The sequence below is a fragment of the Neomonachus schauinslandi genome, chromosome 12 (genome assembly GCF_002201575.2).
Source record: "Neomonachus schauinslandi chromosome 12, ASM220157v2, whole genome shotgun sequence".
NCBI lineage: Eukaryota > Metazoa > Chordata > Mammalia > Carnivora > Phocidae > Neomonachus > Neomonachus schauinslandi.
In genome coordinates this window covers 9,368,198-9,512,376 of record NC_058414.1, presented here as the reverse complement: position 1 = coordinate 9,512,376, position 144,179 = coordinate 9,368,198, and the positions used below count along the sequence as shown (strand labels likewise).

General features: G+C 42.0%; 2 protein-coding genes, 1 non-coding gene and 1 pseudogene across 4 annotated transcripts in view; 1 reads left to right on the top strand and 3 right to left on the bottom strand.

The window, feature by feature from the left end:
* The window catches only part of VOPP1 (VOPP1 WW domain binding protein), a 108,245-nt gene extending 79,923 nt beyond the window's left edge, over window positions 1–28,322 (top strand). Inside the window, exons 4-5 of the mRNA XM_021703715.1 lie at window positions 1,954–2,090; window positions 28,013–28,322. Of these exons, the coding sequence (XP_021559390.1) occupies window positions 1,954–2,090; window positions 28,013–28,203 (328 nt within the window). The 3' untranslated portion in view covers window positions 28,204–28,322. The remainder of the gene's footprint in view (window positions 1–1,953; window positions 2,091–28,012) is intronic.
* A 47,058-nt stretch (window positions 28,323–75,380) lies between these two features.
* Window positions 75,381–127,564, bottom strand: LANCL2 (LanC like 2). 2 transcript variants are annotated; one of them, XM_021703685.2, is made up of 9 exons: window positions 127,284–127,564; window positions 119,607–119,724; window positions 94,290–94,497; window positions 93,001–93,148; window positions 91,755–91,901; window positions 87,703–87,885; window positions 80,103–80,279; window positions 79,785–79,857; window positions 75,381–76,038 (listed from the first exon to the last, which is right to left on the bottom strand). In XM_021703685.2, the coding sequence occupies exons 1-9, from the start codon at window positions 127,485–127,487 to the stop codon at window positions 75,935–75,937; spliced, it is 1,362 nt and encodes a 453-aa protein (XP_021559360.1). In that variant the 5' UTR covers window positions 127,488–127,564; the 3' UTR covers window positions 75,381–75,934. The 2 variants fall into 2 exon arrangements, 1 of the variants encoding a protein (XP_021559360.1); XR_002481116.2 differs by having other exon boundaries at window positions 75,961–76,038; window positions 79,785–80,279.
* On the bottom strand, window positions 104,082–104,188 carry LOC123326480. The gene has a single exon (XR_006541118.1). It is a non-coding gene; the product is annotated as a U6 spliceosomal RNA (small nuclear RNA).
* Window positions 127,565–131,356: 3,792 nt separating the features above from the next.
* LOC123326400 lies at window positions 131,357–131,640 on the bottom strand (annotated as a pseudogene).
* Window positions 131,641–144,179: the final 12,539 nt, after the last annotated feature.

Here is a 144,179-nt window from a genome sequence, read left to right as displayed (position 1 = left end):
TGTTATTTGAAAAGGTAAACCCTTATATACAGTCAGCCTCTCTGTGCTTTATATTCCTGCTCAGATACTTACAGTTGGACCCACTGTTGAATGTAAGATTATAATTGAGTCCCCCCGAGGGAAATTAGTTTTAAGAGCTGAAACAGTTCCCTTTGTGATTCCAGCATCCCAGAGCTGAGATGCCAGGCCCCTGCGCAGTAGGGATTTCTTAGCTCCCCAACACTGCAGCCCACAGCCATCCCCTGGGGCCTCTTGCTCACCCAGCTCCCTGCTGGGGCGCAGTTGCTGTTCTTTCCCCCCAGAACGTGCTTTTCCTCCTCTCCAGCTTGCCTCTTTCTTTCCATCCTTCAGAACTCAGCTCAGATGTTGAAGGGAAAGAAGTTTTTCCGATTGCCTCACTATAACACATACCCTTGTTTAAAACCTCTTGTTGCACTGACTTGTATGCTTAAAAATGGTGGAGACGGTCAACTTTACGTATGTAACAGACACACACACACACACACACACCCCTATGATTGCACCTTCGTTTTTCTTTCATAGCACTTACCAGAGTTGTAAATCACTGATTTTGTAACTTTATGTTTTGCTGTTTCCCTCCTCTACCAGAACTCAGGTTTAACTGGTGGGGAGGGACTCACCTTACTCTCTATAATGCACAACATGGTGCTGGGAGCAGAGCAGCTGCTTAAAAATTGTTGAATGAATAATAAATTAGAAGACAGGTCAGAAAGCCACAATTTCAGCCCTTTCCTGAATCATTTCCTGTCTTGTGCCTCTGATCTTTCTTCCTACTCCATGTTCCAAGGTTGTCCAGTAAATACTTACTGACTGACTGATGGACTTACACTTAGCATCATATTAATATTCTTAAAATCTTTATTGTCTGCTTTTTTCCTAAATTTCATTTATCTGTGGTCAGATGCCTTTAACCATGATGCAGCGTCTCTGCTCCATGTTCATCTTTCACAAGGCAGTAAGCTGCCCACATAGTGTGGGTATATTGGGTGAGGTTCTGGAAGATTCCATGAGTCCCATAGTAATGTCAGAGTTTCCCAGCTATGTGTATGTACAGGACAGACAGCTTGGCTCTTCTCAGAATGACTTCCCTAGTTTCTAGAAAGACAAGGTACAGCGCAAATGTGAGGTGGGAAGAAGCCGTTTATCCATTTGTCTGTCATTTATTAAATGCCAGCAACATGACAGTCTCTGAGAAGTCTTAGATGAGTTGGACAAAGATCCTGTCATTAAAGCAGTCAGCTCTGCTGTTTGTTAGACTTTAAGGTCACAGTAGGAGAACGGCAGCCATACTTAGAGATTTCACATCGGCAGCTTTTTTATTGACTGTATTTCCTCTAGTCCTGTAGGTTTTCTATAATTAAGGTGTGCTCTAAGAAGGCCACCATTTAAAATTTCTTTGTCAATATTCATGTAATAATGGAGAGAAAACTGCTAGGAAGGATAAAAGTGCTTATCCTTGTTGCTTTCCCGGTGAAGCATGGGAAGTGGGGGACATGGACCGTGAGGCAAAGCTGGATCAGCCACGGCTTGCATCCAGATGAGATTGAAAAGGCATCTCCCGTTTTGACTAAAACTTTTGAGTTGAGGTCAGGGCCATGGACAGGAAGGGATTGCACCAACCCTTTGAAGGCAGCTAACCATTTGGAGCATTTTGAGACAGAAAGCTCACTTAGCTTCTCAGTGTGAGTGAGTCCTGTTCAGGGGCGTCCCAGAAGTCTGACACCCAGAAGCCCAGGTGTCATCCACCCAAGAATGTCCTGGCAGAAATGTCAGGGGAAGGCCAGCCTGAGAAGCCGGGTGCTGAGCCCCTGTGACCCCTGCATCGCGAGTCCCTGTGCGCGGACCCCCGAGTCCTAGGGCCTTTGAGCCTTTGAGCCCGGGCCAAGCCACTGTCTGCCCTGAGCACCACCTCACCACTGTGCTCTTGCTCAGGTTCCTCCTGATGATGGGCGTGCTCTTCTGCTGCGGAGCCGGCTTCTTTATCCGGAGGCGCATGTACCCCCCGCCGCTGATCGAGGAGCCTGCGTTCAACGTGTCCTACACCAGGCAGCCCCCGAACCCCGCGCCAGGTCAGCCCGCCCCTCTGTCCTTGTCTCTCCTCTCTGCAGTGTTTGTGTCCCCTGCAAGCATTTGAAAAGGTCCCTGCTACCACATGTGCTAGAAGAAAAAAATTCAGGCCATGTTTATTCATTTAAGTTCTGAGGATCAACCTTACCATGCATTTGTGCTGATGAAAAGTGCAGCATCTATTAGATTGTATTTCTGTGACCTCGTATTCTTCCCTAAATAGTGGTATGCCTTTTATGCATATTTATGCAGTTCATATATGCATATCGTTTGCTCTTTTTCCTTAAAAATCATTCCATGTATAAATTTCTATGTACAAACAATAGTGTCCCTGTTATTTATAATGCATCTGGACTAAATATTAATTATGCCACTTTAAATGGTGATTTGCTCAGATATTCTGTCATTGCTGATCATTTGTTTTGTTTTTTATTCATTCATTCAACAAGTATTTATGCAATTTACTAGTATTCTGAATACTTATAAACAGTGCGGCTGGAGACATTTCTGTACAAGTTACATTTGGCCTAGTTAGGGAACATTACCCAAAGTGATGCCACAGAGTCAGAAAAAAGTAGTGGTTTCTTAATTCTTACAAAATTGCTTTAACTATCTAAAAACTCTCAAGGACTCTGGTGGGCGAATTCAAGCTTCCCTTGGGACACAGGCTGGTTCCCTATTTTTGACATTATATGTGAGATGTTTTCCTTCCCTTTGAGGGAACCTCCTGCGGAGGAAGGGATAGAGGGGTGGTTAGGCATTGCTCATTCGAGTTCCTGTCCTTCGGCCACTGTGTGCTGAGGTCATCACTCCCGTGCACCCTGCTCTCCTGCTGTCTGTCACAGTTGCCCCCTGGGGAGCGGAGGGCAGGGGTTTTCTCTATTGATTGCACACCACAAGTAGACAGAATTCTAGGAGCAGTTCCTGCCATGGTTTTTACATCCTAGAGATGTGCTATACAGTGTACTAGGGTTTATAGTTAACAGCACTGTTAACTTAAAATTTTGTGAAGAGGGTAGATCTTACATTAAGTGTTCTTATCATCATCATAATAAATTTGGAGGTAATGAATAGATTTATGGCATATATTGTGGTGATGACTTCACCATATATATTTATCTCTAAACTGACCACATTGTATACATTAAATACGTTCAGCTTTTTGTATGTCAGGGATAACTCAAAAAAGTGGTTTTTTTAAAAAAAAAAAAAAAGAATTAGGGGAATTTAGTGTAAAAAGTTTTCTCTCTCCTGTTCACATGGAGGACGTGCTGTTCTCAAGATGCAAAGGGAGTAGAGATGGACATTTGTTGATTAGTTCTTTTACACCAGATACTCCCCAGTTTTTTTAAAAGAATAATCTTTAATTATTTTTCTAAATGTTACTAAAAGATCTGAGTATGGATTTTCCTTAACAGTTTAGAGGTTGCTGTACTTAAACTTTCAATCAGGATAGTATGACTTTTCACATGTACATGGATTTTATTCTTTCGTATTTGGAAATATCTGAATAGCTTCAAATGTACTCTCTAGCATAGGGTGAGGTGCAGATTTTCAGTTAAAATTGGGGAGGGCGCAAAATTAGATTTCATCTGGATTAATTTGAGTCAGTCCTTTGATTTTTTTTTCTTTTCCAAGAACGAAACAGTAAATCAGAGAAGTGGGCCAAACATTTACAAATTTCATCTTCTTCTTTCTGTTATCACTATGTCAATCTGTAGTGCAGGGAAAAGCAGTCCATGTCCCACGTGGCCACAAATGCAAGATGCCACATGTCCTTTGTCCACGGTGCTGGCCAAGTGTCAGGTCTGCCGTCCCTTTCCTATCAGGGTGAATGCGGTGAGCAGGTGGAGCTCCCAGCTGCCTGCCACGTAATTCCCCTTGAATGTCTATGTGGTCTCAGTATTTCCAAATGAGAACGCTCTATGTCCCCCACGTGCCATCTTTCCTCCTCCTGCCTCTTTTCTGCATCTCGGTGCACCCTGCCTGGGGTCCTCAGTTCCGTTACCAACCACACCCAGTAAATAGGTATCAGATCCTACCAGGTCTTATTTCAGACCCTTACCCCTGAGCAATGGCTGCTGAAAGTTTCGCAGTCACTGATATCTTCTAGCTCTTTGTCTACCACAGTGCCACCAGAAAGTTCTTTATAAAAAAAATAAAAAGCACGTAGGTCATGTTATTCTTTGGCTTTAAGGTTCTCTGCTGGCTCACTTTGCTCCCTGCAAGTCCACACTCCTTAGCCAAGGACTCAGAAGCCTTTACAACCTCCTCCCTCCCCCCATGGCCTTCTGCTCAGTGCCCTGTGTGAGCCACCGGCTTTCTCAAGCCCTGCCGTCTCATGAGATCCTGCACATGCCCTCTGTCTGCCTGGAAAATGCCCCCTTAGTGGAATTGTCCCAGGCCCTTCATTGCCTTTCTCTCCTGGGTGCTTTGCCAAGTGCTTTAACAGCATTGATTGTTGTGAGTTTTAATCCCTTGTGTATACTTTGGTCCCCGCACTGAGCCCTGCTTCAGTAGGATTTACATCTCAGGCACCAGGCGGCTGAGTGCACTGGTCAGCCTGGGGTCAGGATTTACTGTGGCCGCCCTCAGAGCCTGGAGCCCTGGCCGGCTTGAAGTGCTCACTCAGCCCATGGATACTGCACAGCTGCTGTGCAGCAGGGACATGGGACACCGCAGCGAGCCTGGGTTCCAGCCCTCACCCACCGGCTTTGCATTGCGTAGTTTGCACAACTGTGTGTGAGAGCCTGTGTGATTGTACAAATGACTATCTAGTCACCAACCATGGTGAGACCTGTGGCAGAAAAGGTCAGGATGCGGGGAAGCCATGTATGTGGGAGGCTCTCTGCAGTATGGGTAGATGGGAACGAATGTCTAAGTGGGGGTGAGCGGGGGAGGAGTGAGGGGCCGGGAGGTGGGCAGAGAGGCTCCCGTGGTCTTCCTTTCCCACCAGCCTTTAGCACGCCCCCAGGTCTCTGGAGCTGCAGAGCTCCAGCAGCTGTTGTCTGTCCTGTGACCACAACCCCCCCCACAGGACACTACTGAAGGTGGCATAGATGTAGGAGGGTCCCCAGTACAAAATTGTCCCTTTGTAGACAGCGGAGAAAGACCAGAAACGCCAGGGAGCAGCTGTTGGGGATGAAACACAGGCTCTTAAGCGTCTCGGGGAGTGTGGTTCGACCCTGTGCTACCTTGTGGTTGGAGGCGTTCAGAGAAGTGGGGGCCATTCATTTTCCTCCAAGACCTCCCATGATGCATCCACACTGGAGCTGTGTCATTGACCACCTGTCGAGAGACACTGACTTGGGTGCTCCTACCTGTCTGCAGTGAGTCATCACCATCTTTCTTACATTTGTTATAGCAGTATGCAATCGCCAGTCCCAAAATATAGCAGAGCATCGAACGAGAAGAGGGTTTGCTCGGGTTCTGTGGGGGTTGGGCAGTTTCCGTAATTGCACTGCAAGATCAAGGTCTGTGTCATTTGGTCACAGCGCTGAGCTTGGAAGCAATGTAAGTCCTTTGATTTGATTCTTTAGAACTAGTCATAAAAAAAAGGGGGGGGGTCTGTTGGCTTTTTAGTGATTCCGGTGGAGACACCCATCTCATGCTGTCGGTGGGCTTCATCCCCTCTGCAGCACGTTGTTGAGATCCTGTAATGCTCAGGACACTGTGCCCCTGGGGATGTGCAGTGGGAGAAGGCCATGCAGGTCTCGGCAGCGTAGGAAGAGAAACTCAGTGAACTAACATTATGTGGTGGGTTCACAGGATAAATATTACGCCCAGGAATAGACTGCTCAGTGCTCAGGAAAACACACGTGTTTGTGGATTTGCTGGGGTGGCTCCATCTCTCTTCTGTTGGCCTGGGGGAGGGGAAGTGGATTCTGGTGAGCTTTGCTTGTTCGTGAAGAAGAAAAAGCGGCAGGTCTTAGAGAATCCATACTCATGCACAGGAGGACAGGGGGAGGGTAGCGGCTCATATCCTGGTTTGCAGAGGGGCACACAGCGGTGTTCCACCTGGGACCAGCATCCCAGTCCAGTGTGGCTGAGTGAAGAAGAGCAGAGCTACACATTGTAGAGATGGCTCCTAACTGGGGCACAGGGAGGACTGTGGCAGCATCGTGGCTTTAGGGGGCTGATACAGGTTGGAGCAAGACCCGGGGGAAGAGACCGACAAACTGGGTATGCAATTGAAGTTCAAAGGTAGGGCTCCCAGAAGAAACAAAGGCTGAGGCCCAAGGCCTCCCATTAGCTCATTTGGGCCTTGAGCTAGCTGAGGGGTGTTGGAGAAGCTGTGGTTTGGGGAACAAAAAGAGGCACCTGTACAGGGTGTTAGGAGGCCCAAGGTCTCTGAGATCACAGTGGGCCCCTGTCCTTTCTGAGTCCAGGTAGGCACTTTATCTGCAAAATGGAATCAGATTAAGAAAAGCACTCCTCGTTTTAGTTCGTCTTTATATACGGAGGTAGCCAAAATGTAACTGGAGAACGTCAGAGCTCCCTAAATGCTGTAGGCCCCCCCCCAAATCTTCCCACATCATGCTAACTGGCAGGGCCCATGGATACATCCTCCTGGGTAGAGGGGAAAGATAGACTTCCTTCCTTTATTCAGAAAACATGAGCTAACGGGCAGCCTCCACTGTGTTCATACAGGAAGAGAGGTAGGACCAAGATATCCTCACTGCTGCCCTTTAAGAACTTGTAGAAAGAGGGGGTTGGGGAAGAGGGTTAAAATGTATAAACTTCCAGTAATAAAGTAAATACAGTCTGGGGATGTAATGCACAGCATGGTGACTATAGTCAATACTTTATTGCTATTTGGAAGCTGCTAAGAGGGTAGATCTTAAAAGTTCTCATCACAAAGAAAAAAAGATGCAACCATGCAAGGTGGTGGATGTTAAGTAACTTATTGTAGTGATCATTTTGCAATATAAACATGTGTATCAAATCATTATGTTTATATCTTAAACTTATACAATGCTCTGTGTCAATTACACCTCCATAAAACTGGAAGAAGAAAAGAACTTTTAGAGCAATAGGAAAAAAAACATAAAAACCTTGGCTAAAGCAGGGCTGTGGGTCTGGAGGATACCAGGGGCTGGATTTCAGGAAACCCTGAGTGGTGGTCTCAGCTGAATTTGGTGTGCACGAGATGAATGTAGGGAAGGGGGGGCTAAAGGGACCACCAAGAAGAAGATTCAATTATGGCCTCTCTTCTTTATGGGATATTATGTGGTCACCAGAGTTAATAGTGAAGATCAAGGCCACGTAACTGTGGCAAGACAAGAATAAAGCTGTGTTTAGGGAGGAGGGCGGTCGGTGGTGTGTTATTTAGAGTGTGGATTCTGACTGTGTAATCACACACGCACAGAGAGAGATGCGAGAGAATAAGCAATTATGACATCTGTGGTGTTAATGTGGTTTGTTTTCTTTTAAAATGGTTTCCTTTAATACTGATTAATGTGACTAACACTTATTTAAAAAAATAATTTTATTATTTTTTAAATAATTAGGGCGAGGGAGGAGGTGTGGTTTTGAGATTACGGCCTCACAGCATGGAGTTCCTCCTTGCTAACCAGAAATATTTTTTCCAGAAAGTTCCATGTGTCTGTCTTTCTGATTTTCTGCTTCTGTGTCTTACTCTGTCATTCTTACTCTGATAATTCTTTCTAACTTTGATTCCAATCTTTCCTTTTCTATGACAACTCAATTGCTATTCTGTATGATTTGCATCACTCAGTTCATATAAGGTACATACATCTAGAATGTTCTACCATATAAAATTGGGAGTTTAATTTTTTTCCTGCCATTTGAAAATGTGAGGGTTTTTTTCCCCCTCATAAAAACATTTAATATCCTTAGCTACTACAGATAGATGACACACTTCACACAGAGTGCAATGCAAAAGGAAGGGCATTTTTTATAGCTTGCCCTGTTGGTAGGCAGTTCATATTGTTACTTTAATGACAGCAGTGTTCCCATCTATAATCTTTGATCATCGGGGACAGAAACTTCTAGCACATGTAAGTCTTCTGCTTATTATTTTCTGCTCTGCCAATGACAGAGCAGAGACAGAGTTTGATCCCCTTTTCTGCCCAGTGCAATTCTTAAAAACCACTCGTACTTGAGGGAAGATGACACGTGTCTGAAGTGTGCTCCTTACGTGGTTCCTAAGTGCAAAGCCAGTGGGACAGACTGTTCCCACTCACTTCATTTGCATTTAAGACCCTTAGATTACCTTTCAGGTCTGCTGCTTCATCTGTCCAGACTGCCTCCCAAGCCTGTCATCATGAACTTTTCTCCCTAAATGTATTCAAAATGGCTGTGATAGTCCTTTCAGAGCTGAATTAAGGGCAGACTTGGGCCAGACTAGACAGAGGGCTCCTTGTTGCAGAGAGGTCCCCAAATGATGTCTTGTACACACGCAGTCCCCTTCTGTCACCTGCCAATGTGTTTGAAGCGCATGCACTGTGTGCCAAGTGCCGTGCTTAGCCAAGTGCATACGGGGGAGATTAAACAGATGGCCCCTGCCTCTGGGCTCCTCAAGAAGGACAGCGAAGCAGAATGACAGCCGTAGTAACTCCTGACCTCTAATCTAACAGAAAAATGTGGAAGCTGTAGATCCTGAAGTTAAAAATTATGAAGTTTGAAATTTTTATTCTCTCATCTTACATATTCGGGTTGCATGTGGCACTTCAGCAAAAATGATACACAACATGCATTTTCCACCTGTTCTGCCTTTTACCTTTTCAGTTGACCTTTTATAAACTTTCAGTGTCCTCTGATACATTTCATCTTTTTTTTAGAAGACTTTTAATGTTTTGGGGAGATACTTTAAAATGTTTTTCTGCTTGCTCTTTGTTGTGTATTAATATTTTAACCCTTATGAAATACAAATCAAAACCACAGTGAGATACCACCTCACACCTGTCAGAATGGCTAAAATTAACAAGTCAGGAAACAACAGGTGTTGGCGAGGATGCGGAGAAAGGGGAATTCTCTTACACTGTTGGTGGGAATGCAAACTCATGCAGCCACTCTGGAAAACAGTATGGAGGTTCCTCAAAAAGTTAAAAATAGAACTACCCCATGACCCAACATTTGCACTACTAGGTATTTACCCAAAGGATACAAAAATACAGACTCGAAGGGGCACATGTACCCTGACGTTTATAGCAGTATTATCAACAATAGCCGAACTATGGAAAGAGCCCAGATGTCCATCGACTGATGAATGGATGAGGAAGATGTGGTATATATACATAGTGGAATATTACTCAGCCATCAGAAGACTACAGTCTTGCCATATGCAATGTGAATGAAGCTACAGTGTATTATGCTAAGTGAAATAGGTCAGAGAAGGACGGGATACCATATGATTTCACTCATATGTGGAATTTAAGAAACAAAACAAATGAATACATGCAAAGAAAAAAGAGAGGGAAGCAAACCATAAGAGACTCTTTTTTTTTTTTAAATTTTTTATTTATTTATTTGAGAGAGAGAGAATGAGAGACAGAGAGCGTGAGAGGGAGGAGGGTCAGAGGGAGAAGCAGACTCCCCGCCGAGCAGGGAGCCCGATGCGGGACTCGATCCCGGGACTCCAGGATCATGACCTGAGCCGAAGGCAGTCGCTTAACCAACTGAGCCACCCAGGCGCCCCCATAAGAGACTCTTTTTTTTAATTTATTTATTTGACAGAGAGAGAGATAGCGAGAGAGGGAACACAAGCCGGGGGAGTGGGAGAGGGAGAAGCAGGCTTCCCGTGGAGCAGGGAGCCCGATGCGGGCCTCGATCCCAGGACCCCGGGATCATGACCTGAGCCACAGGCAGACGCCTAACGACTGAGCCACCCAGGTGCCCCCCCCATAAGAGACTCTTAATGGCAGAGAACAAACTTGAGGGTTGACGGAGGGAGGTGGGTGGGGGGATGGGCTAGATGGGTGATGGACTTTAAGGGGGGCACTGGTTATGATGAGCACTGAGTGTTATATGTGAGTGATGCATCACTAAAATCTCCTGAAACCAATATTACATTATATGTTAACTAAACAGAATTTAGATAAAAATTTGAAGGAAAAAATATTTTAACCCTTGCATCTCTGTGGAGGAAAAGCTGTCAGGTAGGAAGCTAGGCTGGCTACTCATTTGACACCCATGAAGGTAATCATTATTACTGAAAACAAAGCAAGCTTAGCAGTGGGTATGTAGCCAACCAGGGGTATTTTATTAGTTCCCTTTGAGTTATCATAGGCAAACAAGAGAGAAAAATCATAGAAAATCACAGTATCCTACTGGTCATCGGGTTCTGCTCCACACCCTCAAATTGGCCTCCCGTCTGTCACCAGAAGCTTCAGTAAAAGAAAGCCAGCTCCAGCATTGCCTTTGCCATCTTTGGGCACTTCTGCCCAGCACTTTTGTTCATGAGGCTTCTACAAACTGGAGAAGCACATGATGGGGTGGAAAGGGGAAAGAACATGTTTGTCCCCAGGTTCAGTTAAAGACTGGCAAAGGGGTAGAAGGAAGTCGGTAATGCTAGTTTTCCACAAAAGGAACCCCAGTATTGAGTTTGACACCTTATTATGCATCTTTATAGTACCTACTCTTGGAATTAAAAGTAACATGTTGGGGCACCTGGGTGGCTCAGTCGATTAAGCGTCCGACTCTTGATTTTGGCTCAGGTTGTGATCTCAGGGTCGTGAGGTCAAGCCCCATGTTGGGCTCTGCCCTGGGAATGGAGCCTGCTTATGATTCTCTCCCTCTCCCACTGCCCCCGCCCAAAGTAACATGTCTGCATTCTAAATCAGCATCAAAGATAGTAATAAACATTTTTTAAGGCAAGAAAGCAGACTAGATGAGAAACATTGAGGAGACATAAAAGCAGAATAAGGAAGTGGAAGACTACCTACAATATATATTCCAGTGGCTCTAAATGTGTTAAAATATCATCAAGTTGTGTTAAAAATCCAATTACATACTGCTTTAGAGAGAGACAGCTGAAGAATGTAACAGAAAAGTAATAGGAGTGCATTAGGGGGTGTTTAGCGGAGAATGATCAAAGGTGATTTGATAGCTACATGGGAGAACTTTCCGTGAGAATCACAGATGGAAGAAGAGGAACCAGACTGTCTGTCGCCATCTCAGGAGGAGGCAGTGGTGGTCTGGGCCAGGGTGGTGGCGGGTCTGGGCCAGGGTGGTGGCGGGGAGGGTGGTGGCGGGGAGGGTGGTAGCAACAGAACAGGTGTGGGGTCCATCTGGGCCTGGAGTTGACAGGAAGAGTTCCAGTGAACCGAGGGGCCTAATCTCTTTAGGACTCAGATTTCTCTTCTAAGAGGGGGAATAATGTTATGAAGATCAGTAGACACTTGTGAAGTGTCTAGTTCTTGCTACTCAAAAGTTTGAGCCGGAGACGTAAGTGCATCCCTGGGAGCTTGTTAGGAGTGCAGACTCTCATGCCACCACAGAGATGCTCTATCAACATCTGCATTTTAACAAGATCCCCAGGTGATATAGAATAGTACCCACACAGAGGAGTCTAGATGTTTGATAAGAAACAGCAACAAGAGAAAGGGAGGGGTGGGCATTGGGGGTAATAACTGATCTCCTACAAGCTAAGCATTAAAGCCTGTGTGAGAACCTTTGAGATCCGTAGGACTAGAGTAGAATTTAGTCCTTATCTCTGTTGGGATGTGATCACTGTTGCTCTTTTTCTGTCTTGTGCTCTAGGATTTGCTCCTTGGAATACCGCTGTATTCTTAGAACAATTATTTTGGCTTCTGTTGTAAAAAATTGTCAGTAGTGAGCAAAACTTTTCTTCGCTCAACTTCGGATTTATACAGCCAGGAAAGAAAAAGTGAAAACTTTTGGTGGAAGGGTTTTATTTCCTACTTACCTTGCTCACAAAGCTTGCGGCTGCCTTTTCTCGTGAGACATTGGGGCCCCAGTGTTCATGTGTGTCTCAGCTGTATTTCAACTCCATATATAATCTCTATAAACCCTGGCAGGTCAGCATGAAGGTATTAGGTACCTAATACAGATAATCCTTTTAACTCCCTCCCCTCCTCCTCCTCCCAAAGAAGCAGTAGAAAAAAGCCCCCTTTTTTTTTGTAATGGGTAATAAATGCAAGAGGAAGTATACAAAGTCATTTCTTCCTTGGTTCTCTTTTTCTTTTCAGCTTACCAGTATTCCCAGTCTTTTGTTTATCCTTCAAGAAATAACCCGTGATTTTCTGAATATATACACATATAAAAAAGAAGTCTTTTTAACGCTGATAAAAATAATTTTGTATTGTGACGATGTAACTTGAGTTATGTATTGAATAAATTCAAGTGTATAACACGAAAACTTAGAAATGAGGGGAAAGAATGGTGTGAACTGGAGGAGTGCCCATGCATTACTATGAATCTGATCAAAGTATAAAAGTTACTGGCGCATTTAAAAGAATTTTTCGAGTTGTACACTACCAAGAAAATCTAAATAAGTTTACAAAAGCAGAAATCATATACCTCAGGGTCTGGGCTAGGGTAATCGCGGTTTCATTTCTAACTTCATGCCCCTCTAGCACATCTTGGGAATGTGACTCGGTTTCCCTAAGCTTCAAGCTCCTCAACTGTGAGGCTGAGCTCATAAGAGACTTGCTAGGGGTGACTGCATCTGAGATGATCCACAGACGGCGCTTAGCTCCAAGCCTGAGGCAACGCTCCCTAAGTGCCAGTAACTGCTACTATTAATGGTTCTAAACTTGGGAGTTCTTAAGAAATCTACAAATGAGCAAATAAATAACCTGCTCCCACTTGGAAATAAAAGAATACTCCCTAAATCATTTGGTGAGCAAATGAAGGGTAGGAGTGAGGGCCTGGTATTTACCGCTCCTCACCCCAAGCCTGCCCACCCAGTCTTCCCATCTCAGCGAATGGCAGCTCTGTTCTTCCAGCTGCTTGGGCCTAAAGCCATCTTGACATTTTCTCCCATCTGCCACCTTTTATTCAGATTCTCACTGGAGCCTCCTGACCAGTCTTCTTGCTTCCCACTTCCCCTGCTTTGGTCTATTTCCTTCAAAGCAGACACTGTCAAAGAGAGGTCAGCGCTTCCTAAGTGGAAGGCTCACAGCTCTCTAGAGACCACACACCCTGCTCACAGTCAGAAGTCTTTACGGTGGCCAACAAGGCCCCTCCCTGTCTCTCGCCCTCCTACTGCTCTTCTGTTCCCACTTGCCTCTCCTGCTGCTGTCTTCCCAGCTCATTCCACTCCCACTGCACACTGGCCTCTTGCTTTTCCTCAGACCTTCCAGGCTGCTATGTTGGTGTCTTTTGCACTGTGATTCCTTTTGCCTGAAAGGCTCTTTCTCCATCTAAACCCTCCCTGCCATATACACACGGCATGCTTCTCCATTACCTTCCCCCATACACTCAGGGTGGATTTCTTCATTTCTTTTAGGTCTTTCACCTTCTCATGAGACCCTCCCTGGTTACACAGTGGAAAATTGCATTCCCTTTCCTCCTCCCTTCTTTGCTTTTTTCCAACATCCCTGCTTTATTTTCATTTTTAACACTTAATATCAATGTACTGTATTTTTTATTATTTACCTTGCTTATTGTCTCTCTTTGCTGCAAGCATCATAAAGACTGAGATTTTGTTTTTGTCATTGCTGTGTCCTAAATGCCTGGAACAGTGCTGGCACATGGGAAGGATTCAATATTTGTTGAATTCACAAGTGAATATAGGAATCAGTATGAATGTTAATACAAAAACATATGCAGTGTATGTAAGTTGACTTCTAGAGGTACATTCATAGCCTTATTCTTTGCTAAAAGTTTAAAATATGAAAGTAAATGAACTGACCTCTCTTTAAAAGAGGTTCAGAAACTAATAAACTCACAGAAAGCAGTAAGAAGCAAATAATATAAATATAAATTAATTGCACAAAGCAGAAGGATAGATTTGCAAATTTAAAAGTTAGTACTCAGTACAAAAGCAATAAAAGTAAATGTAATTGCAAGTCCTACCCTTGATGTATCTAATCCGTAGAACAGGGAAAAAGTAAAATCATAAATTAAAACAGAGAAGATTAAACATTATAAGGAAGTATTCATGAAACGGAAAGCCTTGGTAAGATAGGAAAGTGTACTTTACCAAAGATGCATCAGAACCTTGAAAATTTCAGTGGATCTAGCAAGAGTTTGAAGAACTTTTCAAAGAATTAACTTCTAAAATGGCTGTAAATTCATAAGGTATCTTTGAAACTTTTAAGAACCTGTGCATTTTAACAGTGTATGTATTACTACAATGTATAGAAAATTATGGGAAAAAATATAGAAATCTACATAATTTGCTTTATGAAGCTGGTATAACTTGGAAACAACAACAGAATTAACTTATACAGAAATGTGTTTAATGAGCATAAATACAAAAGTCCTAGAAAGCTGAATTAAACAATGTGTCAAAGAAGTAAACCACCATAACCAAGCATTGATCTTCCTAAGAGAGCAGGGATAGTCTAATATTAGGCAAGCTGTTAACATTGTAAATTAGATCAAAAAGCATGATTGGCAGAGAATTCCGGGAAGAAGTTGGAGTAGGAAGCACCAGGAATTTCTCTCCCCACCTAGACAGAAATTGCAGAAACTGTCTGATGTAACTACACAGGTAGACCCTTGAACAATACAGGTTTGAACTGTGCAGGTCCATTTATGTGTGGGTTGTTTTTTGTTTTTTTTTTTTTCAATTAATACCATACAGTTCTGTAAGGGTGTTTTTTCTTCTTTACAAAATTCTTTTTTTTTTTTTTTTTTTTTTTAAAAGTTTTTATTTATTTATTTGAGAGAGAGAATGAGATAGAGAGAGAGCATGAGAGGGGGGAGGGTCAGAGGGAGAAGCAGACTCCCCGCCGAGCAGGGAGCCCGATGCGGGACTCGATCCCGGGACTCCAGGATCATGACCTGAGCCGAAGGCAGTCGCTTAACCAACTGAGCCACCCGGGCGCCCTCTTCTTTACAATATTCTTAATAACATTTTCTCTAGCTTACTTTATTGTAAGAATGATATATATATATATGTAATACATATAAGGTTTCCAGTCCGCAGCTGGCTATTACTAGTTAAGTTGTGAGAGACTCAAAAGTTATACATGGATTTTAACTGTTATCTTGGAATTTTTCAGTCTGTTGAAAGCTTGTAACTTTCAGGGAAGACTAGGAGGTTAAATTGCAGTTAATTTGGTCAATTTCAACTCTTAGCACTCTAGCAGCTACCCATCCTCAATGCAGACCACTTGATAGGCAGCTTAGCACATACTCCTTGAGGAGCTTGTGCATAGCATGCAGGAGCAGGGTGGGCAAAAGGACCCTGCCCTCCAAACATGGGGGCTCTGCACTCTGATAGCTATTTGCTAGTACTGGTTTAGGAGGCACCTCTCCACACTGTTCCAAGCCCTTCCTCCTCCAGCTGAAGTGACCTCCAGGGAGTTTAAATGGCCAGTGCCCTTCTCCCTGTCCCTCTATTTTTCACTTTTTCTCCTTTTAGAGCCAGACATTAAAGGCTAAGATGTTCAAAAACAACTGCATATACAAAAAATTAGAACGTGACTGCACATCCCAGGGAGAAGACTGTTAAGTTTATATCTCAGGCTGATTCTCAGCACAGAGACAGCCTACAACAATTAATTTTAAAAAATAAAAATAAGAATAGTAACAAAGACAGCAGACTCTGGGGAAAGAAGAGGATGTGATTTTCAGAGTTACCACATTATTAGATTCAAATGTCCAGTGTTCAGCAAAAAAAAATCACAAATCATACAAAGAAATAAGAAAGTATGGCCCATTCAAAGAAAAAATTAAATCAACAGACTGTTCATGAAAAAGACCTAATGCCACATCTGCTAAACAAATCTTTAAAACACTTGTTTTAAAGATACTCAGAGAACTACAGGTATATGTGGAGAAGGTAAAGAAAGCAACGTATTAACAAGTGGAAATATTAAAGAGATAACCTAAAAAGATGCCAACAAGAAATTCTGGAACTAAAAGGTACAATAAGTGAAATGAAAAATCACCACATGGATTCAAAGGCAGATCTGAACAAGCAGAAGAGAGAATCAGCAAACTGAAGACAAGACAATAGAATTGATCAAGTCTGAGGAACACAAAGAAAAAAGATGGAAGAAAAGTGAATAGAGCCTAAGGGGCTTGTAGGGCAGCATCAAGCAGACCAACATTTGCATCATGGAAGTGTCAGAAAGACAGAAGGCACAGAGAATATTTGAAGAAATAATGGTTGAAAACTTCCAAAATTTGATGAAAGACATGAATATAAACATCCAAGAAGCTCAACAAACTCCAAGTAAGAGGAATGCAAAGATCCACACCAAGACACATTATAGTCAATCTTTCCCAAAAGCCAGAGACCAAGAGAGAATCTTGAAAACCACAGGGATCATCCCTCAGTGAGGACATAAGCAGATTTCTCATCAGAAACTATGGAGGACAGAAGACAGTGGGCTGACATATTCAGAGTGCTAAAATAAAAAAATCTGTCAACCAAGAATACTCTAGGCAAAACTTTCCTTCAAAAGTGAGGAAGAAACTAAGACATTCCCAGATAAACAAAAGCTGAAGGACTTTGCAACCAGTAGACTTGCCCTGCCGGAAATGCTCAAGGGAGTCTGGCAGGATGAGATGAAAGGACACTAGACAGTAACTCGAAGCCATATGGAGAAATAAACATCTCAGTAAAGGTAGATGCCTTGGCAATATAAAAAGTATTATTATAGGGGCGCCTGGGTGGGTCAGTAGGTTAAGCATCCAACCTCGGCTTAGGTCATGATCTCAGGGTCCTGAGGTCCAGCCCCATGTTGGGCTCCGTGCTCAGTGGGGAGTCTGCTTGAGGATTCTCTCTCTCCCCCTCTTCCTCTGCCCCTCCTCCTGCTCGCACACGGGCACTCTCTCTTTCTCTCTCTCAAATAAATAAATCTTTTAAAGTATTATTGTAGGGACACCTGGGTGGCTCACTTGGTTAAGCGTCTGCCTTCGGCTCAGGTCATGATCCCAGGGCTCTGGGATCGAGTCCCACATTGGGCTCCCTGCTCAGCAGAGAGCCTGTTTCTCCCTCTGCCTGCCGCTCTGCCTACTTGTGATCTCTCTCTCTCTGTCAAAGAAATAAATAAAATCTTAAAGAAAAAGAAAATTCCCAACAAAATAAAGCCCTGAACCTGGTGATTTCATTTCTCATACTTTCCCAAAAATTGGAGAGGAAGCAACTCTTCCTAACGCATTCTATGAGGCCAACATTAATAACCCTGACACCAAAGTCAGACAAAGACACTACAAGACAATTATAGGTGACTATTGTCCTCGGTGAACATTGATGAAAAACCCCTCAACAAAATACTAGCAAACAGAATTCAGGAGTATTTTTAAAGGATTATACACAGTGACCAAATGGGATTTATTCCTGAATTGCAAAGACTGTTCAACAAATAAAAATCAGTGTAATAAACCACATCAACAGAATGAAGGAAAAAAAACACATAATAATCTCAGATGATGCAGAAAAAGCATTTGATGAAATTCAGCACCCTTTTATAATAAAACACAAACACACTCAGCAAACTAGGAATAGGAGGTACTACCTCATCAAAACAATAGAAAAAAATCAATGAAACCAAGAGCTGGTTCTTTGAAAATATAAAATTGGTAAGCCCTTAGCCATATTTATCAAGAAAAAAAGAGAAAGGACCCAAATAAATAAAATCAGAAACAAAAGAGAAGTAAAACCTGACATTATAGAAATATGAAAGATTATAAGGGAATACTACAAAAATCATGCCAACAAATTGGACAACCTGGAAGAAATGAATAAATTCCTAGAAACGTATAATTTTTCAAAACTAAATCATGAAGAAATAGAAAATCTGAACAGACCAATTACTAGTAATGAATTTGAGTTGGTAATCAAAAACCTCCCAACAAACAAAAGTTGAGGACCAGATGGATTCATAGGTGAATTCTACCGAACATTTAAAGAAGAGTTAATACCTATTTTTCAACTATTCCAAAAAATGGGAGAGGTAGGAAAACTTCCAAATATATTCTACAGGGCCAGCATTACCCTGATGCCAAAACCAGACAAAGATGAAAGGGGGGGGGGGGGAGAGGAAAGGGAATGAGAGGAGAGGAAAAAGAAGAAAGGAAGGAAGGAAACTACAGATGATAGGATCTTATATGTAGAAAATTCTAAAGATTTGACCAAAAAAAGATATAATAAATGAATTCAGCAAAGTATCAGGAAAAAATCAACAGAAAAATCAGTTAAATTTCTATACATGAGCAGTGAACAATCTGACAAGGAAATTAAAAAACGATTCCACTTAACAGTAGCAGTACAACATAAAATAATTAGTGATTTAACCAAGGAGGTGAAAGACTTGTACAGTGGAAACTATAAACATTGCTGCAAGAAATTTTAAAGGACATAAATGGAAACTGATCTCATGTCCATGGATTGGAAAACTTAATATTGTTAAAATGTCAGTACTACCCAAAGCATTCTACAGAGTCTAGGCAAACCCTATCAAAGTCCCAATGATGTTTTTTACAGAAATAGAAAAACCCATCCTAAAATTCATATGGAATCTCAAAGGACATTGATTGGAGGAGTCACACTTCCTGATTTCAGAACTTACTAAATGGCTACCTTAATCAAAACAATGTGGTATTGGCATAAAGACAGATAAGCAAACCAATGGAAAAGAATAGAGAGCCCCATAATAAATCCATGCATATTTGATCAAATTACTTTCAGCAGGAGTGCCAAAGGCCATTCAATGGGCAAAAGATGGTCTGGTCAACAAATTACGCTGGGAAAACTGGAATTCCCTATGCAAAAGAATGGAGTTGGACCCTTACCTAACACTGTGTACAAAAATTAACTTAAAATGGATCAAGGACTTGGGGTGCCTGGCTGGCTCAGTTGGTAGGGCATGCGACTCTTGATCTCGGGGTTGTAAGGTCAAGCCCCACATTGGATGTAGAGATTACTTGAAAATAAAATCTCTAAAGGGTGCCTGGGTGGCTCAGTCAGTTAGACGTCCAACTTTTGATCTCAGCTTAGGTCTTGATCTCAGGGTCATGAGTTCAAGCCCCATGTTGGGCACCATGCTAGGTGTGGAGCCTACTTAAAAAAAAAAAATCTTAAAAAATAAATTTATTTTTAAATAAAAATAAATGGATCAAGGACCTAAATATAAGACCTAAAACAATAAAACTCTTAGAAGAAAACAAGGACAGGGGAGCCTGGGTGGCTCAGATGGTTGGGCGTCTGCCTTCAGCTCAGGTCTTGATCTCCGAGTCCTGGGATCAAGCTCCACATCGGGCTCCCAGCTGGCTCAGTGGGGAGCCTGCTTCTCCCTCTCCCTCTGCCTCTCCCCCTGCTTGTGTGTTCTCTCTGTCCCTCTCTCTCAAATGAATAAATAAAATCTTTTAAAAAAGAAGAAGAAGAAGAAAACAAAGACAGAAGTATCACAACAATGGATTTGGCGATTTCTTGGGTATGACACCAAAGGTCTGAGTAATAAAAGAAAAAAAAAACGCAAGTTGGACTTCATGAAAATTTAAATATTTTATGTATCAAACGACACTATCAATAGAGTAAAAAGGCTATACCCCCAATAGGAGAAAACATTTGCAAATCATATTTAATAAGCAATTAATATCTAGAATATATAGAGAACTCGTAAAACTGAGCCAAAAAAAAAAAAAAAATCAAATAACCCTATTCAAAAATAGGCAATGGACTTGAATAGACATTTCTCCAAAGAAGATACACGAATGGCCAACAAGCACATGAATACATGCTCAAGATCACTAATCATTAGGGAAATGCAAATCAAGGCTGCAAGATAACCACCTCATACCCACTAAGATAGGTACTGTCAGAAAGCAGAAAACAAGTGTTGGCAAGAATGTGGAGAAGTTGGAACCCTTTTGCACTGTTGGTGGGAATGTGAAATGGTATTGCCACCATGGGAACAGGATGTCGATTCCTGAAAGTTAAAAATATAATGACCATCACACATGATCCAGCAATTTCACTTCTTGGGTATATACGCAGAAGAATTGAAAGCAGTTTCGAAGATAAATTTGTGCACCCAAGTTCCTAGCAGCGTTATTCACAATTACTGCCACGTAGAAGTAACACAAGTGTCCACTGACAGATGAATGGATAAACAAAATGCGGCATGTACACACATACACAATGGGATATTAATTTAGAAAGGAAGGAGTTATGATGTACTACACATGGGTGAACTTTGAAGATACTATCCTATGTGAAATAAGTCAGCCACAGAAAGACAAATATTGTATGATTCCACTTATACGAGGCACTTAGAGTAGTCAGAAGCATAAAGACCGAAAGTACACTGGTGGTTGCCCAGGGCTAGGGAAGGGGATGATGGGGAGTTATTGTTTAATGGATATAGAGTTTCACTTTTACAAGATGAAAAGAGTTATGGGGACTTATCGTGGTGATGATTGCACAACAGTGTGAGTATATTTAATACCACTGTATTGTAAACTTAAAAATGGTCGAGGTGGTAAATTTTAGGTGATGTATATTTTACCACAATAAAAAATGCAAAACAAAACAAAAAATGAGTATCTCAGTAGATGCTGAAAAAGCTGTTGATAAAAGTTGATAAAATTCAGTATAAATCGCTTATCACAACTCTTTCAAAACCATTAGTGTACTGTAAACTAGTAACGTAACTGGTATTGTAAGGCTTTTTCTTAATATAATAAAGACTTAGAGTGTATGTTCCTTGCGGGTCCTGGAAGGCAAGGATCAAGTCCTCAGTGATATACCCCTGGTATGACCAGCTGTGCCTTTTGATGTTCAGTAAGGATGAAGTAATTTTTTACTCTGGGCCTGCTGCCAACATCATCTTTAGTGCAACAGTAAAAGTATCCCCATTAAAAAATTAGAATGTTTACTATCATCAATATTTAACATTGTTCTAGAACTTCTAGCTAAAGTATTAACATGAAAGATAACATTTTACCATTAGGAAGGAGAAATAAAACTATTTCTAATTGTAAACAATATATCATTACATATCTAAAAAAATCCTAGAGAATGAACTGAAAAATATTTTTAGTAGCTGAGACAGTTTAGCAAAATGAATAAATACAGTATCAGAAGAAAGAAAGGGGCAAGTAATGAAGGGTGGGGAGACTTGTCTATCAGTCATGAAAATGTTCTCTGCAAGAATTCGTTCTGGTATTTTTGGCAGCAACTGACACCCCAGTTTTTAAGAGCTATCTCTTGTGATAAAAAGTCACAGAGGGAGGCTCCTGGTTTAACTCCGTGGCTTACTTCGCAGCGTACAGGGACTCAAGCTCCTTCCTTCCATCTGTGTACGCTGCCCACCCCAGCTCACTCTTAGCTACTTCACCTTGCTTGCTGCAGGATGGACTCTTTGTGTCTTACAGATCCAAATATTGTCCAGTAGAAGAAGATCCTCCTGGGCAAATTATGTACAATTTTTGGCCTTCAGATTTTGCATCTACAAAACGGGAGTAAATGATGTGCATCTCATAGTATTAATGCAGGGTTTAAATGCTGGTTTTCTTCCTCACTTCCTACACAGTGGTACTTTGTCAAGAGTCAGGCCATCTGATTGCTCTCCCCAAACCTGGCCTGTTCTTACTTATCTTAGAGTTTTGTTTTCCCTCATTTTAATCTCCATTTCCATTTCAAACCATTCTCTTTAACAAGAGAATCAGATTGAATGTTTTTCTCTTGGCCATTTGTTTTCTTTCTGAATCTTCTTTATCCTCCATGCATACATTTTTGAAAAGGTTCTTTTTTGTTCAGTTTTGTGTCAACCCTTAGCTCCATTGGATTTTATTTTACCTGGTTCCATTCTGGTGATAGGTTCACTTTTCAATTTTGTTCTTTAGGATCAGTCACACTGGCTTGGTTTGCAACCTTTGAAAGTGTTATCATCATGCTTATTTGTGATTATGGAGTTGAGATTTCGATTTTAATATGCTTTGGATTCCAGAGTTATGTGCCCTAGAATCGTGTATACATTTTGGGGAACATTTTTGAAATTCTCTCTCTCAAGCCTGTGGACACAGACCTGTTCTTGCCTGGCCTTCTCCCTGTGGTTTTCACACAGGGGAAGTAGTGTTCTGTCTGCCACTTCCCTGAACGAGTCAGAACTGAGTCCACCTCCTCAGTTTCTCTTCTCTATGGGAGGCCGTCTGGTCAACCAGGTCAGTGTCTTGTCAAGACTTAGTCTTTTAGCCAAATGAGCAGAGATCTAGCAAATGTCTCTGTGTGAGCTGGTATCTCCACCTGGCCAGCTGCTCTGTGAGGGTCCATCCTCTGTTTCTGCTGACCTTCCACCTACACTGCAATCTTTCCAGCATGTTCCATCCCTGTGTTTGCGAAGTGTTTTCACCTAAGGGCTCATGTTCTGGCAAGTACGTAATTTATCCACCTCCCATCTGTTCTGTTTCTTTAATATTCCAAGTGCCTCTCCATCTTCAATATTTCAGTCCTATCCTTCTAATTCCCAGCAATATCCATGAGTTGTGACTGTTAACATAAAAATGCCAATTAAATTGGACACATTTGCCAATGCATCTCATTATTCTCCAGTGTGAGTGGCCATGATGTACGGATGTTATAGACACAGCCCGAGGCACGTCTCTGGTACAAAGACCACAGCCCACCCTGCTGTCATCTGTGATAGGGAGTTGAGGTCATCTTTGAATGCCTCTGTCCTCAGGAGGGACAGGCAGGGTTGGTGCAAGCTTGCTGGGCTGGGGCAGCCTGTTCTTCCTGTCGTGTCAGAAATCGGTGTGCCTCAGGAAACTGCCAAGTGTGCCCAGCACAGTATAGCAGAGGGAGAATCCAAAGCAACATCACCACTCATCCCTCTTGAGTCATTCATCTCATGTATTTATGGAATATCACATACCACGTGCTGTTCTGGACTCTGAGGGTTCCAAGATGAATGATCCTGTCTTCGTGTGCAGAAAGCTCAGAAAATTATACTGTTCTGGCTGCCAGGAAGACAGGGTACCTAATCCAGCGAGGAAGGGAGTGGTAGGCAGTGAGATGCAGCTTCCTGGACTTGGTGATTCTGATCTGAAACTTGAAAGATAAATAGGAATTAGCCAGACAAGGAGCCAGGAGGAGGTGGTGTAGGGAGATGGAGGAGTGGTCTACATGTGGAACACATAGGAAACGCTCTCTGGTGAGGGTCAGGGGAGAGGTGAGCAGGATACAAACAACTAGGTTCTTGTTGGGAGGCAAAGAATAAGGCAGGGCAATAAGAAACAAGACTGAAGCAGCTAAGAACCTAATTATGGACAGTGTGTTATCCCTCATAAGGGAACTTAGCTTATAGTCCCATGAGTGAACTGGTGAAATGGGTGACCCCAACCAAGAGTGGGAATAAATAGAGGAAGTCTGAGTCATGGGGGAAAAGGGTGAGCTGTGTGTCTACTGCAGTGTATTTAAGAGACCTGCCTACACCTTGAGGAGCAGCCTGGCTAGAGGAGATGGATATCGAAGGCAGGATATGGGGTCTGATTTACCTGAGAACACAGGCAGTCGGTAGAGTGAAAAGAACACCGAAACTCATTAGAGCTAACTCCAAGTGGGGGCTAATTATAAAGACACATGGAAGCTCTTGGGAATTGGGACATCACGGGGCTGGTAACCTTTCCATCTCTCTTGGGCCACACAATCTTCTTCAGGCTGTCTCCACCTCTCCCTGCATTTCCACTCCATTCTCTGCTACCAGCCAGATTCTTCTGCATCTCAAGAAAAGACTGGCCCCAGCTCATCCATTCATAGGTTACTGGCCAGTCAGCGTAGTTGAGTGGTGGCAGGGTCATTGTTAAGAAAGCTTGGCCGCCAGACCATCCTTCAGCATAGGTGGAATAGTTCTACTTAGGAGTAGCTGTTGTCAGCTGATAGAGAATCTTGAAGATACTCTTACTCACCTTTGCCGAATCTAGAGTTTCTTCTCAAGTCCTGCTAAGATTCTCAATGAGAAAAGAGATGACAGAATCAAAGAATGAAATGACTTCAGTTCTCTGGAGATAAGATGATGTGCTAGGGATAAGAGGCAGCCAAGGTGGGAAGTCTGTGTCATGACAGTTCTTAACCAAGCCCTTCATTTTTGGTTGGAGCTCAGAATGTAGGCCCATTGTGTCACCACTCTTCTCTGGTTTTCCCATCCCTTTCTAGCCTGAACTTCTTCTCCAAGCTCATCACCCTATTGTGAGAAACACCTGTCATAGTGGAAAGAGCCTGGGCTCTCCACTCCACTCCTGTGTTCCAATCCTGGTGCTTCCAAATACCAGCTGTGTGCCCTTGACAAGTTACTTCATCTTCCTGAGCCTCCGCGTCTTCAAGAATATGTATACAATTCGAGGGGCGCCTGGGTGGTGCAGCCGGTTAAGTGTCCGACTCTTGGTTTCGGCTCAGGTCGTGATCTCAGGGTCATGCGATCGAGCCCGGTGTTTGGTTCTGCACTCAGTGCAGAGTCTGCTTGAGATTCTCTCTCTCTCTCCCTCTGCCCCTCCCGCTCATGCTCCCTCTCTCTCAAATAAATCTTTAAAAAAAAAAAAAAGGATAGGTATACAATTCTGTCTAATCGCATTCCCATCCCCTTACTGTCCCCGTACCATACCCATAAAATACGTGTGTATACCCGTGTCCTGCAGATTGGCATTATAGACACTTACTTAATACTTGAGGAAACAGAAGAGAGAGTTGTGTGGCTGCCATTGTTTTACTCATTTCTCCAGATCCTTTCCTCTTTGTCTAGTGTAGAAACAGTCTTCCTATAACTCCAGCTTCTTCACAGAATCCTCTGTATGTTTTCTTTCTCTGACTGGACCATCTGCCACGACCCTTCAGTCCTGAAGGGCTAGCTCTCTTCTCCCATGTTCTACCCCACATAGGGGTAGGAAATGGTGCTGGCATCCCTTTGGTGTCTGGCTTCCACTGTTGTTCATAAATCCCTGTCATAGTGAATCCCATACCAGTGGGCTCTGTCACTCCTTGTCACTGTTTTGCTACCATCTATGGCCATCTCTTCTGTGAGCATTTTGGAATCTGCTCACATAACCTCCCCTGCAGTTCACTCCATATAGAGGTTGTCTGCTATGAGCGCCCTGGTCCTCCTTCCCACACAACTGTGGGTTCCCTGTGCTCCTCCTCCTGGCTGCTGACTCCGTGCATTCAGCAGAACGAATTGGTGTCCTCTGGTGCACCAGGCTCTTGGCTAGGCAGTGGGGTGCAAACGTTGAAGCAGACTTATGAGGTCGCTGCCCTCACTGAGCTGATATTCTTCCCGAGAAATCCTTTCTCTTTCCTTAATATGTGTTCCTACATCCTATACACAATGTCAAGCATTTCCCATCCTTAAAACCACATCTTTCTTCTTCCTGCATCCCTTTTAGCTATCACCTGTCCCCTCATCTGGTCTTCTCTTTCCTTCCCCTGTATAGAGTTTTGGGCACTGCTGTTGGTGCTTACCACTGTACTGAAACTACTGATGATATGAAAAACCATATCCGTTGAAAATCTGCTCTTCTTATCTTGTCCTCTGTTTGGCATTGTAGAGGGCCAGTCACTTCTTCCTTAAAAATTCTCCTTTCCCTTTGCTGCCATAACACAACCCCTACTTCACTGTGTTTCAGTATTTCTCTCCAGTCTCCTTTGCATTCTTCTCTACAACCTTACACACTTGGAGTTTTTTTCCTGTCTTGAATGTTGGTCTTTCCTACAGTTCTCTCCTCAGCCGACTTTTCTCACTCTCTGCACACTTCCTGCCTGGTTTTAACCACACCCATGTTTTTGTCCCCACTTTTACAGGAGAGTCCTGAGGCTGCCTCAGCTCCAGCAGGCCCAGCATGGAGCTTTCATTGGCCCTGCACTTACCCTGCCCCCTCTTTCCCCTGCATCCCTCTTCCCCTGCACCCCCTCTTTCCCCTGTACCCTCTCTTTCCCCTGCACCCCCTCTTCCCCTGCACCCCCTCTTCCCCTGCACCCCCTCTTTCCCCTGCACCCCCTCTTCCCCCTTGTACCCCCTCTTCCCCTGCACCCCCTCTTTCCCTTGCACCCCTCTCTTCCCCTGCAACCCTCTCTCTTTCCCCTGTACCCCCTCTTTCCTTATATTCCCTCTCTTTCTTGTTGGGCCCTTTTCTCAAGACCAGAAACCAGGGTCTCTTCAAGTCAGACCTCTTCTCTATCCTCAAGCATTTCACACTGAATTGGTCCCCAAGGCCTTTGGGTTATTCCCCCTGAATACCTCTCATTCTCTCCTTCTCTCATAGTCAGGGATTCCTCTCATAGTCAGTCTTTTCCAAACTATTACAGTTGCCTGTTTGTTTTTTTTTTAATCTTTAAGTAACTTTTTGTTTATATAAAATATACAGGGATCCAGAGATAAATAAATTGTAATCTCTGCCCTTGGGAAACTCATGGTCGTGGCTGGTCATGGGCTTGTAAACAAATGCATCCCAAGGCAGTGGAAAGATGCACAGATAGGAGCAGGTGCTGCCTGCCGGGCCATACAGGTGTGAGATGAGGCAGGGATTGATAAAGGTGGCATTTGTGACTGATTGCTCTCCTGCTGACACCCTGGAATGCATTTCTGGCCTTCGGTTTCTGTCTTACATTCTCTCCTTTTGCACATTTGTAGATTTCCAAGATCTGACACAGGCCAGGTCTTCGACATCTTACGCAGGTTGATGGGCATCTTTCTTAGTAAACTGACCTTTATTCAGTTAAACTGTGGCAAGAGACATTTGAAAAAAGGAAAAAAAAAAAAAAAAAGCCCTAACCAATATACATACAGGGATGATTTCTCTGACACTCTGAGTAGCTTTCTGGGTTAAATGAGGCCTAACTTCCAATAGACCTGAGTCTACTAACAAAAATAACTTAGCCCGGGACACACCCAAAGCTCACAGTTTTGTTTTGTTTTGTTTTTCTCGATTCTTTATTTATATATTCAGTACTCTGTAGCCTTATCCACGTGATCAGAGTAAGCAAATCTAAAATATAGACTCGAAAATAGCAGCTCAAATATTCCTGCCCATTAAAATGAGAGTTATGACTCGATGTGGGACAGGGTGGCCAGCTTGTCACCTTCTTTGTCTTCTGGGTGCCCCCCTCCCATGTCCTGCACGCTGGCCTGAGGCAGGGAGAAAAGCATCTCCAGCAGTGCCAAAGACAAGTAGAGATTCCATAGATGCATCAACCCACCCTCTGGCATTTGCTCCCATGGTCTCCCTGTCTGTGAACTTGGGCTCACCTGGATGACCGATATCCGCCACCCTGATAAAATGTTAACCCAGTGGATGGAAATGGAGGCCAGACTTCAGGAATGGACTTCAGCAAACTGTGTTCTCAAAGGGCTTGTGGAGCTGCCAGTGATAATTCTGGCAAGAGTCAGGAAACCAGTAGGGAGCTTCAAATTGGCTTACCTTACCGTGGCCCTGGTTTTCTTCACTTGAAAGTGGACATGGCCTTCTCTGTTGGTAATTTTTTCAGCACGCACTTCCCCAGCTCTTTGCAGAGCCTCCTTGGTTTATCATTCAGGCTTTGGGTTAGCGACATGGGAGCCCCACCGCCTACTGTACTCGATCCTGTTAATGTCTGTCCTGTCGCTTAGCCACCCAGGGGAGTTTGTGGGTGCCCTTTCAGCCGTCCGCACCCCAGAGCACGGGCTGCATGAGGCTGGGGACTCACGTGTGGCTCTGGCTCGTTCCCATGTCCCGGGTGCCCCACTGTGTCTGGGCATTTGGCCCTCTGTCCATGTCAGCTGAGGGGACGACCGGGGGTGATGGGCAGTGCCTTTTTTCCGCTGTGTTCACATCTGTTCATCTGTCTTTTCAGGAGCCCAGCAGCCGGGGCTGCCATATTACACCGACCCTGGAGGACCGGGGATGAATCCTGCCGGAAATCCCATGGCGATGGCTTTCCAGGTCCAACCCAGCTCACCCCAGGGAAGCACAGCCTACCCTCCGCCCCCCTCTTACTGCAATACACCCCCGCCCCCATATGAACAGGTGGTGAAGGCCAAGTAGCAGGGGGCACGGCCTGTGCGACCTCACAGGGGAACAGGGAGGGGCGCTTTCACCCCACCTCTCTGTCCCCATCGATGTTCGCTTCCAGGAATTGTCTTCTGAGCCACGAAGGGCAAATTCCTCCTTGATATCTTCAAAGCAAGCACAGCTCCCTTTCAAGTTTTCTGTGGAGGACCAGTATTTGAATTTATCCTGTGTCTCCTCTGTTGCTTCTGTTTCTGACGTAATCTGAGCTCTGGCAGCGTGTGGACAGTCCCCAAGGGTTGACACCTGAGATCCTCGGGAGAGAGACTAAGGAGAAGGAGCCACAGCAGGGCCCATGTGTGCAGGGGGAGCACAAAGAGGGGGTTGTTCTGGCCTAGGCAGCTTCCTCCCAAGCACACAGCAGTCAGCTCACAGAAATGAGGGCCCACGGGGTCCACTCTTGGAGCCCCTCGTCCTGTCAGTCTTCCTCTTCAAGAAGCTGTTAGACTCTGGTGTGGGAGAAGCCTCATAGCACTTTCTATGTCCGTTCGCTTCCTAGAGATGAGAGCGGCATCCCTTCTGCAAAGCCAGGGCTGGGAGAGGACTGTGTACATCATTGAGGAGATGAGGATCCAGGTTAGGTCAGGTTGGATGTCTACAGTTACCTGAAAATCACTAAGGAAGGTTACTTAAATTTATGGGAAATTGATTTCCTGCATCAAACGGGGACACTGCATTTTATGAACTCTTGGTCTGACTTGGCAAAAATAAAATGTTTCCCCCGCTTTTTAGTGAGTTTGTGGAAGCTCATGTAGAGTCCTGTCCTTGAAAGTCAGACTCAGAGTGTCTTCTCTGAACATCAGCAGCTGTCTGGCCTTGGTGCCTGACCAGAGATCTCCACGCCCGTCCCTATGGCAGCCCTGGTGGTGGTGGTGATGGACACTTTCAAAGCGGAGAGGCACATCTGGCTGGGAAGTCACATCAGCCCCTTGGGGAGAGGTGTGCCGGCAGGGTCCGGCCAGCAGTTTTGAGGGCCAGCAGGCCAGGCCAGTGGTTTGATCTCAGCAGATGTGTGTTTGTGTATGTGTGTGTGTCGGGCTCTGAAGAGGAAAAGCTTGCTGAAAAAAAGGAATGCAAAATCCCAGGACTGCAGGAAGATCTCTTCATAAAGTACTGAATAGGATTCACTGACAACGTAATCAAAATTAGAATCGAAGATGTGGTTAGAAATGCAAACCCTGGCTAAGAAACATGTGTCACCCTGGGATCTAACAAGTAGTCACTGGGTTATAAGGAAGTTCTGTTCCTCTGCAGCAAATAATGCTGGTGGTGCATTTAAACCCAGATTGAGATCTGACCAGTTGTGTATAGGAAGACAAAGCAGCGTAGCCAAGATGGGTAGATCCCTGTGTGTGTAGTAGTGGGATGGGGCGGGGGGGGGCTTATTTTTGTAAAAACTAATTGGAGCCTCTTGAGAAATTGTTACTCATTGAACCTGAGCATCAGAACATCTTGCTGGAGTTTTCATTCCCCGAGACCAGGAGTCTGGGTGTCCCTTTGCTACCAGGACGTCTGTGTAGAGTAAGGGTGAGAAATCAGGACAGGACTGCAGCAACTGCTCAGACTTACCTTCCTGCAAAGATGGAGAATCTGCAAGCCTCCCAGGGAATTCCACAGGAAATGCTGGGAGCCAAACACAAACCCTCGGAAACACAGTTTTTAAACGCAGTTGGTGCTGCTGGAGTCTTCAGCTACCCTTGTGTGACCTCCCAACTCCTGCCCCTGACGGCAGTACCTCCCCTCACTCTGGTCCTTGATCCAAATGAGACAACAAAGCACAACATTTGCTGTTTACAGCCAAGGACAACTACATGGGTCCAGAAGGTTCCTCTTCTCCCGGGTCATTCGTTTTGCATTTTTGACTGAAATTTCTCCCTTCACTTTTTTTTTTTAATAACGAAGCACAGTAAGAGCTGCCCCTGGAATTGGATCAGAGTGCAGTTGAAAAAGCACCCAGATATCCGTGACTAAATTTTATTTATCTTTTTGATAGCAAATGATCTCAGAGACTGAACGATTTAGGTAGTGCTCAACAATTTCGTATTCCATGTTTGTGAAGATAAATTTTGGTTTCCATTGAACCTGGGTGAGAATGCTTCTACAGTGATCACTGATACTGTATGTAGAAATCCCACTTGTGACATTTCCTGACCGTTCTCATTCCGTCTGTGCTGACTGTGGCCTGTGTCCCCCTCCTGGAGTGAGTCCAGCTCCTGGTGTGTTGGAAGTCTTACAGAGTCAGTGGTTAGGAGTAAACTGGGAGCAGATCTGTGCATGTTTTTTCTCTGCAACATTTGGCTCATTCCTCTTTTTTTGTTCTCTTTTCATAGGGTCCCATTTCCTATGTGTGCAAAATAAAAAATAAATGTGGGCACATGCTCTGATTGTTTTGTTGGGAAGTGGGGAAGAGGGTAGAGATAAGGGTTCTAAGGAGGAAGGGCACACAGTGGGTCATGGGTTCGGCCAGGTGGGGGTGGCACGAGGGAGGCTGTGTGGTGCACTCAGCCTCAGGAGCTCCAGAAATTAGAGGCCGTCAAAGAATGTAAGGAACGTTTGGTGCCTCAACACATTTTAAAAATCTGGCTAAGGAAAAAATAATCTGAGGCAAGTAGAAAGACAGAAACATTAATTAGATAAACTCACAGGTAACACTGACATTAGTTATCCAGGGGGCCTGGATCTGCTTTCCATAGGTAGGTGAGCCTTGGTTTTAAAAATGCAGCTCTTCAGGTGCCTGGGTGGCTCAGTCGGTTAAGCGTCCATCTGACTCTTGATCCCGGCTCAGGTCTTGATCTTAGGGTCGTGAGTCCAAGCCCTGTGTTGGGCTCCATGCTGGGCGTAGAGCCTACTTAATAGAAAGGAAGGAGGGGAAGGGAGTGGGGAGGGGAGGGCAAAAGAGAGGAGAGAAAAAAAATACAGCTCTACTGGGTCAGAAACCATATTTCTCTCTATTGAAGGAGAAAGCTGCTGTAGGCTGCATTTCAGATGAATCCCTAAGTGAGATAGTATTTATAAAGAAGCATTTGATTTTAAAACAGGACGGGAAATAAGCCAGAGGAGGTCAAGTAGCTCCCTCTGGCGAAGGCAGGGCTAATTTACACACCTTACCTAATTTACAGGACACCCCACCAGGTTATCGACTTGCCCCAGCAAATTGGAAGCAGCCTGATTTACAAGTCAAAGGTCATGACTTGAGATGGCAAACAGTGACTGAGTGCTCACTTTTATCTGTTCCTCCCAAATTTCATTGAACTTTAAGAAATCTATAATGGCTCTCAAGGCAAAAAAAAAAAAAAGGTACAAGGACAGAAATTCTGAGCAATTCTGAAATAGAAGATGGCAGGTAGGGTTGATTGATAGACAAGACTGAAGCGGCAATGTTCAGAGAAGGTGGCCGGGGAGGTGAGAGCTTTACAAAAACTCCACAGGGAGGCCAGCAGGTGCAGAGGGCAGGCATGGGCAAGGGGTCTATGCCAAGGTAACGACCTGTGGGTGTGCCGTGTTCTCTGCCCCTGGCCCCCAGGTAAGGGGGACAGCCAACTGCAGGAACTAACAGCCCCGCAGCCTGCTTTCTCACAGAGGGGACGCTCTGCATTGTAAGGTGTCGGGGCTGGGCTAAGTGGTATCATTATTTAATTTTTAAAAAGTGAGTTAAGCATCTTCTAATGTAATCAGTCGATTAAAACAAGTATTTTCTAATGTGTCAGTCAATTAAAGCATTCATGAGCTGGGCTGCCGTCCCTTTCCCACAGCCCCTGGATGCAGCATTGTAGAGAGAGCCCTGCAAAGTGGAAACCCAAGGACCTGTGAGAAATCATGACCCAGTCACCAGCACCACAGATGTGGAGGTTTTCTCTGGCACCAGAGGAAAGAAGCTCAGCCGAGCTTTCTCCTGACTTGCACTACACCAGCCTTTCCACCCAACTGGCCAACCATCTCTCAACTGAAATGATCCTTAATAGTTTGAGTTCTCAACTGCTAACACTCTGAATGCCAAAGATGACAGCCCAAAGTAGACGTGAGGGCAAGCCACAGGGGCATAACTACCCATTGTGGTATCATGGCGAGACTCGGCTCTGAAGATGGACAGCCTTGCTCCAGTCCTGAGTCTACTGTTTGTTAGCCATGTGTCTTCAGACAAATGACTTAAGTTTCAATCACTCGAATGATCTCAAGTCTGTTTCCTCAACTTTACACCAGGCTTGTACCCGGCACATTGTGGAGAGTCAACAAATAGTTAAAATCCTCTGTTCTCCCTCATACCACAGTTTCTTGAGCAAGAGAAATTGAAGCACCGTGGGAGAGAAAATGAACTCTCACCTAATCCTTTGCCCATCTGTCCGCAGATGAGACCCGGGGTGTAGGGAAGAAGATCCTTGAATACATCCTCCGTGTAGTTCCCATCTTTCAGACCCCGATCACATAAAGGTAGATACTAAGTGGTTATCTACTTGTTATCTAGCTACTGCTCAGCAATGGCTGTTTTTTTCCCTCACCATTTATTTAAGATGAGATTGGTGAGCACCACAGAATAAGCCATCAATTATAAACAATATTTTTGTATGTTTATATTACTTTGGGTATTTCTTTTGCTGTCTCCCATCCCCCCACAACTTTTTATTGTAATGTTCCTGTTTTGGGTTGGCTGTCTTGCACTGTGCAGGAAGGATCCTGCTTCATTCCTGGGCACAAAGCCCTCCTAAAATGCTATGGGGGTGCAGGGATGATTATTAACACACTTTCCTCCCTGCTACCATTCTTGAAGAAGGGAGTTCTTGTGCTGGTCCCAAGAGTGTGTTGAGGGAGGAGGAGCATCATGCCATCTCTTTTCAACAGTAACAGGAATGCTGGAGTGAGCTGCGTTTGTCTCTCTCTCTGGACTCTGGAAATCACAAACAGTCCCGAGATGCTGAAATCGTTTGCCACAGACCTGATACTCATTATACACAAACAGGAGAATGATATCAAGCACGTACCTTTGAAAAGTGCCTGGACACTTACAAACAAAATTCTTCATGTTTTGTGAAAGAAAGGAATTTTGCATTTTGCTTTAAAGTTTACAGGGAGAAATACTTTTAGATAGATATTCTAGACCAGCATCATCCATCAAAAACATACTGTGAGCCAAATATATTAAATTTTCAACAGCTTTTCGTTAAAAAAGAAAAAAAGTGAAATTTATTTTCATCATTTCAACATATAACAATAGGAAATTTATTAAAAAGAAATGCTAACTTTTTTTTTTATTCCACACTGTCACCAAAATCCAGTATGAATTTTATGCTCACTCGCACAATCTCAGTGTGCGGTAACTCCACAGCCCTAGTGGCTACTTTCTTGGACAGTGTGAGGCAAGAGTGCATAAGAAAATGTTCAGCTCTTAGGTTCTTGCTGGTTACTTACAGCATAATCCAGTAAGGTTAAAAATTAGGTTAATTATGAAAAGGTTGAAGGTAAAATCCAACCTCCTGTGACCTAGTTTGCAACCTGTAGTGAACCAACACAATTCTCTAGGTATCTGATCTTGCAGATCCCTGTAACAACACAGTTACAAGTCAGTCTTGGGCGGTGAAAGGTTGAATTTCTTCTTGGCACTCTGTAGGCTGCTCATGAGGGTTGTTGCCCTCCATTCTAGCTCACTGTTGCATTCCAATGTCCAAAGGTGCTGGATGGTCAGTCCTAAAACAGCATCAAGGTGCTGCCAAGGAATACCCAAGAGACAGCTTTAGTGGGACCCCAAAAGTGCTTCTAAAATCATGTGTTCCTGGTCTGGTAGATGATGCCAGGACAAGCCCTGAGGTCTCCTGCCCCAAATGTGTGTCCAGACACAAGTCCGTCACTCCTTTGGTTCTCACCAAGTTCCCCAAGGAAACTCGGATGTCTCTGGAAGGAGCAGGTTGTTATCAGCAACTGAAGGGAGGACAAGGCAATCATAGTTCCATCACTTCAAGCTTGTCATTGTCTGGAAGAACTTCCCAGTGTGACAGTGTGGATGCACAAAGAGATCTAAGATAAAATTGCAGAAATCATGCCCTCCAGTCAAGAGTGCTCATCCCTAAAAATCTGCTGGCCACTTGAGTACCCTTGGACAAGTGTTTCCTTGGACAAGTTGACCTAAAAGTTGTCCGGGACCTCTTGCATCTGACCTCTATGACTAAGCCCTAGAATACAGGTACAGAAGGGGGGATGGGGCAGAGGGGGACTAAGTAAGAGGGGGACAGGATCAACAGAGTCTGATGGGTGGTGAGGGCTCCAGTCTCCTGGGTCCAGGCTGGCTGTCCCCCATGCTGTCCTTTGCTACTACCTGCCAGGACAGGCCCTGTGTGGAAAAGCCCTCTGTGTGAGCAATTACCTAAGAACTGTGGTCTTTCCACCCCCTTCTCTGCGCTCCCCAGGGAAGAGGCAAAACCAGGGACCCTTCTAGGTGACCCCTAGCCCTTACAGAGACTTGGAGGCCTAGCAGGGATAGTCTGTTGGTCTAGTGCCCTGAAGGGATATCTCAGTTCTGGGAAGTCCTGGGGAAGGCACATCCAGCTGACAGCTCTCTGGCTCTCTTTATCCCCTTCTAGCCCAGGCCACTGCCCACTGTGTTAGCCCCAGAACCTGCAAAGGACACGCTGGCCATGCTGACCTTGGAGATCATCTCCATTTTCCTGCCTTCTGCTCTTGCTCAAGTCATCCTTCCTCAGAAGGCCTGGCCTCATCGCCCTCGGACAGGGGCAGGGGTAAAGGCACCGGCTTTCCACTCTAGGAGACAGGACACAATGGGACAGATGTTCTTGGTGTGCACCCTGTCCTAGAGAGATCAGGGCCCAGGCAGAGCCACAATGTGACCGCGGGGTGGGAGGCGGGGCCAGTCCCTGGGTACAGCAACTCCAGCGTGTCACCCCACCGCTGGGGTCCCGGGAGCTCCAGATGTCTCCATTTCACCCTCTGGAAAATAGGGCTACGGAGGCACACGGGTGGTGTGAGGACTAAGCAGACCACTTGGGGTCCCGCCGGCACTGCTTGGAGAGGGGGAGGCACAAGGGGAGCGGGGGTGGGGGGTTGGGCAGGCCGGCCCCAACCAGTTGAGCTCAGGGCCCACACCTCCTGGGGCCACTGCAAGGGTGCAGGGGTGGGGGTGGAAGTAGGGGTGGGGGCAGGGAAGGGCCCAAGGGGGCACCCGCAGGGGATCCTGCTTCATGCATCTTGACAAGATCCCTGCTAATATTCTTCATTCAAAAGAAACCAAACCCAAGGATTTGTTTTTTTAATCTAATTATGAAAGTAGTATGTGCTCACTACAGAAAATGTAATGTAGACTGAACACGAAGCACTAAGGAAGAGGAACATCACTGGCAACTGTCCCAAGATAACAGTTGGGTACCTCTCCAGGCTTTCTAGCTCTCTTGCTTTAAGGACACACACGGGAATAAAATAGGAATATTTTGTACCCTGTTTTACTCCAACATTTTTTTTTTAAGATTTTATTTATTTATTTGACAGAGAGAGGATGAGAGAGAGAGCACATGAGAAGGGGGAGGGTCAGAGGGAGAAGCAGACTCCCTGCCGAGCAGGGAGCCCGATGCGGGACTCGATCCCGGGACTCCAGGATCATGACCTGAGCCGAAGGCAGTCGCTTAACCAACTGAGCCACCCAGGCGCCCACTCCAACATTTTTTTTCATGGCATTAAAACATTTCCCTACCTCTTCCCTGTAAAGATTAAATAGTAGCCTACCATATGGCTGCTACACAGTGTACTTATGCTCCATTCTCTATAATCTAATTTTCAGGGTTTTGTTCCATTTTGTTCATTTTTTTTAATTTAAATTTTAGTTAATGAACCTACAGTGCAATATTGGTATCTGGAGTAGAATTCAGTGATTCTTCACTTAGATACAACACCCAGTGCTCATCATCACAAGTGCCCTCTTTGATACCCATCATCCATCTAGCCCATCCCCCACCCAACTCCCTCTATCAACCCTCAATTTATTCTCTACCATTAAGAGTCTCTCATGGTTTGTTTCCCTCTCTCCTTTTTTTCTTTTCCCCCTTCCCATATGTTCTTAAATTCCATGTATGAGTGAAATCATGTGGTATTTGTCTTTCTCTGACTTATTTCACTTAGCATAATATACTCTAGTTCCATCCACATTGCTGCAAATGACAAGATGCCATTTTTTGATGGCTGAGTAATATTCCATTATATATATAAAATGCAGTTATATATATATATGTAATGGATTATATATATATAATATATATATATAAAATGGAATATATATATATAGGCAGGCCATATCTTTATCCATTCATCAGTTGATGGACATTTGGGTTCTCTCCATAGTTTGGCTATTGTTGATAATGCTGCTATAAACATCGGGGTGTATATACACCTTCAAATCTATATTTTTGTATCCTTTAGGTAAATACCTTGTAGTACAATTGCTAGATCCGGGGTAGTTCTGTTTTTTAACTTTTTGAGCAATCTCCAAACTGTTCTGCAGAGTCGCTGCACCAGTTTGCATTCCCATCAACAGGGCAAGGGGATTCCCTTTTCTCCGCATCCTTGCCAACACCTGTTATTTCTTGGGTTGTTCATTTTAGCCATTCTGATAGGTATGAGGTGGTATCTCATCATGGTTTTGATTTGTATTTCACTGATGATGAGTGATGTTGAGCATCTTTTCACATGTCTGTTAGCCATCTGCATGTCTTCTTTGGAAAAATGTCTATTCATGTCTTCTGCCCATTTTTGACTGGATTATTTGTTTCTGGGTGTTGAGTTTGTTAAGTTCTTTATATATTTTGGATACTAACCCTTTATCAGATAAGTCATTTGCAAATATCTTCTTCCATTCTGTTGGCTGCCTTTTAGTTTTTGTTCATTGTTTCCTTCACTGTGCAGGTTTTTTCTTCATGAGGTCCCAATAGTTCATTTTTGCTTTTGTTTCCTTTGCCTCAGGAGATATGTCTAGTAAGAAGTTGCTGTGGCTAAGATCAAAGAGGTCTCTGCCTGTGTTCTCCTCTAGGATTTTGATGGATTCCTGTCTCACATTTAGGTCTTTTGTCCATTTTGAGTTTATTTTTGTTTATGGTGTAAGGGAGTTTCATTCTTCTGCATGTTGCTGTCCAGTGTTCCCAACACCATCTGCTGACGACACTGTCTTTTTTCCATTGGATATTCTTTACTGCTTTGTCAAAGATTAGTTGACCATATAGTTTGGGGTCCATTTCTAGGTTTTCTATTCTGTTCCATTGATCAATGTGTCTGTTTTTTGCCAGTACCATACTGTCTTGATGACTACAGCTTTGTCATATAGCCTGAAATCTGGAATTGTAATGCCTCCAGTTTTGTTTTTATTTTTCAGAACTGCTTTGTCTATTTGGGGTCTTTTGTGGGCCATACAAATTTTAAGATTGTTTATTCTAGCTCTGTGTAGAATGCTGGTGGTATTTTAATAGGGATTGCATTAAGTGTATAGGTTGCTTTGGGTAGCACAGACATTTTAATGATGTTTATTCTTCCAATCCATGAACATGGAATGCTTTTCTATTTCTTTGTGTCCTTTTCAATTTCTTTCATAAGTGATCTATAGTTTTCAGGGTACAGATCTTTTACCTCTTCAGTTAGGTTTATTTCTATGTATCTTATTGTTTTTGGCGCAGTTGAACATGGGATTGATTCCTTGATTTCTTTTCCTGCTGCTTTGTTATTGGTGTATAAAAATGCAACAGATTTCTGCACATTGATTTTATATCCATCAACTTTGATGAATTCATATATTAGTTCTAGCAATTTTTTGGTGGAATCTTTCTACATAGTCCATTAAGTCATCTGCAAATAGTGAAAGTTTGATTTCTTCCTTGCCAATTTGGATGCCTTTCATTTCTTTTTGTTTTCTGATTGTTGAGGCTAAGACTGCTGCTACTATGTTAAATACTAATGGTGAGAGTGGACATCCCTGTCTTGTTCCTGACCTTAGGGGAAAGGCTCTCAGTTTTCTCCCCATGGAGGATGATATTAGCTGTGGGTCTCTCATATATGGCTTTTATGATGTTGTGGTATGTTCCATCTATCCCTACCTTGCTGAGGCTTTTTATCAAGAAAGGATACTGTATTTTGTCAAATGCTTTTTCTGCATCTACTGAGAGGTTCCTATGGTTTTTATCCTTTCATGTATTAATGCAGTATATCACATTGATTGATTTGTGAATATTGAACTACCGCCACAACCAGGAATAAATCCCACTTGATCATGGTGAATAATTCTTTTAATATACTGTTGAAGTTGATTTGCTAGTATTTTATTGAGAATTTTTGCATCCATGTTCATCAGGGATATTGGTCTGTAATTCTTTTTTGTGGAGTCTTTGGTTTTGGGACCAAGGTAGTACTGGCTTTGTAGAATGAGTTTCAGACTTTCCGTCTCTATTTTGGGAACCATTTCGGAAGAATAGGTATTAACTCTTGTTTAAATGTCTGGTAGAATTCCCCTGGGAATCCATCTGGCTGAGGACTTTTGTGTGGGTTGGGAGATTTTTGATGACTGATTCAATTTTTTGCTAGTTATTAGTCTACTATTAGTCTATCTTTCTATTTCTTCCTGTTTCAGTTTTGGTAGTTTGTAGATTTCTAGGACTTTGTCCATTTCTTCTAGGTTGCCCAGTTTGTTGGCATATAATTTTTCATAGTATCCTCTTATATTTGTATTTCTATGTTGTTGATTATGATCTCTCCTCTTTCATTCATGACTTTATGTATTTGGGTCCTTTCTCTTTTCTTTCTGATAAGTCTGGCTAGGGGTTTATTAATTTTATTAATTCTCCCCAAAAACAAGCTTAGTTTTATTAAATTGTTCTACTGATTTTTGTTGTTTCTATATCATTTATTTCTGTGCTAATCTTTATTATTTCCCTTCATCTGCTGGCTTTAGGCTTTATTTGCTGTTGTTTTCTAGCTCCTTTAGGTGTAAGGTTAGTTTGTGTATTTGAGACTTCTCTTGCTTCTTGAGGTAGGCCTGTATTGCAATATACTTCCCTCTTAGAACTGCCTTTAGTATATATCAAAATTCTCAGACTGCCATTTTTTTCATTTTCATTTGCTTCCATGTATTTTTTTTTATTTCTTCTTTAATTTTCTGGGTAAGCCATTCATTCCTGAGTAGGATGTTCTTTAACCTCCATGTATTTGAGGTCTTCCCAATTTTTTTCTTGTGGTTGACTTCCAGTTTCATAGCATTGTGGTCTGAAAATATGCATGGCATGATCGTGATTTTTTGTACTTGTTGAAGGTTGATTTGTGACCCAGTATGTGATCTATTCTGGAAACTATTCCATGTGCACTCGAAAACAATGTGTATTCTGTTACTTTCAGAAGAAATACTCTGAATATATCTGTTAAGTCCTTCCAATCCAGAGTGTCATTCAAAGCCATGTTTCCTTGTTGTTCTTCTGCTTAGATGATCTGTCCATTTCTGTGAATGGGGTGTAAAAATCCCCTACTATTATTGTATTATTACCAGTGAGTTTCTTTATGTTTAATATTAATTGATTTATATATTTGGGTGCTCCTAAGTTGGGGGCATAAATATTTACAATTGCTAGATCTTCTTGATGGATAGACCCCTTCATTATGATATAATGTCCATCATCATCTCTTGTTACAGTCTTTGTTTTAAAATCTAGTTTATCTGATATAAGTATGGCTACTCTGGCTTTCTTTTGATGTCCATTAGCATGATAGGTGGTTCTCCAATTCTCACTTTAAATCTGCAGGTGTCTTTAGGTCTAAAGTGAGTTTCTTGTAGGCAGCATATAGATGGATCTTGGTTTCTATCCATTCTAATACAATATATCTTTTGATTGGCACATTTAGTCTATTTACATTCAGAGTGATTATTGAAAGATATGAATCTAGTGCCATTGTGTTACCTGTAAAGTTGGTGTATCTGGTGATGTTCTCTGATCCTTTCTAGTCTTTGCTGATTTTGATCTTTTTTTCTCCAAAAAGTCCCCCTTAAAATTTCTTGCAGCATTGGTTTAGTGATCAAAATTCCTTTAGTTTTTGTCTGGGAAACTTTTTTTTTTTTAAAGATTTATTTATTTTAGAGAGAGAGAGACAAAGAGCAGGGGGCAGGGGCAAAGGGAGAGGTAGAGAGAATTTCAAGCAGACTCCCTGCTGAGTATGGGGCCTGAGACAGGGCTTGATCCCATGACCCTGAGACCATGACCTGAGTAGAAATTAAGAGTCAGATGCTCAGCTGACTGAGCCACCCAGGCACCCCTGTCTGGGAAACTCTTTATCTCTCCTTCTATTCTGAGTGACAGCTTTGCTGCATAAAGAATTATTGGCTGCATATTTTTCCCATTCAGCAGGTTGAATATTTCCTTCCACTTTCTTCTGGCCGGCCACATTTCTGTGCACAGATCTGCTGCAAACCTGATCTGTCTTCCCTTGTAGGTTAAGGACTTTTTTTCCCTTGCTGCTACAATATTCTTATCCGTATTTTGTGAATTTGACTGTGATACGCCTTGGCGATAGTCGGCTTTTGTTGAATTTCATGGGAGTTCTCTCTGCTTCTTGGATTTTGATGTCCGTGTCCTTCCCCAGATTAGGGAAGTTTTCAGCTATAATTTGTTTGACTAAACCTTCTGCCCCTTTATCTCTCTCTTCTTCTTCTAGGACTCCTATGATATAAATGTTATTAGGTTTTAATAAGTTGCTGAGTTCCCTAAATCTACATTCATGGTCCATTACCTTTCCTTTCCTCTTTTTCTCAGCTTCATTTTTTTTTTCATAATTTTATCTTCTATATCACTAATTTGCTCCTCTGATTCATCCATCCTCATTTTTATGACTTCTATTTGGGATTTCATCTTGGTTATAGCATTTTTAATTTTAGCCTGACTAGATTTTAGTTCTTTTATGTATGCAGTAAGGGATTCTCTAGTGTCTTTTATGCTTTTTTCAAGCCCAGCTAGTATCCTTATAATCACTGTTTTAAATTCTGTTCAGACATCTTTCTTATATCTGTACTGATTAAATCCCTGGCCATGAGTTCTACTTCCTGTTCTTCTTTTGAGATGAATTTCTCTTTCCTGTCATTTTGTCCAGAAAAGAAAAGAAAGAAAAAAGAAAAAAACAAGGAAAACAACAACACAAAACCTGGAACCTGGGTGTGTTTTGGTCTGCTTGTTAAACGAATCTAGATCCCAAGAGAAAAAGAGGAAAAAAAAAAAAAACTAAAAAGAAACAAAATACGTTAAAATATATAAATAAAAATGTATAAATTTTTATTTATAAATTAATAATAAAAAGTTTAAAAGGGGAATTGAAAAAAATAATAATAAAAAAATAAAGAATAAAAGTAAAAAGGAAACTAGGTCCCATTTCCCCTAGAGCTGAAGCTTTGCAGCACTCTATGACCAGTAGACTTTGTGTCATGCAGTTGTTTGTGCTAATCTTCTGAGGTAGGAGCCTGCTGTGCTGATTCTCAGGCTGACTTGTTTCAGTGGAAATCCACCTCCAGGGCACAGGGGGATGGGGCTTGGTTTAAGCAGCTCTGGCTTCCACTAGGTGGTGTTGTTTTGTTCCCTGAAAGCTTTCAGTGCTGATGGGTGGGATTAATATGGTGGAGTCCTGGTCTCCAGCCCAGGAGTTGAAAGTTTGCACCCCCACTCTTCAGTGAGACCTCACAGAAGAGCAATCAATCACCCCTCTTGTGTTCCTGGTTTCCGTCTGAACCCTGTGTTCATCCTTGCCTGTGTCTGAGCTTTTTTATTTCAGGAACGTGACTGAGTTTCGAAACTCCAAATTTTAGGGACTCCCCGTGGTGAAGACCTGTACTGTTCCTCTGGGGGAGGGTCTTGCCAAGCTTTTGCTGGTTGCCAGCTGGTCCCAGGAAAGCAGTTACACAACCACACAGCAGTTTGCAGTTTATGGCAAAACAGCAGAAAGCTGGCACCAAGACCTGCTGTTCTCAGCTGGCTTCCCACTCCTATGCCTGGAAACAGTGCAGCAGGTTGGCACCATCCATTCTTCTTGTGACCCAGGGGATTCTCAGACCACACATGATTCCTGGGATTCTGCCCAGCTTCTCCACCTGAGCACCTTTAAGCCAGGCACATCACCCAAGGGTAGCAGGCTTCTGAAAGTTCAGATTCTGTGCTCTGCTGCTTATAATATTTTGTGGTAGCCATGGTAGCCTCCTTAAGCAGAGCTCCCTCTCTGCTGCCATACCCACAGCTACATCTCCCCCACATCAACTCTCCACACCTCCTACCTTCCGAAATGTAGGAGGTGTTTCTACTTGTAGACTTGCACTTTTTGTTCTCTCAGACCTCCAATTGATTTCTTAGGTGTTCAGAATGGTTTAATTAATACTATCTAGCTGTAGTCGATGAATGAGACAAGCTTCAGGTCCCCTTACTTCTCTGCCATCTTAATTCCTCCTCTGTTTTTCATTTTTAAATAAGAAAATATTCCTCACATTCAAAAGAATGAGTGTAACTTAGCATAAGATGTTGTGGTAGATGCTGGCTAGATACTTAGAAGAGCGGATCCGTCTTCAGCTGTGCCCACCTCTCCCAGGCCCTGGCAGCCAGGCAGGAGGCTATGCTAGTTGTGGAGTGAGGATGCTGGTAACCCAGGCCTACAGGCTCTCCCTCCCCATTCTGAAGCCTGGATTCAGAGTCTCACACTGTGGAAGCTGGCAGCATCGGGGTCCCTGGATGGCTGTGGGGCTGAGATCTACAAGCTGCCAGGAAAGGGGCTCCAGTGAAAATCAGTCTTCATTGTGATGGCTCATAGTTTGTTAGCATAACTGGATGACGCAGACCAAATGCAATAATAACATGAACACACCACATTGCCTTCCCACTTAAGAAAACGGAGGTCCCTGGGACTCTCTACCTCATTGCACCCCGTACCATTACCCGGAGTTTTGTGTTAAAATCCCCTTACTTTTCTTTATAATTTTACCATATATGTCTTTTGCTTCCTTTTTAAATTTATGGTAATAATATAGTTCTCCAACTTGCTTTTTTGCACAAGTTGTTGCTCATTTTTTCTCTATTGTGAATAATACTGTACTGAGTATGCTTGTTACTATTTTTTTTGTGCATCCACATTTATTTCCTTAAATTGCTGGGTCAAAGCATATGTAGATTTTTTAGGGCTTTTGATACACATTACCTTTAGTAAGATTATACTGATTTATTCCACCAGCCTTTGCCAACACTGTATATGATTGCTAGTCCATATAAAATTACCAATTTGAACGGGGAACAAGAAGCCCCATTTTTTATTCAAGTTTGCATTATTTTATTAGGTGTATCCCTCACCAACTGTGGAAAATAACTTCTTGAAGTCTGTGTGGTTGCCAAGACCAAAAGTGGCAAGATTAAGCTCTCATAGAAAAGAGAAGGTTAGGGGTGCCTGGGTGGCTCAGTCAGTTAAGTGGCTGCCTTTGACTCAGGTCATGATCCCAGGGTCCTGTGATTGAGTCCCACATTGGGCTTCTTGCTACGTGGGGAGCCTGCTTCTCCCTCTGCCTGCCACTCCCTCTGCTTGTGCTTACTCTCTCTCTCGCTGACAAATAACTAAATAAAATCTTAAAAAAAAAAAGAGATGGTTAGGAAGAATATGAAATATAGCATTAAATATGTATTTATGAAATATATGTAAAACATAGCACTGGATATATATAGCATTAAATGTATAGATACATGAAATATAGCATTAAATATATATTAAGGGTGGAATAAATAGAAGTCTTTTAAGGTATCCACTTAGATACCTGTGGACACCAGCAGGCATCTCTTCTCCTGAATGGCCTTCTTCAGTTCGTTATCCAAGTGGCAACATCACTGTCTGGGAGCAGTGTCTCTTCTGTTCTTTGAAAATACACAGATCCTACCTCTTCTTAAGTGTTCAAATCACCTGGGACTCAGGCAACATCAGTTTTCATCACTGTTCTTCAGTGAGCATGCCTTACTCATTATGAGCTTTGGAATCAAAACATTTCTGCCACTTACTCACTTGGTAACCTTGAGTGAGGTATTTTGCCACTCTGAGCATCAGCTTCCTTATCTGAACCATGAGGAAAGGAACACCTCCATTACCACCATTCCCTTGCCTGTCTGTTTTACAGAAGCTGGAAGAGCTGCACATCATTGTCATTTTCCCATCATATTCATATGGGTGATCATGACAGTTTTGGCCAATGAAAGATACTATGGAAGTCTGCTCTAGGACTTCTGGGAGAGATTGAACTTTTCTAATGAATGAGACCGAAGTTGCTAGCACTACCACATGCCAGTTCATTCTGCTTTCATCATTGTTGTGATATCTAAAGCGGCAGCAGCTATCCTATGACCAAGATGGAAAGATAATTACCAAGAAAATCACAGAGGTACCTGCTTTCACATTGTTGAATTGCTGAACCAGTGAGCCATTTCTTATTACCTGAAAAAATAAATTCCTGTTAATCAGATTTTCTGTTCATAGTGTACCTCTTGGGTGGTTGTGAGAATTGTGGAAAGTAATTTTAAAAAAAGACCAAATACTAAGTGCCTAACACTTAAGTAGTCAATAAAAGGTATTTTATGATTATTAGTTGTAGGGTTAGCAGTACCAACTGACCTCAGTTGCCACAAGATATTTTCAACTCTGATGTATGAGTCTGGCCTGGAGTAAGAAGATATTTGTTGAAGGTCATTTCTTTGCTTCAGACTAGCATCAGTGACCCAGGATAAGTCTTGAGCCTCTATGGGCCTCAGTTTCCTCAGATGTTTATAAAAATGGTATCAAAGTTCCCTTTCAGATCTAAAATTTTTTATTGTTTTATTTTCCTTACAAATCTTTTCCATCACAGGATGTAGGATCCAGGCTGACACGACCAGAAAAGGATGTCTAGAGTAGGGTTTCCTCAGATGTTTATAAAAATGGTATCAAAATTCCCTTTCAGATCTAAAATTTTTTATTCTGTTTTATTTTCCTTACAAATCTTTTCCATCACAGGATGTAGGATCCAGGCTGACACGACCAGAAAAGGATGTCTAGAGTAGGGAAGAGTGTGATGTTTCTAGTCACATGTACACAATTCATAAGTCACTTGGGGCACGCTAGAACTCCCAGCCAGGTCTCCTCCTGTGGTACAATATGAAGTACGAAATATCAGCTAAGAAGTCATCATGGGGTCAAAGAAGATGGCAGCTAAACAGGAGGACCCTAAGCTCTTGTCCCATGAATACAACTAGATAACTATTAAATCATCCTTAATATCCCCCAAATTGGCCTGAAGACTGGCAGGAAAAACTCCACAACTAACGGTAGAGAAGAGCCCACATGGAAGAAGGTAGGAAATGTGAAGACATGGTTTGGGAGAGAAATAGATCATGGCTGCTGCAGTGGGGAAGGAGCTGTGGTCGTGGAGAAATGCAAGAGAGAGACTAGCACACAGGGGAGCTCATAGGGAAAATGAAACCCCATAGCAATTGGCTTGGAAACTGAGAGGGGCCAAATTTCATGAGTTCTTGCAATGAGCAGGGCTGAAAGCCTAGAGTTTTAAAGGTCAGCATGCTTAGCTCTGGGAGAGGTCAGAGGCATTGGAAGAGAGAAGGCAGGCAAACAGCCTGGGAACACACAGCGTCAAAACAGTCATCTGAAGAGTACCTGGGACATAGTGGGGAGGTTATTTGCTCATCTCAGAGCATGTCCCAGAGAGACAGCATTCATGTAGAGATCCCTTTGGGAACAAAGGAACTGGCAGGTGCCATTTTCCTCCCCAGCCCATCAACATAAATAGAGCCACCTGCCAGAACTTGCACAGCACAGGTACACACTACCTAACTTGCCTACACCAAGCCTGCCTACCCCACATTCCTGTGGAACTGCCCCTCCCAGTCACACCTACTTTAGTCCCAGCCTGGCAGACCCCCTGCCTCAGAAGACCACCCAAACCAATGCTCACAATGTGTCTCCCCACTTGCAAGTTTTGCAGAACCTCAGTTCTGGTGGCAGTGGCAACAAAACTCATTCCATAAACACACCAGAGCACACCTGGTTAAAGCATGCCACATTCAGGCCAGTCACCAAACACTGCCCTCAACAGACAAAGAGAGCCTCTGCAGATGACTGGCCTAAGGATATAGTGACCAGGACACAACAGCAGAGTGCATGCAGCACACACTGGAGACACTCCTGGAAGTGCCAGGCCCTGGAGAACAGGGGGCACTACATAACAGGTCACTACAGGACCTCTTCTTCATAAGGACATTAACCTCAAGAACAGATGTAGCTGACTTTCCTAAAACACAGAAACAGGCACAGAGACTTAAACAAAATGAAAAGACAGAGAAATTTATCGTAAACGAAAGAACAAGGCCACAGCCAGAGATCTAAGTGAAACAGATGTAACATACCTGATAAAGAATTTAAAGTAACGATCATAAGGATACTCACTGGACTTGAGAAAAGAGGGGAAGACATGAGTGAGACCCTTAATACAGAGATAAAGAATAACATAGCAGAGATAAAGGACACAGTAATGAAATCAGAAACAGGCGTGATGGAAGGAAGAGAAGACTGAAACAAATGAGAATGAATTAATGACTAGAAGACAGAGTAATAAAAGTAATCAAGCTGAACAAAAGAGAGAGAAAAGAATTAGGCAAAATGAGAATAGACTTAAGGAATTCAGGGACTCCATCAAATGTAATAATATTCATATTGTAGGAGTCACAGAGGAAGAGAAAGAAAAGGGAGCAGAAAAATTATTTGATGAAATAATAGCTGAAAACTTCCTGAATCCGGGGGAGGAAACAGACATCCAGATCCAGGAGGCCCAGAGAATTTCCATCAAAATCAACAAAAGCAGAGGTGTCTGAGTGGCTCAGTTGTTAAACCTCTGCCTTTGGCTCAGGTCATGATCCCAGGGTCCTGGGTTTGAGCCCTGCATCGGACTCCCTGCTCAGCGGGAAGCCTGCTTCTCCCTCTCCCACTCCCTCTGCTTGTGTTCCCTCTCTTGCTGTCTCTCTCTCTCTCTCTCTCTCTGTCAAATAAGTAAATAAAAAATCTTTAAAAAAAATCAACAAAAGCAGACCCACACCAAGACTTATTATAATTAAACTGGCAAAATATAGTGATAAAAAATTTTAAGAGCAGTGAGACAAAAGAAGAGAGTAACTAACAAGGGAAAACCCATAACACAAGTAGGATATTTTTAAACAGAAACTTTGCAAGCTGGGAGGGAGATGCATGATATATTCAAAGTGCTGAATGGGAAAAATCTGAAGCCAAGAATACTCTATCTAGCAAGGCTATCATTCAGACTAGAAGGAGAGAGAGAGTTTCCCAGACAAACAAAAACTGAAGGAATTCATGACCATTAAACCAGTCCTGCAAGAAATATTCAAAGGGACTCTTTGAATGGAAAGGAGAGACCAAAAGTGATGGCATAGAGGTAGGAAACACAAAAGCAGTAAAAATGAGTATTTCTATGAAAAGTCAGTCAAGGACCTCACAAAATAAAAGGATATAAAATATAATAGCATATACCTAAAACATGGGGAGGAGAGGGATAAAGAATGGGTTCAAACATAAATGACCATCAATTTAATGTAGATGGCTATATGCAGATGGAGTTATATACAAACCTAATGCTAACCACAAATCAAAAACCACTAATACACATGCAAAGAATAAAGATAAAGAAATCCAAATATTGATAAAGAAATTAGAAAACCATGAAAGACAAAAAGGGATCAGAGAAAATTTTCAGAACTACAAAACAAGTTAAAAAATGACAATAAATACATATCTGTCAATAATTACTTTGAATGTAAGTGGACTAAACACTCCAATCAAAAGACATAGGTTGACAGATTGGATTAAAAAAAAGCAAGACCCATATATATGCTGCCTAGAAGAGACTCATTTTAGACCAAAAGGAATCTGAAGATTGAAAGTGAGGGGATGGAGAAACATCTATCATGCAGGTAGATATCAAAAGAAAGCCAGAATAGCAATACGTATATGGGACAAAACAGACTTACAACAAAGACTGTAACAAGAGGGGGGCAGGGCGGACTTAAGATGGTGGAGTAGTATGGGGACCCAGAGCTTGCCTCATCCTTCAAACATAGGTAGATCAACATCCAAACATCTCGAACAACTAGGAATTAAGGATTAAGGATAGAGGATTACGAAAACAATCTGCACAGTTGGAGGGAGAGACGTGGCAAATGCAAGGTTCAGAGCTGTGAATTGGGGGAGAGGAAAGCCATGTGGCTGCAAAGGGGAGGGAACCCTTTTTTCAGAGCAAAGTCAGAGAGAGGGAGAAAGTGGGAGAGAGCGGAGCAGGCAGGGATTGCACAATAAGCCGCACCAAGGAGATACCCTGGGTTGTGCTGGAGGAGATCGCTCCCCAACCCAGAGTACATTTGGAAGAGCATTTTTTGCTTCTCCAAGGACAAAAGGCCAGCTGGGAGCCATTGAGTGGTGTTCAACAGCAGGGTCAGAGATGTGCACAGAGGGCAGAAAGCCTCTTAACAACTTTCGCTGTGAGCCACAACAGACCTAAATCTCTGTGTGCACACAAGAGTGACTGCTTTTCTGCAGCAGAACTGAGCAGAGACAGCAGCAGATTGCAGATAACCTGACTGCTTCTTTTCACTGTCTGCCACAATAGAATCAAGCCTCTGCGACTGCTTTTCTGGGACAGAACAGAGTAGGGTACTGAGTAGGGAACAGACTGCCGATAAGCTGGTTCCAGCTTTGCACTGAGCATTACAATAAACTCTAGCCTCTTCGTGCACACTATGCAACTGCTTTTTGGGGACAGGATGGGACAGTGCAGGCTGTGAGGCTCTCCTCCAGGGGTAGGGGGTGGAGAGTGGGAACACACCTTGCCAGGCCCTTTAAAACTCGGAGTTTTGATCCCAGCGACCAGCCTGAGATAAAGTACGGGAGATCTATGGCTCTAGGACTGCCAATGGCCCAGGAACAGACAGGTTAAGGGCAGGGAACTGACAAAAGCCATGGGACAGAGGAGATTGTTTGCTTTTCTGAGAGGGCCTCCGGAACAGCAGTGGCCAGGAGTTCCCCTTGCCAGGGACAAAAGGGCAGATGACACCATATTCCTCCTCCTTCACCACTCCCCCACCCCACCAGCAGAGTCAGACAGCAAAGAGAAACACAGCATGTCCAGTGGAGGCTGGAGTCCCCTACACTAAACCCTGCCACCCTGCACCGGGCAGGAACGTCTTTACAAGGGCAAGTAACCTTGTAAGCCAACCTACAGGCCTCTCCCTCAGAAGACCAACATAGGCCCCTGCATCTACCATGTCTCCTGATTAAAGAATGCTCCAATACACCAGCTTCTGGTGGAAATAGAACTAGGCTTGCTTTTTTTTTTTTTTCTTCTTCTCTTAATGTTTAAATTTAAAATTTTTAAATTTTTCTATTTCATATTTTCAATGTTTTATCTTATATATTTTTGTTTTGTTTTGTTTTTTTTTTTTCTTTTCTCTTCATCTTTTTTTGTTTGTCTCGGGCTTATAATTTTTTGTTCATTTGTTGGTTGGTTTGTTTCCTTCTGTCATTTTATGGATCAGGCTTCTATTTTTTTTCTCTTTTTTTCTTTCCTTACTCTTTTTCATTCTTTCTTTCTTATGCTTTGAAATCAGGCTTGTAGTTTTTGTTTGTTTGTTTGCATTTTTGTTCCTTTTCCTTTTGTCTTGGATCAGGTTTTTTTTTTTCTTTCTTTCTTTTACAGGCTTATCTTGCAAACAAATCGAAGCACACCTAGTTAAAGGTCCAAACACTCCCCCCCACTACAAGCAAGGAGGAACTCTGTAGAGGACAGACCAGTGGGAAAGAGCAGCCAAAATGCAACAGAAGAGGTGTACACAGCTTATACCAGAAACACTTCCTGAAGTTTTTGTTCTTCTTGTTGTTGTTCTTGTTTCTTTCTTCCTTTCTTTTCTGGAAAAATTACAAGACAGAGAAATTCACCACAAAAGAAAGAACAGGAGGTAGTACTCACAACCAGGGATTTAATCACTATGGATATAAGTAAGATGTCTGAACTAAAATTTAAAACAACGATTTTAAAGATACTAGCTGGGCTTGAAAAACGCATAGAAGACACTACAGAATCCCTTACTGTAGAGATAAAAGAAGTAAATCTAGTCAGGCAGAAATGAACAATTAAAAATGCAGTCCCCCCCCCAAAAAAAAATGCAGTCCCAAGTGGAGACCATGAAAATAAGGATGAATGAAGTAGAAGAAAAAAATCAGTGATATAGAAGATAAAATGATGGAAAATAAGGAAGCTAAAAAGAAGAGAGTAAAAGCTATAGGTCACAAAGGGAGACTTACAGAACTCAGGGATTCCATAAAGTAAAATACTATCTGGATTATTGGGGTCCCAGAAGATGAGGAGTGGGAGAGGGGCAAAATGTTTATTTAAACAAATTGTAGCTGAGAACTTCCCTAATCTGGGGAAGGAAACAGGCATTCAAGTCCAGGAGGACAGAGAACCCCCCTCAAAAAAAAAAAAAATAGGTCAACCCCTCAATATATAATAGTGAAGATTGCAAATTTCAAAGATAAAGAAAATCCCGAAAGCAGCTTGGGACAAGAGGTCCTTAACATACAAGGGTAGACACTTAAGGCTTGCATCGGACCTATCCACAGAGACCTGGCAGGCCAGAAAAGACTAACATGATATATTCAATGTGCTAAGTGGGAAAAATATACAGCCAAGAATACTTTATCTAGCAAGGCTGTCATTCAGAATAGGAGAGATAAAGAGTTTAGAGGACAAACAAAAACTAAAGGAATTCGTGAACACTAAACCAGCCCTGCAAGAAATATTAAAGGAGACACTTTGAGTGGAGAGAGAGACCAGAAGTAAAAAAGACCAGAAAGAAACAGAGATGATCTACAGAAATAACAACTTTACAGGTAATACAATGGCACTAAATTCTATCTTTTGATAATTACTCTGAATGTAAATGGACTAAATACTCCAATTAAAAGACATGGGGTATGAAAATGGATAAAAAAAAACAAGACGCATTGATATGGTGCCTACAAAAGACTCATTTTAGACCCAAAGACACCTCCTGATTGAAAGTAGGGGGGCGGAGAACAATTTATCATGCCAATGGACATCAAAAGAAAGCTGGAGTAACCATCCTTATATCAGACAAACTAGATTTTAAACCAAAGACTAGAATAAGAGATGAAGAAGGACACTATATCATACTTAAAGGGTCTATCCAACAAGAAGATCTAACAATTGTCAATACTTATGCCTAACTTGGGAGCAGCCAGATACATAAATCAATTAAAACAAAATTAAACGAACTCATTGATAATAATACAATAATAGTAGGGAACTTTAACACCCCACTCACAGCAATGGACAGATCATCTAAGCAGAAGACTAACCAGGGAACAAAGGCTTTGAATGACACACACTACTAGGTATTTATTCAAAGGATACAAAAATAGTGATCCAAAGGGGCACATGCACCCACATGTTTATAGAAGCAATGTCCACAATAACCAAACTATGGAAAGAGTCCAGATGTCCATCAACAGATGAATGGATAGAGAAGATATGGTGTATCTATACAATGGAATATTACTTAGCCATCAAAAAGAATGAAATCTTGCCAATTGCAATGACGTGGATAGAACTAGGGGGTATTATGTTAAGTAAAATAAGTCAATCAGAGAAGGACAAATACCATATGATTTCACTCATATGTGGAATTTAATAAACAAAACAGATGAGCATCAGGGAAGGGAAGGAAAAATAAAATAAGATAAAAACAGAGGGTGAGGCAAACTATAGGGAACAAACTGGAGGGGAGGCAGGTGGCAAGATGCGGTAATTGGGTGATGGTCATTAAGGAAAGCACTTGATGTAATGAGCACTGGGTGTTATATGCAACTGATGAATCACTAAATTCTACCTCTGAAACTAATAATGCACTATATGTTAACCAACTTGAATTTTAAAAAATGTTAAAAATAGATCTACCCTGTGATCCAGCAATTGCACTACTGGGTATTAACCCAAAGAATACAAAAACACTAATTCAAAGGGATACATGCAGCCCTATTTATAGTAGCATTATTTACAATGTCCAGGATATAAAAGCAGCCCATTTGTCCATGAATTTATGAATGGATAAACAAGATGTGAGATAGCTACATCTATATCTGTATCTATATATAATGGAATATTATTCAGCCATAAAACAGAGTGAAATCTTGCCAATTGTAATGACATGGATCTACTAGAGTGTATAATGCTAGTGAAATAAGTCAGTCAGAGAAAGGCAAATCCCATATGATTTCACTCATGTGTAATTTAAGAAACAAAACAGATGAGCAAAGGGGAGAAAAGAGAGGGAAATACAAATTAAGAAACAGACTCTTAACCGTAGAGAAGAAACTGATGCCTACCACAGGGGAGTGGGGAGGGCAGATGAGTTTAACAGGTGATGGTGATTAAGGAGTTCACTTATCATGATGAGCACAGGGTGATTTATGGAATTTTTGAATCACTATATTATACACGCAAACCTAATATTACACTTACGCTATCTGGAATTAAAATAAAAACTTAAAAAGAAGTAGTCGTGCAAAAAAAGTTTATTCTATATATAACTGTCTAGTGCTGTGTTATCCAATAGAACATTCTATGATGATGGAAATGTACTGTATTTGCACTGTCCAATACAGTCACTACTAGCTACATGTGGCTATTGGGAACTTGAAATGAGGTCAATGAGGTGGAGGAACTGAATTTTTAAATTTAAGTTAATCTTCATAAAGTAATTTAAATTCAAATATTTATATGTGGCTGGTGGCTACCACATTGGAAATGTAGCTCTAGAGTCTAGGCCTAACTTCTAAGTTACAGGAAGTGGGAGATGGCAGAACATGTTAAATGACACCATGGGGAAAGAATCAGACAAACCCATAGGGGGAAGTTTTGTAAGACAATAATACTGGAGTTCTCAGAAAGTCAATGTCATAAAAACAAAATAAAAAAACAAACAGGTGGGGACAGGGGGGTTATCTTAGGCAAGAAGAGTTGAACAAAATATAAAGCATTCACCTGGATTGGATCCTGACTGAAAAACAACAACAACAACATAAACTTAAAAGACAGATACAACATAGTATTATAAAATCACTGTTAGTTTTCTTAGGTATGATATTGGTATTGTAATTATGTGGCAGGATATTATTTTTAGAAGATGCATAACGAAGCATTTATGAGCAAAGGGTCATATTGTCTACAACTCACTTTCAAATGATTCAGCAGATGTATGTGTACGTATGTGTGAAGAGAGAGAGAGAAACCTAAAGCAGATAAAATTTTTTTAATAGTCCTGTCTTACATGATATCTCTTCTAAGAGAGTAGAAAATGTGTCTATTGAACTGAGTGACCTACAAGATTTCCAAGCAGAATCTTAAAGATGCTGTCTGGCTGCTTCTTACTCTTTAGAGTACAGGCATGCCTTGTTTTATTATAGTTTGCTTTATTATGCTTAGCAGATATTGCATTTTTTACAAACTGAAGGTCTGTGGCAACCTCACGTCAAGCTAGTCTATTAGCACCAGCAGCATTTGCTCAATTCATATCTCTAGGTCATATTTTGCTAATTCTCAGAATGTTTAAAACTGTTTCATCGTTATTATATTTGTTATGGTGACTTTTGATCAGGGATTGACTTGCTGAATGCTGAAATGATGGCTAATAATATTTTTTAACAATAAAGTATTTTTTTAAAGATTTTATTTATTTTTTGACAGAGAGAGAGAGACAGCGAGAGAGGGAACACAAACAGGAGGATTGAGAGAGGGAGAAGCAGGCTTCCCGCTGAGCAGGGAACCCGATGAGGGGCTCGATCCCAGGACCCTGGGATCATGACCTGAGCTGAAGGCAGACGCTTAACAAATGAGCCACTTAGGTGCCCCAACAATAAAGTATTTTTTTTTTACTTTTTTTTTTATTCTTATGTTAATCCCCATACATTACATCATTAGTTTTAGATGAAGTGTTCCATGATTCATTGTTTGTGCATAACACCCAGTGCTCCATGCAGAATGTGCCCTCCTCAATACCCACCACCAGGCTAACCCATCCTCCCACCCCCCTCCCCTCTAGAACCCTGTTTGTTTTTCAGAGTCCATCGTCTCTCGTGGTTCGTCTACCCCTCCGATTTCCCCCGCTTCATTCTTCCCCTCCCGCTACCTTCTTCTTCTTCTTCTTCTTTTTTCTTAACATATATTGCATTATTTGTTTCAGAGGTACAGATCTGAGATTCAACAGTCTTGCACAATTCACAGAGCTTACCAGAGCACATACCCTCCCCAGGGTCTATCACCCAGTCACCCCATCCTTCCCACCCCACCCCCCACTCCAGCAACCCTCAGTTTGTTTCCTGAGATTAAGAATTCCTCGTATCAGTGAGATCATATGATACATGTCTTTCTCTGTTTGACTTATTTCACTCAACATAATACCCTCCAGTTCCATCCACGTCGTTGCAAATGGCAAGATCTCATTCCTACAATAAAGTATTTTTAATAAAGGTATGTACATTATCTTTTTTAGAAAAAAAGCTATTGCGCACTTAATAGACTTCAGTATAGTGTAATCATATTTTTTATGTGCACTGGGATACCAAAACATCCATTTGGTTTGCTTTATTGTGATATTTGCTTTATTGAAGTGGTCTGGAACCTAATCTGCAGTATCTCCAAGGTATGCCTGCAAAATGTATGAGCTGAGGAAGAAGCTAAACAGAGGACTCTTAAACATAAAGGGGTCAGGACTTGCTGGTTTTGGAAATTCTCAGACCTCTAGATGGCAAATAATGTTAAAATTAAGAAATAGTTTCCAAGCAAAGATGAAATTCAGGGTATTGTCAGAAAACTATGGTATAAAGATGGAAGGCAAGAGTGTAGCTATAAAATCTTTTGTCAGGAGTTGTGTTAAAAGAAACTTCTAGGGTCAAACCTCAGACAATTGTTCAGATAAACAAAAGAGCTAAAAACCTGAAGGTCATTGTGTTTAACAACCTAACAGAAGCTAATGTTGTAATGAGATGAGCATTTAGGAGGCCTGGGGGAGGGGATGAGTGTATTTTTCAATTGAAGAAATTTGTATCATGTAGCCAGCTTCAGGGTGGCCCTCAGTGATCTTGATCTCCTGATATTTGTGCCTCGGTCTAATCCCTCCACAACGAATACAACACAGTGGAAGTGATGGTATATGACATCTGATGTCTGGCCATAAATGAATAGCCTTGGCTCTCTTAGATCCTTGCTCTGGGAGATCCATTGACCATGTCATTTGGACTCTCAAGCAGCTCTATGAAGAGACCCCCGCCCCCAATTTATGTTCTTTCGAGACCCAGATATGACCTTATTTGGAAATAGGGTCATTGCCGGTGTAATTAGTCAAGATGATGTCTTACTGGAGCAGGGTAGGCCCATGATCCAATATGACCAGTGTCCTTGTAAGAGTTAAAAAAGGAGCACAGACTGGGGCACCTGGGGGCTCAGTCAGTTAAGCATCCAACTGTTGATTTAGGCTCAGTTCATGATCTCAGGGTCATGAGATCAAGCTCCATCTCAGGCTCTGTGCTGGGTGTGGAGCCTGCTTAGGATTCTCTCTCTCTCAAAATAAAATAAGATGAAAACAGGGAGGGAGGCAAACCATAAGATCTTAACTATAGGAAACTAAGGGTTACTGGAGGGGTGGTGGGTGGGGTGATGTGGTAATTGGGTGATGGGCATTAAGGAGGGCACTTGAAGTAATGAGCACCAGGTGTTGTATGCAACTGATGAACCACTGAGTTCTACCTCTGAAACTAATAATACAGTATATGTTAATTAAATTGAATTTAAATAAAATTTTTTTTAAAAAGATTCTCTCTGCCTCCCTCTCCCTCTGCTCCTGCCAGAATTGCTCAGCTAAGTTGATCGTGAATTTCTGTCCTATGGACACAAATATGTTTATTGTTATTTTAACCCACTAAACTTTGGGGTAACTTGTTACACAGCAATAGATCAGTAATACCATAAGGATCTTGGGGGAAGGCCATACCTTTAAATGAATAAATGAATAACTTCACTTATATATTTGATAAATTATGTGCTCTGGTCTAGAGCTTTGATGATGGTTTGGACACTTGTCTTGAGTGATCAACTGAAACAAGAGATTATCATAAACAGCAGTTTGGGAAAATGGCATGGCCTTAAGCATGGTTGAAAGACTGTAATTCCATTCCATAGGCACTGAATCCTGAGCCCTTCATTCTTGGCTTTCCTCTGAACACTGTTTTTCTTCCAGTTCTTTTCAAGAGACATGTCTCTTCCTCTCTACCCTATCCTATCCCTTCTTGTCCAGCCACTAGTCTTCTGTGTCGGAGTCCTGGTTTCCCACCATTCTTCTCCAAATCATTGTATCTCCATGGTCCCAATCTCAGTTAGATCCCAATTAGAGGAAATTTTTTAAATACATCAAAACAAGGAGTAGAATTATGATCACAAAACCATCAAAAATTATAAGTTCACGACCAATCGTGTGTTATCCATCTATATTACTTGTGACCCTTCCCTAGACTATTTTGAAGCAAATATCAGACATTTTGCCTATAATTATTTAAGCATGTAGCATTATCACACTTAAACTCAACAATCATTCTTTAATATCTTTAAAGATCCAATGAATATTTACATTGTTCCTGATTGTCTTGCAGTTTCTTAAATTTATTTGTATCAGGATCAAATAAAGTCATACCATGAAATGGATTTCTAAATCTCTTTGAATCTACAGGTTGCCTTTCCATCTCTTTTTTATCTTTTTATAAAACAAACCAGGTTATTTATCCTGCAGATATATCCACAGTCTGGAATTTGCTGAAAGCATCTCCATGATATTGGTATTTCTTATAAACTAGTAAATAGAGAAGCTTGATAAGATTCAGATTCTTTTTTTTTTTAAAGATTATTTATTTATTTATTTGAGAGAGAGGATGAGAGGAGAGAGAGAGCACATGAGAGGGGGGAGGGTCAGAGGGAGAAGCGGACTCCCCGCTGAGCAGGGAGCCCGATGCGGCACTCGATCCTGGGACTCCAGGATCATGACCTGAGCCGAAGGCAGTCGCTTAACCAACTGAGCCACCCAGGCGCCCAAGATTCAGATTCTTGTTTTGTTTTGTTGTGAAGGTCTACTTGAGAAGTGGTGGTGTATAATTCTATCAGAAGGTATATAAAGTCTACTTGTCTCCAGATAGCCATTGATGATCATTGCCTAGACTCACTAATTAATTAAGGGGCAAAGCAGTAACATTTACATTCTATTGTTCCCTCCAATGTATAATAGGGTGAACCTGTGAGAACCATGCTTGTTAGAATAGGGTATAAAACAAGAATATGAAGCTCATGTTCATGATTTAAATGCTTCAATTCTGAGCACATCTTTCAGCTGCTGCTTTGCTGTCTCTGTCCACTAAGCTTACTAATCTTTAGATGCTTTGCTGTCACTGTACTGCTCATACTAATGGCTTATCTTCCTTCACTACCCTCACCCTTCAGCAAGAATGGAAATTAGCTCCATTTTTATCCTGGACCTTGAAATATCCGATGCTATTCCCATTAATTTGGGTCTGGTTGAATCTCTGCCCTACAACTCAGTTACATTGGGCAGCTCTCCTGATCCTGAGTTGTCTCATAGCTAGTAAAATGTGGCTCAGAAGCCTCTGCATAGACTTTTGTAAGGCCTGAGTGGAGTAATTGAATGCAATGATGCTTATCAAGTGCTTCACACAGTGCCCGGCTCAATAAATGATCGATATTACTACCATACATTAGAAATGAAATGCACTCAAGGGATTAAGCCCATTAAAGATATGAGAGCCTAGAAGAAAGAATGTGAAGAATCCCTATTGTTATATCCCTTGAGTGGGCCACTGAGAACATTACCAATAACTCAGAATGTGCTAGTTTTAAATTAAATACCACATTTTTCTGGAAGAGTTAGCCATATGTGGGGGGGGGGGGTGTGCTGAAGCTGCAGCTTCTAAGTGAGACAAGCAAGCAGCTCCCTGAGAAAAGGTCTTGTGATTACCAGAAGAAGCAGGAAGTGGTGCTGGAATGGGAAAATGATGACGATATCTGCCTTACCTGGCTTACTTCTGGGGTAGTGCCAGCTCAGAGGCATTATTAAAACCGTCTTTCCTTAGAGAATCATTCCTAATTTTTAAAGGTGACATTGATTTTGTGAACGTTTGTACTGTGTTAGCTGCTTTGCTCAGATTATTTTATTTAATCCCCCCAACAACCCTGTAAGGAAGTACTGAATGTGGCAGAGCCCAGACTGGAACCCAGAGAGTTGACATTAGAGACCATTCTTATCGGAGTGTCTGTAAATGTTGATGAGATATTGAATAAAATGTACCGCCATCCCCCCAGGGCACTTTAATTTTAAAACTTCTCTCTGGATGTGGAATACAGGAATTTCAGGTGTCAGCATATGTCTGTAAGGTTGCAGTTCCCATTTCCTTTCTCTTTCCCCCAACCCTAGCCACCTAGCTTCTGCTCTTATTGACCTTCAAGGTCTATTCTTTCAGAAATGGCTAATATTTGTGATGGTAAAACGATTGGGAAACTATGGTGTTTTGCAAACACTTGACTTCTTCATTTATGAATTTTCCCATTTGACAAAAATAGCAGGCTTTCCATAGGGGACAAAATCACAAAATTATGATGTTAGCAAGACAATTCAATGCAAGAAAAACTCAGAAAACCAGAGTGGCCTGGGGTGTGCAGTGTGGCAAGCGGTGCCCATCTTTCACTAGTCCCTGTTTGAACACATGATAGTGATGCTGACAATTGAGTAAAAAGAAGTTTAAAACTGCTCAATCTGTGATGATCATGGTGGCTGGGCAGTGCTTAGTATAGCTTAGGAAGAGTCCCAGAAAAATTATAGAGATAAAAACTCTCGAGGGCTCAAAAATATTGAGCCATTCCTGGACTTTCAAGCCAGCCAGGGAATCTTAGGAGAGTGAAGCTGCAGGGTTGAAGGGCACACTTGGGCTCCCTCCCAAGGTCTGCTGGAGTGCAGCATGCCCTCCCTTAACCCCCAGTGTATTTTGATAAAGAGAATTTTGATAAAAAGAATGAGATCAACAAGGGAGGAAACAGCCACACATTTGGGGAAGCCAAAAAGCAGATGGATGAGTGATTAATGACTGAGCAGAGGAAGGCTGTGGGAAGGAGGAGGAGCAAAGGGAGTCCAGAGCCCCCAGGAAGGAGAGCAAGAGCTACCTGGTCAGTCACCTGGACCCTACTCAAGGCTGTGGGACTGACAGCTCCAGGGCCTCTGGGTGGCAGTGAGGAGATTGAGTCTAGTTGGTTTAAACCCAGTCAGCTCTCCAGATGCCTCCCCCACCTACCCAATGGCATCACAGCCCCCTCCCCAACCCTAGCACAAAATTGAAAGCTTTTTTTCTGAAAAGAGTTCTGGTCTTTGGCCCAGAGGACACTAGATCTAACTGAAGGTCAGACTGCCATCTGATGAAGGTGGCCACCCAGCTTCCTGCCCCTACTTCCTTCTGCCACCTGCAGAAGGTCATCTTGGTAGGGACTGGCCCCAGCAGTTCCCCAACAGAGAGGTGGATGAGATTATACCACACGGACCAGAATTTCCATCAGCTTCAGTCTCTTCATAACTCAGCAGCTTTTGAGTCAAGGGAGTTAAGATGGCACAGTAGCAGGGGGACCCTATGCTTGCCTCGTCCCTCAAACACAGCTAGATGAATATCAAGTCATTCTGAACACCCCAGAAATCAATTTGAGGACTGAGAGAACAAACTAGAGAGAGAAAAGAGGCCACTTTGTGGAAGATAGGAGATGCAGAGACTCATAATCTGGGGAAGAAAAGGATCATGGCTACTGCAGAGGGAAGGGAGCCCTGATCATGGAGAGAGGGGAGAGACAGAGAGAGAGCGAAAACATGCACAGCACACAGGGGATTGCACAAGAAAAATACTTCCCCAAAACCGTTGACTGGGAAAACACGAGGGGCTGATTATCATGAGTTTTTACAACCAGTGGACCTCAAAGACTGAAGTTTGCGAAGTCCATGCCATGGCCGGTGTGGAGCCTGGCATGTGCAGCGTTGTTCCTGTGGAGAAGGAGGGCAGAGGCCTGGGAGCAGACAGCATGTCTCTGGATCCCCTGGGACACACTGGGAGAGATAGTTCCCCTTCTTGGGGTGCATTTGGGAGGTGTGGCACTGCCTCTCAAGGGACAAAAGAGCCAGTGGGTGACTTTGCACCCATTAGCACAGGGGCAGAGACACCTGCTGACGGCAGCTAACCTGGATGCTTGTGTTTTGCTCTGCTTTACTCAACTCCAACCTCCTGTGTGTTGGTGTGAGTACCCTTCTGGGACAAACTGGCACCAGCCCCAGCACCCTGAGACCCTCCCCCCGATGATCAGCATGGGTCCATGCTGCCCTGGGTCCCTAAAATTTGGAGTTTTGAAACTCAGCCTGTGTGCCTGAGATAAAACACAAGTGCACTGAACTGCCGGCCCAGACAGAGACAGGGTGAATGCAGGGATCTGAGGTATCCCTGGGACACACGAGTGGAGATTGTTTGCTCTTCTGTGAGGGCTTCCTGTATAGTGGAAGGTGCAAACTCCCCGCTCTGGGACAGGGGAGCAGCCAGGCACCATTTTTCTCCCCCACCCATCAGCACAGACTTCAGTGAGCAGTGTAGCACCCACAGTGCAGGCTTGAGCCTCTTATACCAAGCCCTGCCCCCTGAGTTCTGCAGGTGCTTCTGTACCAGGGCAAGCGTTCCTGAGAACAAGAGCAGGAGCGGGCCCCCCAGCGCAAACCCCCCACATACACCAAGTCTACTGACCATAGGGGTGCCTTGGTTGCTCAGTTGATTAAGCATCCGACTCTTGATTTCAGCTCAGGATATGATCTTAGGGTCATGAGGTCAAGCCCCACGTCAGGCTCCACGCTCAGCAAGGAGTCTGAATCTCTCTTTCTCTCTCTCCCTCTGCCCCTCCCCCTGTTCTCTGTCTCTCAAATAAATAAATAAATCTTAAAAAAATGTCTACTAACCATAGAGTGCTACAAAGCTTCAGCTCTAGTGGAAATAGGACCTGGCCTCTTTTAACAAGCAGACCAAAGCATACCTAGTTACAACTTGCCATGGACTGGACAAGGCCCAAACACTCCCCACTGTAGGCAAGGAGAAACTCTGCAGAGAACTGACTTGAGGGAAAGAGCAGCAAAAAACACAGCAGCGGAGTGCCCACATCATGCACCGGAAACATTTCCTGAAGTGCCAGGCCCTGGACAGTATATGACCTCTTCTTGTTCTTTTTTTTGGGATGAATTCCTCCATCTTGGCATTTTATCTAGGTCTCTGTTGTCTCTGTGTTAGGAAAGCCTGTTATGTTTCCCGCTCCTGAGAGTAATAGCTATTTTAAGAAGAGGTCATGGCCAGGGATCTAATTGAAACAGATATAAGTAATATGCCTGATCCAGAATTTAAAACAACAATCATAAGGATTCTAGCTGGGCTTGAGAAAAGCATAGAAGACACCAGGGAGTCCCTTACCACAGAGATAAAAGACCTAAAAACTAGTCAGGTCGAAATAAAAAAATGGTATAACTGAGATGCAAAACTGACTGGAGGTAATGACCACAAGGATAGAAGAAGCAGAAGAATGAATACATGAGATAGAAGATAAAATTATGGAAAATAATGAAGCTGAAGTGAAGAGGAAAAGAAAAATATTGGATCATGAGTGTAGAGTTAGGGAAATCAGTGACTCCATAAATCATAATAACACTTGTATCATAAGAGTCCCTGGGGGGGGAAAGGTTTACTTGAGCAAATTATAGCTGAAAACTTCCCTATCTGGGGAAGGACACAGACATCCAAATCCAGGAGGCAAGGAAAACTCCATCAAAATCAACAAAAGCTGGCCAACACCAAGACATAACATAGTAAAACTTGCAAAATACAGAGATAAGAAAAAAATCCTAAAAGCACCAAGGGAAAAGAAATCCCTAATTTACAAGGGAAGACAAATAAAGCTAGCAGCAGATCTATCCACAGAAACTTGACAGGCCAGAAGAAAGTGGCATGATATATTCAAACGTGCTGAAGAGGAAAAATATGCAGCCAAGTATACTTTATCTAGCAAGGCTGTCATTCAGAATAGAAGGAGAGAGAGTTTCACACACAAACAAAAACTAAAGGAGTTCATTACCACTAAACCAGTCTGCAAGATTTATTAAGGTGGACTCACTATGAAAGAAAGACCAAAAGTGATAAAGACTGGAAAGAAAGAGATAATTTCCAGACACAAGACTTTACAGGTAATACAATGACACTAAAGTCTTATCTATCAATAATCACTCTGAATGTAAATGGACTAAATGCTTCCATCAAAAGACATAGGGTGTCAGAAAGGATAAAAAAACAAGACCCTTCTATATGTTGCATACAAGAGACTCATTAAAGACATCTGCAGATTGAAAGTGAGGAAATGGAAAAACATTTATCATGCTAATGGACATCAAAAGAAAGCCAGAGTAGCCATACTTATATCAGACAAACTAGATTTTATTTATTTATTTATTTATTTATTCATTTTTTAAAGATTTTATTTATTTATTTGACAGAGAGAGACACAGCGAGAGAGGGAACACAAGCAGGGGGAGTAGGAGAGGGAGAAGCAAGGCTTCCCGCGGAGCAGGGAGCCCCATGTGGGGCTCGATCCCAGGACCCTGGGATCACGACCTGAGCCGAAGGCAGACACTTAACGACTGAGCCACCCAGGCGCCCCAAGACAAACTAGATTTTTTTTTTTTTTTAAGATTTTATTTATTTGACAGAGAGAGACACAGCGAGAGAGGGAACACAAGCAGGGGGAGTAGGAGAGGGAGAAGCAGGCTTCCCGCGGAGCAGGGAGCCCGATGTGGGGCTCGATCCCAGGACCCTGGGATCATGACCTGAGCCGAAGGCAGACGCTTAACGACTGAGCCACCCAGGCGCCCCGACAAACTAGATTTTAAACCAAGGATTTTTTTTAAAGATTTTATTTATGTATTTGAGAGAGAGAGAGAGGGAACACAAGCAGGGGGAGTGAGAGAGGGAGAAGCAAGCTTTCTGCTGAGCAGGGAGCCCAATGCAGGGCTTGATCCCAGGACTCTGGGATCATGACCTGAGCCAAAGGCTGACGCTCAACGACTGAGGCACCCAGGCACCCCTAAACCAAGGATTGTAACAAGAGATGAAGGAGGGCACTATATCATCATAATAATCTATCCAACAAGAAGATCTAACAATTGTAAATATTTATGCCCCCAACTTGGGAGCACCCAAATATATAAATCAATTAAAAACAAACATAAAGAAACTCATTGATAATAATACAATACTAATAGGGGATTTTAACACCCCACTCACAGCGATGGACAGATCATCTAAGCAGAAAAGCAGCAAGGACAAAGCTCCACACTCCTGTCCCATAGCCCGCCATGTGCACTCTCATGGCTCCATGTAAGCCTTCTCTGGGTGCCTGCTGGCTGGGTTCTCTGTGGGGCAAGATGCTGCTCATTGAGAACGGGACGCCAGATGAAGGAGCTGTAGCAGTGTCTTGGGCCCAGGGCCTGGTCAAACTCGGCTTCCCAGGCAAACAGTTCCGGCATCAGGAGAATGCCAAGAAGAAAGAGATCCTGAATTCCCTCAAGTACATCCCACCCCCACCCAAGTGATAGTTGGAGCCAACCTGCACACTTCTGAGGAGTGTGAGGTGAACAGTACGCAGGTACACCCCCCCTTTACCTTACTGCAGGAGGCTCTGTCCGCCCCTAGTGAAAATGCCACTGTGCTCATGACCAACCCCAAGTTCAATACTTGGTCTAGGATGTGCTGCCACAATGTTGCCTGGAACTCTGAGAAGGTCCTGGTGGGCCCAGATGGTGTGCCTGTGAGCAGGCTTTCCTGCTTTCCAGCCATCGATATTGAGCCTGATATCAAAGCCCTGCTGTCCTTCTGTGCCTAAGCAACCCTCCTATCCCTGCTGCTTGTCAGTCACAGCACTGCCCTCTGGAGGTTTCATCCATGATGGTGTCTCCTCGAAATCTGCAAGGAGGAACACCTGATTTCCAAGAAAATCCCTTGTGATGGGAGCTTCTTGTCCATCCCGGCATCCCCCCTCCCCAAACCAAGTCTCCTCACTAATAAAGTGTCAGGTGTCAGCCAAAAAAAAAAAAAAAAAAAGGGAAAAGGAAAAGAAAAGCAAATCAACAAGGAAATAAGGGCTTTGAATGACACACTGGCCCAGATGGACTTAACAGATATATTCAGAGCATTTCATCCTAAAGCAGCAGGACTTACATTCTTTTTGAGCGCACATGGGACATTCTCTAGAATAGACCACATACTGGGCCGCAAATCAACCCTCAACAAGTACAAAAAGACTGAGATCATACCATGCATATTTTTGAGCCACAACGCTATGAAACTTGAAGTCAATGAAAAAAAAATTTGGAAAGACCACAGATACATAGAAGTTAAAGAACATCATACTAAAGAATGAATGGGTTAACCAGGAAATAAAGAAAAAATTTAAAAAGTACATGGATGCAAATGAAAATGAAAACACAATGGTCCAAAACCTTTGGGATGCAGCAAAAGCAGTCTTAAGAGGGAAGTATGTAACAATACAGGCTTACCTCAAGAAGCAAGAGAAGTCTCAAATATACAACCTGACCTTACACTTAAAGGAGCTAGAAAAGGAACAGCAAATGAAGCCTAAAGCCAGCAGAAGAAGGGAAATAAAGATTAGAACAGAAATAAACATAGAAATAAAAAAGAAAATAGTAGAACAGATCAATGAAACTAGGAGCTGGTACTTTGAAAGAATTAATAAAATTGACAAACCCCTGGCCAGACTTATCAAAAAGGAAAGAGAAAGGACCCAAATACTTATAAATCACAAATGAAAGAGGAGAGATCACCACCAACACCACAGAAATACAAACAATTATAAGAGAATATTATGAAAAATTATATGCCAAGAGACTGGGCAATATGGAAGAAAAGGGTAAATTCCTAGAACATATAAACTACGAAAACTGAAACAGGAAGAAATAGAAAATTTTAACAAACCAATAACCGGCAAAGAAATTGAATCGGTAATCAAAAATCTCCCAACAAAAAACTCTGGGCAGTTTTTTTTTGCGGCATATAATCAGTGAACCCTAAAATCTGAAAGGTAAAAACTAAACCCAACCAATGGGAAAAAGCAATTCAGATAAGCTAAACTAAAAAGCAAGCTGAACATGGCTGGAGAAAAACTCCCAGCCCACTGACTGGTCTCACCTGCGTTCTTTTTTTTTTTTTTTTAAGATTTTATTTATTTATTTGAGAGAGAGAATGAGAGAGAGAGAGAGAGAGCATGAGAGGGGGGAGGGTCACAGGGAGAAGCAGACCCCCCGCTGAGCGGGGAGCCCGATGCGGGACCTGATCCTAGGACTCCAGGATCATGACCTGAGCCGAAGGCAGTCGCTCAACCGACTGAGCCACCCAGGCGCCCCATGATTTTATTTATTTATTTGAGAGAGAGAATGAGAGAGAGAGCATGAGAAGGGGGAGGGGCAGAGGGAGAAGCAGACTCCCCGCTGAGCAGGGAGCCCGATGCGGGACGCGATCCCGGGACTCCAGGATCATGACCTGAGCCGAAGGCAGTCGCTCAACCGACTGAGCCACCCAGGCGCCCCATGATTTTATTTATTTATTTGAGAGAGAGAATGAGAGAGAGAGCATGAGAAGGGGGAGGGTCACAGGGAGAAGCAGACCCCCCGCTGAGCGGGGAGCCCGATGCGGGACCTGATCCTAGGACTCCAGGATCATGACCTGAGCTGAAGGCAGTCGCTCAACCGACTGAGCCACCCAGGTGCCCCATGATTTTATTTATTTATTTGAGAGAGAGCATGAGAAGGGGGAGGGTCACAGGGAGAAGCAGACTCCCCGCCGAGCAGGGAGCCCGATGCGGGACGCGATCCCGGGACTCCAGGATCATGACCTGAGCCGAAGGCAGTTGCTCAACCGACTGAGCCACCCAGGCGCCCTCACCTGCGTTCTTGAGCCTGTGGTCCCGTGATGCCGTCCTGGTGTACTTGCAGGTGCCCTGAGTCGAGACCCGAGTAACCAGGGGGAGGAGCAACAGTATGTTTCTTGAAGTGTGGGGACCCCAGATCAGCTGCATTGGTGTCACCCTGGGACTTGTCAGAAAAAAATTCTCAGGCCCCACCCCAGACCTGGTGAATCAGACAGTAGCCCAGCAATTTGTGTTTTAACCAGTCCTCCAAGTGTTTTCTGAGCGTGTTGAAGTTTGGGAACCACTCATTCCTTCTGCCATTCTCCTAGGGAATATTCCCTTTCTCTTCTCTCTTCAAATCCCAACACTGCGGCCACTTCCATCTTCACTCAGAAGTTTCCTACTTCACTGAGAAGACTGAAGAAATCAGAAGAGACCTTCCACAGCTGCCACAGCCTCCCACTCACCCACCCACCAGCCTCGGTACCATCCGTCGGCCAGAGCACAGGGGCCAAGCTCCTGTCCACAGCTTACCTGCACTTAGGCACTGGCTCCCACCTCCTCTGCTTCTTAAGGACATCACTCCAGCACTGCCCCTTGTTCAGTGTCACATTTTTTTTTTTTTTACCTGCCCATTGGTTCATACCCATCAATTTTCAAGCATGCTATTATTTTTCTGAACTTAAAAAGTTTTTTCTTTATCTTATGTCTCTCACCAGCTACGGCCCCATTTCTTTCCTCTCTTTTACAACAAAACTTCTTTCTTTTTTATTTACATTTTATTTATTTATTTGAGAGAGAGAATGAGCACAAGTAGGGGGGAGGGGCAGAGGGAAAGGGAGAAGCAGATTCCCCATTGAGAAGGGAGCCCGATGTGGGACTCAATCCCAGGACCGTGGGATCATGACCTGAGCCGAAGGCAGATGCTTAATGAACTGAGCCACCCAGGCGCCCTACAACAAAACTTCTTTAAAGTATTGTCTATATTGCTGACAAATTCACCAATGACCTCTATCTACTGAACCTAACAGTCAATTCTTAATCTTTCTCTTGCTTATCAGAAGCATCTGGGTCAGTTGCTCATTTCCATCTGCACACACATCCATTTTCCTCACTGGCTTCTAGGAAAACATGCTTCCTATCCCAATGACTGCTTCTTCTCACTCACTTTGGCTGGTTCTTTCTCTTCTCCCAACTTTTCTTCTTCTTCTTCTTTTTTTTTTTGTAAGATTTTATTTATTTATTTGTCAGAGAGAGAGTGGGCACAAGCAGGGGAAGCTGCAGGCAGAGGGAGAAGTAGGATCCCCACTGAGCAGGGAGCCAGATGTGGGACTCGATCCCAGGACCCCGGGATCATGACCTGAGCTGAAACCAAGAGTAAGACGCTTAACCGACTGAGCCACCCAGGCCCCTCTTCTCCTAACTTCTTAATGCTGGTGTGGCCCAAAGCTCTTTGTCTGACCTCTTATTCTCTTCCCTGTTCTCTTTATCCTCACTTCCTGGGTGAACTCATCCAGCCCTATGGCTTTCAATAACACTGATAGACTCCAAAGTGACAGCTCCATCCCCGATTTCTCTCTAAACTCCAGACTTTTCATGTTTGTCATTTCAGACTCAATATGCTTAAGAATGAACCCTCATCTTCCTGCCTGACCTCCTTCGCATCTCAGCTTCTGGTTGCTTGGGACAAACACTTTGGAGCTATCTTTGTCTACTTTTTTCTACTCTGCACCTATTTTAGGGAATTCTATTGACCCTAGCTTCAAGATACATCTAGATTCTGACCACTTCTCACCAACTCCACTGCTCCTAACTATACCGGGGTGAGCCACCACCATCATTTCTCTCTTGGACTAGCCTTCTCTTTTCCCTGCTGCTACCTTGCATTCTCCTGAATGATCCCTTTAAAACATAGACCAGATAATGTCCTTCCTTTGCTCAAAACTCTCCAGTGGCTCTCTACATCACCCAGAGTGAGAGCCAAATTCCTAAGAACGGCCTTCCAGGCCTAGTCTTCCTCTATCCTCTATCACCCTCTTCCTCATTCACTCCATTCCAACCAGGCTTTTTTTCCCCATGAACCTGAGTGGTGTGCTCCGACCTGAGGGCCTTTTCACTGGTCTGCCTTCTGCGTGGGTGCTCTTCCACAAACGTTCATCTGGCCAACTTCATTTTCTTCATGTCTTGGCTCAGATGTCACAGTCTCTAGTCTTACTCTGATCATCCTGTTTAAAATAGTAATGTTTTCTCTCTGCCACTGTCAGTCCCTTTTATTCTGTTTTATCTTTTTTCCATATTACCTTAACATGAGACAATTTGCTTATTTATGTTCATTGTTTATCTCTCCCTGCTATACTGCAAACTCTACAAGGTAATCATCTTTGCTTTGTTCACAAAGCAACTGCCTAGAATAGTGTGTCTGGTGTTGAATAAGCTCTTAATGACCATTTGTTGAATAAGTTAACATCCTCAGAGAGATAAGATATTGCGGCTAAGAAATAAGAAGACAATAGGGGCGCCTGGGTGGCTCAGTTGTTAAGCGTCTGCCTTCGGCTCAGGTCATGATCCCAGGGTCCTGGGATCGAGCCCCGCATCGGGCTCCCTGCTCCGCGGGAAGCCTGCTTCTCCCTCTCTCACTCCCCCTGCTTGTGCTCTCTCTCTCGCTGTGTCTCTCTCTGTCAAATAAATAAATAAAATCTTTGGGCACCTGGGTGGCTCAGTTGGTTAAGCAACTGCCTTCGGCTCAGGTCATGATCCTGGAGTCCCGGGATCGAGTCCCGCATCGGGCTCCCTGCTCAGCGAGAAGCCTGCTTCTCCCTCTGACCCTCCCCCCTCTCATGTACTCTCTCTCATTCTCGCTCTTTCAAATGAATAAATAAATCTTTAAAAAAAAAAAAAAGAAATAAGAAGACAATATATTTAAAAGGTCCTTAAGAACAAGACAAACTCCCGGACATAAAGAAAGGAAACATTTAATAGAAGGACTGGAAAATAGAGTTGAAATCTCTTGGAAAGTAAAGCAAAAAGACAAAGGGATGTGAAAAGGAAAAAAAAAGTTAGGGACCGTCACGGGAGATTAACACCCAAGTAACACCAGGTGTTCAAGAAAAAGACAAGGACATCAGAGAGGGAAAAACATTAAGAAATAAGTTAAGAAAAGCCCTAGAATTGAAAGACACAGGTTTCCAGGGAAGCCGGAAAGTCCAGAACTGACTCATTATGGAGAAGAACAATGACATAGAGAAGAAAACACCTGAGAAGAAAAAGAAGCAAACATAGAGAAGAAAAAATCCGCACCTTGTAAAACGATGACATGCAAGGCACGAGATCACACACAACAAAACAAGGATCACCATGGCTATGAAATTCTCAGAGGCAATGCCGGAAGCTAGAAGACAGTGCAGCAATGCCTTGAAATTTCAGCAGAAAAGTGATTTCTAGTCCAGAATTCTATAAACAATCGGTGATTTAAGTGTCAGAGCAGAACAAAGACATCTTTCAGGCACGCAAGGTCTGAGAACATTTAACCCAGGTGCCAAGAGGAAATGTGCTCCTCCTTCCCGACTCAGGGCTTCTTGGGGCCAGGAGAGCAGGCCTTGTTCCTTATCCCCCTTTTCGTCCCCAACAGCTGATATAGTATGTGATAACTTCCTCTGTGAAGAATGGTTTGAAAAGCCGGCCTCATCCATTCTTGGGACCATGGGGAATATTTATGATTATGGGAGGATGTGTGATTGCGTTGCTTGGTACATGTTTTATCCTCTTACGGGCAGTACTTTAAAGGGTGGGGTGAACTCTATTGACATGTGACCTGCACTGCTTCTGGTGGACGATCCTGTGAAGGCCACAACAGGCCACCTGATGCAGAACTGGGAAGATCTCTGTGGGTCTCTAAATGAAGAATAGGCCAGTGAAGTAGAGGACCCAACGTCTCTCAACTTTCAGATTTGTCGTAGGCCTGAAATTGTTGCTTGGTTACTCCTTGCCCCTATGGGATTTCCTCCCCTTGAAAGACCCTGGGGCAGTGAGGTGCTCACGCGTGCGTGCTCACGCGTGCACACACACACACACACACACACGCTCAAGTGGCTGGAAGCTCCAGCGTTGTCATGAAGCATGGGATTTTGGAGCTGGACAGTTCTGGGTTTTCATTCTACTACTTAGGAGACTGAGCCTGTTTCGTCACATTTTAAAAGCACTACACCAATACCTTCACTTCCCCCAACAGAGCACTCACAAGTGGCTAGACACTTTCTCTATTTGTTATTTCATTTTTTTTTTTTTTTTTTAAAGATTTTATTTATTTATTTGAGAGAGAGAGAATGAGAGAGAGAGCACATGAGAGGGGGGAGGGTCAGAGGGAGAAGCAGACTCCTTCCCTGAGTAGGGAGCCCGATGCGGGGCTCGATCCAGGGACTCCAGGATCATGACCTGAGCCGAAGGCAGTCGCTCAACCGACTGAGCCACCCAGGCGCCCCATGATTTTATTTATTTATTTGAGAGAGAGAATGAGAGAGAGAGCATGAGAAGGGGGAGGGGCAGAGGGAGAAGCAGACTCCCTGCCGAGCAGGGAGCCCGATGCGGGACTCGATCCAGGGACTCCAGGATCATGACCTGAGCCGAAGGCAGTCGCTTAGCTGACTGAGCCACCCAGGCGCCCTGTTATTTCATTTTAATCCTCCCACCAACCACATGAAGATGTCCTGATTATTGTCCTGATTTTCTGGAAACAAAACAAAACTTGAGGCTCAGGAAATTTCTTGTCTAAGTTCACACAAGTGGTTGAATTCAGAGGTAAACACAGGCATTCAGCTTCTTAACCTCCAGTCCATATGCCCCTTGATGCCTGGGATCAGCCTCATCTTCATGCCAGCGGGCGTCATACCGCACAGCTGGGTGATTACTTACCTGGGGTCCTCTCCTGCCATACCTGGAAGACGCACAGTGTCTTCTTCACCCAGGAGGCTTACTGCCCCCACCCCACAATGCAGAGGAGCTGTCTGATGTCCTATTAAGGGAGGGCCTCCCCTGCGTCTGAGCTCAATGCTACTCACTCCCAGTGGGTGTTCACCAAGCAGGACTGTGAACTCAGGAGGCCAGAATCCATGACCGCTGAGACCTGACCACTCTCAGCACTCAGCCCAATGCCTGGCACACTGTAGGCGTGCAATAACCGTGTGCTGAATGAAGGACTCAAGCCTCCCACCTCTAAGTGGGAGGGGAAAATGGGTGCAGTGGTATTTGTGAAGCAACTGGACCTCATAATAGCCCCAAGCATCTGGGATCACTGGTGCTTCTAGCGATCTAGCTCCGGGGAGCCAGTCTTGGTTACAATGGGGCCTTGAAGGAGCCTGCAACCTTGCTCTGATCAGGAAGGGCAATGATGCAACACAGCCTTCCAGGGCCATGGGCCCGTTGAAGAGCAGGCTGACGGGCATCAGGAGGTGACAGTCACTTTGAAAATTGACAGCTGGCTCTCCTCAAGTCAACGTGATATGGAAAAGTCGAGACCTGAAGGTAGCATCTTCCACTGTGATAGGGATCTTCCTAGATGGGCGGGTGCCTCGTGATCCCAGATACCCCTGCCATGCCCATCTTCCACAGCATCCCTGCTCCCTGTTTTGAAGCCCAGCTTGCTAACATGCATTCTTTACTCCAGAACCTGAACTTTTTACCTTTTGGAGTCAAAGGCCACTTCAAAGCTCTGATGAAACCAGGAACCCCCTCTCCGGATATTCATATGCATATGCACAGAAAACACTGCACACACCTAGGATCCTCACAACAACCACGGCCCCACCCCCCCTACAAACCTAGCCTCATGCCGGACTTAGGGCCAAGAAAGGAAGAGCCCCTCTAAGCTGCAGCAGACAGCCTGGGATGGAGTAAGGAGTCTGTTAAAATGTTCAGGGAACCTGGACTTTAAACTTGGATCACTGCTCTTGTGAATCCAGCAAATGAAGTAATAGATGCTAAAAGCCCTACACAATTACACTAGCGGTTGGAGTCCCCCACCCAGCCTGGAGGGCAGTAGGCTCGAGCAGGTGACAAGGACAGAGAAAGAGGCCCTGTTCTTCCTTTCCTAGGCATGTGCTCTTGCGCAAGGCCTCTCCCAGGTTTCAATTCTTACTTTCTGCAGGGGGCATCTAGGCAAAGGGGTACTGGGTGCAAGAGAGCATGACCAACGGCAAACCCCGCCTGGCCTCCATTCTAGCGGTTATCCTGGGCAAGGCTGTCAGCCTTCTCACTTGTAAAACAGGGATAACAGTGCCCACCTCCAGCACTGTTGTCACCACTTGTCACCGTTAAGGACGGTGAGGGCAAAGGCCCGTCACACCATGCCAGCTAAATGTAGGCTGCTCTTACCATCACTGTCCAGCTTTCGGGGAGCCTTGGGATAAAAAAAGAACGCATGTGTAGATACCTTGTTATCGTTCTAATGAATTATTCAGTACCTCGTGATGTGGGCGATTGCCACGTTTTTAAGTGAAGAGTGAAATCTTCAGAATGGTGACCAATGCTCCCAACCAACCTCACTCTCAAATGCAGATGGAGGTGAGAATAAATGAAGAGCCCACAAGTCGTCATCGCGGAACTGTCTTTACTAACAAAACCAAAGAACTCCACACACTTTTTGTGGCCATCGACTTTTTTTCTTTCAAATTTTAAAATGGTATTGTGCATACACATAGTTTTAAAATTTAGACACATTTTGGAGATCACAAACAAATCAAGAGATCACCGTGCGATGTTCTGAGATCTGAATTCAAACACTTAGAATTACTGAACTGACTTCCGTAAGTTTTCTGTTCCTTGAAGTGGATGCCGTTTCTCCTCTGCCTTCAGGGACTGTCCCTTCTGCAGCAGCTACGTAACAGGTGCTAGGAAGGGGGATAACGTAGAGTCCGAGAGCTGCGCATCTGTTAACATCTAGTGGGTAAGCAGGAGGGTGTCAACCCAGCTGACTTAAAAAAGGAAACCCCATAAATAAAAGCTCCATTTATTCCACAAATACTTTATCTTTCCCTCAGTACATTAGTTGGAAAGAAGGCTGACACTTAACTTCTCATATATGGTGAGATGCCCAGGTAAGTGAGTGAGTCTCCATTGCTGTTTCTGGTCTGGAGACATGTGCCCAGAATCAGGGCCTTCGACGTGCTTCCCCTGGCTGAGGCAGGATGTACTGGGGGTTTCTGGGGGCAACCCCTGTGCAGTCCCACTGGCTTCCCCTGAGGAATTAAGTTTGGGCAAAGCTGTTAGCCGAAGCCTTGAGGCAGGCAAGACCTCCTAAGCTATGTGTGTGTGGTTTGGAGGAGGTGGGTGGGGAGGGAAGGAGGGTGCATGGTTGTTTGGCTCTCCTGCCAAACAGTCCCCCTCAACTGATTCAGGACCGCATGTCCCGACTTTAGGAATGGGGTACTGGGCTGCCTGAGAAGTACTGGGCAGGCCCAGGAGGTTGGTTAAAATATAACCAAGAGCATTTATACCCATGGAAGCCATCAACCTAACTTGAGAGAAGATAGTCATGACTTAGAAACAGTGTCTGCAATGAAGGCATCCATGAGGCTTCATTTAGAAAATGAAGGTCCCGGGGCGCCTGGGGGGCTCAGTCGTTAAGCGTCTGCCTTCAGCTCAGGTCATGATCCCAGGGTCCTGGGATCGAGCCCCACGTCGGGCTCCCTGCTCTGCGGGGAGTCTGCTTCTCCCTCTCCCATTCCCCCTGCTTGTGTTCCTGCTCTCACTGTGTCTCTGTCAAATAAATAAATAAAATCTTAAAAAAAAAAAAGGGGGGGTGCCTGGGTGGCTCAGTCGTTAAGCGTCTGCCTTCAGCTCAGGTCATGATCCCAGGGTTCTGGGATCGAGCCCCGCATTGGGCTCCCTGCTCCACGGGAAGCCTGCTTCTCCCTCTCCCACTCCCCCTGCTTGTGTTCCCTCTCTCACTCTCTCTCTCTCTGTCAAATAAATAAAATCTTTAAAAAAAAAAAAGAAAATGAAGGTCCATGTTCAGATGCCAGGCCCACAAAGAAGGTTCAGCAACACCCGACGAACTGCATATGCATGAAGGAGATTTGTCTTCTGCATGGATATTCCTGCTCCTTTATGAAAGGAGTGGAAACTAGGGCTGATAAGTGGTTAGACAGACCCTTATGGACAAGGACCAGACCAGCTGAGAAACCTATCTAGGCTTTTATGACCCGTGCCTTAGCTCACAAGAGGAGAAGTGCGTGGAAAGTCCCAGGCCACTGGTACGGTGATGACAAACTCTTCTAAAACTGAAATCCACACGACAGAATTACTGAGAATATGCTAATCCAAATTAATGTCCATTTTTTTAGATAAAACAGGTCAGGCAGATTAATACCACAATTTTCTTGGTTAGATTATGTTTCCCATATGTATAAATGCAGACTAGTCCTTTTATTGCTTCATATATTTCAATCAAATGTGAGATTTCAATCACCCAAAAGTAGGCCAAAAATGACCGTATTCCTCCCAAATTTACACTGAGATAACTTACCAAATTTTGATGTAAGTTTAATTGCAGGGACAGGGGAACAGGTGAATATCTGCTTATCGCCATCTGGAATTGTATCTACTGAACTTATAATAGGTTATGATGATGATAAAGTTTTAATAATGTAAAAGCCAAATCTAGAATTGCCAACGCTTAGTCACCCCTACTTGATTTACAGTATGGTCATGGAAAGGCCTCCCTTGGCTGTTTTCTGGTATCACGAAGTCCAGCGCCCAGGGCACTGGCTGGTTTGGCCTGGGGCTGACAGGAGCCTCTGGAACTCCACACAGGTGCCCAGAACTTCAGCTGAGAACAGGGCGCCCCAGTAGAGCTGCGACGCATGCCCTCTGGCTTCTTAAAAACACCAAGGGTGAACACAAAACACAAAGAGGGAGCGGAGCGTTCGGCGACCTGGTGCAAAGGCTCAACCCCCACCCCCCACCCCCAACCATTCCAGCAAAACCCCCCCTCTTATCTTCTTTCTTTTTGGTCTTTGGAATGGTCTTTCCCTCGTGCTTGTCCGAAAGGTACTCACAGAGAGTGCTGACAAAGTATCACGAGGATACCACCTTAGAGACGCTTTCTGGTATATGAGAGAGACACCGCCTGACTATTCCCTGTCAACACAGGAGACACCTCCCTTAAATCTTATACACAGAGAAGTGGCTGCCGCCGTGCCCTCGCGTGCGCTCAGCTCCGGGCTCATGGGAAGGGAAGGGCTTTCTGTTTGGAACAACTTACACCTCTAGACAACGAACACCAAGGAACATGCAAATGCTACAGAGGGCTGGAGGTGAAGAATTCGTATTTCACACCAGTGAGGGGAACACTGTTACAAAACGCTGACGGGATGGTTTCTGTCATTCATGCTCTAACTTGAGGGCCTTTGCAACAAAGGGGGCCCGTGAAGGTGTTTGCTTCTTTTTTTTTTTTTTGCCTTCTTCCGGATTCACAGTTGGTTCTGTGTCAGGCACTAAGCAACCTGGCTTTTGGTCCAAACAGGTGTCTTAGTAGTCTCTTTACATCTTTTTGTTCCTCTGCGAAGGAGCAAGTTCAAATGCTGGAAACTGGGATGTCTCCGGTGCCAAGATGTCCGAGAGAAAGTGAATCGCGCCAGCCATGCCTGCAACGTACAACGTGCATCCTTTTATTCAAGGGCATTAGGGGAGTGTCCAAAACAAAGTGACCTGTGATCACTGCCTGTACCAGGGGCTACAGGGATGATGGGAAAGGTGCTGAGGACGTCACAAATGACTTCATAAAAAAACAAAAACAAAACCAAAAAAACAGAAAGAAATCCTTACATTAGCACCCAGCAGATAACGATACCAGTTTTCTTCCCTGTCTTTTTTTTTTTTTTTTAATTGGGTTCTGGGCTTTAATCTTGTGTCTTGCAACTCTGAGATGATCTCATAGAAGGGCCACCTAAAAAGTTAGGGTTGCTGCTATGGTGTTACTTCAACTATAAAACTTCCTCTCTCAGCGCTTTATTCCTAGTCCAAACAAAAAGGTTGCATTTTATATCTTCTTTGAATTTTAAGAATGCCACTTTAATTTTTAAAAACTTTTTTAAAAAGTTTAATTCCAGTAGGGTGGAATTCTCTCTTCCATATCGGCGTTCTGCACGGTAGTCTGCACCAAGGTCGGGCTTTAAAGAGACCTACAGGAGGGTGGGCGAGGAAGCCTGCCGGTTCCATATCTCTTGACAGGAGTTTGATTTACACAAGTGTGTGCGTTTGTCAAATTCTTCACTGTATTAGCTTTAGGTGTACGATTTAATGACTCAACACTTCTCTACGTTACTCAGTGCTCATCATGCGTACTCTTCATCCCCATCACCTGTTTCCCCCAGCCCCTCGCCCACCTCCCCTCTGGCAACCGTCAGTTTGTTCTCTGTAGGTTAAGAGCCTGTTTCTTCGTTTGTCTTTCTTTGTTTCCCTTTGTTTTGTTTCTTAGATTCCACATATGAGTGAAATCATATGGTGTCCTTCTCTGACTTAGTTTGCCTTAGCACAATACTGTCTAGCTCCATTTATGTTGTTGCAAATGACAAGATTTCATTCTTTTTCATGGTTGAATAAATATTCCATTACACACACACACACACGAATGCTACTTTAAAATGAACTTTGTTTTCGGGGCGCCTGGTTGGCTCAGTCGGTTAAGCATCTGACTTCAGCTCACATCATAATCTCAGGGTCTTGGGATCGAGCCCCGTGTCAAGCTCTGTGCTCAGGGGCGGGGGATGCGGGGGGAGTCTGTTTGTCTCTGCCCCTCCCCCCTGCTCATGCTCTCTCTCTCAAATAAATAAATAAAATCTTAAAAAAATAAAATGAACTTTGTTTTCATCGAAATCCCCACTGCAAATCACTGTAGTCTGCACCAAGATCAGGCTTTAAAGAGACCTACAGGAGGGTGGGCGAGGAAGCCCGCCAGCTGGCTGGCTCCAGCCTCTGGGCCCCTTATCTCCCTTTTCAATCAGAACAATTCCTCCCTTATTGGATTTTTGTTTATAGCTTTTCTTTTGACATAAAATTTACATGCACCCAAACACCCAAGTCCTCAGTGGACTCCTCTGAGTCTGACAAATGCACACACTCGTGTAAACCAAATTCCTGTCAAGAGATTTTGGAATACTTCCATCGCCTGCCCCCTGTGTGTCCCTCTCTGGCTGACCCCTGCCGCCATGCCCAGCACGGAGTAGTCTGACCTGTTTCAGAATGTCCTTTGAATGGAACCCCACACTATATATAGCCTGTTCTGTGTGGCTTCTTCCCTCAATGATTTTGCAATTCATTCACATTTTGTGTGTGTCATCAGCTGTTTTCCTACATTTTGGTTGTTCTCAGACTAACCCTGTAAGTTTTTGTTTGAAGAAAGGGTTCCAGTAGCTTAAGAAATCTGAAAAACACTGACTTAACAGAACCTATTAGAAAAAGACGATGACCCACGACACCCTAGAGTGGTCCATTTGTTTTCTTGTTTTGGTGGGGAAGAGCAGCAGATTCACCTCGACGGAGCACTTGGGCAGGAGAAAGCTCCAGAAGGGGTTACCGTGTCAGTGACCCTTTCAGCCTAGTCGCCTCCACAAAGGCACCAGAACTACTCTCCACCCACCCCACAGGGACCTACCTAGAGCCCACCAAGGGAACAGACGAATCTAACTTCCCAGCCTTTAGGGAGTTGTACATTCTAAGATCTTGACCTACTCGGGCTTTGGAGCTGCCATTTATAAACCTGAATGCACTCCATTGAGAGTTCAGGTATTAACTCCGTTCTACCGAATGCAGATACACTGCATTTTTATGATGTAAAAGACTGAAATTTTTTTCTGAGGATTATTTTTTCATTATGATTGCTTTGAATATTAAAAGGATATTAATCGGCAAAAGATAATGGCAAGTGCTCTATTTTCTGCTTATATTTCTAATATATGATTAAAAAATATACCCAAGAGCAGAAGCAGAACGGGGCCTATCACTACAGATAATTCAGACATCAGAAGGGAAATAAACGAGGATTAGCTTTACACACATTAGCTTGACACCTTAGGTGAAACAGAACAATGTCTCAAAAATACAAACTACTGAAACTTACCATATGTGAAACTGATAACTTGAACAGCCCTATGAACTAACTAGTCCCCACCCAAATCTCTACTCCAAGGTTTCAGTGGAGAATTCTACCAAACATTTATGTTAGAATGAACACCAATTCTTCCACCAATTAATACATTATCTGTTCCAGAAAACAGAAGAGCAAAGGATACTTCTCAGTACCGTTTATTAGGTCGGTATTACTCTGATGCCAAAAGCAAAGATAGTACAAAAAGGGAAAACTCTAGGCCAAATCCCGCATGAATATAGATGCAAAAATCCTCAACAAAATATTAGCAAATACAATTCAGCGATATATAAGAAGACCAAGTGAGGTTTATCCCAGAGATGCAAGGCTGGCTTAATATTTGAAAATCAACCAATGTAATCCACAATGTTAATAAAGAAGAAAAAAAATCCACACGATCATATCAACTGATGCAGAAAAAAGCATTTGACAAAATTCAACACCCATCTATTGTTTGATTTTTTAAAAAATTATTCAATCATTTATTCCTTCTGAAGTTTACTTTGGAATCAGTATAAGATGTAGCTCTAAAGTAATCAAAAGTTATCACCAATTTACCCTAGTATCATTCAACCTTTGCCCTTTGATTTCTGTGGCTTACATCACAAATTATCTAATTCACACACACACAGGCACACACACAATATAAATACAAAAAATGTACGAGTCCTCTTTGTAGGGTTTCTATTTTGTTTTCCTGATTATAGTCTATATATAGTGCTTTGCAGCAGACTTACTGCGTTTGCTCATTTCCTGTCTTTGCTTGTTTTTCAGAACGTTCTTCAGTGTGCTATTATTTTTTCCAACTACCTATTTTCCTAACTACTAATAGTTTTAAGTTACTAATATCAATTATTCATCCTTCTTTATATATCTGAAATAATTAAACATATTTAAATAACTAAACAAGTTTCCTGTGAATAGATCAGTATTATATACACAATGTTACAGACAAAATGCAGAGGAGTAACCTTATTATTTCTTCTTTTACTGAGTAGCAAACATTCTATGTTGTCTGCATATATTCTTTAGAAATATTTGAAGCACGCTCACGGGTGCACGAAATAGGTAAGGCAGAGAGACTCGACGTAATTTTCAGCAATAAACTACTTTGTTCACAGCTGCTTTACAGTGGGGGAGTTATTACTCAAGGAAGAGCAAATGCAACAAGCCAGTGCAGAGACACAGAAGGCCCAAATTCACTCACCCAGATATTTAAACCCAGCGTTTTCTGCTCACTCTTACCTTCAAAGAGAGAGTAGGGTCTGTCGGGGATGCGGCACCCATGTGCTCCATATTCTAGACACCACTCTGCAAACTAAGGGGAAACACATTTAAGAGCAGAGATTTCACTCGGTGAAAAGGCAGCAAATGAGACACTGCAATGAATTCACCAAGCACTCGAGGAAGAGGGTTCCCGGGCAAGGGGTAGTGCTGGGCCAGGAGAAACAGGGGAGACCACAGAGCTGGGAGAAACCGGTTAAGAGAAGGAGGGGAGCTGTAGTTTTGGATTTTGTGCATGCTCTGGAGTACTCCCAAGTTGTCTCCATTAAGACTCCTTACTTTGCAGGCTCGGTAGAGATACTTTTTATCCTGCGTGAGATGGTACAGAGACAGGAACGAATAGCCGTTCCCGGCTGTCCCGTGGCAGATCCCGTAGCCCTTCCGAAGCAAACCCCGCTGCCAAATGACATCACTACACTCCATGGCATCTTTCAGGTATTTCTCCTCCTTAAAGACCTGGGCAGTGAAAAGCAAAACAGCGTGAGAAAGATGTTTTCGATGATGACTTAGCAAAACAGTTTCCCTTTCTGGCTAGTCATTGACACCTTAGGAAACCCGAAACCTGAAACCTTACCCCCTCTGGGGGTAAACACGACCACCACCAGCAACACCACAGTACCGCACCTCACGATCTTAATCTACCCATCTCTTCCCCTTGTCCTCCCAGTTCATGGTTCTGCAAAAGCAGTTCTAAAATTTAGTTAAAAAATTAAAACAGAAGCTACCAGAAACCAAGAAGCGTTCTGTAATTCCCAGAGCAATATGCCCTGCAGCACTAACACGGCTCCTGGTGAAGTCACCCGAGGGACTGACGGTCCCACATTATCCTGTCAGCTAGGTCAAGAATACTCAGTATCCCGGGTGAGCCCCATTATCAGTAAGACCCGGATGGCCTGGCACTGCAGGGCTGGTGCGATCTGTCATAATCCACCACACGGAAACCAGCATGGAGCTTCCTGCAGTCCCCGGAGCAGACGTGCCTGGGCTGCACGACTCACTGGCACGGTCTCCACCGAGTGGTTTCTATGTCAAGAGACGGATGAGCTCGCCGAAGACAAATGCCCGGCAGGAGGAGGCTGTCTGTTTTTGCCTCCTCAAATTCCCTTTTAAATTTTCTTCTCTTTCCCCTCACGTTTCATTTGTTTTGTTTCTCTAGTCCTTCCCTCAGAATCTGCTGTAATCTCCACTCACTTAGCCCATTCCATGCTAGTGTAAATGAATTAAGAGGCAAAAGGGTCCTCAGAGAGGATCTCCTTGGGGGGGAGCAAACAGGATTCCTCTACCTGTGACTGATTAGCAGTGATCTCAAAAAAAAAAAAAAGATGAACTATGTGCATCAGTGTCTGCAGAGGGTAGAAAGGCAAAGAGAGAGACATCTGCATTTCACTCACTATTCCTGATGTAGAATCTATTCACCAGGGTCAGAAGCAAAACTCTTAGCTCATGAAAGCAACTGAGATGTGCGCTCTGGGGTCAGACTGCCTGAGTTCGAATCTCAGCTCTGTCACCTTGTAACTGTGTGGCCTGGCCTTGGATAAGTGGCTCAATGTCTCAGTTTTCTCAACTCTAAAAGGATACTAGTTCTTCAGGTCAGTGGCTTGTTATGAGTATTAATGACACCAAATCAATCAAATAGGGAAAAAGAAAAGTCTTTCCAAGAAACAATGTAGGAACAATCAGATATCCTGATGCTTACAAAAAAGAATCTCTCTTCTTACGTCACATATACAAACCTAATATACAAAATATACATGTAATATATAAAATGTAGTTAGAGATAGCTCATAGTTCTAAATCGAAATCCGTGCAGCTTGGAGAAGAATATTATCTGTAACCTGGGGTAAGTAAAATTTTGTGACAATTAATGAAGGGAAACCTCACTAAAGTGGAGTTGGGAGGTTAGAAGGGCAAGCCTGCCACTCTACTCAATTCCAGAAAGACTTGTCGATTACAGACCCCAACAGAAGAGGGAACAGGAAACAGGAAAGAATCATCAGTTATAAGCCCCAATGGGGAAAAAAGGTTCACCGCATCTCCTACAAGAATTCGACTACCCCTGCAACTCAGCCAATGAGAAACTGGCATGACCCTGAACTCCTGCTTTTTTCCAATGGACTGACATTCAAAACCACCTCTCCCCCGCTCCTTCTTCTCCATAAAATAATGTTCATCTCCTTTGTTTGTTGGACTTGCCTACGGTTTTGTCATAGCTTGCATATCCCAAAATGTAATTCTCCGCCATTCTTGAATAAGCCCATTTTGCTGGTAAAATAACTGGCTGTTTTATTTTTTTGGTTAGCAACTTCTTAGACAAGATACAGAAAGAAATTACCATAAAAAACTTGATAAAACACAGACTTTATCAGAATTAAAAACTCTATTCCTCAAAAGATACCATAAGGATTATGATTAGGCCAACTACAAAATTATTTCCAGGGTCGAGCTCTGCGTCGGGCTCCCTGCTCCGCCGGAAGCCTGCTTCTCCCTCTCCCACTCCCCCTGCTTGTGTTCCCTCTCTCACTGTGTTTCTCTCTGTCAAATAAATGAAAAATCTTAAAAAAAAAAAAAAATTATTTCCAAAACACCTATCTGACAAAGACTTGTAACCAGAACATAGGAAGAATCCTTACAACTCAATAATAAAAAGATAAAAGATTAAAACAACGTGGGTAAAAGGAATGAACAGACGTTCAACAAAGCAAGATACATAAACGAGCCATGAACACAAGCAAAATTGCTATCCATTAGAAACTACAATGAAATATCCGCCAGAATATAATTAAAAAGCCTTTCAGTACCACGTGTTGCCAAAGATGTGAACTCTCTTACATTGTTGATGGAATATAAAAGGTACGACAGCTGTTACTTTGTGAAGATGTCTGGCAGTTTCTTACACTTACTTTCTGATCCAGCAATTTTACTCCGAGGTACTGGCCCAAAAGGAATGAAAACACATGTCTACAAAAAGACCTGTACAAGAATGTTCATAGCAGCTTATTCATAAGAGTAAAAAACTAGAAACAACTGGAAAAAAAATTGATAAAGTGGTAGATTTATATAAGGGATGCTTACACTCAGGAAGGTATCAACCACCTTGAGGAAGAAGGAAAGAAAGTATAATTTGAAAGAATCTCTCCAGCTGATTCTGATATGCACTCCTTCAAGATATTCCATGTTTCAAATAATCAACTTACAAATGAGCTTTTGGAACACCGTTTATATGAAAACATTTTCTGATGTCTGGTCAATGGCTGACCATCGGAGAGCATAAGGCGTGGTGGTTTCCTACTTTAAGGAATCAAAAGATTATATCGATATCACTTTGGTATGACTTATATGGTTTTCCTGGGCTGCATATTTGTAAATACCTTCCCAAATACAATTTTCATTTGACCAGTGTTAGCATCTGTTTACAGTGGCTGAATCCACATACTGCTAATGCTGGAGGGCCCATGTGTGTAGTTAGAAGGTAGAACTGGTTACCATCGCTTGTAGTCTACTGTCAGATAATCAAGAACTGCTCAGCAAAATAGCTTCCAGCTATAGGGTCCACAAATGTAATCTGCTAGAAAATCATTTGCAAGTAATATAATTCCTAATATAGCACAGAATATTATTAAAACCCTGACATTTTTCAAGGATCATCTAGAATACAATATAATTTTAAATTAACAGTGTATGTTCATACAAAGTAGAGTCCACCCAACTAACACACATGATGAGCATCTCTAGGAAGGGAAAACAAATTAAGTGAAACTAAACTCAATTTATAGTTTTATTTGTGAAGGATATTAATATTTTTTTTGCAAACACCTGAAAACCTTATGCTTTCATCAGCATTCTTGAAGAACTTATATGAGTTCACATGCCAGCAAGAGAAAATGTTGAAAACTTATATAAAATGCAAGCACTTCCTAATTCTGAGACAGCCTCAATGAATGCAGATGCTCTTAATTTGAGTTAACAATAACTTGAGAGAAAATGGACCCTCGACCTTTGCATTTCCATCCCACCCCCTACCCTGTCTCTGCCCACCCCACCCTCCGCCTTGGCCAAACACCAATCTCACACTTCACTCATATATTGTAAAACTCTATCATATATGCCTTTTCAAGTTACCATTGAGGCCTTCTGCCCCCGAAGATTCTGACTCCTCGCCTTCCTCATGTTTGAGAATCTTGATGTAAATGGACAAAATTAAGTTTTAGTGACTAAGTACGGGATCGTAATGTCTTTGCTCTATGCTTAAGAGAAGAGGGAACTTGCTGTTTCGGAAGAAGGCAGGGACAGACATTCCGATGATATTCTGAGCCAAAGCTGGATAGGCAGCAGCTGCTGGGAGGCATCTGTGGTGTGCCGAGAGCAGGGCTTCTGCTATGGGTGCTCTGTGTGCTCCCCGTGTGACCAGCGGCCATAGAAACAGACGGCGTGATAGCCAACGGGGCTAGGAGAAAGGGATCTCCCTAGGCTGATGGCCCCATTGGACGTCCTGGCTCCCGATTACCTGCTTACCGCTCTCTCGGGGAGCGGGGGAGACGGGGGGCTGGACGGGACCCTCAGAAGCCGAGACCGTCAGCCACCAGGAGGGCCCACCGGCACTGCTTGCCCTCTTTAATGTGAAAGAGAAAAAGGCGCCCGGTAAACAAAAGCTTTCACTTTTTCTCAAAGTCATACATCTGTTTTAAATATTGAAGGGTCCTTGTTTGTCAACAATATACTCGTCATGGTTGGACAATTACAATATTAGAGACTTATCTCGATGTCACTGAAGTTACATCATTCTAAGGCTCTAAAAAAGGGAGGCACTGATTTGAACAGAATTTTATTTTATTTAAAGACTGAGGTATTAGGCGCCTGGGTGGCTCAGTTGGTGAAGCGACTGCCTTCGGCTCAGGTCATGATCGCAGTGTCCTGGGATCGAGTCCCGCCTCGGGTTCCCTGCTCGGCGGGGAGTCTGCTTCTCCCTCTGCCCCTCCCCCTCCTCGTGCTCTCTCTCTCTTAAATGAATAAATAACATCTTAAAAAAAAAAATAAAAATAAAAATAAAGACTGAGGTATTGTTAAGAAGATGAATCCTTGGGCGCCTGGGTGGCTCAGTCGGTTAAGCGACTGCCTTCGGCTCAGGTCACGATCCTGGAGTCCCGGGATCGAGTCCCACATCGGGCTCCCTGCTCACCGGGGAGTCTGCTTCTCCCTCTGACCCTACCTCCTCTTGGGCTCTCTCTCTCTCAAATAAATAAATAAAACATTAAAAAAAAAAAAAAAAAGAAGATGAATCCTTAAATTCTTTTGATTTCCAAAGAGTATATTTCACTATGCTTTTTCTTTTTATCATAACTTTCTGAGTTATTTTCTTAAATGCTCATACCTGACTTTTATATTTGAATATTTTAGGTGTTACTCTTGTAGGAGGACTAAAAAATTCTGAAAAATTAGGCAAAATCATGAGATTCCCCACAATTTTTCTAAATTATTATGGTTAGTCACAAAGGGAAAATAAAATTGATTCCGGGATAAGTTCTTTTGTTATTTCTAGGTAGAAATATGAATTCTGCTTCATTAATTCTATTTCTACAAAACTAAGAGACTTTGCCAAAACACTAATCAATCATGTGGTTACTGTTATATACTTTCATACATGAAGAACAACCTCCAACATCAAATATTACAAATAAAGATGCATTAAAAAGATAAAATTACAAAAGAAGCATTATTTACAATCCAATTAAAAAATGGGCAGAGGACCTGAATAGACATTCTTGCAAAGAAGACATACAGATGGCTAACAGACAGTGAAAAGATATTCAACAGCACTAGTCAGCAGGGAAGTACAAATCAAAATCATAATGCGATATCATCTCACACCTGCTGGAATGGCTAAAATCAAAAAGACAAGAAATCACAAGTGTTGGAGAGGATGTGGAAAAAAAGGAACCCGTGCACACTATTGATGGGAATGAAAATTGGTTCAGCCACTGTGGAAAACAGTATGGAGGTTCCTCAAAAATTTAAAAATAGAGATAACATATGATCCATTAATTTGACTACTGGGTATTTACCCAAAGAAAACAAAAACACTAATTCAAAAAGATACATGCACCTCTGTTTATTGCAGCATTATTTATAATAGCTAAGCTATGGAAACAACCTGAATGTGCATTGACAGACAAATGGATAAGATGTGGGGTGTGTGTGTGTGTGTGTGTGTTTGTAATATATTACTCGGCCATAAAAAAGGATGAGATCATGCCATTTGGTACAACATGGGTGGACCAAGATGGTATTATGCTAAGCGAAATAAGTCAGACTGAAAAAGGCAAATACCGTAAGATTTCATTCATATGTGGAATCTAAAACAGAAAAATGAAGAAACAAACAAAAAGCAGACTCATACCTGTAAATACAGAGAACAAACTGATGGTTGTTGGGGGGGGTTGGGCAAAATGGGTGAAGGGAGTAGGAGATAACAGGCTATGGAATGAATAAGTCACAGGAATAAAAGGCAGAGCATAAGGAATATAGTTAATGATACCGTAGTAGTGTTGCATGGTGACAGATGGTGACAGATGGTGGTTACACTCGTGGTCACAGCATAATGTGTAAATTGGGGCAGCACTATGTTGTACATTTGAAACTAATACAACATTGTGTGTCAACTGCATTCAAATAAAAACTTTTTTTTTAAGATTTTATTTATTGATTTAAGAGAGAGAGTGAGCCTGAGGGGAGGGGCAGAGGCAGAGGGAGAAGCAGACTCCCTGCTCAGCAGGGAGCTCAACGCGGGGCTCAAATCCCAGGACTTCGGGATCAGGACCTGAGCCAAAGGCTGACGCTTAACCGACTGAGCCACCCAGGTGCCCTCAAATAAGAAATTTAAAAAATAAAACCAAATGTGGTATAGTCTTCTAAAAAACTTGCTTGAAAACACTGTTTTCTTTAAACGCGAATTATTTTTCCAAAAAATGTTAAAAAACTTAAATGTTATAGGATACAGTAAGCTGTTTGTAATTTCAACTTCTATTTAATAAAATAGTAAGAGAATGCCTTTATGGGGCGCCTGGGTGGCTCAGCTGTTTAAAGTAACTGCCTTCGGCTCAGGTCATGATCCTGGTGTCCCAGCATCGAGTCCCCCATCAGGCTCCCAGCTCAGCAGGGAGTCTGCTTCTCTCTCTGACCCTCCCCCCTCTCATGCTCGCTTTCTCTCTCTCTCTCTCTTCTTAAAGAAAGAGAAAACACATTTAAAGACAACCTAAAAAAAAAAAAAAAAAAGAAGCATTGTTTGCTTTCAACTTACAAGATTAATCCTTAGTCCAGGAGAAAAATCGAATGCATTCTTAATATTGTGCCCAAATATTATCTTGAGACTACCAGAATTATTCAGTAAAGGGACTGCCTATTTTTCTATAATACCCCATATGTGTAAAACTTTGAACATCACACTTCTCCCTTATGAGTAATTTTATAACAATTTTAAACTCAAACTTAAAGGGCCCCAAATAAGCATCATCATCCAACAATAAAGACTTATTCAACCAAGAACATAAAATGATGTGAAGTCAAACAAAAAAGCGTTTAGTTATAATAATGCCTACTGCCTTCTCGGATATTCACACGCAGAATAAAAATCATTACTATGCTGTCCCCCAGGTTTCCTTTTTACATATGAATATAATCCCTGTTAAAATACACATACATACCCTTATAGCTCCAACTACAGGGGTGATAAAGTGAAACAGGGAGATTTTATTTTGTAAAAACATTGATTCGAAAAGGTTTTTAGTTTGCCATCAAATGTGCTGGCCAAAATCAAAATGAGAACCTGGTGGAGAAAAGTGGATTTCTAAACATTAAATGCTTGTGATCAACTGGAGGTACTGACCTTGTAAGCTTGCATAAGCATGTGGATGACACCGGGCGCACCATGGCACCAGTGGACCAAGCGATCTGTTTCATTGCTTAATGATGACGGATAATTCCCAGATCGGAATCTTTTGTGGCGCACATAATCAATACTAGGTTTCACCATTTCTGTCAAGGTTTCTTGGTCCACTTTTGCTGCTGGCTTTAAACAAATGAAAAAAACCCAAAACATTTAGTTTTCCTTACGTTTTTTTTTTAAATTTTATTTTATTATGTTAGTCACCATACATCATTAGTTTTTGATGTAGTGTTCCACGCTTCACTGTTTGCATATAACACCCAGTGATCCATGCAGTACGTGCCCTCCTTAATACCCATCACCGGCTAACCCATCCCCCCACCCCAGTCCCCTCTAGAACCCTCAGTTTGTTTCTCAGAGTCCATAGTCTCTCATGGTTCATCTCCTGCTCTGATTCCCCCCCCTCATTTTTCCCTTCCTTCTCCTAGTGTCCTCCATGCTATTCCTTATGTTCCACAGATAAGTGAAACCATATGATAATTGACTTTCTCCGCTTGACTTATTTCAAGCATAATCTCCTCCAGTCCCGTCCATGTTGATGTAAAAGTTGGGTATTCATCCTTTCTGATGGATGAGTAATATTCCATTGTATATATGGACCACATCTTCTTTATCCATTCATCTGTTGAAGGACATCTCGGCTCTTTCCACAGTTTGGCTATTGCGGACATTGCTGCTATGAACATTGGGGTGCACAGGGCCCTTCTTTTCACTACATCTGTGTCTTTGGGGTAAATACCCAGGAGTGCAATTGCTGGGTCACAGGGTAGATCTATTTTTAATTTTTTGAGGAACCTCCATACTGTTTTCCAAAGTGGCTGTACCAACTTGCATTCCCACCAACAGTGTAAGAGGGTTCCCCTTTCTCCACAGCCACTCCAACATGTGTTGTTTCTTGACTTGTCAATTTTTGCCATTCAAACTGGTGTGAGGTGGTATCTCAATGTGGTTTTGATTTGAATTTCCCTGATGGCTAATGATGATGAACATTTTTTCATGTGTCTGTTAGCCATTTGTATGTCTTCTTTGGAGAAGTGTCTGTTCATGTCTTCTGCCCATTTTCTGACTTGACTGTGTTTTTTTTTAAGCCTTTGTACTATAGCTAATATGGCAAAGCATCAATTACCTGGAATACTGAGAAACATATAAAATTCAAATTAATTCACTTATCTGGTTATTTAAGACTTGGGCAGACCTTGTTTTATTTCAACTTGTTGTGATGTTGAAGATGACGTCTGAAGGCCATCTGCTGGAGAATTCCCTCTTGCTCAGGGCAGGCCTTTAACTGACTCAGTGAGGCCCAGCCACATTATGGAGGAGAAACTGCTTTACTAAAAGCCCAAGCATTTGTAAGAGTGCTGACAATAATGATTCATCTTTGGCCCTCCACCTTGTTCATGTTTGCTCAGTGGCCTCTCTTGTGGCTATGTGTTCCGGGCCCCTTGGAGAATGACATACATACCTTAGAAATGCCGGTCAAGGCAGGGATCGGGGGGGAGGCCTGTTTTGGCCTCTCATGAACCTGTCAGAGATAACATAGTCTTGCCCCTTCCTGATGCACAGCTGGGGCCACAAGATCTCATTAAAGGGTAGCTGTCAATTAGGTGCCTGCAAGCCCTCCGAGGTGTGTGCGAACGCTCTGATCTCACTACAATGCCCTTCTGCATGTCCCCTCCCTCTATAAAATCTAGGGACTAAGGTCTGGACTTTGCAGAGAATAACTATGCAGCGGCTGTAGATCAATCTCTGCCCGATCCCCCCCGTCAGTAAGGTACCCCGAATAAAACTCTGTGTAACCTCTATGGAGTGGCCTGCTTCGTTTTCTGGTCTCGAAGTGTCTTCTCAGTCGGGGGAGACTTTCCTGTCCCTCCCCCACCTTCTAACACCATTTAAGTGTAAATCTCACCCAAAATGTCCTCACAGAAACACCCAGAAAAATGTGTGACCACATACCTGGGCGCTGTGGCCTAGCCAAATTAATATCTAATATTAACCATCACAGAGAGCTAGCTCACATTTTTAATGGGGGCTTTGAAATACCTACGTCTGTCAATCTTTTATCTGAGCTGTTTCTCCAACATACAACAACAACAAACAACAGCCCCACGTCAATCGCCCTCCTGGAACGTCAGCGGTGAGACCAAAGGTGGGGGGGGCGCGATTCTGCCCGTGGGGGCAGGGAGGGCGCGCCCAGCACCCTGTGGCCTTAGAGGCGGGCCCACTGCGTTCGGCTCTGTGCTTCGCTTCAACTACCCTCTACAGCTGTCTTTCTGGAGCCGAAAGATTTGGTTCAACTCCTCCGGACCCTCTCCTTTTGTCTCCAGCAGCAGTTAGGGGGGGAACAGTCACGGGGCAGGGCGACCCTCCCGAAGGAGATCCAGCCGCTCCGGCTGAAGGCTTCGAGGGCAGCCCTCCTGCGCCCACATGTCCTGCCCCGAGCGCACCCGGCCGGGCTCCCCTTTCGCGGTACCGGCATGTTCAGCTCCGGCGGGCTCGCGTGTGCTCTTCTCCACCCTGTCTGGTCGTTTGCCATTCTGCCCTCTAGTCTCAGTCTACCTGTTCGTAGTCTGGGCCTCCGGATGGTCTCCTAGTCTCATCAGGGAAGTTGGGTTTCATGGTTGCACGTTTTTCACTTTAAAGGCAGATAAAGGGCACAACCTTGGGGACTTGTGTTTCTCTCAAGGAAACCCCGGATATCTAACAAAATTAACCTCAACACCTACATCTAAACTTTAAAGTTACGTCTTATTGGTGTGGTTTTCATATGGTTAATGTTCCCCTAAGCCAAGTTTCAAAAGCTGGTGTTAAAACATTTTCTTGGGGAAACAGAAAACAGAGACAAACTACCAACTTTCCAGAATAATAGTGCTATTTTAAAAAAAGAGATGGACTTCTAGTTACCTTGAAAACATGTGTCTATAAAGAAAATTCTATAAAAGAAAAAACTATAAAGAAAATTCACAAATTGGGATACATATGTTTCGCTTTCTACAACAATAAACAAAGACAACTAATTACCAGAAAAGGGGGTTTTAGGCCCGTTTAGATATGAATCTCCTTTAATGGTAGAGTAGGTTTAAAAAAGGGATTTGAAGTAAAAATTTTTAGCTTTTAGTGAAGAAGTTTTAACCTAAATGCTAATCCATGCTCCTTGACTTGCTAGCTTTGTGATTTTTGAGCATTAACTACTACTCTGTTATGGGTGTGGTCGATAAAGAAAGGCTTAATTGGGAAAAAAAAAAAAAAAAAAGGCTGTGTACGCAGCAGGGAAGGGCACCACAGGCCATAAGGCCGGAAGCTGGCTGAAGCACTATTTGGGTGGGGCGGTCTCTGCCTGCCTGACAGAACGGGGACTACTCAGTTCAAGCGATGTCAGGCATGACTGAGAGACCAGATCAGAACCACAACAATAAACTAGTTGAAAGTTTAGAACACAACTGAAAGCAAGTTGGGGGTATCTGAATAGGAAGAAGTCTCTGCCTCAGTCGGGATTCTGGGGGCCCTTTCTGCTCCCTGAAGGTTCCCCTCTATTCAAAGAGTAACGACTCCAATGAGCAGAAGGACATGGACCGAAGGAAAATGTGGCCACTAGACACCTAACCCAGTACAAAACCGCATGTACAATGTGCTCTTAGGGCGCCTGGGTGGCTCGGTTGGTTAAGGATCTGCCTTCAGCTCAGGTCATGATCCGGGAGTCCCGGGATGGAGTCTCGCATCGGGCTCCCTGCTCAGCGGGGAGCCTGCTTCTCCCTCTGACCCTACCCCTCCCCATTCTGCTCTCTCTCTCTCACATTAAAAAAAAAAAAGTGCTCTCAGCAGTTCAGTGCTTGGGGTTCATGAAGCAGAGCTTAAGTACCTGCGATTCAATGTAGGATCCTTATTTTATTTCAGCCTGCTTGGGTTACACTAAAATTTCAGCCCCCATTTCCTCTCTGGCCGAGTATGTATATACTGGAGGCACTGTATTAGGGTTTCCGAGTACCCTTCCTTACCTGCATTAGCATGTAGTAGATCCCGGCCATGCCGTGAGCTGCTCCAACATACTGCTTCCTGTGCCACTGGTAGAGCAGTGGGCAGCGCTCGGCCTTCCTTTCTTCCCTCGACAGAGTCTTGCCTGACTCGATGAGAGCGCTGACTACCTACGGGAGGGAGGAGACAGCGTTGGCCTAAAGAATTACGTGTATCCTGTTTTCGTCTAAATTAACATTAACAATTCTATATAGATTTCTTAACCTAAAAATCTAGAAGCAGGCAGTAGCCACCACCATTATCTTTAGCTTATAAATTAATAAATACAGGCAGAGAGAAATCAGAAGAGAAGAAAAAATTAGGAAGTCAAACCACGACGTTAAAGTCCTCTGTATGAACAGTTTACTAGAATCTAGAAAAACTTCCTATAAAAACTATCCTAGACTACTTAGTTCCCTTGTAACTGCAATGTTTTCTCCAAAAGACTGGCAGTACATCTAGGAAAGGCTGGAGGAATTTAGCCTTATTTATGAAAGGCTAATGAAATGAGGTCTCTTGTGGCATGCAGATTTTAGTTAAATCAAAAGAATATCATATCTGTAATGACTATGTAGCAAAGACACAATTGTTCCCTCATATCCTTTCTCCTTCCACACTTTTGGTAACAGTGCTCTAAGTTTTGGCGGGGCGTCTGGCCTCTCAGCTACAGAAAGACACGGTCCTTTGACTAAGTTCTGGAAGTAGGATGTGAGCAGAAGTGAAGTAGACCACTTCTGGATCGTGGCCTTAAAAAAAAAAAAAAGAAAGAAAAGAAAAAGGAAAAAAAGGAGCTGCTTATCCTCTACTTCCTCCTCTGTCTTGAGCCTGGGGGTGCTCGATTAGCTTTGGGGATGCAGATGAGGGCACGCCCCTAGGATATGGGAGAAGGCAAGAGAAGAACCCAGATCCTTAGTCATATTCACTGCGACTGCCTACCAGTTCAGATGCTTTAGGAAAGAGAAATAAAGATTCTACCTTTTTGAAGCTGCTGTTGTTTGGTACTAGTAAAAACAGGTAAATTAATAGGCCTAAGAGGAGGACAGATTAAAAAAAAAAACAACATTCCTAGAAAGGAAAAAAAAGGAGCTATTTATTGCTTTTATGAGATGCCTGAAGAAATTACTCATACCCAGAAGAAGAGTCCAGCCCCTAACGTAGCCCTGTGCTAACAGACAGGTTGGGATGGTAGAGATGACAGGACGCCCATGGCTGACGGCAAGCCCACAGTACCTCTTTAATGGCTGACTCACACACGGTGCCTGGACCAATCTCCGTGTTCAGGTAGAGTAAGGCATACAGATAACCTGCCCGACCATAAAGCAGCTCATCGGGAAGCTCTGAATCTCGGCACACGATGGTTCTCTGGAGCTGCAAAAGTCTACCCAACAAGAAAAATTCTGTTTTCCTGGAGAATGTGTGAAATTCCTCTTCCTGAAACTGTTAGTAACCCTCTCAGTTTAGAAATAACCTGTTACTTATTTTTAATTTAAAACTGATTCTAAGAGGGCGCCTGGGTGGCTCAGCTGGTTAAGCGACTGCCTTCGGCTCAGGTCATGATCCTGGAGTCCCGGGATCGAGTCCCACATCGGGCTCCCTGCTGAGCAGGGAGTCTGCTTCTCCCTCTGACTCTCCTCCCTCTCCTGCTCTCTGTCTCTCATTCTCTCTCTCTCAAATAAATAAATAAAATCTTTAAAAAAAAAAACAACAAAACTGATTCTAAGAAATACAAACAAAACCCAAACAATAAAAACTTCTCCACTACACTAATTTCCCTCAGATAGCACATTAATAACAACACACCTTCCTGTTCAGAATATCTACCTTGATATCTAGTCTAAACCTTGTAAGAGACGATACTCAATTTTGAAATAAGAATTAGAAGAAAATGATTTAAAATTTAAAAGAAATTTTAAAATAAATTAAACTTAATTTATTTTTAAATTTTTTTTTTGAAATTACACTTAATTTAAAAGAAATTAAAAGAAATAGTACTAAAATGTAGTCAATGTTTGGGAATTAGCTTGACTCATTTATCTTTCAGCAAACATCAACTGACTAGCGTGTGCCAGACACTCCACCAGACCACGGGAGTAGGCCCTGATTTCTACCTCTTGGAAAAAGAATATAAACCAAAAGGTGCAATAAAAGTTTTATACTCTCTAACCGTTCCAAAACAAATGAACCTAAAAAATAACTCAGGATAGTGAATCTAAGGCACAGATATAAGCTAACTTTCATGCAGTGAAGGCAACCAGAAATTATTTAGGAAAAAGAGTAAAGTAACACGAAGAAACAGGTCTATCTCTCCCCAGATTAAGGCAGACACAAGCTTGGATAGAAAGGAGGCATATGATCTTCTCATTACGCTCAGCGTTAACGTACAAACCTCCTTCACTTCTTGGAAAGATCCGTTGGCAACAGCAGACGAATTAAAAAATAATTTCCTTTTTGAATGTCTTTCTACAGTAAGACCTTGAATTGAGAATTTAGAAAAAATACTTCCAGTTTGAAAAACTCACTTTGTGATGCATTCCTGGGACTCACAGTCGCTTCTGAGTCTGTGATACACCACAGCTCCTACAGCAAGGGGTCCGGCGTCTCCGCAGAGGAAAGTGACCCTGCGGCCATTCAGGTTCCGAAGTGTTCTCTTGACGTAATCCAGGGACCGGAGCAGGTGGGTCTGGTCACCCGTGACCCGATACAGCTGCAGGTACAAAAGGGCTATGCCTGGAAAATGCCCCCCCCCCGCCCCCAAAAAAAACAACATTACCTTTCTTTTTCCACCTTCGGGACATTGTTTTATGATCACATGAAAAACTTACATAAACCCTAAGTTTCTGAAGGGGCATCATCAAACAAGTTACATCTGATACATCTTTGAAAAACAGAGACAAAGAAAAGCCCTCAGGGTAGAAAAAGCTTAAACCAAGTTGAAATCCATTATCTTGCTAATTGCTTTGTTACAGTGATTCAGTACGTCCTAGACAAGGTAAATAAAACATTAAGACTTCCCACACATTCCCATTTTCTGTACGCTCATTTCAAGATTTTATTCCTTCTCTACTGCATTTTAAGCTAACTTGGATCCTTTTCTTTTTACTTCTCATATAATCATTTCCAAATTAAATCACTACTTTCTAAATTGTACACCCCTTTCTTTCTAATTTTTCTATTTCTCACAAGTTTTCAATTTTCTTTAGTGACTTGGTCACTAAAGAAATGATCCAAATGAACAACCAACCAGTGAGTCAACTCACGGTTTATGGGATAGCCATATGATGCAGAGTAAGGTAACAGACACAGAAGACAGAGTCTATCACCTATGCAACCTTCCTATCTTAAAGATTTTATTTATTTATTATTGAGGGAGAGAGCAGACTCCGAGCTGAGCATGAGCCCCATGCGGGGCTCAATTTCACGACCCTGAGATCACAACCTGAGCTGAAACCAAGAGTCGGGTGCTTAACCCACTGAGCCACCCAGGTGCCCTGTAACCTTCCTATTTTAAAGAACAAATCCAGACACCTGAGTGAACCAGAAAGGGGTTTTTTTCTGAAAATCTACAGACGATGACCTACACAGCTTCTGAAAGAAGCCTGCTATTATTCCTGGACTCCAGTCACTACGATGGCTAAGTAAAAAAAAACAAAATACAAACAACTGTATAAATATATACTTAATAAAATATATTACAGAGAAAGTATTGAAGAAAATGATATGATGGTGAAAAGGCCAAACAGAACATTTATTCATGTTTGAATTGGGATTCTCTAATATTATGTTCTTTGTCTAATATCCTACTCTCACTTCTATTATTTTTCATTTTGCTTTTTACTTTATGTTGTTTTAATTGTTTCACTTGCGTATACCTGACACACAATATTACAGCACTTTCACGTGTACAACACGGCATGGTTCACCATCTATGTTCTGCTAGGCATGTTTTTAAATTTCTCTAAATAGGTAGGGTTTTTTTTGTCCTTTAATTCTCTATTTCAGAGTATCCTACTTCCTTTTCAAATGCTTAACCTCTCTCTCTCTACATATATTTGAAAAGTCCTTTTCTCATTATCCATTTCTTTTTTTTTTAAGATTTTATTTATTTATTTGAGAGAGAGAGAGAGCGCAAGTGGGGGTAGGGTTAGAGGGAGAAGCAGACTCCCTGCCGAGCAGGGAGCCCGATGTGGGACTCGATCCTGGGACTCCGGGATCATGACCTGAGCCGAAGGCAGTCGCTTAACCAGCTGAGCCACCCAGGCGCCCTCATTATCCATTTCTTGAAAGTTGTTTAAGTCAGACAAATATAAAAGTACTGTTATTTGTAAGCCTTGGAAAAGTAGCCTTCCATAGGAATTATTTATGAGGTCCTGTATTTAAGTTGTTTTTGTATTGAAGAAATTGAAATTACAAACATAAAGAAAGCAAGCTAAAAGTACCTAGAAATTTCAAACATACTCATTTTAAAAGGTTTACAAATAAGTACTTCATGACTGACTCAGAAATCCTTAAAAAATAGAATGATGATGTGGTCAGCCTATGAACTGTAAAACCTATAGTTATATATGTATTCAATGCTTAAATATTTTAATTAATTAAATAATTAATTTTAGGGGGGGGAGGGGCAGAGGGAGAATCTCAAGCAGGATCCATGTCCAGCACAGGGCCCAGTGTGGGGCTCACTCTCACAACCCTGAGATCATGACCTGAGCCAAAATCAAGACTGGGACGCTTGACTGACTGAGCAGCCCAGGCGCCCTATTTATTTTTTTAAATGTTAGCCAGGTCTTTTTTTAATTAATTAATTTATTTTTAAGTAATCTCCACACCCAACGTGGGGCTCGGACTCTCAACCATGAGATCAAGAGTCACATGCTCTTCCAACTGAGCCAGCCAGGCACCCCAGTGCTTAAATATTTTAAAGTAAATGACAGGCAAAATATTTTTTTAAAAAGTCATCCGAACATTCTGCCCTTGAATACTTCAGTATGAATATCTAAAATATATAAAGCCAAAATAGCATTATAGCATTATAACTACCAAACTAATAATTAGTAAGTGAGACTGAGCTGTGGTATATTTTTTAAGTAAATCTTTATGTCAGTTTTGATACCACTATCATCCTTGCTTCATAAGATAATAGGAAGTATTCCTTATTTTCCTACCTCTGAAACAGTTTAAAAGTAGCAAAGAAAAAAAGTAACACTGAGATTTCCTGTTCTTTTTTTTATTATTTTATTTTTTAAATTTTATTATTTTTAAATTCCAGTATAGTTAAGGTACAGTGTTATATTTGTTTCAGGTGTACAATATAGTGATTCAAGAATTCTATACGTTATTCAACGCTCATCACAACAAGTGCACTCCTTAATCTCCATCGCCTGCTTCATCCATCCTCCCCTGCCCACTTCCCCCTGGTAACCTTCAGGACATTATATACCACATCTTCTTTATCCATTCATCCATCAGTTGATGGACATTTGGGCTCTTTCCATAGTTTGGCTATTATCAATAATGCTGCTATAAACATCAGGGTGCGTGTACCCCTTCAAATCTGTATCTTTGTATCCTTTGGATAAATACCCAGTAGTGCAATTGCTGGGTCGTAGGGTAGCTCTATTTTTAACTTCTTGAGGAACCTCCTAACTGTTCTCCAGAGTGGCTGCACCAGTTTGCATTCCCACCAGCAGTGCAGAGGGTTCCCCTTTCTCCATATCCTTGCCAACATCTGTTGTTATCTGAGTTGTTCATTTCAGCCATTCTGACAGGTGTGAGGTGGTATCTTATTGTGGTTTTGATTTGTATTTCCCTGATGCCAAGTGATGTTGAACATTTTTTCATGTGTCTGTTGGCCATTTGTATGTCTTCTTTGGAGAAATGTCTCTTCATGTCTTCTGCCCATTTTTAATTGGACAATTTGTTTATCTGGTGTTGAGTTGTGTAAATTCTTTTTTTAAAAAAATATTTTATTTATTTATTTGTCAGAGAGAGCACAAGCAGGGGGAGCAGCAGAGGAAGAGGGAGAAGCAGGCTCCCCATCAAGCAGGGAGCCCAGTGCGGGGCTTGATCCCAGGACCCTGGGATCATGACCTGAGCCGAAGGCAGACGCTTAACGACTGAGCCGCCCAGGCGCCCCTAACAGTGCCTTTTCTTTTCTTTTTCCTTTTTTTTTTAAAGATTTTATTTATTTGACGGAGAGAGAGAGACAGCTAGAGAGGGAACACAAGCAGGGGGAGTGGGAAAGGGAGAAACAGGCTCCCCACCGAGCAGGGAGCCCGATGTAGAGCTCGATCCCAGGACCCCGGGATCATGACCTGAGCCGAAGGCAGAGGCTTCACTGACTGAGCCACCCAGGCGCCATGCGTTGTGTAAATTCTTGACATATTTGGATACTATCCCTTTATCAGATAAGTCATTTGCAAATATCTCCCATTCGGTACGTTGTCTTTTGGTTTTGTTGACCGTTTCCTTTGCTGTGTAGAAGCTTTTTATTTTGATGTAGTCCCACAAAAAGAGTAGCACTGGGATATCCTGGTCTTTGAAAGAAACTGTCTCTTAGTTTATTGTTTGTTTCCCCCTAGTTTTATTAAGGTATAAGTGACAAAATTGTATATGTAAGTGTACAACAGAGTGCTTTGATATATTTATGCACTGTGAAAATATTACCACAATCAGGTTAACAAATCCATTACCTCACATACCATTTATTTCATGTGTGTGATGAGAACACTTAAGATCTACTCTCTTAGCAAATTACAAGTATACAATACAGCATTATGAACTATAGTCACAATGCTGTACATTAGATCTAAGAAACTGGTGTATCTCGTAACTGAAGGTTTGTACTCTTTGACCGCCATCTCTCCCATTTTTCCCACCCCGCAACCTGTGGTCATCACCATTCAACTCTGTTTCTGTGAGTTCATTTGTTTTAAGAATTCATATATATGTGAGATCATGGTTCTGTCTGGTTTATTTCACTTAGCATAATGTCCTCTAGGACCACCCATGTTGTCACCAACGACAGGATTGTGTTCTTTCTCGTGGCTGACTAACGTTTCATTACATCCACCTAGATGTAGCTATAGACACAGATGTACATGTACATGTAAATATAGATAGAAATAGATAAAGATACCACAACTTCTTTATCCATTCAACCATTGGTGGATACTAAGGTTGTTTCCATGTTTTGGCTATTGTGAATGATGCAATGAACACAGGGGTGCATGTATCTTTTCGAGTTAAGTTTTCTCCCTTTGGAAAAATACCCAGAAGTAGAATTGCTGGATTATCTGGTAGTTCTATTTTTAATTTTTTACATTTACATTCTCACCAAAAGTGTACTAGGGTTCCCCTTTCTCCACATCCTTGCCAACATTTGTCATCTCTTCTATCTTTAATAAAAGCCATCTTAACAGGTGTGAGGTGGTATCTCATTATGGTCTTGATTTGCCTTCTTTGGTCCTTGGCCCATTTTTTAAATTGGATGATGATGATGATCATCATCATCATCTTTACTATTGAGTTGTATAAATTTTTTGTATATTTTGGATACTGACCCTTTAGCATAAATATGGTTTGCAAATATTTTCTCCCGTTCTGTGAGCTACCTTTTTTATTAACTGCTTCCCTTGCTGTGCAGAACTTTTTAGTTTGATGTAGTCCTCCTTGTTTATTTTTTCTTTTGTTGCCTAAGCTTTGGGTATACAAATAACCATTGCCAAGACCTGTGTCAAGGAGCTTTACCCCTATGTATTCTCCTTACAGTTTCATGGTTTCAGGCATTACATTTAAAGTCTCTAATCAATTTTGGGTTAATTTTTGAGAGTGGTATAAGACAGGGGTCCAGTTTCATTCTTTTGCATATGACTCTCCAGTTTTCCCAATATGATTTATTGAAGAGATGATTTTTCTCTGCTGTGTGTTCTTGTTCCCTTGGTCAAGGATTATTAACCATTTATGCTAGGTTTATTTCTGGGCTCTCTATTCTGTCCCATTCTGCTATGTGTCTCTTTTCATGCCAGTACCATATTGTTTTGATTACTATACCTCTGCAATATATTCTGAGATCAGAAGTGTGATACCTCCAGCTTTGTTCTTTCTGAAGACTGCTATTGCTATTCTGGTTGTTTCGTAGTTCCATGCAAATTTTAGGTTTTTTGTTTATTTTTTTTACATTATCTATAGATCTCTTTGGGAACTATGAATATTTTAACAACATTTCATATTCAATATTCATAACAACATAACAATATTTAACAACATTAATACTTCTAATCCACAACAATGGGATATTGTTCCATTTATCTGCATCTTCTTCAATTCTTTTATCAATGTCTTATAATTTTCAGCATATAGGTCTTTTACCTCCTTGATTAAATTTATTCCTAAGGACTTTTCTTTGATGCTATTATAAATGGAATTGTTTTCTTAATTTCTTTCTCCAATAGTTTACTGTTAGTCTATAGAAACACAACTGATTTTTGTATATTAATTTTGTACTGAATTTGTTCATCAGTTTTAACAATTTTTTGGCAGGATCTTTAGGGTTTTCTGTATACAAGATCGTGTCACCTGCAAACAGAAACAATTTCACTTTTTCTTTCTGATCTGGATAGCTTTTATTTCTTTTTCTTCCCTAACTGCTCTGGGTACATGTATATATTTGTTATTTCCTCTTGATGAACTAACTCCTTTATCATTACATAATAACCGTCTTTGTCTCTTGTTAAAGTTCTTGAAGTGTATTTCTTCATAAGTATATCCACCCCTGTTCTATTTTGGTTTTCATTTGCATCAAATGTTATTTTTTCCATCTCTTCACTTTCAGCTCTTTCACTTTCAGCAGTCCATTAAAGCTGACATGAGTCTCTTGTAAGCAGCATATAGTTATGTCTTGTTTTTTTATCCATTCAATCACTCTATTTCTTTTGGTTTGATAATCCACTTAAATTTAAAGTACTTACTAATATGTAAGGTCTTACACATGTCATCTTATTCATATTCTGGTTGTTTTATATATTCTTTCTTCCTCTTTTGCTGTCTTCCCTTGTAATCTGATGATTTTCTGTATTGGTACACTTTGGTTCCTTTTTAAAAATTGCTTGAATACTACTATAAGTTTTTCCCTTGTGGTTTATATAACATATAACATTCTATTTTAAGCTGATAAGTTAACTCTGACCTCATACAAAAACTCTACTCCCTTCAACATTTTGTTTCTAATGTCACAATTTACATATTCTATATTGTATATCCATTTAAAAATGTCATAGCTATAGTTATTATTAATATTTTTGTCCTTTAACTTTTGTGGTAAAGTGATCTACATTATTACAGTGCCTGAATTTGACTATACACTTGCTTTATCAGTGTTTTATATTTTCATGTTTGCATCCTTTCATTTCAGTGTAAAGAACTAATTTCAGCATTTCCTGGAAGGCAGGTCTTGTGGTAATGAACTCCCTCAGCTTTTGTTTGTCTGTGGAAGTCTTTGTCTCTCCTTCATTTTGGAAGGACAGCTTTGCTGGGTATAGTATTTTTACTTGGTATTTTTTTCCTTTAAGGACTGAATATATCAACCTACTCTCCTCCCAGCCTATAAGGTTTTCCTGAGAAATCCACTGATAGGTTGATGGGGGTTCCTTTGACATAGGAGTTTTTTTTTTTTTTTAAAGATTTCATTTATTTGAGAGAGAGAGAGTGAGAGACAGAGAGCATGAGAGGGGGGAGGGTCAGAGGGAGAAGCAGACTCCCCGCCGAGCAGGGAGCAGGGAGCCCGATGTGGGACTCGATCCCGGGACTCCAGGATCATGACCTGAGCCGAAGGCAGTCGCTTAACCGACTGAGCCACCCAGGTGCCCTGACATAGGAGTTTTTTGTCTCTTGCTGCTTTCAAAATTATAAAATTATCCATGTCTTTGATTTTAGACATTTTATTATAATGTGTCTCAGTGAAGTACTCTTTGGGTTGAAAATATATGGGGAATTATAGGCTTCATGAACTTTGATGCTCATTTCTCTCCCCAGATTTGGAAAACTGTCAGCCATTATTTCTTTAAACAAGCTTTCTGTCCTTTTCTCCCTCTTTGTCCTTCTGTGACTCCTCTAATGCATATGCATTGTTTCACTTGATGATATCCCATAATTCACATAGGCTTTCTTCACTTTTTCTTCATTCTTTTTACTTTTTTCTCTTCTGACTTTATAATTATAAATTACGTGTCTTCAAGTTCAGAGAGTCTTTTGTTCTGTTTCTTTCTACTGCTGATGCTTTCTATTGCATTATTTTCATTTCATTCATTGTATTCTTCAGCTCCCCAATTCCTCTTTCGTTCTTTTTGTTGTTCTTATGATTTCCATCTCTCTGTTAAACTTCTTGTTTTACATATTGTTTTCCTGATTTCGCTGAGGTGTCTTTCTGTGTTTTCTGGAAGCTCACTTCTTCAAAACAACTAATTTGAATTCTTTCTCAAGCAAATTGTAGATCTCCATTTCTTTTGGAGTAGTTACTAGAAAATTATTTTGTTCCTTTACTGGTATTATTTCTTTGATTTTTCATGTTCCTTTAAGCCTTACATTGTCGTCTTAGCATTTGAAGAACTACTCACCTCCTCCCGTCTTTACTAACTGCCTTCGGGGGGGAAAAATGCCTTCTGTCAGCCCTGCTAGGGATTCTGAGGCTTTATCATACCTTTTCTATGAATATGCCTACTCCAAACTTCTCGTCCCCTCTTAGGAGTGAATTCTTATGATCGTATGCCTTCTCCTAATTCCACAGAGCCAGGCTACATGCTATGAGTCTCCTGTTCGCTTTCCCTACAGCAGCGCTAAATGCCCAAGTTTGTATGTTCTCTTTCACTTCTACAGGGTTGAGCTGGCTTTCTACTTATTCTAACTGTCCACAAAGACTTGTACTCTGCAGGTATAGGGTGGAGCACCATGTGGGTAAGGAGAACGAAATGTCAGAGATGCCCGTGGGTCAGATTCACAGGCCAAGTATTCCCATCATAGTGGCCAGGCTTCCTAATGGAGTGTGTGATTAGTAAGATCTGTGTTCCTTGTTGAGTTCTGAACACTGGCTGTTACGCTCCAGTCTCCCTGCCCCTCAGTCATGCAGATCACCCCTGTATTCCGAAAGAGTGAGACAGAAGTGAGTGTCTTTGACAGCATCCTTCATAGCTGGGGAAATAGGAAGCTCACTCACATGCTCTCACGTTCCCCTGTGGGAGAAAGTGCAGCCCGAGTTCGTCTTTTTGCACTGAGCTGTGCCGCCTTGGAGGTGGGGTGACACAGGAAAAGTGAAACTGTTCTGCTTACTCTCTTCAGTGTTCCCAATCTCAAGATTTTTTTGTCCTCCCAGTGGTGTGCTTGGAAGTTCTCTACTGGATTCCTGGGTCCCACAAAGGTACTCTCACCTGTGTGTGACTGCCACAATCAGTGTTCTTTGGGGGAAAGATGGTAGAAAACTCCTGTTCCACCAATTTGCTGATGCTATTCTCCTAGGATTTCCTGTTCTTTCAAGCTTTGGTAAAATTTCGCAGTGAAATTTTGGGGGTAGATCTTGACAACATTCTCAAGTTTTTATTTGGAAGTCTGTCTATTTAGATGTTACATCTCTCCTGGGGTGAGGTTTGGTAGATTATGTATTCACAGAGAAATATCCATTTCATTTACATTGTGAAATAAATTTATACACAGTGAAAAGGAGTGTGGCTTCTAAAATTTCCTGTTTCAATGGTTTCTCCACCTCATTTATAATGTTTCTGTACCTTCTTCCCCTATCTGCAAACTTCTGTTTGGATCTTAATTATATAATTAAAAGTAATCAATGTCACTATAAGCTTATACCTACATTCCCTCAATCATACCTTGGCTATGGTCCTCTACTACAGGGTTGGCCACCCCCCCCCTTTCTTTGTAAAGGGCCAGATAGCAACTTTATGTTACTCTTTAACGTCCCCATTCAGTCTCATTGCATACTCTTCTGCTTATCTCAAAATTCTTTAGAATAAAAAAAAAAAGAATATAAATACATACTAGCAATAAGTGAAAGCTCTGTGCTGCACATTGTCATCAGGAATTGGTATTGTCAGTGTTTTGGACTTTGTCAATTCCCTAATAACATACGATGTTGAACATCTTTTCATATACTTACTTCACATCTGTATTATCTTTTTTGGTGAGGGCCTTTTAGATATGTTGTGCATTTTGTAGTTTACCTCACACAAACTTTGTACATATTTTGTTCCATTTATACCTAACCATTTCATTTGGGGTGGACTGCTAATATGAATGGTATTATGTTTTTTTTTTTAATGGACTGCTTCATGAATGTGTATGTCATCCCTGTGCAGGGGCCATGCTAATCTTCTCTGTATCGTTCCAATTTTAGTATATGTGCTGCCAAAATGATCACAAATGGCACTGTTTTTAATTTCAAATTCCACTTACTCATTGCAGTTACATAGGAAAGTGACTCACTTTTCTATATTAACCTCATATCCTGTAACCTTGCAATAACTGCTTGATTTTTTGTTGTTGTTATTTCTGATTTTCTACATAGAATGATCATGTCATCTGCAAAGACAGTTTTATTTCTTCCTTCCCAATTTGTATACCTTTTTATTTCCTTCTACAGTCTTACTGCATTAGTTAGAACTTCTGGTACAATGATGAAAGCGGTTGTGAGAGAGAACCTTCTTGTCTTGTTGCTGACCTTAGCAGGAAAGCTTCAAGTGTCTTATCATTAAATATGATGTTAGTTTTAGGCTCTTTTGTGGATGTTCTTCACTAAATAGAAGAACTATTCCTAAGTTTCCAGAGATTTTCTGTCAAGAATAGGTGGTAGATTTTGTCAAATGTTTTTCTGCATTTATTGATATGATGATGTGATTTTTCTTATTTAATCCCACTCCACCCTCATATCACACTGTATCATTTCAAGGATAGAGCCAGCACCTCATAATAACAAAATATTCCTAATTCCTCCCTCTCGTCCCTTGTATCTCGATGTCATTCAATTTACTTATATGTATTACACACATTTAAGCATATATAAGTATCATATAAACATGCCTGATTGAGTAATGTTATTATTTTGAACAAATATTTTACACAAATGTTATTTTGAACATATAGTTTGACCCATTAGAGTAATTAAGAATAAAAAAATAAAAATTATTATTCCACTTTCACCTATTCATTCTCTGATGTTCCTTTCTTTATGTAGATCCAAGTTTCTGACCTATATCATTTTCCTTCTCAAAATAACTTGTTTCAACATTCTTGCAGGTAGGTCTACTGGCAATAAATTCCCTTAATTTTTGTTTGAGGTTTTTATTTCTCACTAACTTTTTAAGGCTAACTGAGCAGGTTACAGAATTCTAGGACCCTGATTCTTTCCTCTCAGTATTTTAAATACTTCACTCCACCCTCATCTTGCTTATATGGTTGCTGAAGTCTGGTGTAATTCTTATTTTTGCTCTGCTATAAGTAGGACATTTTTTTTCCTTCTGTCTTTCAAGATTATTTATTTATGGTTTTATGAAGTTTGAGTATAATATGCCTACATGAAGTTTTTTATTTTTGGTCTACCTGTGGAGGTTTTTTTTTGGTTTGAGGGCATCTATCCTATTTGGTGTTCTCTGAGCTTCCTGGATTTATGGTTTGGTGTCTCATGTTAATTTCTAGAAATTGTCAGTCACTATTGCTTTAAATATTGCTCCTCTTTTTTTCTCTGTTCCTTCTCCTTCTGATATTCCCATTTCATATATGTTATGCCTTTTGTCATTGTCTCACAGTACCTGAATATTCTCTACTGGGTATTTTTTAGACTTTTTTTCAATTTCATTTTCAGTTTTGGAAGTTTCTATGTCATTCTCAAGGTCACTAATTCTTTCCTTAATTGTGTCTTGTCTATAACAAACCTATCAAAGGAATTATTCATTTCTGTTATAGTACATTTGATTTCTAAGCATTTCTGTTTTATTTTTTCTTAGAATTTCCATCTCTCCTGGGGTTTCAAAGATGACATTGGAGTAGGCAGACCCTAGACTTGCCTCATGTGAAAAATACAACTAGGTAACTATTGAATCATCCTGAATACATCAGAAATCAACCTGAAGACTGAAGGAACAAACTCCAAAACTAAGAGAAGAAAAGAGGCCACACTGAAGAGGTAGGAAGTGCAGAGACATGGTTTAGGGGAGAAAAGGATCACGAGTGTTGTGGGAGGGAGGGAGCAGAGGTGGTAGAGAAGGGCAAGAGAGAGGAGCACAGAGGGGGACGCACAAAAAACATTTCCCCAAAGCCACTGACTTGGAAAATGAAAGGGGCTAAATTTCGTTAAGTTCTTGCAACCAGTGGGGCTTAAAACCTGTTGTTTTAAAGGTCAGCAGACTTGGCTGCAATAGAGCCCAGAGGGCACTGTCCAAATCCTGGAAGTAAGGCAAGCAAACAACCTGAGGGACAGATAGCATGGAAACAGGGATCTGAAGAGTGTCTGGGGCACAGAGTGGAGAGATTATTTGCTCTTCTTGGAACATGTCCCTGAAGAGCTGTATTTAAGTGGATGCCTCTCCAGGAACAAAGGAGCTAGCTGGCGCCATTTCTCTCTCCTGACCCGAAGCATAAAGAGAGTCACTTGCAGGAAGCAGTGCAGTGCAAACACTGGCTGCCTAACTTTTTGCACCAAGAAGCCCTACCCCTCTGTGCTCTGGTGAGACTGCCTTCCAGTCACACTTCCTTCAGTCCCAGTGCAGAGGGTCCTTCCTCCAAAGACCAGCACAAACTCATGCCCACATCACGTCTCCCAAACAGGGAGTTCCGCAGGGCCTCAGTTGCAGTGGAGGTGGTGACAGGTCTCATTTCAAAAGCAGAAGAGCACACCTAGTTAAAACTTGCCATATTCAGGCCAGGCACCAAACACTGCCCACAGCAGGCAAGGACAGCCTCTGCAAACGACTGGTCTGAAGGACAGAGAAGCCAAAAACATCAGTACAGTGCAAGCAGCACACACCAGAGACACTCCCTGAAGCGCCAGGCCTTGGGCACTGCATGAACACTTTTCATAAGGCCATTACATTTAGGAACATGAAACATAACTGGCTTTTCTAACACACAGAAGAAGGCAGAGATTTAGACAAAATGCAAAGACAGAAGAATTTGTCACAAATGAACAAGATAAGGCCATGACCAGAGATCTAAGTGAAACAGACATAAGTAACATGCCTGATGGAGAATTTAAAGCAATGATCATAAGGATACTTACTGGGCTTGGGGCAAAGCAGAGAAGACATCAGTGAGATCCTCACCACAGAGATAAAAGTTAAAAAAGAATCAATCAGAGATGAAGAGTGCAATAAAAGAGATCAGAAACACAATTGAGAAATAAACATCAGGCTGGAAGAAGTAGAGGAACAAACTAATGACCCAGAAGACAATGTAATGGAAAGAAATGAAGCTGAATGAAAGAGAAAAAGGAGAATTATGCAACATGAGAATAGATTTAGGGAACTCAGTAACTCCATCAAATGTAGTAATATCTTTATTATAGGAGTCCCAGAAGAAGAAGAGAGAGAAAAGGGGGAAGAAAATTTATTTGAAGAAATAATAGCTGAAAACATCCCTAAATTGGGGTAGAAAACAGAAAGCCAGATACAGGAGGCACAGAGAACCCTGAGCAAAATCAACAAAAGAAGGTCAATACCAAGACATACTGTAATTATATTTGCAAAACATATTGATAAACAAAAAAAATCTTAAAAGCAGCAAGACAAAAAAAGTCTTTAACTTACAAGGGAAACCCCATAAGGCTAGCAGGAGATTTTTTTTCAACAGAAACATGGCAAGCCAGATCGGAGTGGAATGATATATTCAACATGCTGAATGGGAAAAGTATGCAGCCAGGAATACTCTATCCAGCAAAGCTATCATTCAGACTAGGAGGAGAGATAAAGAGTTTTCCAGACAAACAAAAACTACAACCACTAAACCAGCCCTGCAAGAAACATTAAAGGGGACCCTTTGAGTGGAAAGGAGAGACCAAAATTGAAAAAGACAAGAAAAGATCAGAAAAAAAATCTCTAGACAGAATAACAAAACAAGTAATAAAATGGCACTAAATACATTATCTATCAATAATTACTCTGAATATTTGTAAATGGACTAAATGCTCCAATCCACAGACAAAGAGTAACAGAATGCATTAAAAAAAAAAAAGACTCACCATATGCTGCCTACAAAAGACTAACTTTATTTCATTTAAATTCAAGTAGCCATCATTAGTTGTTGATGTAGTGTTCAATGATTCATTACCTGTGTATAACGCCCAGTGCTCATCACATCATGTGCCCAGTTACCCCATCCCCCCCCCCCCAACCTCCCTTTCCATAACCCTCAGTTTGTTTCCTGGAGTCCGGAGTCTCTCATGGTTTGTCTCCCTCTCTGATTTCTTCCCATTCAGTTTTCCCTCCCTTCCCCTATGATCCTCTGCACTAATTCTTATATTCCACATATAAGTGAAACCATATGATAATTGAAAAGACTCACTTTAGACCTAAAGTCACACGTACATTGAAAGTGAAGGGACAGAAAGTGAAGGGACGGAGAAATATTTATAATGCAAACAGATGACAAAAGAAAGCCAGAGTTAGCAATACTTATATCAGACAAACTAGATTTTAAACTAAAGACTGTAATAAGAGACAAAGAAGGACACTATAGGGTAGGAGTTAAGGTGGCAAAGGATTAGGGGGACCCTAAGCTTGTGTCGTCCCGCAAAGACAGCTAGATATTTATCAAATCATTCTGAACACCCAAGAAATCAGTCAGAAGTCTGAGAGAACAAAAACTGCAAGTCTACAAGTAGAAAAGTGACCTCTTTTGGAAGTTAGGAGGTGCGGAGAGTTAAATTGGGAGAGATACAGCTATGGATACAGTGGCAGGGAGGAAGCCTACTTACAGAAGTTACCACAAAGTATTATAAGCAAAATCTGAACTTTTAGAAGTCTGCTATAGTGGGGAACATTAAGGTGCTCAGGTGTGAAGTGGGGCAGAATCCCAGGTGTGACACCGTGGTCCGAGGATCCCTTGGTTTGCAAGAATGGGTGGCGCCTAAGTGCTGCACTGTTCCCAGGCACTGGAGTATGGAAGCCAGCTGAGAACAGCGAGTGTTGGTGCCGGCTTTCTGCTCTGTTTGGACATAAATTTAGAAAGGCTGGGTGGTTGTGTGACCACTTTCCTGGCATGGCCCAGCAAATGGCAAAGGCATGGTGAGACCCTCCCCTGGAGGAACAGTATGGATCCGCGCTAGAGAAGTCGATAAAATTTGGAGTTTTGAAACTCAGTTTTGCACCTGAGATAAAAAACCTCAGACACAGGCAAGGTGAACGTAGGGTTCTGATGAAAACAGGGGACACAAGAGTGATTGACTGTTCTTCTGTGAGGGCTCACTGAAGAGTGTGGGCATGAACTTTCACCTCCCAGGCTAGATAGTGGGATACTGCCATATTCATCCTACCCATCAGTGCTGAAAGCCTTCAGGGAGGAAAACAGCACCACCTAGTGGAGGCCGGAGCTGTTTACACCAAGCCCTGCACCCCTGTGCCCTGGAGGTGCATTTCCACTGAAACAAGTCAGCCTGAGATCTCCTCCAGAAGACCAGCACGAACAACTTGCTAGCACTAAGCTTCCTGATCATAGAGTGCCACAAAGCTTCAGCTCTAGGGGTAAATAGGATCGAACTGCCTTTTTACTTTTATTACTTATTTTATTATTATTTTCTAATTATTTTCATTTTTTGATTCCTTCGTTTTTAATATTAATTTTAAATTTACTTATATGGATATACTTTATGCACATATTTTTTATTTTTTACTTTTATATTATATTATTTTATTTATTTTATGTTGGGATCTAGATCTTTTTAACAAGCAGACCAAAACACCCAGGATCTAGTTGCTTTGTTTCTGTTCTATTTTTCTTTATCTTTTATGGTTTTTTTCCCTTTCTTTCTTCTTTTCTAGACCAAAATGATGAGATGGAGAAATTCACCCCAAAAGAAAGGAAGTACAACTCATGGACAGAGATTTAATCAATACAGATATAATGTGTCTGAACTAGAATTTAAAACAATGATTATTAGGAGACTAGCTGGGCTTGAAAAAAAGCATAGAAGACACCAGACAATCATTTACTGCATAGATTAAAAAAAAACTAAAATCTAGTCAGGCCAAAATTAAAAATGCTACAACCAAGACACAATCCCAAATGGAGGTCATTAAAACAAGGATGGATGAAGCAGAGGAGCAAATTAGTGATACTGAAGATAAAACTATGAAAAACAATGAATCTGAAAAAAAAAAAAAAAAGAGGGAAAGAAAGGTAATGGACCACAAAGACAGACTTAGGGAACTCAGCAACTTACAAAAATATAATAATATTCGTATCATAGGAGTCCCAGAAGATGAAGAGAGAGAAAAAGGGGCAGATGGTTTATTCAAACAAATGATAGCTGAAACTTCCCTAATCTGGGGAAGGACACAGAACATCAAAATCCAGGAAGCACAGAAAACACCCATGAAATTCAACAGAAGCTGACCATCGCCAAGGCATATCATAGTGAAAATCACAAAATACACAAACAAGGAAAGAATCCTGAAAGCAGCAAGGGGAAAAAAGTGCTTAACCTAAAAGGGAAGACACATCAGGTTCACAGCAGATCTGTCCACTGAAACCTGGCAGGCCAGAAAGCACTGGAAGGAAATATACAACGTGCTGAAGGAAAAAACCTGCACCCAAGAATTCTTTATCCAGCAAGACTGTCATTCAGAATAGGAGACACAAAGACTTTCCCAGAAAAACAAAAACTAAAGGAGTTCGTGACGACTAAACCAGCCCTGAAAGAAATATTACAGGGGAATCTTTTGAGAGTGCGGGGGCGGGGGAGACCAAAAGCAACAAAGACTAGAAAGGACCAGAGAACATCACCAGAAACACCAACTCCATAGGTAAAAAAATGGCACTAAATTCATCTTTCAATAATCACTCTGAATGTAAATGGACTATAAATGCTCCAATCAAAAGACATAGGGTGTGGGAATGGATTAAAAAAAAAACAAGATCTATAAGCTGCCTACAAGAGACTCATTTTAGACCTAAAGACACCTGCAGATGGAAAGTGAGAAATGAAGAACCATGTATCATGCTAATGGGCATCAAAAGAAAGCTAGGAGTAGCCACACTTATATCAGACAAAATCGACTTTAAAATAAAAACTGTAACAAGAGATGAAGGGCACTATATCATAATGAAGGGATCTATATCCATCAAGAAGATCTAACAATTACAAATATTTATGCCCCCAACTTGGAACACCCAAATATGTAAAACAATTAATAATAAACATAAAGAAACTCATTGATAACAATACAATAAAAGAAGGAGACTTTTAACACCCCACTTACAGCAATGGATACCTCATCTAAGCAGAAAATCAACAAAGAAACAATGGCTTTGAATAACACGCTGGATCAGATGAACTTAATAGATATTTTCAGAACATTTCATCCTAAAGCAGCAGAATACACATTCTTTGAGTTTACATGGAACATTCTCCAGAATAGATCATATACAGGGTCACAAATCAACCCTCAACAAGTACAAAAAGATTGAGATCATATCATGCATATTTTCAGACCACAATGCTATGAAACTGGAAGTCAATCACAAGAAAAAAATTGGAAAGACCACAAATACATGGAGGTTAAAGAACATCCTAGTAAAAAATGAATGGCTTAACCAGGAGATTAAAGAAAGAATAAAAAAATATACATGGAAGCAAATGAAAATGAAAAGACAACATTCAAAAACCTTTGGGACGCAGCAAAGACTAAGAGAGAAGTATATTGCAATACAGGCATACCTCAAGAAGCAAGAAAAGTCTCAGATATACACAAAAAAACCTTACACTTAAAGGAACTAGAAAAGGAATAGCAAATAAAGCCTAAAGCCAGCAGAAGAAGGAAAATAATAAACATAAGTGCAGAAATAAATGATACAGAAACAACAACAACAAAAAAATCAGTAGAACAATTTAACAAAACTAAGAGCTGGTTCCTCGAGAGAATTAATAAAATTGATAAACCCCTTCAGAAAGAAAAGAGAAAGGACCCAAATACATAAAATCATGAATAAAAGCAGAGAGATCATAACTAACAACACAGAAATACAAACAACTATAAGAGAATACTATGAAAAATCATATGCCAACAAACTAGGCAACCTGGAAGAAATGGACAAAGTCCTAGAAACCTACAAACTACCAAATCTAAAACAGGAAGAAATAGAAAATTTGAACAGACCAATAACCAGCAAAGAAACTGAATCAGTCATCAAAAATCTCCCAACACACAAAAGTCTTGGGCCAGACAGATTCCCAGGGGAATTCTACCAAACATTTAAATGTGAATACTCAAACTGTTCCTAAAAACAGAAATGGAAAGAAAAGTTCCATTCATTCTATGAAGCCAGCACTACCTTGATCCCAAAACCAGACAAAGACACTAAAAAGAATTACAGACCAGTATTCCTGATGAACATGGATACAGAAATTCTCAACAAGATACTAGCAAATCAAATCCAACAGTACATTAAAAGAATTATTCACCAAGATCAAGTGGGATTTATTCCTGGGCTGCAGAGGTGGTTCAATATTTGCAAATCAGTCAACACGATACACCTCATTAATAAAAGGATGAGAACCATGTGATCCTGTCAATAGATGCAGAAGAAGCATTTGACAAAATGCAGCATCCATTCTGGATAAAAACCCTCAACAAAGTAGGGATAGATGGAACATACCCCACCATCATAAAGGCCATATATGAAAGACCCACAGCTAATATTATCCTCAATGGGGAAAAACTGAGAGCTTTTCCCCTACTGTCAGGAATAAGAGAGGGATTTCCTCTGTCCCCATTACTATTTAACATAGGACTGGCAATCTAAGCCTCAGCAATCAGAAAATAAAAATAAAAAGCATCCAAATTGCAAGGAAAAAGTCTAACTTTCACTCTTTGCAGATGACATAGAGAAAAATCTATGTAGAAAATCCAAAAGATGGGGAACCTGGGTGGCTCAGTTGGTTAAGTGTCTGCCTTCAGCTCAGGTCATGATCCTGGAGTCCTGGGATCGAGCCCCATGCTGGGCTCCCTGCTCAGCGGAGAGTCTGCTTCTCCCTCTCACTCTGTGCACAGACTTGCTCTCTCTCTCTCTCTCTCAAATAAATAAAGTCTTAAAAAAAAAAGAAAAAGAAAATCTGAAAGACTCCACCAAAAAATCGCTAGAACTAATACGTGCATTCATCAATATTGCAGAATATAAAATCAATGTGCACAAATCTATTGCATTTCTATACACCAATATCAAAGCAGCAGAAAAAGAAATCAGGGAATCGATCCCATGTGTAATTGCCCCCCCCAATAAGATACCTAGGAATAAACCTAAGTAAAGTGATAAAACATTTGTATTCTGAAAACTATAGATCACTTATGAAATAAATTGAAAAGGATACAAAGAAATGGAAAGCTTTCCATGCTCAGGGACTGGAAGAACAAACATTGTTAAAATGTCTATGCTACCCAAAGCAATCTACATAGCACCAGCATTTTTCACAGAGCTAGAATAAGCAATATTAAAATGTGTATGGAACCAGAAAAGACCCCAAAGAGCCAAAGCAATTCTGATAAAGAAAAACAAAACTGGAGGTATCACTTATTCCAGATTTCAAGCTATTTTTGTGAGAGCTGAAACCGTAAGAATCCTAGAAGAGAATATAGGCAGTAAGTTGTGTGACATCAGCCATAGCAACTTCTTTCTAGGTATGTCTCCTGAAGCAAGGACAAAAGCAAAAATTAACTACTGGGACTACATCAAAATAAAAAGCTTCTGCACAACAAAGGAAACAATCAACAAAACTAAAATGCAACCTATGGAATGGAAGAAGATACTTTCAAATGACATATGTGATAAAGGGCTACTATCCAAAATATATAAGGAATTTATAAAACTCAACACCAAAAAGACAAACAATCCAATTAAAACATGGGCAGATTTTTGATAACGATGATGGGGAGAACAGAGATCCCAGCAGAAACATGAACAGACATTTCTCCAAAGAAGACATCCAGATGGCCAACAAACACATGAAAAGATGTTCAACATCACTCATCATCAGGCAAATGCAAATCAAAACTATAATGAGATACCACCTCACACCTGTCAGAACGGATAAAATCAGTAACACAAGAGACAACAGATGCTGGTGAGGATGCGGAGAAAGGGCAACCCTCTTGCACTATTGGTGGGAATGCAAACTGGCACAGCCAATCGGGAGAACAGTATGTAGGTTTCTTAAGAAGTTAAAAAATAGAGCTACCCTACGACCCAGCAATTGCACTACTAGGTATTTACCCACAAGATACAGAAATACTAATTCAAAGGGATACATGCACCTCAAAGTTTACAGCAGTATTATCTATAATAGCCAAAATATGGACACAGCCCAAGTGTCCATCAACTGATGAATAAAGAAGATGTGGTATACATATATACAAAGGAATGTTACTCAGCCATAAGAAGGAATGAGATCTTGTCACTTGCACTGACATGGATGGAGCTAGAGGGTATTATGTTAAGCAAAATAAGTCAGAGAAAGACAATATGATTTCACACATATGTGCAATTTCGCAAAAACAAAAAAACAAAGCAAACAAAGAAACAGACTTTTAACTACAGGGAACAAAGTGATGTTATCAGTAGGGAGGTCGGTGGGGGTGTTGGGTTACATAGGTGATGGGGATTAAGGAGGGCACTGGTTGTGATGAGCACTGGGTGTTGTATGGAAATGTTGGATCACTATATTATATATCAAAACTAATATTGTACTGTATGTTAACTAACTGGAATTTAAATAAAAACAATAAAAAAAGGATTTCCATCTCTCTACTTACATTATTAATGTATTCTTACATGGTTCCTTTTCCACTAAAATCCTCAGCATTATTAATCACAGTATTTGAAAATTCCTGCTTTGATAATGTCAACATTCCTGCCGTATCTGATTCTGGGTCTGACGTTTACTTAAGTCACTTCAAACTGTTTTAATTCTATTTTACTTTTTTGCCTTTTAGTAGTCCTTGTGAATTTTTATTGCAAGGTCAACATAATGTACAGGGTAAAAGAAACTACAGTAACCGGTCCTTTAGTAATGTGGTAAGGAAGAGGGGAGTAGAAGCACTCTATGGTCCTATGATTAGGTCTCAGTCTTTTGGTGTGCCCCTGGGCTATGACCTTTACTAGTGCTTCTCAGTGTTTTCTTTCCTGTAGGTTGGACAGGACAGTTATAGGGGGCTGGAGTTGGTACTTCCCTTCCCCCAGGGAAGTCTGGCTTCAATAAAACTCCAGTAGGTTAGGTTCTGGTGAAATAGTTTCTCCTGAGGGCCCATCTGGTGAAGAAAAACAATGCTCTCACATATTTCAAAATGGTTCCTCTTTCCTAGCCCTTCCAGAAGCACAAAGGGATTTTTCTCCAATCTCAGTGAGAATACTTGAAAAAGTGAAGAAGGATCCTTATAACTGGGTCCATTTAGAGGCATTTAACTCTCATAACTGTTCACACTCAGCCTCTAGCAATTAATTAAAGTTTAAATTTCTTATCCCCACACTCGTTCCCATGGATGTTCCTTCGTGTGGCTCTCTGCTCCAGTAAATTGTGATTTTCTGTATCTCCCTATCTATCTCTCCTATTTTTGGTGTAGACATTTGCCCTATGACCTCACTTCGCTAATGGATCTAAGAATTGTTTATCTTTCAGTTTGTTCAGCTCTTTACTCTGCAGTGACAACTTCTAAACTCATTTCCCAGACCAGAAACTAGAGTTCTCTCTTCATTTTATGTTTTTTCATTTTTATGGTATTGCTGTGCTTTCTGTAGTGTCCGTTCCTTCTTCAGCCCCTTGTCATTTGGACTTTATTTCTGAAGTGATTTTTTCTTGTCCTTCAATTTCTTTTCTTAGTTCTTTCAGTTCTTATTTCACATCATCTTAGCGTCTTGCCATCTCTTTTCCGGGTTCCTTTTATTTCTGCTTTGTGATACAATTGCTTAATTAAGTTCCAAAGTTAATGTTGAAAATGCTGCAATTCTTCTCCACATTGTAATGGCATTTTCCTGGTGTTTTTTTCTTCTTCCACTGACAAAATTTGATATTCCTTTGTTTCTAATATTACATAGACAATTGAATTTTTTCTTAAGTTTGAATTAGGTGAATTTTTCAGGAGGACTCTCTAAAAGAGGGAAAATGTTAGGATAGCTTTCCCCGTTTTTTTAATCTCAAGGGCATCCTCTTCTTACTAAGTGACAGTTTATTTGTATATGGTGACTCGTGGTGACCAGATTTCCTTTGATTCTCATATCCTTATTTGTTTCACAAGAGTTCCTACCACTGACCCACTGACGTTTCCTTTTTGACTACACTACTAGCCAGTGCCACCAGGGATGAAGTTCCTGCCTCATAAAATAATGCCCTTTTTTAGAATAATGCTGTTTAAAAAAATTCTATAACCTCTGTTCCCTGTATGCTCTCCATACCATTTTTCTCTGCCTCTCTTCCTTGCCCACTTTGTGTTCAGATATGCCCTCAAAAATTCCCCCAGAGGGTGTGTGTCATCCTTCTGAGAATAATTATTTATTGATTTGGGAGAGGGGGAAGTGCAGAATACATTTTGCCACCAATGGGTCATTTGGCTTCCTCACCTGGACACCAGTGTCACTTTCTACAGTTATTCTGGATTCTATGTGTTTTTCATACATTATTATTTGGTGTATTCTCTATCTCACAATTTTGCTAAAAAAAAAATAATAAGTTGTGGGTGCTTCATTCATTCTTCTTATATTGCACGGTTTTAGGAGAAAAGATAGGAGGTATGGGTTTAAGTAGATTCCATAGTGCTACCTGAATCCCAAAGCCCTAAATATTATTTTTTTTTTTTGGTTGTCAAATGATCCTTTATTGAAACATTTTCCTTTGTAGTTAACTAGCTGGGCATTCCACCGCACCACTGTTGATGTCATCTATGATGTCATGAGGGTGGCGGCCGTCAACATTGCAGCCCACAGACTGGGCAGTCCCCAGGATTTCTTTAATGGTTCCAGAGAGTTCTCTGGCTAAAGATCGGTGTCGTATCTGTCGGGCAATATTGACAATCTCATCAAAAGTGATATTTCCACTGCGCTTAATGTTTTTCTGCTTCTTTCTGTCTCTTGGTGGTTCCTTGAGGGCTTTGATAATCAGGGCAGAGGCAGAAGGTACCACTTCAATCTGGGCCTGTCTGTTCTGAATGGCCCTAAATATTATTTTTAACCATTCACACCAAATACCTCCATGATGGCTCAATCACTGATTCCAAAAAATGACAACAAATGGGGATTTTTAAGAAATACTGATTCTTGGACTCCTCTGCCAGAGATCCTCATGTAATCATTCTGGGATGGAGGCTGATAATATGTTATTATAAAGCCCTCTGTTTCTGATGCATAGCTTATTTAGAACCTAATAATCATGGACTTCAAACCCCCATTTCAACAAGAAATGTTTTAAGTAAAAGACTTTTTAGGGGAAATCTGTGCTAATAATAACTATGTTATTTTTCCTTTAAAAATATCCTTCTTGGGGTGCCTGGGTGGTTCAGTCAGGCTGAGCATCTGCCTTCAGCTCAGGTCATGATCTCTGGGTCTGGGATTGAGTCCTGCATTAGGTTCCAGTCCTGTACTGGGCTCCCTGCTCAGTGGGCTGTCTGCTTCTCCTCCTCTCTCTGCCCCTCCCCCCACCTCATGCTCTTTTTCTCTCTCTCAAATAAATAAAATCTTAAAATAAATAAATAAATAAAAGTAAAAATATCCTTCTTTGCTTTTTACTTCAAGTTAGCTAAAATTATCTCGGGGCTCCTGGGTGGCTCAGTCAGCTGAGCATCTGACTCTTGGTTTCAGCTCAGGTCATGATCTCAGGGTTGTGAGATTGAGCCTTGTATCAGGCTCTGCACTCAGCAGGGAGTCTGCTTGAGATTCTCTCTCTCTCTCCCCCCGCCCCTCCCCCCACTCGCAGGCACTCTCTCTCTAAAATAAATATTTCTTAAAAATCCTTCCTGCATTTTAATTCAAGTTAGCTAAAATTATCTAAATTTACATTTAAGGTAAATTTCTTTGGCTCTGTAAGCTGAACTAGCTCCATGTCTTTCTGAGTTTAATAGTTCTGAAAAATTTAATTTTAATGTCATTATGTAAATGTTGTATTCATAATAGGCAAATACAAATAAAGCATCACAGAAATAAATATAAAAATGAACACAGAAAAAGATCAGGGCCATTATGTTTGGTTGTGCACTGCAAAAGCAGGTATCAGTTCTCAGTAATTCTAACATGAATACTTATGTCTATGCTGTTCATTGACTACACTATAAAAACTTAACAAGGGCTGTACATTGATACATAAATTGTTATTAGCAGTAACCATAATGCAGTCTAATCTCTCAGAAGAAGGTCTTTTATTTCTTTTATACTCCCTAAATTATTATTACAATGTTTGGGCTATATGGTAAAATAGTAAGAATGTAAAGAATAGTTAAGACAAGATAATTTTGAAATTAAGTTTTTTGATGTAATGTGTATTACAGGTTGCTTATTCAATTATTATCACCAAATTCAAAAACAAAATCTTTATGTGTACAAATGAGTCAAATGGGGCGCCTGGGTGGCTCAGTTGGTTAAGCGACTGCCTTCGGCTCAGGTCATGATCCTGGAGTCCCGGGATCGAGTCCCGCATCGGGCTCCCTGCTCGGCGGGGAGTCTGCTTCTCCCTCTGACCCTCCTCCCTCTCATGCTCTCTGTCTCTCATTCTCTCTCTCTCAAATAAATAAATAAAATCTTTAAATAAAAAAAAAAAACAAAAAAAAAACAAATGAGTCAAATGAGTACAAGCAATAGGTTAAACAGTTTATGCATAATGGAGAAATCACATACTACAACTTGTCCCAAAGATCAAAGTAATAAAGGCAAACAAAAAACTGACCCTAAGGCAAGTTTTCTCTTATTATGCATTTTCATCGATACCCATATATTAGGTCAAATACATAATGCTATAAAAATATGACATACTACATATCAAACTTCAAGCAGAAAATATTTCTTAGAAATAAAACTCCAAAGCACTCATCACTGAAAAAGTTCAAGATATCACTTAAAGGGTATAAAACTTTACTATTTTCTTTTTTTTTTTATTCTTATGTTAATCCCTATACATTACATCATTAGTTTTAGATGTAGTGTTCCATGATTCATTGTTTGTGCATAACACCCAGTGCTCCATGCAGAACGTGCCCTCCTCAATACCCACCACCAGGCTAACCCATCCTCCCACCCCCCTCCCCTCTAGAACCCTCAGTTTGTTTTCCAGAGTCCATCGTCTCTCATGGTTCGTCTACCCCTCCGATTTCCCCCGCTTCATTCTTCCCTTCCCGCTATCTTCTTCTTCTTTTTTTTTTTTCTTAACATATATTGCATTATTTGTTTCAGAGGTACAGATCTGAGATTCAACAGTCTTGCACAATTCACAGTGCTTACCAGAGCACATACCCTCCCCAGTGTCTATCACCCAGTCACCCCATCCCTCCCACCCCACCCCCCACTCCAAAACTTTACTCTTTTCAAAGAAGAAAAATTTTAATTCAAGTCTTATAAGTCCAAAATAGAACATACCAATTACTTGTATCCCACATTCTCACCTGTCCAACCAGTATAAGCAGAGCAATCATGTGGGTCAGCTGTCTTCAGCCCCTCCTCCATTTGCTGTAGAAGATCTTTGATTTTGGTCTGGATTCGCCTTGTGAAATTATGAATGATCTGAGAACCAAAAGAATACAGAAATTTATATTGTGTAAGAATAGAGCAATATTATAATAAATACTTAAATAACCTCAGAACGTAAGAGGTAGAGATTATATTACCTGGCCCTTTTCGATGCTTCATTGGTGTCTACCTTGATTTTATAAGGTAAGTTTTTAAATGAGGTAATGCCCTATATGGACTATAGGCATTGGTAGGATTACAAAAAATAAGTTGTAGAAACCAAAGGAAATAAAAATTTTAAAAAAAAGATAGATTTGACTACACAAACATGTTAACTTCCGTAAGTTAAAGAATGTAAGAAAGATGGCTTAAAAATTAATGACAAGGGGGAAATATCTGCAATATAAAACATTATAAGTAAAAAAAGACCACAATATAGAAATAGACCTAAAATTATCACGGTACCTTACAAAAAAAAAAATATGAAATGACAAACATATGAAAAATGTTAAATTACTTAGCAATTAATGAAATGCAAATAAATATAAGTACCATAGTTTGCCTTATCATATTAACAAATAATAAAAAAATTTAAAAATATTAAGTCCCAAGGCTGCTAAGAGCTATAGAAACAAGTATTCTTAATCACTGGTAGCCTTTCTCCAGAGAAATTTAGCAGCTTCTTAAATAAGTAGTTGATAGTGTTCAAATTTTTTTTTAAAGATTTTATTTACTTATTTAACAGAGAAAGAGACAGCGAGAGAGGGAACACAAGCAGGGGGAGCAGGAGGGAGAAGCAGGCTTCCCACCGAGCAGGGAGCCTGATGTGGGGCTTGATCCCAGGGCCCCGGGATCATGACCTGAGCCGAAGACAGACGCTTAATGACTGAGCCACCCAGGCGCCCCAATAGTGTTCAGATTTTTATGTCTTTGATGATTTCTGAAAGATCTAGCTGCCAGAGAAACTGCTGAGATATATTAAAATCCATGACTATGATTGTGGAATTTTCTATTTAACCCTTTATTATTTTTTGCTTTCATGTATTTTGTAGTTCTGTTATTAGACACAAATTTATGACTGTGCGTCTTACTGACAGACTGACTTGTTATAAAAATGTCCCTCTATGAGACTACGGAGAAAATGTTTTTGTGTTACCACACAGTTTAGGGCTTTCAAGCACATTTTCCTGAAATTTGGGATTCTAGACTAAAAGCAAACCTTAGGAATTAAGTTACAATTGTATACATTGTATTAAGTCCAGAGAGGTTTACTTAACCCTGGAGGTATGTGTTTATATTTGAGGGGGATGAGGCCCTAAAACAGGAAGACATTGGGCGCCTGGATGGCTCAGTGGGTTAAGTGACTGCCTTCGGCTCAGGTCATGATCTGGGGGTCCTGGGATCGAGCCCCGCATCAGGCTCCCCCTGCTCCGCGGGGACCCTGCTTCTCCCTCCGCTTCTGCCTGCCACTCCCCCTGCTTGTGCTCTATCAAATAAATAAATAAAATCTTTTAAAAAATTAAAAATAAAACAGGGAGACACTTCTGAATTGTATAACTGAAGAGTAACAGGCTTATCTTTTTCATAGAGAAATCGATTTACATTCCAAAGACTTAAGAGTATGATATTTCTAATGAAACTCTCCCAGAAGAAGGGAAGACAGTTGCCTCTTTTCCATTTGTAAAAAGCAAAGTTACGTTTCTTCATTATTTGCCTACAATACACAGACGTTGCATATGGAGGACATTTGACATAGCTTTCATTGTGTTGCCCCACAGGGAAGACCTGAGACACATGGAACCACTCACTGGTTATAGTCTGTCTGATAAATAGTAAATCTCTGATCCAGAAACCTCTTGTGTACATTCAGGAAAAAATTAACAGATAAAGATCAAAGACCTAAACCAGGGTGATATCAGCATCACTGCAGCATTAGGATTAGGCATCCCTTGTTTTTGTCCTCCCTTTAACAATAAAAATTAGGCATCCATCCACAAACAGAAGTGCTTTTGTGTGAGTTGTGGAACCCAGCTCCTTACACCAAGGGACCATGGGAGGTCTCGCCCACCAGTCTATCAGGTAATAAGCAGAGATTTTGGTACTGGCTGTGGAACCTACAGGAGACTGGGAACTAGTTGTCGCCCCCGCCCCCAAGCTGTGATCTGAGAGTGCATGCAGAACCCCGAGTTGAGCAATCACTTTCGGATCAGAAAACCTTTGGAGAAGTCCAGATTTTGAGAGGAAAAGTTCCAACAGTCCATTAGAGGAAAAAAAAATAAGTTTGTAAGCATTAAATTGGGAAAGAGCTTGTCTTTATCAGCATTACCGCTTCCCAAAGGTGGAACGGCATAGGGCTAAATAGATGGCCCATGTTTTCTCCCATAGGGAAAAGGGAGAGCCCTTGAGTGAATGTCCAGTTTTCAAATCTGTGCAGGACTCTGCTGAAGAGACTCATTCTTCTTTCATGGCATTCAGAGCATTACTGGGAGGGCTCTATGACTGGGGAGAAGAGGAAAATTGGGGCAGTAGCATGTAAGATTCCCAGAGCAGAGCACATGAAAGGGATACAGTTCCTGCAGATGTGTTCTGGAGTCAGACACATGTTAATGAAAAATCAAGGAAACATGACATACCCGAAATATCACAATAATCTTCCACTAACCAAACCCAAAGACATGAAAATGTATGATTTATCCAATAAAGAATTCAAAATAGCTGTCTTAAGGAAACTCAATGAGCTGCATCTGCCTTAGGCTCAGGTCATGATTCCAGGGTCCTGGGATCTAGCCCCGCACTGGGCTCCCTGCTCCGCGGGAAGCCTTCTTCTCCCTCTCCCACTCCCTCTGCTTGTGTTCCCTCTCTCGCTGTCAAATGAATAAATAAAAATCTTAAAAAAATAAAAATAAAAACAAAAAAAAGAAAATACAGAAAGAAAATGTAATGAAATCAGAAAAAGAACACATGACCAAAATGAGAAATTTAACAAAGAGATGGAAATCATAGAAAAGAATCAAAAATAAATTCTAGAGCTGAAGAATTTAATGAAATAGAAAACACAGCAAAGAGAATCAAAAGCAGAGTAGACCAAATAGAAGATAAAATCAGTGAGAAGATAGGAACTTCGAAACAACCCAGTCTGAAGACAAAAAAAGAAAAAAACATTAAAAAGAGTGAAGAAAGTCTATGTGATCTATAGGACACCTTCAAAACAAAACAACAATATCTGCACCAGTTCCACAAACAGAAGGGGGCAAAACCTTATTTAAAGAATGATAGCAGAGAACTTCCCAAACCCGGGAAAAGATCTGGACATAATAAATAGATCACCCCATTATTTTAATCCGAAATGTCCCTGTCTAAGACACATTATAATAAAACAATCAAAAATCAAACTGTAGGAGTGCTGACAACACTGACTCCATCTTTGGCCCTCCATCTTGTTCTTCATGTTCACTTGATGACATCTCTTGAAGCTACATGTTCTGGGCCCCTGGAAGATTAACATACATACCTTAGAAATGCCCATCAAGGCCAGGATGGGGGGAGGCTTGCTTTGGCCTCCCATGAATCTGTTAGAGATAACATAGGCTCACCCCTTCCTGATGCACAGGTGGTGCCATAAGATGTAATTAAAGATTAACTGCCAATTAGATACAGGCAAGCCCTTTGAAATGCATGCAAACCCTCCGATCTCACTACAATGGCCTTCTGTGCATCCCCTCCCTCTATAAAGTCTCTGGACTAATGTCTGGATCATTCTCCACCTGATCCCCCATCAGTAAGTTCCCCTGAATAAAACTCTGTAAACCGTATGAAGTCGCCTGCTTTGTTTCCCAGTCTCAAAGTCCCTTCTCCATTTGGGGGATGATGTAGGAAAGACATCAGGGTTCGAAGCCGATGGCCAAGAAAGAATTCTTGAGACGTCTTCGGTGTAAAAAGGTGATTTTATTAAAGCACGGGGACAGGACCCATGGGCAGAAAGAGCTGCAAAGAGGTTGTGAGGGGTGGTGATTATACACCTACAAGTTGGGAGGAGGTTTACGGATAGCGTAAGTCTCTAAGGAATTTTGAAAACAAGGTTTTCAGGACCTTGAAGGGACTTAGCTATTGTTGGGAAAAGGTCATTTATTACCGTTTAATAAAACCTTAGTCCTGAGACCCTTCAGATGTATATCAGTGGGCTATATGCTTGGGGGATGATTGCCAACACATATCTTGCGGGATTTAGAGATAAAGGAAAATTTCTGAAGGAATTTTTATATGTTAAAGCAGACTTACGGGGGGTCGGGCTAAGTGGGCCTTTTGCCCTTAGCAAGGTTGTTGACATTGAGGCAGTTGAGTCCCTAGAGGAATGTTACTGCCTGTTTCAAGGACTTGTCCGTGGGCTGTGAGTAATAAGGAAATTTAATAATTTCTTTTCTTTTTTTCTGTCTCTGTTTCCCACATCAGGGGATACTTTACTGTCCTTCTCCTACCTTCTAACACCACACAGAGAAACCTAGAGATAGCAAGTGAAAAGATTATATATAACCTACAGAGAAACCTCCGATGGGATTTCTCAGCAGAAATCTACAGTCTAGGAGACTAGGATGATATATCCAAAGTGCTGGAATTCTGAGACATGATTACTGGGCACAGGTTTATCTACTTTGGGCTTCTTATTACCAAGGAACTAAAGATATTTGGGTCCATTGGTAAACAGGTTTACCACATTGAAAAAGCTACTATGAGGAAGAATATACTTCTAGAAATTGTGAAATGTATTCATAAAATAGCCAATTCACAGAATGCTTGTGGAACAGACAATCCGTAATTGTTTACTTCTTAGTTTTCACTAGAAATTAAGGTCCCTAAGGGTTAAGAATTCTAAACAATACATGTCATTTAAACTAATAGAAATAACAAGACTAAAAGGAAACAACTGTATTAAAAGTAGGCTAAAAAAAAGCACAATTTTTTTGGATAAGGAGAGATACGAAGAACATGTTTTTTGTTAAAGAAAAAAAGTGTAACTGTGTCCTACAGTAAAACGACTGGTTGTTCCAGGGTAAGAAAGAGGTAAAACCTGAATGGATGGGAAGGTTGTAGAAAAGGAGTCTTGGGAAAGGAATTTTCTGTGTGAGCAAGCAGGCTAAGACTGGAATGAATTTAAGTTTTTAAAGAATGAGTCTAAATATCAAAAGTACACATGCAAAATTAGAATTCGGTTTTCTCCCTGTTAAAAGGACAAACTTTTCTTGAAATATTGGTCTATAGAGAGGCTGTGAAAGGTTTGTCTTTACTTTTTAAGTAGTCTGCCCAGAAAGCAAAGATTCTGTGTCTTATCAAAGTAATTTTCTGCGCTTAAGTGTCGTCTGTATCAAGATTTTAATCACTTAGGAGAAGGGAGTCTTCAATATTTCTGAGTTAAATTTTGTTCTCAACTATGTAACCTTTTGGATTTGCCTTTACAATCTCTTGTTTCCACTTTGGTTATGTGAATCACTACTATTTCATAATGATCTATGATCCTATTTAGTCAAGTGCTCAAAATTTTTGACATTTTGACAACTTTCCAAAATCGAATTCTAAATGGTGTCTTTGCCATTATAACAACCTAGATTTCTCTGAGGGTCCCTGGAAAATCTCAAAGGATTTGTCTCTTACATTGTAAAAAATAGATGTAGAGCGAAATATGTTTATTTGGCATGTTAAATTACATGGGAAGCACTGACAAATAAGTGATGATAAACTTTCTTAGGGTATTAGGGCCCAAGAGGAGGCAACCCCAAGATGGGCCCCTTTGGCATAAACATTATTTTGAGTTAAAAGTAATCAAAACCCAGGGGTGGCTGGGTGGCTCAGATCACCCACTGGGTGGCCCTGGGATGGAACCCCGCATTGGGCTTCCTGCTCAGCAGGGAATCTGCGTCTCCTTATCCCTCTGTCGCCACACCCCACCATGCTCTAAAATTAAATCTTTTTTTTTAAAGTAATCAAAACCCAGCAGATGCAGGAAAAGCTCTCTGCCTCCCCCACAACTGCCTAAATTTACATTGTAAAGGAGAGCCTGTAACGGGAAGAAAGCTAGTAAAAAAGACTCCCCTTTACCTAAGGAACTCATCTGCATAATATGGCAACCTTGTTTTTCCAAACATCCCCTTTCACTTCCTTGCTAATGGTCTTTCTCCCCCTTTGTGTCCTCAGCCCCCCCCCCCACACCTCTCCTTAGCTCTTAAAAGCTTCCTGTTGCCTCATTATCTTTGGAATCTCCTGTCTGTATGGATTCCCTGCAAGTACACCTATTAAATTTTATTTTCTCCTGTTAATCTCTTACGTGGGTTTGATTCTAAGTCCAGCTAGAAGGACCACAGGGCAAAGGAAGATCTTCCTCCTCAACAGGTGTATGTGTATGGATATATGTTCCAATATGACCAATTATCTTAAACTGTTCCACACCACAGAAATAACTACATTTCCTTATCAAATGAACTCTCATCACATCTTTAACTATGGCCATTTTTTAAGTCTTTTGTCATTTACAGTCATTGTTTTACTCTTATGCTTTTGCAAATGTGCTTCATCTTCAGAGAGATACACAATGGTAAAAAATGCAGATTTCACCTAACTTTAAGATCATAAAACTGAATTAGATAAGAATTTCCAGAACCAATGAAAAAACTGGACTCGAGCAGAACAAGAATTAACAACATGGGACTGAATGAACTGATGAGGATTATCATTTTTTCTTACAACTTTTTCTTTGAAACGTTGCTGGTTCCTTAATATTTTTTTCCCTCCAGATTTAAGAAACCTCTTCTCTTTACTCTTACGCTACTTGTGACTTACAGTAAAAATGCAAAATACATGGGGAACCAGGGAGGGGAACTGGGACTTGGAACACTTAGGTCAGTGAAAAAAACAATAACCTAACTGGTAAACGTCTGCTTTCACCAAACGTGAACAGTTACGCTGATGTTCACGTCTTCCCTTATTTCCACTTTTCCCCTACGAAATGAACGTTTGTTCAAACACCCCGTTTCAAAGTCCTGGGCACGCAGACAAGACCAATCCAAATGACACTACTGTTTATGAACAATGCTTTTTTGTTGTTGTTCCTATGCCGTAAATCCCAAGGGCAGGGGACCAGGGGCCAGGCCTGATGATAAAACCGGTCTCAGGGAGACGAGGAACAGACTGTCAGGGGGTACGCTTGCAGCTCCAGAGGCTGGAGCGCGTGCGAGGGCCCCCGATAGAAAATAAATCTGCATGTCAACCGCCACTACAGCCCTGACATTCACTTCCACGTGCCAAGAAATAGAGGCTTCATCAATGTATTTCAAAGGCATGAGAGGCCAGGAGGCGCCTATCAAAAGGCAAGCTGTCAACAAAACAAATCCATACCCCTTCCTCCCGGAAGCAGGGCAGCTTGCTAACAGAAAGCGCGCCCAGACGCCGTTCTTCCCCGATTCCCTCGCGCTCCCAGGTTGGGACTCGCGCGGCGCCCGGCGCGGAGAGGTGACGTCAGCGCGCCTTGGGGGCGGGGCGGGACGGGTGGACGCTACCATCGCCAACCCCCCCCCCCCCCAACGTGGTGCGGCCCAAGGCTCGGCCAGCGCCGACCGCCGACTCACCTTTCCGTTGTTGTGAAAAGGGAGGCCAAGCTCGTCGGTAGTGGGTGGGGGGCGAGTACAGCCCGTCTCCTCGGCCGCCCCGGCGGCGAACACCGCGGAGGCAGCGGCCTCGTAGTCCGGGAAGGGGTTGGTGAACGCCCGCTCCTCCATCTCTGCTTCCCCGCCCAGATGGAACTTCAGTCTCTTTGACATGGTCTCGCCCATCTCAGCCGCGCGCTCTTCCCCTACCACTGGGGCCGCGCGGCACGGCGAGCGGGCGGGGACAAACCTCCTGGTGAGGCGCTTCGATTCGAGCAACGCTCTGGGAGCCCGGGCGTGCTCCCGCCGCCGCCGCCTCTCTCCGCGACCCTGCGCGGCCGGGGGTCGACGGCTTCCTTCACGAAGGCTGCCAGCGGCAAGGACGAGCGGGGCTTCGGAGCGGGCAGGAGCCTCTCCGGGGGGCCGGCCTCGCAGCGGGGCGCCGGCACATCTGGCGGCAGCTGTTGTGCTGCACGTGGTGCCCCCACCCCGCCCGGACGCCGACTGGGCCGCCGATCCCCGGTGGCGCGGGCTCGGGTGAAGCTGCCCGGCCGGGAGCGCGCAGGCTCCGCGGGGAGCGCTCAGGCCGGAGCCTCCGCTGCGCTAGGCAGCTCAGAGTCCGCACACGCCTGGCCGCATCGCCCCTTCGCCGCCGCCGCCCGCTCTCAGGCTGCGGCCCCGCGGGGACAGGGGCCCGCGGCTTGCACAGCCGGTCCGCGGCGATGCGCACGGCAGGGCCGGAGTCCCCGGGCTCTGGAATCGCTCCCGGGCTCGCCGCGCCCGGCTCCTCTTCTGCGTCCGAGACCCTCTCCGGATTTTCCAGAGCAAGCCGAAGGACCGCGCGTGGCGCTTCCCGCAGGAAAAGCCTGTAGAGAATAAGTCGCTGTCATTCAAGGTGTGTGCGGCGTGCAGACCAGGGAAAGCGCGTCCCTAGACGCGCCATCATCAGTCTGCATTTTCACCAGTCGACAGGTTCCGCAGATGTCCTCTGCCCCCGGTGCGCCAGCCACGCGAGCAGCAGCAGCTCTTTGGTATCAAGGAAAAAAAAAATTCTTCTAAAGAAAAGCATTTCAAAACAGCCTAAAACACTGCAAGGATAGTGTCTCCCAGGGGCAGGGGGGGGAAACAGTCCCTCCTATTCATCACAGTTGGGAGGGGGGTGTCTGGAGGAGGAGCCACAGGCCTTTTTTTTTTTTTTTCCTTTTCACGTTTTATTTCAGTCCCTGTGTTTGAATAAACATATCTTTGGTAACAGGAGGTAATGTTAATCATCTAAATATTTAATTGGCCTGAAAGATTCCTCTTTCTTAATTGCCCGGGAACATAACATGCATAGTAAAAAGACACAAATAAATCGTGCCATTTATGTAATCACAGTATGATTAACAACAGTCTTTGTTGGCTCTCTTTGTTCTTGTTGTCACTTTAATTATTTGGGACCAAATAGATGTAATGATTTCTCCTTGAGGAAAATATCTTATGCCCCCCACCCCCAATTAAATATTGATTGAATGCCAGATGATGCTAGGTGATGACGAGTAGACATTAAAAAAAGGTAATTTCTGCCCTTCGGGTTCCTACAGTTAGTGGGTGAGAAAGGTAAGGATTACAGCGTAGGAAGACATTTTTTTTTTTTTTTATTCTGGAACCAAGCAAGATGCTTGAGTATAATAAAAAGTGACATGATAGAGGAAAACAGTATCAAACAGGAAGGGATCAATCCTCCTGCCTCTGGCCTGGCTCCCCACTGCGTACTGTTGTCTCCCCCAACTGTTCATGTGAAACACCCCCTATGATGGGATGGCCACCGGCGATTACAGTGTAGGGGAACATCATTTTAAAGGGATTACTCAGCATAACTATCCTCAGAGTTCAAGGAAACAACTGTATAACAGCGTGCCTATGTAGCTGCATCCCTTGAGGGCCTGCTCCACTTTCTGCTTCATTTCCTTGTCCTGGGGTCCAACCCTCAGTAAAGGAAATTTTCTTACTGCTCCCAATTTTCATGCTTCCACCTGGAGGAAATTTAATCCCCTAACTACTGATGTTCAGCTGCCTTAGGAACCACCCTCTCCCACCTCAGGGACTTCACTAGACAAAATACCCCACAGCAGATATTCACCAAAGCCTGAGTTATTTAGACTAGAACACCACAGGCAGGTGGGGCAGAAACAGCCAGGGCTGGCTTTGCTATGGTGAGTCTGGTGACCTTTGCTGTCTCCTCAAACCCATTCGCTGTGAAGTGAAGATCGTTTTTCTCATTCTTAAAATGTGGTGGGTACCTGTGGACAACTGTTGGCAAGTACACAAACTTACACGGAGGACAACCAATATTTTCAAAGACTAAAAAAATGTAAAACCGATTTAAGGAGTTGCCATCTTTTCCTAAATACTGTCTGCTCTGCAGGTCTGCTGTTAGTGGAAATTTCACTTACGCTGTTTTGCAGAGGAGCGGAAGATCTTTCTTCACCCTCCTGTTTCCTGGAGGCTCTTTAATACAGAAGATGCGGGGATCCGTTCTGCTGCCCTTTCAAGCTGCAGGACCGTCATCCTCCGGTGGCCACTCTTTAGTAGCATAAAGACTTGGGCCAGGGCCTTGAAATTACAACTTTTTATTCACTTAAGGCCAAACCAGATTCTTAGGGTGCCCTTCCCTACTCATCTATGTAAGTAAGGGGGGACAGTAAAGGATTAATGTCAAAAACAAATACCTACGAGTGGTGAGGACAATAGGCAATTCCTGACAAAGGAATCTAACTGGGAGAGGGGAACATCTGTGTTCACCTGGCTGAAACTAGGACACCACTCAAGGCTGGGCACTCTGAGAGGGTCCAGGGAGTGAGGCTTCCTCTTGTAGGAGATAGGTTTTCTTGAGAAAGTGAGCGGGGCTGCATGACAGGATCTTCCAGGTAGCGTGAATGTCAGGAGAGGGGTCAGGTGAAGGAGCATATCTTGAGTACATGTGAAGGCCTAAGGTTTGGTTTGTTTGCTTGTGTTTTGATTTATTAAATATCTTTTTGTTTATTCTTCACGTGTGTGTCATATGGCAAGCTTCTAGATTTTTCTGTGTTCCTAAGCCACTGAGTGGGTCCTCCAGTCCTATCTGTGTTTGCCAGAGCTGCCCAAGCCTCCATGATAAAGACCTTTCCTTTGGGTAGTACAAGGGGAAGCCCCAGTAGGCAGACCACCAAATTCTCCTCTTCTTACACAGCAATTCCCTTTTGAGATTGTCCTACACTTTGTCCATACATCAGGGTCCAGGTTGTTGGCTTGTTGGGGAGGAAACAGGCTAGCCCAGGGGTATAGAGGGGAGATTGGCTTTACCCCTATTCTCTGTTGATACACAAGATGGTTTCTTCCAACTGTAAGCCATATATGCTCTACAGCTCTAATTTAAGACAAATTTGATCCCTTAAGCCAGTAACTGGTTCTCAAAGTATCATCAGGGACTTTTTGGGGGCAGCTGTAAGGCCAAAAGTGTTTTTTCTTTCTTTCTTTCTTTCTTTCTTTCTTTCTTTCTTTCTTTCTTCTTTCTTCTTTTTCTTTTTCTTTCTTCTTTTTTGTTAATTTTGAGAGTAATTTAATATGTTAACATAAACATACAACTATATTCTAATGTCATTATTTGAAATATAAAGAAACAGATCCTCACAGAACTAAAATAACTCAGACCATGACGTTGTTTTTTCCTTTTCCTTTTCTTTAAATTTAGACAAGTTTGTACCATGATGTAGCAAATAAGGTAAATGCCATGAATATGAAAGCAGCAGTTTGCAATATACCCGATCTAGAACCCAGGGGAGGTGAACTAGACAGAAGTGTAGTCATTAGTATAGCATAAAGAATATAGTCGATAATATTGTAATAACTGTATGATGACAGATGGTAACTATACTTATCATTGTGGGTCTTACATAACGCATACAATTGTCAAATCAGTATTTTGTGCACCTGAAACTAATATAACATTGTATGCCAACTGTACTTAAATAATAAAAACTAAAACAACAACAACAAACCAATTAGGTAACGTCATGAAAAATTGGTTTGCAGAATTAAAACTCTCCATTTAAATTTCTTTTCATGATCGGAGGTCTCATATTGTCTCCAGTTTCTTCATTGTATTTTGTGTGAAATCCATCATAGAACGGGGATTTTTGGACCACCAACAGCAGCACACACTGGGGTTGTCTTTCTGGATGTGAAGGTTTACTGTAGATTTGCTGCAATGATCTTTAACATAACATCTTTTGTAAACTAGATAAGCACTTGCAGCTGTTCTGGCAACACTGGTGACTGCTGAAACCCTTTCAGCTGGTGCTCTGGAAGTCAGACTCATTGCCTGCAAGGCATGTAGGATGCTGAGCACAAATGGGCTTGTGTAGACAGTGGAGTCAAGGTGCGAGAGGAGTTCTCAGACATTCTTTGCCTATTTCACTGTCCACTCATGAGTGTACAATGGGGTTTTCTAGAGGCAACACGATATAAGATGTCATAGCAGATTTAATAGAGAAGCAAATATAAAAAGTTTGGCTATCTTCTCATAGCCAGGTGTAAAGAAATTGGTAAAAATGTAAAATAATGCCACTCTCCTCATGCACATTATTTTGGTTTTGAAAATAGTTACGTTTCATAAAAATATGTTGTTTACATTAACCTATAGCACGTAATTTATGTTATGTTGCCAAATTAATAAATAATTAACATTTTTCAGTAATAATTTATAAACTGGTACATATTAATAGATATTGTCCATACAAAAGTTCTTTGGGATTCTCAATAAATTTTAAGTGTAAAGGGATTCTGAGATCAAAAATTTAAGAATTGCTGCCTTCAAACCTACGGAATGGGAGAAGATATTTGCAAATGACATATCAGATAAAGGGCTGGTATCCAAGATCTATAAAGAATTTATCAAACTCAACACCCAAAAAATAAATAATCCAGTAAAGAAATGGGCAGAAGATATGAACAGACACTTCTCTGAAGAAGACATGTAAATGGCAACAGATACATGAAAAAATGCTCAACATCACTCAGCATCAGGGAACTAGAAATCAAAACCATGATGAGATACCACCTCATACCAGTCAGAATGGCTAAAATTAGCAACACAGGAAACAACAGATGTTGGCAAGGATGTGGAGAAAGGGGAACCTTCTTACGCTATTGGTGGGGATGTAAATTGGTGCAGCCACTCTGGAAAACAGTATAGAGGTTCCTCAAAAACTGAAAAATAGAACTACCCTATGACCCAGCAATTGCACTACTAGGTATTTATCCAAAGGATACAACAACAGTTATTCGGAGGGGCATATGCACCCCAATGTTTATAGCAACAGTGTCCACAATAGCCAAACTGTGGAAAGAGCCGAGAGGTCCATCGACAAATGAATGGATAAAGAAGATGTGGTATATATATACAATGGAATATTATGCAGCCACCAAAAGGAATGAAATCTTGTCATTTGCAATGACATGGATGGAACTAGAGGGTATTACGCTAAGCAAAATAAATCAGTCAGAGAAAGACAAATACCATATGATTTCACTCATATGTGTAATTTAAGAGACAAAACAGATGAACAGAGGGAAAGGGAAGGAAAAATAAAATAAGATAAAAAGAGAGTGATAAAGGGAGGGAAACCATAAGAGACTCTTAACTCTAGGAAACAAACTGAGGGTTGCTGGAGGGGAGGTGGGTGAGGGGATGGAGTGATGAGCATTAAGGAGAGCCCTTGATGTAATGAGCACTGCGCTGGGTGTTATATGCAACTGATGAATCACTAAATTCTACCCCTGAAACTAATAAACACTAAAATAAAATAAAATAAAATAAAATAAAATAAAATAAAATAAAATAAATAATAAATAAATAAATGGAATTGCTGCCTTCAACAAGCTGTTCCATTAGGCATATTTCATTTCAGAGATATGGAAAATACAAAGCAGTCCAATGTGTGGATGAATACTGCAAAGTATACCTGGCAAAGAGCACTTACCTCTGGCTATTTCCTGTCTCCTGTTGTCTTTTTTACTCTGTCTCCCTGTGACAGCTCATGTATTTTGAGGTCATTTATATAATTTCTTGCTTTGTGGGACTCAATTTATGACTGAAAGGTAATGATCAAGGAAAGGCTAAGTGTCTCTTCAAACATGTCAAAGGAGAATTAGAAACTGATCCAAATTTTGTGTCTGGTCGTGGATGTTTCAATAGATTTGAAGCTTGTGCTGAAATTCAGAATGTAAGTTGGATCCTAGGGCTTATACTATACTTGTAGAATCCAAAAGCATATTAGATTTTAACCAAGTCTGGGTTCTGTAAGCATTCCCAGGAAGACGTGATGGCACATTAGAGAGCGTCTTTTTCTGCTTTTGTCCCTATGGCAGTTGTCAACATGGGCTCTCTGCGGCACTGCACCTGTTGCTGAGGACAGGGCCATTGTTCTCATAGGACTTAGTAGGGGCTGCTGAAGAGGTTCTTAACAGAGGAGGGCTTGGTCATTCTTGAAGTCTCTGAGTCAAAACAGACAATTTCAGACTCTTCCATACTCTCTTTCTACCTAGGATCAAAATCTATCATGATTATCTGAAATATCTAGGTTGATTTCTAGGTTTCTGTAGGAATTAGTGAGGATTTAACTTGTTTCAGACTGAGGGATAGACAACGAGGCAAAAAGGAACCCAGAAGCTGGTTAGATCCCAGGAAAGTTTATGGAGGAACAAGAAGAGGTGCAAGAACAATCTCTGCTAGACTCAGTCTGGGCGCTACAGCTCATGCAGTCTTCTGTGGAACACGAGGTCAGGACCTAAGGCGGAATGAGGAGCTGAACTTAAAACACCGTGCTTATGAAATCTGGTAACTGGATTTCATATGGGAGACTTAGACCAAAGGTTGTGGTAACATTACGATCTCCACCCTCGTCTCTCGTCAAGGCATGTGTCTGTGGGGCACCATTCCTCTGCTGACCTTGGGAGAAAGGTCACACTGAGAACAGCATGCTCTTGAGAGAAGCTCATCTTGAGTGCTCCAGAATATAAGAGACATTAGGATTTACTGGGATAGGAAATTAAAGGTACAGCAGAGATCTCACTGCTGGGGTTCAGATATCTCTGAGAAGGTCTGGGGACTTGCAGGCAGCCCCAGCACCAGGCTATTTGCAAGAGTTTGTCTTCTCTTTACCCTCTGAGAGCGAGGTATAACCATCTGGTGCAGCAAGAAAGCCTCAGTTGTTTGCAGGCCTGGTGTGATTCTGAGAACAGTGTGGGTGGGATTGGGGCTTGTCCTCAGCTCAACCTGAGATGGGTTGTAGGAAAACAAAGTCACATTGAAGGAAAGATGGGCTTTATCAATCTTGTGCATTTCCTCCTTCTTACTACAGACCAGACACAGCCAGTCAGGTGCCAGACATAGTGGTGCCCTGCGAAGCAGAGGCAGACTCAGGGGAGCAGACTTATTCGTGAACATAGGAGGCATATTATGAAGACTCCCATATATTTGGGAGGGGGTCAGTTTGCAGGTAGTGAGCCAATGAAATATGAATTACTACTGTTCATGTGACCTTATTCATGAGCTAGGGGGATCGGCCTCTGCATACCTGGTATACAGAACAATTGCAGAGGTAAGGTCTTTCTGGGGGAAAAAATACAGTATTTTTTGGTAACAAGTATTGTAAGATAACTACTCAGGTAGCTGCTCTGCCTCCATCTAGCTAATTATTTCCTTTGCTCTTCTCCATGCAAGAAATTGGCCTCTCCTATAAAGAAGATATATATACAATGGAATATTATGCAGCCATCAAAAGGAATGAGATCTTGCTATTTGCAGTGATGTGGATGGAACTGGAGGGTGTTATGCTGAGCGAAATAAGTCAATCAGAGAAAGACATGTATCATATGACCTCACTGATATGAGGAATTCTTAATCTCAGAAACAAACTGAGAGTTGCTGGCGTGGTGGGGGTTGGGAGGGATGGGGTGGCTGGGTAATGGACACTGGGGAGGGTATGTGCTATGGTGAGCGCTGTGAATTGTGCAAGACTGTTGAATCACAGATCTGTACCTCTGAAACAAATAATGCAATATATGGTAAGAAAAAAAAAAAGAAGATAGCAGGAGGGGAAGAATGAAGGGGGGAAATTGGAGTGGGAGATGAACCATGAGAGATTATGGACTCTGAAAAACAAACTAAGGGTTCTAGAGGGGAGGGGGTGGGAGGATGGGTTAGCCTGGTGATGGGTATTAAAGAGGGCACGTTCCGCATGGAGCACTGGGTGTTATGCACAAACAATGAATCATGGAACACTACATCAAAAACTAATGATGTAATGTATGGTGATTAACACAACAATAAAAAATTAAAAAAAAAATAGGCCTCTCCTGATGCAAGCTGAACTTCATTTGGGACAGCCCTCCCCACCCCTTCATTTATGAAGAAAGAGTTGACTAACTAGTTGACTCCCTGACTTCCTAAGCAGATAATGACATGGAAAGATCCGCCCCCTACCCTACACATTGCATTCCATTTATATGAGCTACTCAGAACAGACTAAGCTACAAAAACAGAAAATAGATTAGTGGTTCTGTGGGACTTAGGGGAGTGGAGATTGGGAAGTGATGGTTAGGAGGTACAAGGTGTCTTTTTGTAGTGATGAAAATACTCTAAAATTGGTTGCGGTGATAGTTGCAAACCTTTGTGATACTAAAAACCATTGAATTGTATACTTTCAACGAGTGAATTCTATATGAATTACATCTCAATAAAGCATTATACACAAAAAACAATGCAGGGACTGATAGCCAATTCCTACCTAGCAGAGTGCTATAATCCTACTCCACAAAAATATAGGTGAAAGAAAGGACTGTTCTAACTTGCACTATGTGAGACTCAAAACACCTGCGCTCCATGTTGGAACACAGATTTATTATTGATTATTGTCCAAAAAGAAGGTTGTGGGAGTGGGCATTGCATGGTATTGTTCAAATGTGCTCTGATATGGTGCCCATGAGACTTAGCAGGGTGACAGAGATAACATAATACCGCCCTAGGCCCTTCCTCAGAATTCTCTCTGTTCCTCTTGCATCCTAGGATTGGTGAAGCCTGGCAGTGCAGTCTGGGTGGGGAGCCCCAAGCCCTGACAAAACATACAAGGGCCCACTCCCATTTCTTCTCTTCAGAGCACTCACCCTATAGGGTACAAACCAGATGCCGCAGAAGCTCCAGGAGTAGTAGCTCGGGGGTTTTCCTGGGGTCCCCATGCCTAACCCAGATTCTAAGAGAGTGGCCTAAAGACAGTGATCAGGACACAAGAATGAGGCTGATACACTGATTCAAATTGTTTATGTAAATGGTGGCCCTGTAAAACATCTGCCATGGGCCCTACGTACCCTAAGGTATGCCTTCCCCAACCTCAGAAATAAGGTTAATGGAGAAGAAGAAATGTCATGTGTGTCACAGACGATATATGTGGTCAACTAATCTTCAACAAGGGTGCCAAGAATACACAATTTCTCTTCCAAAAATGGTGTTGGAAAATGATATCCACATGCAAAAGATAGATCCTTATCTTACACCATACACAAAAATCAACTCAAAATCTTTAAAGACTTAAACATAAGACCCCAAACTATAGAATTCCTAAAACAGAGAAAAAAGCTTTATGGCATTGATCTTGGCAATGATTTCACTAATGTGACACCAAAAACAGAGGTAACGAAACCAAAAATAAGGAACTAGGGCTGTATCAAACTTAGAAGCTTCTGTACAGCAAAAGAAACAACCACCAGATAAAAAGGCAATCTGTGGAATGGGAGGAAATATTTGCAAACCATATATCTGATAAGGGGTTAATCTCCAAAATGTACAAGGAACTCCTACAACTCAACAGTAAAAAACTAATAACTGGATTTAAAAAATGGACTAAGAACTTGAACAAAATAGTCAAATTCATAGAATCAGAAAATGGAATGGTGGTTGCCAGGAACTGAGGGAAGAGGGAAATGGAGAGTTACTAATGAACAGGCATAACGTTTTAGTCAAATGAAGTGAATACGCTCTGGAGATCTGCTATACCACTTTGCACGTATAGTCAACAGTAATATATTTTGCACTTAAAAATTTGGCAAGAGGGTAGATCTTGTTAAGTGTTTTTTTTCCCCACAATAAAATAAAAACAACAACAAACAAACAAAAGGTATGTTCAGGTACATCTCCCCTATAATTTGTGTTGTTGGTATGTTTATATCATCTATGTATGTTATAAACATTGCAATACAGTGTTAATCTTTAAACACACGTCCTTAAAATAAATTAATAGAATTATAAAGAAATCAAACTGTCTCCCCTGCAGTGAGCAGCAGCTGAAATCTCTATTATTTCAATTTTCAGCTGTTAATATTTTGCTGGGCTCACTGGAGTCTCCGCTGGCATGTGTACTTTAGCAAATCAGCCAAGAATTTGGGCAGAGTATACCATCAGATTTTGGAGTTTATTCCTTTGTCTCCCTGTCGTCCAGGATTTATTCCCTAACTTTCCATCTGCTTTGCCAGCCCCAAATTTTGTCATTGGACATTTCAAGCCAGGAAGGCTGAGGCTTTCAGCTGCCTTGAGCTGCCTGCGGACTGAAGCTGCAAAACTGCGAATCTCTTGCCTATTGGGCTTCCTGGTTTTCAAAGAATGACTGCACTCCAGTTTCTGCCTGCTTTGGGTCACACACCAGTGCCTATATACATTTAAAAAGATATTTTTAAATTTTTTATTCAGATTTTATAAGTAAAGATTATAGGTTGGCAAAATCATTCCATTATAGCAGAACTCCTTCCTGTTAAATATTCCTCTGTAGCATGATTTTATTGGCTGCATAAGATGCCGCTGTATGACCTACCACATCTTATTTTACCTGTCCACTATTATTACACATTTAGTTGTTTTCGTGTGTTTAGTAAGTAATAAATAACAAGAAGATATTAATGGCCACCAGATGGCCACCAAAGTGATCATGTAGCAGTACCCCTGCATTGTCCAGCTTTGGGTGAGGCCCCTCATCCTGTGTTATACTTGAAACATCCCCCAGAGCACAACTTAGAATGTGCTTAGCACACTGTAGAGCTATGCTATGCTGTGGCCATATCTAGGAGTCCCTGGGACCCTGTCAGGGAAAAGGGGGATATGAAAGTCTTGGGGATCCCAGTGAAATTATGACTTGAAGTCATGGAACTAAATAATATCTTCGTTGTTAATCCTAAAATTACAAGGCATGCCCTTATTTGGCTGTCTAAGTCTTGTGCCGCTGTGGAAAGTATGGATTACATATGGTATTAAACTCCCTGGGTCCTTTCTTCTTTTATTCATACCTGCTTTGTGCTTAGGTTCTTTGGTCTCTCTGAATCTCTTTCACCTTGTCTGACCCTTCAGCCCATTCCTTCTCCACCGTTCCTAATACTCAGCTCCAGGAATTAGCGTGGATCTATGTAAGCGCAGAGAGTGGCACCTTGATAATAGGACATTTTTGAAGACTTGCCTAGGGAAGAAGAGAACAGTCTTTATTGGTGATTTACATTTAGGAACTCTCTTGCTGGGTAGTGCTTGGCTTAGAAGACAAAGCATCTTCACACACAAAAAATGACATTAATTATAGTTTTTTTTACTGACCTGGATATTTTAAAGATTCTTATTTTGATTGAGAGGACTATGGATATAATGAGACTTTAAACATTGCATTTACTTTCCTTTATATTCCTTTCTAGAATAATATCTTGACTGACAATTTATATATAAGGCTAGGCGACTAAGACAATAAAATATTATCTATTGCAAAAGAATGAAGGAAGGGAGGAAGGGAGGGAGGGATGAGGGAGTGAGGGGAAAGAAAAAGGGAAAAAGACAAAAGAAGGATGGAGGGAAATGATGAACACTGGGTGTTATGTGTAGGTGATGAATCACTGAATTCTACACCTGAAACTGTTATTACACTGTATATTAACTAATGGAAATTTAAATAAAAACTTGTAAAAAGAAGAAAAAAAGAAGGATGGAGGGAAGGAATGAAGGGAGAGGAAAGTACCTTGTGTGGGTGTCTCAAGTGACTAATCTCCTTCTGAGTGAAGTCAGTTGGGGTCTCATAAGCCAAATCTTTTCAAATGAGTATTAATATTATATTCCTACAAGTGACTAAATTTTAGAATGTTAAACCTACTATAGACAAAGTTTTGGATCTTTCAGCTCTCCATCTGTCAGGGAAAGAATTGGCAAGGGTAGGGCTGACTCACATGATGGTAACTTCTTCTAGACTTGTATTATTTCCCTGGCCATATGAATATCATGGGCATTCTATGTGCTTGAGCAGAAAGTCTCTCTATGCTTTTTGTTATTATTTTTAATAAACTCTATATACCCAGAATTCATATCAGCACTGGAGGTTTCAGTTCTTAAAAGGAAATGAGGATTAACTAAGATTGGTTCCATCTCTACTGTGTCCTGTCAAATGTGGGATTCGTCCTCCTCCTAGTACCTGGTTAACAAAGATAGATAGCCCAATATAACCCAACCAGATTAAAAGGTAACCCACCAAAGAAAAATTAGAGATTGGCTATCATGGATCTCATTAATGTAAAGTTTATTGTTTGCCAGTTCTAATGCATGAGTATCTATGGTTTTCTTGGGCTCACAGATTCTTCAGATATTTTATTGGTGGATAATGACATGATAACCTATTGATATACTCAAAGTAGGCAGTGAAAAGCCCATGGCTAGGCGAAAGTTGTACATTCTGACAAGGGGTTATTTAAATCTAAAAAACATTTTCCCTTAAGTCTAAAAAAATATTTTCCCATCAACATAACAACTCACAGTTACCTTTGTGGAAACATGATTAGGAAGATATGAAGGTTGAGCCTACTAGCATGATTTTGACCTGATTTCTGAGATATTTATCTTTAGAATCTTCAGCCCATACACTTATGGTATATTTTTATTTATTTATTTATTTGTCAGAGAGAGAGCATGAACAGGGGGAGTGGCAGGCAGAGGGAGAAGCAGGCTCCCCGCTGAGCAAGGAGCCCAATGCAGGACTTGATCCCAGGACCCCATGATCATGACCCGAGCCAAAGGCAGACACATAACCAACTGAGCCATTCAGGCATCCCACACTTATGATATTTTTATTATCTTTCAGCATCTTTTAATATGTGACACTGAGATGTATCCAGATGGATCTGGGGGCTCCTGATATATTTGCATCCTACATGTCCTCTTCAGGTTCAGCATCAGTATGTCAGTTAAATGCCTACAATATATAAAATCCAATAACTTTTTTCCAAAGCAATCTACAGATTTAATGCAATCCCTATCAAAATACCACCAGCATTGGGGGCGGGGCAAGATGGCGGAGGAGTAGGAGACCTGGATTTCGTCTGGTCTCAGGAATTCAGCTGGATAGGGATCAAACCATTCTGAACACCTACAAACTCAACAGGAGATCGAAGAAAAGAAGAGCAACAACTCTCTCATCAGAAAAGCGACCACTTTCTGGAAGGTAGGACGTGCGGAGAAGTGAATCCGAGGCGATATTTGGGAGGATAGGCGGCGGGGGAGGGGCCTCCGTCGGCTGCCTCTGGCAAGTGATAGAGCCGCGGAGCACAAAATCGGAACTTTTAAAAGTCTGCTCCGCTGAGGGATGTCACTCCGGTGGCTAAGCGGGGGTGGAACCCTCCGGGACAGTGTGGTCTCAGGACCCTCGGGGTCACAGAAAGACCGGGGGTGCCTGAGTGTGGCAGAGCTCCCAGGTATCGGAGCAGGGAAGCCAGCTGCAGAGGCGGAGCCCAGGCGCGGGCTCTCAGCTCCGGGTGGCCATCAGCCGTGATCCGCGGCACAGTCGGGCCACTGCCCCTCCAGCAGGGACCCAACAAGCGGCAGATCCGGGGAGACTCACCTTCCTCCCCCGGGAGGAGCCGTGCGGGAGTGCACCGCAGGGATCTGCTGGGTTTGGAGACTCCACACGGGGTCGGGTGCCAGAGATAGAAACGCGCGGTCACAGGCCGGGTGAGCACGGAGTGCGGCCGGAGATCGGGGAGACGGGAGTGACTGACGGCTTTTCTCTGGGGGCTCACTGAGGAGCGGGGCCCCGAGTTCTCCGCTCCTCCGCGGCGGAGATTGGGAGGCCGCCATTTTCACTCTCCGCCTCCAAAGCTGTACAGAAAGCTCGCAGGGAACAAAAGCCCCGGAGAACAAACCCGAGCAGATTACTTAGTTCAGACCAGCAAGGGCAGGAAACTTCCGCCTCCGCAAAGACATTTGGAAACCACGGCAACAGGCCCCTCCCCAGAAGATCAGCGAGAACAGCCAGCCAAGACCAAGTTTACCCATCAATGAGAACGGCAGAACTCCAGCTCTAGGGGACTACTGCACATAGAATTCATGGCTTTTTTACCATGATTCTTTAGTCTTTCAAAGTTATTATTATTTTTTTAACTGTCTTTTTTTTTAATTTTTCTTTTTCCCTTTTTCAACCAACATCTTATCAATCGCTTTTTAAAAAAAATTTTTATTTTTCATTTTTAGAGTCATATACTATCCCTTCATAGTAGTTACCCTTATTTTTGGCATATATATAAGTTGTTCTCTCTTTAAAATTTTGAGATACAGTTTCTTCTAACAGATCAAAATATACCCTAAATCTCTAGTGTATGGCTTTGTTCTAGTCTCCTGCCTGATCACATTCTCTCCCTTTTTTTCTCTCTTTTTTTAATCCTCTTCTTTCTTTTATCAAACAACTTCTTATCTTATCAATTCCTTTTATAAAATTTTTTATAATTTTCATCTTTACAGTCATATTCCATCCCTTCATTGTATCAACCCTTATTTTTGTACCTATATAAGTTTTTCTTTCTCTAAAATTTTGGGAGGCATTTTCTTCTAACAGACCAAAATACACCCAAAATCTAGTGTGTGGCACTGATCTATGCACCAGCCTGATCATATTTGATCATATTCTGTTTTTTTTGTTCTATTTTTGTTTATTTTTATCTTTATCTTTTTCTTTTTTCTTTCTTTCCCTTTCTTTTCCCCCAGTTTCAGGTCTTATCTGATTTGTTTAGAGTATATTTTCTGGGGACATTGTTACCCTGTTAGCATTTTGTTCTCTCATTCATCTATTCTCCTCTGGACAAAATGACAAGATGGAAAAAATCACCTCAACAAAAAGATCAAGAGGCAGTACCGACTGCCAGGGACCTACTCAATATGGACATTAGTATGATGTCAGATCTAGAGTTCAGAATCATGATTTTAAAGATACTAGCTGGCCTTGAAAAAAGCATGGAAGATATTAGAGAAACCCTTTCTGGAGAAGTAAAAGAACTAAAATCTAACCAAGTCAAAATCAAAAAGGCTATTAATGAGGTGCAATAAAAAGTGGGGGCACTAACTGCTAGGATAAATAAGGCAGAAGAGAGAATCAGTGATATAGAAGACCAAATGATGGAAAATAAAGAAGCTGAGAAAAAGAGAGATAAACAACTACTGGACCACGAGGGCAGAATTCAAGAGAAAAGCCATACCATAAGATGAAACAACATTAGAATAATTGGGATCCCAGAAGAAAAAGAAAGAGAGAGGGGGGCAGAAGGTATATTGAAGCAAATTATAGCAGAGAACTTCCCTAATTTGGGAAAGAAAACAGGCATCAAAATCCAGGAGGCACAGAGAACCCCTCTCAAAATCAATAAAAATAGGTCAACACACCGACACCTAATAGTAAAACTTACGAGTCTCAGAGACAAAGAGAAAATCCTGAAAGCAGCTCGGGAGAAGAGATATGTAACCTACAATGGTAGAAACATTAGATTGGCAACAGACCTATCCACAGGGACCTGGCAGGCCAGAAAGGACTGGCAGGATATATTCAGAGCACTAAATGAGAAAAATATGCAGCCAAGAATACTATATCCAGCTAGGCTGTCCTTGAAAATAGAAGGAGAGAGAAAAAGCTTCCAGGACAAACAAAAACTAAAGGAATTTGCAAACACGAAACCAGCCCTACAAGAAATCTTGAAAGGGGTCCTCTAAGCAAAGAGAGACCCTAAAAGCAACATAGGCCAGAAAGGAACACAGACAATATACAGTAACAGTCACCTTACAGGCAATACAATGGCACTAAATTCCTATCTTTCAATAGTTACCCTGAATGTAAATGGGCTAAATGCCCCAATCAAAAGACACAGGCTATCAGACTGGATTAAAAAACAAGACCCATCGATATGCTGTCTGCAAGAGACTCATTTTAGACCCAAATATATCCCCAGATTGAAAGTGAGGGGGTGGAAAACCATTTACCATGCTAATGGACACCAAAAGAAAGCTGGGGTGGCAATCCTTATATCAGAAAAATTAGATTTTAAACCAAAGACTGTAATAAGAGATGAGGAAGGACATTATATCCTACTTAAAGGGTCTATCCAACAAGAATATCTAACAATTGTAAATATCTATGCCCCGAACATGGGAGCAGCCAATTATATAAGGCAATTAATAACAAAAACAAAGAAGCACATTGACAACAATACAATAATAGTGGGGGACTTTAACACCCCCCTCACTGAAATGGACAGATCGTCTAAGCAAAAGATCAACAAGGAAATAAAGACTTTAAATGACACACTGGACCAAATGGACTTCACAGACATATTCAGAACATTCCATCCCAAAGCAACGGAATACACATTCTTCTCTAGTCCCCATGGAACATTCTCCAGAATCGATCACATCCTAGGTCATAAATCAGGTCTCAACCGGTACCAAAAGATTGGGATCATTCCCTGCCTATTTTCAGACCACAATGCTTTGAAACTAGAACTCAATCACAAGAGGAAAGTCGGAAAGAA

Coding starts and splice junctions, on each gene's coding strand:
- LANCL2 (XM_021703685.2), bottom strand. CDS start 127,487: ATGGGCGAGACCATGTCAAAGAGACTGAAGTTCCATCTGGGCGGGGAA. Junction 91,902..93,000: donor GTGAGTCAGCCATTAAAGAG/GTACTGTGGGCT, acceptor TCCCTCCCGTAG/GTAGTCAGCGCTCTCATCGA. Junction 79,858..80,102: donor ATCTCTACCGAGCCTGCAAA/GTAAGGAGTCTT, acceptor GTTTCCCCTTAG/TTTGCAGAGTGGTGTCTAGA.